Below are 144,179 nucleotides of genomic sequence, written 5' to 3'. Positions count from 1 at the left end.
TCTGAAGGATTGTGTTATATTGGAAAAGTATTGCCTGAAGTGATGACTGTAACACATGATAAAATGAAAGACATACATCGTGGTGCCCAAGCTCCTTATACTCACACTCATTACGAGCACCTCGTTAAAAGACAACTGTCAGAAAGGTTAGAGCATCCGGCCTCTGATCTGATAAGTGAATCCACCGGGATTCAATTCTTAATCGCGTTAGATTTCACCCGCACCGCTAGAGGAGTGCTAAATTATAAATACATATCGGCGCTCGCAAATTTGTTAGACAATATCACTGAAATGTATGATGACACGTTTAGATATACGGGAAGGGAACTTCAAGCTTATAAAACAGAACTGGTGCAGCATAGAATGGTTCTTAATTACCTCACAGCAGTGACAGGCGGATATTGTGTTACATTAGCAACACAGTACGGCGTGAAGTGTTGCACGTATATCACGAATAGCACCGAGGATCCGGTCGAGGTCATAGACCAAAAGATGGACGATATTCTCCAATTGAAGTGGGAATTTCGCCGAAAACACAATCTCACTCTTGCTGCTGTAGGTAATGAGCTGACTGGTTGGGTGTCATGGTTGAACCCGCGAAATTGGTTCTCCGGTTTGGGAGACTGGGCTCAAGGAGTCATAATGGATGTTGGGAAGTTTCTACTATGTATCTTAGGTGTCGTTATATCGATTGGATTGATATTTAGATGCGGGCAGGCTTTAATGAGGTGCAAACAAAGTACCAGAGTGATGAGTTTGAGGAGTGAGGAAACTGTAATTAACCTGGATTTGATTTATGACCCAATGATAGAAACAATGATGTGATGAAAATGCGATTTCTACGGTCCGTTTCTTTCACCTGTTTTTCTGGTTTTTCTCCAAGATAAAAAGACCCACTTGGACGAGGAAGTTGACGAGACGCTATACAGACAACGGATAGACCAAAGAAGAAGTTTTGACCACTTGAGATATGGACATTTGATGAACTTTGCCATGGATCCCCAGTTTCCCTAGAATTCTTAAAATTACGCTAGCCCAACATTTTTTGTAAATCTAATGGCATTGACAAAGCTTATTGCTCACGCCTAATGAGCAAAACAGCGCAAAGAAGACGACTTTCAACTGATACCGAACAAAACTTCAACCGACAGATGTACATTAACCTGACATAGAATACCACCGCATTTACCGTAATTATGTCTTTTCTTCATTTCTACAACCCTCAGGTAATGACACACATAGTATAGGGAATACAGGCACAGATATCAGCAATCGCATATTCCCCCATTCATGTATCATCAACTAAAATGTGCTCCCCATTTTGTTCAAAATCCGAAAAAGAGCTCGGTAAAGTTTGACAGCCCATCCACAGACCCGTACCACGGGATAAGAAGGAATTCAAATGTATACTTCGCAATACCTCGAAGCTTGATTTACAACATGTACGGCACGATGATACATGACCCCCCAAACACGGATTCATACACACATGCTTCTGCTATCTCACTAGGTCATACCCTCTTCACACCTACTCCTCTCTCCTCCCTTACCCAACCATGGAAATGAATTAACCCCTAACATATATTTTTCTCCTTTTGAAATGTTTTCAGGAAGTGGCAGTTATTATTGACTGCCAAAGGGTGGACTGTCAAAGTCAGAAAAATATCTCTATGCACACTACCATATTTGCACCTCACACAGGTCCGTGCTGCGCATGCGTACGCTCTCCCGTACGTGCGCATACTCACAGTCGCGGGCACCCGCAGGCGCATGGTATGCGTATTTACGGTAGAGTTTATGCGATTGTAGCGTGCGACTCGATCATTACATATTTTCACTAATAATGTATTTTGTAGATCATGGTCCCTTTGATAGATTCTGAAAGTTTGGTTAATATAGAATGTTTATGAACAGAGGAATCCCTCTTTGTTTGATACGAAGGGTCAGACAGGAGTAATACAGTGGTGTTTAGTATCCATCGGAAGAATATTTAATTAGAAATATTCCGGTGTTGGTTTGAAGCAGATCAATCGCTCGTGCAAATAGTTATGGACATAAGAAGTTTATGATCATTTACTTTATTTGCACTTTATTACCCATGCGGCGGGAAACCCAGTTTCCCTCCCACCTGAGCAGTTGGAAATAGTCACAGCCCACCTGTATGAATCAACCTATGACCTTTTGTTATAATGCGAAGCCGAATTCCTGTGTCCAATGAACAATGAGATTGTAGGGACCATTGAATTGTATTGTGTGTGGGGCATAAATAGGCAGGCCGACCATATCCAACTTCACTCTCTTCAACGGTTCTCATTGCTGATAATCGGGAGCTGGATATCGAGGCGCATGCGATCGTTTCCCCTTGTGCGTAAGTTCTCTCCGTAATCATATTGTCTTACTGTGAGCCATTTCTCTCTCTCCCTCTCTTCTCTTTCTCTCGTATTTTCCCTTGATTAGACTTAATTGTATTGTATTGTATTGTATTTCCTGTATAGTTATCTGGTTAGTTGGTTTATGTTATATTGTAGTGTATGCTTTGTACTGTGATTCTTTTTGCAAGTATAATAGTCATAATACATATAATAGGTTTCGGACCCTAAGCCCAGGTATCTGTGTATTCTTTTTAGTGTTAAGTATTCCCTGAGCGTCGGTGACGCTCAAGCAGCTTTGTAGTTAATCAGGTTACACAAGGTTGCACTTACACTTTGTCTCTACACTAAGGTTTGCTGTGTATTTCATTGCCAAAGGTATAGATATAAAGGTTTAACGTTGTGAGCGTCTGCATCGCTGGTGATCTCCTCGTGGTCCCGAGCGCCGCTACGCTATAGCGAATCATTACGATAGTCAACAGCCAATAGCGTGCCTGCCTGTGATCACTTGGCCGTGAGTGAACGTGACGCCTGAGCGTCTCGATCACGGCTAAGCGATCGATACGCAACTTGCGTACCCTTACGGTACTTCTTACGTAGATAGCGTATAGTGTTCTTAGACCTCTTAAAGTGTTTTATATACGATAAATATTCAGCTTTATCATTTGTTATGGCCATTCCTTTACAAGCATACCCTATACTACAATGGACACTTTACCTGCTTCCGCAGCGTCATCATCATCAGATGTGATAGGAGTTACTGGCCGACGAGTAGTACTGCTTTTTTCAGACACTGTATAAAATGAAATATATTCATAAATCATGCTATTGTGTATACATCCACCCATTATGCTTATAAACATTTTAACATTTAGAAATGCTTGGTTTTTAATTCAAACAAACATAAGGACCAGAAATACAAAAATAAAAAACAAAAAACACACATGCACTATGGCAACATCAACACAGGAAAACATGTACAGGACACTGACATAGGCCACAAGTTCAAGGAAAGGTTTTTTAATAAAATCAAAACACACAACTTCATTTTGTACTGGAAGGAAAAATATTTGATAAAGCCAAATATTTATCTTACTGAAAACCCTCTAAAAGGTTAAAGAACACAGTACGCTATTGGCATATGGAATACCGTAAGGGTACGCACGTTGCGTATCTAACGCTTAGCCGTGGTCGAGACGCACGAGCGGCACGTTCGCTCACGGCTTAGAGCGTACAGGCAAGCATGCTATAGGCTGCCGACTAACGTAATGATACGCTATCAGCGTAGCGGATGCTTGGGACCACGAGGAGATCACAAGCGGCGCTGACGCTCAGTGTTAAACCTTTTTAACTATACCATAAACAATGTACATATACTGTAAACCCTTGTGCAGTGATAAGATGTAAATGCAACACAGTGTAACCTTGCTAGTTTAAAAGCTGTATGAGCGTATGTGACGCTCAGAGAACCCCTTAGCAATATAATAAACAGTCAAATACCGGTCTAAGGGTCTAACGCCTTTTAAGGAAATGAATGAACGTTCAAAAAGAATAATACAATACAAGTTATACACTACCAGAATAACATAGAATATCTAACCAAGCAACTACACATAAAATACAATAAAGATACAATTACTTTTAAAGGGGGAAGGAGAGAGAGAGAGAGAGAAAGTGAGAGAGTACGAGAGAGAATGGCTTATAACAATAAAGACAATATGATTGCAGAGAAACTTACGCACAAAGGGAAACAATCGCATGCGCCTTCTGGATATCCAGCTCCCGATTATCAGCAATGAGAACCGTTGAAGAGAATAGAGAGCTGGCCCAGATCGGCTTGTCCTTTTATACACTACACACAATACAGTACAATGGTCCCTATATTCTTATTGTTCATTGGACACAGGAATTCGTCTTCGCATTATAACAAAAGGTCATAGGTTGATTCATACAGGTGGGCTGTGACTATTTCCAACTGCTCAGGTGGGTGGGAAACTAGGTTTCCCGCCGCATGGATAATAAAGTGCAAATAATAGTAAATGTCCATAAACTTCTTATGTCCATAACTATTCGCATGAGCGATTAGTCCGCTTCAAACCAACACCGGAATATTGCTAATTAAATACTCTTCCGATGGATACTAAACACCACTGTATAACCCCTGTCTGACCCTTCGTATCAAACAAAGAGGGATCTCTTTGTCTATGAACATGCTACATTAACTAAACTTTCAGATTCTATCAAAGGGACTATAATCTACAAAATACATTATATGGTTAAAATATATAACGATTGAGTCGCCCGCTAGACGCACATAAACTTTACCGTAAATGCGCACACCGTGCGCCTGCGGGTGCACGCAACAGCGAGTATGCGCACGCACGGGAGAGCTCATGCACTCGCAGCAGGCACTCGCATGAGGTGCATATATGGCAGTGTGTAGCGTGATATTTTTCTGACTTTGACAGTCCACCCTTTGGCAGTCACCAATAACTGCCACTTTCTAAAACATTTCAAAAAGAGAAAAATATATGTCATGTGTAAATACATTTCTATGATTGGGTAGGGGAGGAGAGGAGAAGGTAGGAAAGGGTATGACCTAGTGAGATAGCAGAAGCATGTGTGTATGAATCCATGTTTGGGGGTCATGTATCATCGTGCCGTACGTGTTTTAAAACAAGCTTCGAGGTATTGCGAAGTATACATTTGAATTCCTTCTTATCCCGTGGTACGGGTCTGTGGATGGGCTGTCAAACTTTACCGAGCTCTCTTCGGCTTTTGGTTGCAACAAAATGGGGGAGCACATTTTAGTTGATGATACATGAATGGGGGAATATGTGAATGCTGATATCTGTGCCTGTATTCCCTATCGACTATGTGTGTCATTACCTGAAGGTTGTAGAGATGAAGATAAGAAACAATTATGGTAAATGCAGTGATAAACTATGTGAGTTTAATATACATTTGCCGATTGAGGTCTTGTCTTGTGTCTTGTCTCGATGTACATGTTGACTGTAGTCTCTTTGTGCTTTTGCCAATAAACGCAAGCAAAGCTTTATCAATGTCCATAGACTTACAAAAAGTGTTGGGCTAGCGTAAAATTAACGTTACTAGGGATAAGGGGGTCTATGGCATAGTCCATCTGTTGTCTGTGTACAAGGTTGTCAAAACTTCTTCTTTAGTCCATCTGTTGTCTGCATACAAGGTCGTCAAAATCCTCTTCCAAGCGGGTCTTTTTACCTTGGAGAAAAACAAAGGAGAAACGGGTGAAAGAAACGGACCGTGGAATCACATTTTCATCACAACATTGTCTCTATCGTTGGGTCATAAATCACATCAGTCGTTGTTATTACAGTATCTTCACTCCTTAGACTCATCACTCGGGCGCTACGTTTATACTTTGTTAAAACCCGAACGCATCTAAATATCAGACCGACCAATATGATGACACCCAGAACACACAAAAGGAATTTCCCTACATCCATGATAATACCTTGGGTCCATTCTCCTAAACCAGAGAACCAATTTCGCGGGTTCAACCATGACACCCAACTGGTCAGCTCATTACCCACAGCGGCAAGGGTGAGATTGTGTTTCCTTCGGAACTCCCATTTTAATTGCAAAATGTCATCCATCTTTTTGTCTATGACCTCGACCGGGTCCTCTGTGCTGTTTGTGATATACGTGCAGCACTTTATTCCATACTGAGTTGCTAGGGTGACACAATACCCACCCGTCACAGCTGTGAGATAATTGAGAATCATCCTATGCTGAACCAGTTCTGTTTTATAAGCTTGGAGCTCCCTTCCAGTATACCTGAATGTGTCATCATACATTTCAGTGATGTTGTCTAATAAATTTGCAAGCGCAGATATATATTTATAATTTATCACTCCTCTGGCGGTACGAGTGATATCTAACGCGATTAGGAATTGAATCCCGGTGGATTCACTGATCAGGTCAGAGGCCGGATGCTCTGTTCTCTCTATCAGGTGCCGTTTAACGATGTGCTCGTAATGAGTGTGAGTATAAGGAGCTTGGGCACTAGAGATGAGCGCCTGAAATTTTTCGGGTTTTGTGTTTTGGTTTTGGGTTCGGTTCCGCGGCCGTGTTTTGGGTTCGAACGCGTTTTGGCAAAACCTCACCGAATTTTTTTTGTCGGATTCGGGTGTGTTTTGGATTCGGGTGTTTTTTTCCAAAAACACTAAAAAACAGCTTAAATCATAGAATTTGGGGGTCATTTTGATCCCAAAGTATTATTAACCTCAAAAACCATAATTTACACTCATTTTCAGTCTATTCTGAATACCTCACACCTCACAATATTATTTTTAGTCCTAAAATTTGCACCGAGGTCGCTGTGTGAGTAAGATAAGCGACCCTAGTGGCCGACACAAACACCGGGCCCATCTAGGAGTGGCACTGCAGTGTCACGCAGGATGTCCCTTCCAAAAAACCCTCCCCAAACAGCACATGACGCAAAGAAAAAAAGAGGCGCAATGAGGTAGCTGTGTGAGTAAGATTAGCGACCCTAGTGGCCGACACAAACACCGGGCCCATCTAGGAGTGGCACTGCAGTGTCACGCAGGATGGCCCTTCCAAAAAACCCTCCCCAAACAGCACATGACGCAAAGAAAAAAAGAGGCGCAATGAGGTAGCTGTGTGAGTAAGATTAGCGACCCTAGTGGCCGACACAAACACCGGGCCCATCTAGGAGTGGCACTGCAGTGTCACGCAGGATGGCCCTTCCAAAAAACCCTCCCCAAACAGCACATGACGCAAAGAAAAAAAGAGGCTTTTTACTGATATTTGGTGTTTTGGATTTGACATGCTCTGTACTATGACATTGGGCATCGGCCTTGGCAGACGACGTTGCTGGCATTTCATCGTCTCGGCCATGACTAGTGGCAGCAGCTTCAGCACGAGGTGGAAGTGGATCTTGATCTTTCCCTAATTTTGGAACCTCAACATTTTTGTTCTCCATATTTTAATAGGCACAACTAAAAGGCACCTCAGGTAAACAATGGAGATGGATGGATTGGATACTAGTAGTATACAATTATGGACGGGCTGCCGAGTGCCGACACAGAGGTAGCCACAGCCGTGAACTACCGCACTGTACTGTGTCTGCTGCTAATATATAGACTGGTTGATAAAGAGATAGTATACTCGTAACTAGTATGTATGTATAAAGAAAGAAAAAAAAACCACGGTTAGGTGGTATATACAATTATGGACGGGCTGCCGAGTGCCGACACAGAGGTAGCCACAGCCGTGAACTACCGCACTGTACTGTGTCTGCTGCTAATATATAGACTGGTTGATAAAGAGATAGTATACTCGTAACTAGTATGTATGTATAAAGAAAGAAAAAAAAACCACGGTTAGGTGGTATATACAATTATGGACGGCTGCCGAGTGCCGACACAGAGGTAGCCACAGCCGTGAACTACCGCACTGTACTGTGTCTGCTGCTAATATATAGACTGGTTGATAAAGAGATAGTATACTCGTAACTAGTATGTATGTATAAAGAAAGAAAAAAAAACCACGGTTAGGTGGTATATACAATTATGGACGGGCTGCCGAGTGCCGACACAGAGGTAGCCACAGCCGTGAACTACCGCACTGTACTGTGTCTGCTGCTAATATATAGACTGGTTGATAAAGAGATAGTATACTCGTAACTAGTATGTATGTATAAAGAAAGAAAAAAAAACCACGGTTAGGTGGTATATACAATTATGGACGGGCTGCCGAGTGCCGACACAGAGGTAGCCACAGCCGTGAACTACCGCACTGTACTGTGTCTGCTGCTAATATATAGACTGGTTGATAAAGAGATAGTATACTCGTAACTAGTATGTATGTATAAAGAAAGAAAAAAAAACCACGGTTAGGTCACTGGTATATACAATTATGGACGGGCTGCCGAGTGCCGACACAGAGGTAGCCACAGCCGTGAACTACCGCACTGTACTGTGTCTGCTGCTAATATAGACTGGTTGATAAAGAGATAGTATACTACTAATATTATATACTGGTGGTCAGGTCACTGGTCACTAGTCACACTGGCAGTGGCACTCCTGCAGCAAAAGTGTGCACTGTTTAATTTTAATATAATATTATGTACTCCTGGCTCCTGCTATAACCTATAACTGGCACTGCAGTAGTGCTCCCCAGTCTCCCCCACAATTATAAGCTGTGTGAGCTGAGCAGTCAGACAGATATATAATATATATAGATGATGCAGCACACTGGCCTGAGCCTGAGCAGTGCACACAGATATGGTATGTGACTGAGTCACTGTGTGCTGTGTATCGCTTTTTTCAGGCAGAGAACGGATTATAAATAAAAGTGGTGGTCACTGGTCACTATCAGCAAAACTCTGCACTGTACACTACTGAGTACTCCTAATGCTCCCCAAAATTAGTAAATCAAGTGTCTCTCTAATCTATTCTAATTCTAAACGGAGAGGACGCCAGCCACGTCCTCTCCCTATCAATCTCAATGCACGTGTGAAAATGGCGGCGACGCGCGGCTCCTTATATAGAATCCGAGTCTCGCGATAGAATCCGAGCCTCGCGAGAATCCGACAGCGTCATGATGACGTTCGGGCGCGCTCGGGTTAACCGAGCAAGGCGGGAAGATCCGAGTCGCTCGGACCCGTGAAAAAAAACATGAAGTTCTGGCGGGTTCGGATTCAGAGAAACCGAACCCGCTCATCTCTATTGGGCACTGCGGTGAATATCTTTCATTTTTGTATGTGATACCGTCATTACCTCAGGCAGTACTTTTCCAATATAACATAACCCTTCTGAGTTTGGGGCAAGCCACTTATACGCCTTCCTCCCGCATATGAAGTATGCATCATCGGGGAGAACATATGGGACGGAGTAGGACATTACCATATTACACATTTTCCATATGAAATCTCCTAACCCTAATTCTCCCATCTGTTTAGTACACGTATCAGTTTGTATGATATGTGCACAGTATCCTGGTGATACCTCTCCAACTCTCATGATCCTACTTCCTAGGGTATACCTATATCGGAAAGATTTTCCACTACCGGCTATGTGGCGTATAAGTTCTGTATCTGTTGGCATTCTATCGGCTCTGTATGAAAAGGTCATGGTTTGGTTATTCCATGACACTTCCCAATTTCCTGGCTTTCGGGGATTGGAAATGTTAAAACATACTAGGGATCTATCCACATGATATTGGTGGAGCTTCAAACTAGGAGGACTGGAGATATTAAACCTCCTGTCCACCGGCCTCCCACCACTTAGCTCGAGTACCTCCCCTATAGTTAGAGGGAAGGGCACTAATCCTGATTTGCTATGGCCTTGAGGTACTTGAGAGCATACCCAACAATCTGTCTGATTTAATACTTTACCCACTAATGAGTGATAGTCACCCAATGGATGCCGGTCCATGTTAATGTTAAAACTGGACTGACATTTCTTGATGCACCCATCCTCAACTAAGTTATCACAATGCCTACAGATGCAATTTTCTTCAGCTAACAATCCTTCACAATTCCTTCTATGGTCAATGCTACCAGATCGTTTTCTGATACTCGCCTTTACTCGGTGATTATGTTGTTCTTGGAAATCTACGCCTCCATCTTTGTCATCAGAACCCATTCCAGAACCTCTCTCGACCTCCATGGTACTCTCGCCGGAACAGACTGCTCTGGTCAACATCATGGTCAACAGGAAAATCCGGATCACAGTCTCTTGGGGCAAGTCCATCTTATTGGAGGAAATGGAGAAGGATGAGAAGGGGGAAAGAAACAATTGAGGGAGATGGGATGGGAAGTGGAGAAAAACAATAAAAGGGAACAGGGAATCGACAACTGCCTCCGATCTTATTATTCTCAATGCTCAGGTGCCGTTTCAGTCCTCCTGAAACAGACACTCCAGTGATACAACTTCCTCTACCGTCTGTTCTTTATCGCGGGACCTCTCTGGATCAGCAACCTTCTTACAATGGGACGAATGAACCCAAGTCTCTCTCTCGGCAACCTTCAATGCTGTCGTGCTGATCAATAAGACTTGGTATGGTCCTTCCCATCTGTCAATAAGGCAACCTGAGCGTAGAAAATTCCGTATCATTACATAATCCCCAGGTTCAATGTCATGACAATTACTATCTGGCAAATCAGGAATCACTAACTTCAGATTGTCATTCTGATTCCTTAGCTGTTTACTCATGTTAACCAGGTATTTTACAGTCACTTCATTGTTACACTTCAAATCATCCTGAGGGTTAATCATAACATGCGGTTGTCGACCAAACAGAATTTCAAAGGGGGACAGGTTAAGAGGGGACCTGGGAGTGGTTCTGATGCTGTATAGTACAATGGGTAAAGCTTCTGGCCATGTTAATCCTGTTTCTGCCATAACTTTGCTCAATTTATTTTTAATAGTGCTGTTCACTCTTTCTACTTTCGCACTCGCCTGGGGGCGGTACGGAGTGTGCAACTTACTATCAATTCCCATCAACTTACACATTCCTTGAAAGACATCACCTGTAAAATGGGTACCCCTATCACTTTCAATTATTCTAGGGATTCCGTATCTACACACAAATTCCTGTACAATTTTCTTAGCAGTAAACATAGCGGTATTTGTGGCCGCAGGAAATGCTTCGACCCAATTTGAAAACACATCTATACAAACAAGTACATATTTCAAATTTCGACAACGGGGTAATTGTATAAAATCAATCTGTATTACCTGAAAAGGGCCGCCTGTAGGTGGGATATGAGATGGTTCTGTTGGTATTGCCTTTCCGATGTTCTTCCTCAAGCAGGTAAGGCATGACATTGCTCTCTTACCTGCATGGGATGAGAATCCTGGGGCGCACCAATATGCTCTTACCAACTTGCACATTCCCTCCTTGCCCAGATGAGTCAGCCCATGTGCTGCTTCAGCTAAACATGGAAGGTATGCTCTGGGTGCCACTGGTTTACCCTGTCCATCTGTCCAGAGTCCTGAGGACTCCTGGCCATATCCTTTTGACCTCCAAACTGCCTTTTCCTTTGTGGAACACAAATTTTGCATTTCACACAACTTCTGTGTGTTGATGGTATTGAATACCATCAATTGTGTGGTGTCTGTCTGTCTGGGGGTACCAGCTGCTAACTTAGCAGCTTCGTCTGCTCGGCTATTACCAAGTGATACTGGGTCTTGGCTATATGTATGTGCTTTACACTTGATAACAGCCACTCTGTCGGGTTCCTGTATCGCTGTTAGAAGTCTTTTGATGTGAGCTGCATGCGCTATCGGTGTACCAGCTGGCTCCGAAATCATGGACTACCCCGAAGGCGTATCTAGAATCGGTGTAGATATTGGCTGACTTTCCCTTAGCCAATTCACATGCTCTGGTTAGGGCAACCAGTTCAGCAACCTGGGCTGAGTGAGGTGGGCCTAGCGGTTCTGCTTCTATGGTGCCTTGGTCATCTACGACTGCGTATCCAGTACACAAGTCTCCCGAGTCCGTCTGTCTGTGACAACTACCGTCAGTGTAGAAAGTAAAATCTACATCTTCCAGTGGGTTGTCACTGATGTCAGGCCTTGCCGTGAAATTTTGGGTCAAATATTCCATACAATCATGTGTGTCATCCCTTGTATTAAATCCTCCTTCCCCATCACTCTCATCCTCCACCCTTTGTGCCTGTCCAGGCACACCTGGGAGATATGTTGCAGGATTTAATGCACTGCATCTCCTTATGGTGATGTTTACGGGGGCCATTAATGCCAATTCCCATCTTGTAAACCGCGCTGATGAGACGTGCCTGGTTTGGGCAGAATTCAACAAGGCTGACACTGCATGTGGCGTATGAATTGTGAGGTTGTGTCCTAGCACTACATTTTCGCTTTTTGTAACTAGCAATGCTATCGCAGCGACACTTCGCAAGCATGTGGGGAGGGATCACGCTACCGTATCTAGCTGAGCGCTGTAGTATGCTACCGGCCTGCTGGCATCACCGTGCTTTTGGGTTAGGACGCCTGCCGCGCAACCAGCACTTTCTGTTCCGTACAGCTCAAAGGGTTTCCCATAGTCTGGCATACCTAATGCTGGTGCCTGCGTTAGGCACTGTTTGAGTCTCTCAAATGCCATCTCGGATTCGTCTGTATGCGAAATCCGATCAGGTTTGTTTGATGAAACCATCTCCTGCAAAGGTAATGCTAGAATGGAAAACCCTGGGATCCAGTTACGGCAATACCCACACATTCCTAAAAACGTTCTGATCTGTTGCTGGGTTTGTGGCAGAGTCATGTCTCTAATTGCTTGAATTCTATCAGCGGTCAGGTATCTCAGTCCTTGTGTTAGACAGTGTCCCAGATATTTTACTTTAGGCTGGCATAATTGTAGTTTGTCTTTGGAAACCTTGTGTCCTGTGTCTGAAAGATGAAACAGGAGCTGTTTCGTATCTTTCAGGGACGCTTCCAGTGAATCTGAACACAGGAGTAAATCGTCCACATACTGTATCAATATTGATCCACTCTCTGGTTGGAAAGAATGTAAACAATCATGCAAAGCCTGTGAAAATATACTTGGACTGTCTATGAAACCTTGCGGTAATCGAGTCCATGTGTATTGGACTCCTCTGTATGTAAATGCAAACAAATATTGGCTGTCAGGATGCAGGGGTACCGAGAAAAAGGCGGAGCAGAGGTCAATAACAGTGAAAAATTTCGCAGTGGGAGGGATCTGCATAAGGATGACAGCTGGATTTGGCACTACGGGGAACTGACTCTCAACTATTTTGTTAATCCCCCTTAGATCCTGTACTAGCCTGTAACCCCTCCCCCCACTCTTTTTCACAGGGAAGATGGGACTATTGGCAGTGCTGGATGTTCTTACCAGAATGCCCTGTTGTAGCAAGCGCTCTATTACGGGGTATACTCCTAATTCCACCTCTGGCTTCAGAGGGTATTGTGGGATTTTTGGAGCTATCCTACCATCTTTTACTTGCACAACTACTGGAGCTACGTTTGCCATTAATCCAGTGTCTTGTCCATCTTTAGTCCAAAGTGACTCTGGTATTTGGGATGTCATTTCTTCTACCTGGGATGGATTCCTATTTAACATAACAGTATGTGACATTAATTTTGATGGGGAGTCTAGCATGTCTCGCACTTCCTGAGCGTGATTCTCAGGTATGTCTAAGAATACACCTTCAGGAGTACAATAAATGACGCACCCCATTTTACACAATAAATCTCTTCCCAGGAGATTAGTCGGTGCCGATGCCGCCAGCAAAAAGGAATGCTTGGTATGCAAAGGCCCTATTGTGATCTCTGCTGGTTTGCTAACAGGGTAGTGCTGGACTACCCCCGTTACTCCCATGGCTGGAATTGTCTTACCAGTGGTTCTCATGCCCACTGTCGAATTTATCACTGATTTGGCCTCCCCCGTATCTACAAGGAAGCTTAATGATTTACCAGCTACATCAATTGTGACCTCGGGTTCACTTCCAAGGCTTGCAATCAATTTCACTGGCTGCAGATTACAGGTGTGGCCACACCCCTATTGGGTATGGTGACCTCCCTGAATCGCACTGGCAGCAACTACTTGAGAAGGGGGTAAATGGGAACTACCAGAGACTTGCCAGTCTCTTTTTGGGGGATACCTTTTTGTTTCCCCTGCATGTGGCTCATGACTCCGTCTCTGCGGTCCCTGATCCCAATTTCGTGTGTCATGTCGTTGTCTAGGGGGTTGATATGATTTTTGTGTGTTTTTCGATCTACAGTCTCGTGCAAAATGTCCCTCTTTATGACAGTAATAACAGGTTACCACATTTGACTTACCCACAGGGTTTGGAGATTTATACAAAGGTTGCCTTGTGGTCAGGGCCTGTATACTTACGGCCATTAACTTATCACTTTGTGACTCCCTGTGTCTGGTGATATTTCGATCGTGATCAATAGCAGCCTCTCTCAAAGTAGCCACCGACAGACCTCGCCAACATGGTTGCGTGGTCTGTACCCTTGTCTTCAATACCTCCTTTAAACCATCCATTAACACAGATACTGCTACCTCTCTATGATTTGCATTTGTTTTAATGTCTTCTATGCCTGTGTATTTAGCCATTTCCAGTAGTGCCCTATGAAAATACTCAGCAGCTGTTTCTGACTCTTTTTGCTTAATGGAGAAAATTTTGTTCCATTTAAATACAGCTGGAAAATACTCTTTTAACTGTAAATTTATCCTCTTTACATTGTCTTGGTTGTACACATCCGTAAGGGGTACATCCTCATCTAATTTACAGTCAGCTAAGAATTGTGCTGAGTCGACATTGGAGGGTAAACATGCCCTCAACAATATCTGCCAGTCTTTGTTATTGGGCTCTACAGTATTCCCTAGATCTCTAATGTATTTCTGGCTAGCAACTAGATCCTTCCTAGGATCAGGGAATTCAGACACTATTGTTCTTAATTCCATTCGGGAAAATGGACAGTGCATGGCAATGTTTCTGACAGGAGTGACTCCTGAAGCGTCCGTTTTCCCATTTGGCACTGCTATTACCCTAACGGGGTTAAGTCTACTAACATCATTCTGAATAGATTCTACAGCTTGTGGTGAAATGGTTTCAGCATAGTGTATGGTGCCGTACTTACCCGTTGATACGACCTCACCTGTCCCTCCGCTAGGGGCCTTGGATACTAATCTTACGGGTTGGGTCGTGCCCACTGCTGTTTCTGATATGGTGGCTGCTAGAGAGAGTGCCGATAGTGTTGTTGACTCGTCCTCTTGATCACACTCCTGGGGAAAGTTTAAAACAGGGTACAACTTGCACGGGTTAATATTTGCATTACTCATCTTATTCATATTATCCTTAACATTTATACAGTTACTAAGTGCCTGTTTATTACACATTAGTGCGTCATTCTCTGCAACCAACTTCTCTCCCGTTATGTAAGGTGGCGGTGGTGCCGTAGCTATCAGTTTCCTGATAGGGTTAGATCCAGCCGCCTGAGCCAATCCTCTCTGAATTTCACCCTCCTGTTGCCATAACTGTAAGTAGTCATAATGTTTGATCCGTCTCTTTGTTGATTTAATGAGACATATCCTTCTCCTAAGATTTTGTAACACATCTGGGCTAAAGCTACCTACCCGGGGAAACTTCTCCTCGTCATGCACAGTCATTCCTTCCCATTCATCACATAAAACCTCTGTGTGTGAACCGTATTTTTCACACATTACATACCTTGCCGACCCGATTGGCCGGTTTACTGAGTCAACCCGAACCGAGGTTGATCGCCCCCTACCTGAACAACTGGCCCCCATACTTGCAGGTGTTGCTTTCACTACCTCTGACCTTCAAATCAGGGTCTTCAGCGAACCCTTACAAAAACCAAGATGTCCGGGGTAGGCCGACGGTGGCAGTTTACCGAGTACTCCACTCACTCGCCCACGCCGACCAATACGCCCACACACTGCCTTAGCGCTGGCGTACTCGACCTAGGGCCCCTGCGACCTGAACCGCTATTTACTGGAACATGCGAGTGTGATCCGCAGAGCACTTAACCCTTTCCAGTAACTATTGGTTGCTGGATAGTTCCTGAGTGACCAGCGAACCTCCCTTAAAATAAAAAAAATTACACAAATCACGTTAGAGTGTACAAATAGCGTTTATGACCCCTTTCGTACGCAAATGGTACTGGTCAGGTTACTAACTAATGCACACAATTACGTGCGGTACAATCGTTCTGCACATAAGCAACTAATCTTATGTGCGGAGCGACCAGTGGAATCGAAAATTGCGGCTGCGAATTCCTTCAGCCTGAGCTTCAATGGCCTATATGGGTTCCGCACCAACCCTTCCTGGTGTTGTGCTACTTTTCTCTATAGCGGACTTCTTAGTCTGCTGTACCTAGACCTCCTGGTCTGTTCCGGACCTCCTGGTCTGTGCTACAGTAGACCTCCTGGTCTGCTATACTCTAATGCTCAAATTTATGTTTAACAAGGGATGCCTCCCCAGCCACCATGCACGTCACTTACATGTATGTACCTCACGAGAACTCGACTTCTTGAGGTTCAACCCAAAAATTGTAAAAACTTATATATGCAAACACTCACCACATGTACACTTTAATTTTTATTTCTGCGCAGAAATTCCTTTCATTCAGTAAATAGTCTAGACCAGATGAGTCGCAAATTGGAGAAGGATCTATTAGCTTAAAATTTCGGACACTAAAATTGACTTGCGCTATTTATCGCGTTGCCTCCTTTTCGCCTGTTAAGAATAATACTATCGTGTGCTTTGAATTATGTGGGCGTACCCGGACGCTCCGTTGCGTAATATACGCTGCGTGCATCGGCCTTTGTGTTGCGTACGCTTGTCTCACCCTTTTGTTAGAGACACGTGTATGCCAGCCAGATATGTCCACAGAAATACAGTTAACACGTTTATCAATGTAGATGATCTTTAATTGTAATCATCTACCGAGCACCACACAGGTCTTTCCTTGTATCTTTAGGCAAAGCCGTGTGCGTGCTTTACAAATTACCCCTTAATGTATTACTTTTACTCTTTAACTACTAATAGCAACAAATCTTTCTTAGCACGTTATCAATTGTGAAATGGCAAACAAGAGACTGATATGTGAAAATACACGAATGAAAAGAAATGCAGATGTATGCGTGTGTACGTGCGTACGCAAGACAGAACAGAAAAAAAAAAAAAAGTTTTAAAAGATACTAGCGTATTGTTCTTACCTCCGGTTCCGGATTCCTTCAGCACCCTTTACTAAGCGAAGCAGACGCTTATCGGGTCAGCACTACGAGGAATATTACCTCCCGCCCTTTGCTGATCGATAATGTCTGCTGAAATTACCTAGTGCAGATATGTGAAGGACGGACGAGCCGCCAATTGATAAAGCCAAATATTTATCTTACTGAAAACCCTCTAAAAGGTTAAAGAACACAGTACGCTATTGGCGTATGGAATACCGTAAGGGTACGCACGTTGCGTATCTAACGCTTAGCCGTGGTCGAGACGCACGAGCGGTACGTTCGCTCACGGCTTAGAGCGTACAGGCAAGCACGCAATAGGCTGCCGACTAACGTAATGATACGCTATCAGCGTAGCGGATGCTTGGGACCACGAGGAGATCACAAGCGGCGCTGACGCTCAGTGTTAAACCTTTTTAACTATACCATAAACAATGTACATATACTGTAAACCCTTGTGCAGTGATAAGATGTAAATGCAACACAGTGTAACCTTGCTAGTTTAAAAGCTGTATGAGCGTATGTGACGCTCAGAGAACCCCTTAGCAATATAATAAACAGTCAAATACCGGTCTAAGGGTCTAACGCCTTTTAAGGAAATGAATGAACGTTCAAAAAGAATAATACAATACAAGTTATACACTACCAGAATAACATAGAATATCTAACCAAGCAACTACACATAAAATACAATAAAGATACAATTACTTTTAAAGGGGGAAGGAGAGAGAGAGAGAGAGAGAGAAAGTGAGAGAGTACGAGAGAGAATGGCTTATAACAATAAAGACAATATGATTGCAGAGAAACTTACGCACAAAGGGAAACAATCGCATGCGCCTTCTGGATATCCAGCTCCCGATTATCAGCAATGAGAACCGTTGAAGAGAATAGAGAGCTGGCCCAGATCGGCTTGTCCTTTTATACACTACACACAATACAGTACAATGGTCCCTATATTCTTATTGTTCATTGGACACAGGACTTCGTCTTCGCATTATAACAAAAGGTCATATGTTGATTCATACAGGTGGGCTGTGACTATTTCCAACTGCTCAGGTGGGAGGGAAACTAGGTTTCCCGCCGCATGGATAATAAAGTGCAAATAATAGTAAATGTCCATAAACTTCTTATGTCCATAACTATTCGCACGAGCGATTAGTCCGCTTCAAACCAACACCGGAATATTGCTAAATAAATACTCTTCCGATGGATACTAAACACCACTGTATAACCCCTGTCTGACCCTTCGTATCAAACAAAGAGGGATCTCTTTGTCTATGAACATGCTACATTAACTAAACTTTCAGATTCTATCAAAGGGACTATAATCTACAAAATACATTATATGGTTAAAATATATAACGATTGAGTCGCCCGCTAGACGCACATAAACTTTACCGTAAATGCGCACACCGTGCGCCTGCGGGTGCACGCAACAGCGAGTATGCGCACGCACGGGAGAGCTCATGCACTCGCAGCAGGCACTCGCATGAGGTGCATATATGGCAGTGTGTAGCGTGATATTTTTCTGACTTTGACATATTATAGATGCAATATCTAATTTGCTCTGTGATGTGGCACTCCAAAGACACATTACCACTATATGAGCAAAAACAAAATGCAGCAATTTAAAAAAAAAAAAAAACTGCAGTATGGTGTCACGGTACAAATACAAGCAAAAAAAAAAAAAAAAGAATTAAAAATTAAATACATAACATTCTCTAAAGATGACATTACACATGTAAGTGGTTTACAAACCACTTTCCAGTACTCCAGCCTCTAACATGACAACGACTTTTTTTTTTTTTTTTTTTAAACATGGATCACTTATATATAAAACATAGTCATAATTTTTTAACGTAAAAAACGCACAAAAGGAAAACATTATTGCAGGACAATTCAGAGACACACCAAGTCCAAACTACACATGCTAAATATCTGTCTGAAAAACACATGACATACAATAAAGTAAGATGTTACATTGGCTTTTATCTAAAACATGACCCAAAACAATGTATTTGCTGACACACACTTGAAGATGGGAGTAATATGCAACGTCACATGACACACACTACAAAATTAAACATTAAAAAAAAACAAATACACATGCTCACCATTCTTCCTGGGCCTATCTGAATCCCGGACATGGGTTGCAGAGACAACTTCAGGAGGTATTACACTCCGCATGGGCTCCTCATACTCCAGATAACTTGCAATATAGGGCTGGCCACCACCGGTTTTCCGAGCCGACTTGTCCTCCTTGGCCATTTTGGACTTGACACGTCGCTTTATGTCATAGTACCGTTTGCGGCATGTGTCCTCCGTCCGCTTGACCACCCCCTCACTATTGACAGCAGCAACTACTTTCGCCCACAACACCCTATTCCTCCGTGTTGGCACCTTGGCGGACTCAGGGCCAAATAGCTGCCTCTGATACTTCATCAGCTCACGCACCAATGCCACATTTTCAGCAAAACTAAACTTAATATTCCGCCCAGTCTTAGTAGTGGTGCGTGGCTGCGGAGCACTCTGACTGTCACTATCACTTGAGGCTGCTGCAGCAACCTCACTAACACTCACCTCCTCCACCTGACCGACCTCCTCCCCCTCGCTCACACCCTTCACCTCTGAGTCACACATAATTGTGTGTCTAAACAGTTAACACAGGGGAAAAAAAAGACAAACAACACACTCCTCCACTACCACTACACAACTCACACACACACACAAACACTGACAAGGGACTATAAAGAAAAATAACTTGGACTAAAAATGAGACAAAACCACAAAATACAAGACAACAAGAATGACAAGACGACTTTCAAACACAATACCACACTCAGAAATCGCTACCACCACTCCTCTTCAAACCACAAATTCACCTACCTCCACAGCACAACCTCCCTCCTCCTCACCACTAACTAAACCCACGAGGTGCGGACGGTTTGGGGCGTATTTATATGGTTGCGCACAGACACTCCTACCATCTGAAACACAACCAATCACGAACGGGGATGAAAATCGAAACTGAAAGTGAAAATGTGGCCGCGGGAAGAAAAAAACCCTGCCACGTTTAACTTAGGAAAAAAAACAGCAAATCCAACACAAACACGTACGCAAACGACAATGACGTCCGTAAATGTGCCAAAAAAACCCGACTGGCATCGACATCGGAAAACACGAAAACCATAAAGTCGACTGCTTCGTAACTTTGCGTATATGGATTCAAAAAGTTGCATGAAAATGCACCCGATACAAAACGAGTTTAAACACTACACAAACCGACTCAAACACGAATATTAGTAAATATTGCCCATGGACTTTCAACTTCCTCCACAGATTTTCTATTGGGTTGAGGTCTGGAGACTGGCTAGGCCACTCCAGGACCTTGAAATGCTTCTTACGGAGCCACTCCTTAGTTGCCCGGGCGGGGTGTTTTGGGTAATTGTCATGCTGGAAGACCCAGCCACGTTCCATCTTCAATGCTCTTACTGAGGGAAGGAGGTTTTTGCCCAAAATCTCACGATACATGGCTCCATTCATCCTCTCCTTAATACGGATCAGTCGTCCTGTCTCCTTTGCAGAAAAGCAGCCCCAAAGCATGATGTTTCCACCCCCATGCTTCACAGTGGGTATGGTGTTCTTGGGATGCCATTCATAATTCTTCTCTCTCCAAACAAGGCGAGTGGAGTTTATACCAAAAAGTTCAATTTTGCTCTTATCTGAATACATTACATTCTCCCAATCCTCCTCTGGATCATCCAGATGGTCACTGACAAACTTTAGACGGGCCTGGACATGTGCTGGCTTAAGCAAGGGGACCTTTCGGGCGCTGCAGGATTTCAATCCATGACGATGTAGTGTGTTACTAATGGTAACCTTTGTGACTGTGGTCCCAGCTCTCTTGAGGTCATTGACCAGGTCCCCCTTTGTAGTTCTGGGCTGATTCCTCACTGTTCTCAAGATCATTGATACCCCACAAGGTGAGATCTTGCATGGAGCCCCAGGTCGAGTGAGATTGTCAGTGATCTTATATTTCTTCCATTTTTTAATAATTGCACCAACAGTTGATCTTTTCTCACCAAGCTGCTTGCCTATTGTCGAGTAGCTCATCCCAGCCTTTTGCAGCTCAACAATTTTGTCCCTGGTGTCCTTAGACAGTTCTCTGGTCTTGGCCATGGTGGAGAGGTAGCAGTCTGACTGTTTGAGGGTGTGGACAGGTGTCTTTATTACAGATAACCAGTTCAAACAGGTGCTATTAATACAGGTAACAAGTGGGGGATAGAAGAGCTTCTTAAAGAAGAAGTAACAGGTCTGTGAGAGCCAGAAATCTTGTTGATTGGTAGGTGTCCAAATATTTATTTTCCTCAAGAATATACAAGTAAATTGTTTAAAAATCATACAATGTGATTTCCTGTTTTTTTTTCAGTTTCTGTCTCTCACAGTTGAAGTGTACCTATGATGGAAATTACAGACCTCTCTCATCTTTTTAAGTGGGTCAACTTGCACAATCGGTGGCTGTCCAAATACTTTTTTGCCCCACTGTATACAGGGATCCATAGTAATAAACAGAAAATCATGTTTGTAGAGGGTATACTTAAAAATAAAAAACAATTATGAGTATATGAACTAGGAGTATTCGATAGTTTAGCAGATACTACCCCTAAGGGATAGATCACTAATGACAATCCTAACAGAGATTCATTAAAATTATAATTTTTATATATGTAGTTACATTTCTGACATTTTTTACATCCAAACTTGTCAGACAGCTATGGGGACAATATTTGCCCCGAGCTTTGCCAACTTGCTTATGGGAAGCTGGGAAGAAGAAACCATCTATTCCAATAATCCATTTTCAAAACACCTGATTCTATACAAAAGGTATATTCATGATATACTAATTATCTGGGATGGAGAAGTAGCTGTGTTCCATGACTTTTTTACTTAATTTCCAGAAACAATTACAACTTAAATTTAACCTACAGCCTCAACAGAGAAAAAATTGATTACCTGGATCTAGTGTTTAAAGGAGAAAATTAAGTGATTTCAACATGTAATTTCATCAAAAAGTCAACACCAATAGTTATCTGCATTATAACAGCTGCCATGCCACACAGTGGAAGAAGAACATCCCGTTCTCATAATTCAATCGAGTGAAAATAAACTGCAGCAAAGTAGAGGACTACGGAAACCAACTACAAGTGTACTCACAGCAATTCATTAAAAGAAACTATCTGGAAACCATCGTCAATCAAGCCATTTCGAAAACATTGAGTACTGAAGAAGTACAACCTTTACAGACCACAACAGCAGAAAGAAAGAGAAAGTTTAATCCCTTTTGTTATCACATACAACTGTCAGGAGGATAAGATTCGAAATTCACTACCGTATATACTCGAGTATAAGCCGACTTTTTCAGCACCTTTTTCTGTGCTGAAAAAGCCTCTTCGGCTTATACACGAGTGAGTATTTAGGAGGGACATGGGAGGGCACAGCGCGCGGCTCTCCTGTGTCCCTCCGGCGGCAGCGGCGTGTGTGTGTTAAAGGAGAGACACGGAGGGCACAGCGCGCGGCTCTCCTGTGTCCCTCCTGTGTATCCGGCGGCAGCGGCGTGTGTGTGTTAAAGGAAGTACCGGAAACCGGCACTTCCTTTAACACACACACGCCGCTGCCGCCGGAGACGCAGGAGGGACACAGGAGAGCCGCGCGCTGTGCTCTCCGTGTCCCTCCTTCAGAAGACAGCGCGGGAGCGACGGGACAGCGCGGGAGCGACGGAGGGTAAGTAGCAAACTGGCACTGTGGGGCATATCTGGCACTGTGGGGCATATCTGGCACTGTGAGTTATATCTGGCACATCTGGCACTGTGGGGCATATCTAGCAGCATGAGGGCATATTTGGCACTGTGGGGCATATCTGGCACATCTGGCACTGTGGGGCATATCTGGCACATCTGGCACTGTGGGGCATATCTGGCAGCATGAGGGCATATCTAGCACTGTGGGGCATATCTGGCAGCATGAGGGCATATCTGGCACTGTGGGGCATATCTGGCACATCTGGCATTGTGGGGCATATCTGGCAGCATGAGGGCATATCTGGCACTGTGGGGCATATATGGCAGCATGAGGGCATATCTGGCACTGTGGGGCATATCTGGCACATCTGGCATTGTGGGGCATATCTGGCAGCATGAGGGCATATCTGGCACTGTGGGGCATATCTGGCACATCTGGTATTCTGGGGCATATCTGGCAGCATGAGGGCATATCTGGCACTGTGGGGCATATCTGGCAGCATGAGGGCATATCTGGCACTGTGGGCATATCTGGCACATCTGGCATTGTGGGGCATATCTGGCAGCATGAGGGCATATCTGGCACCGTGGGGGCATATCTGGCAGTATGAGGGCATATCTGGCACTATGAGGGCTGTGTACGGCTAGAGCTGCATTTCCCACCCTAGGCTTATACTCGAGTCAATAAGTTTTCCCAGGTTTTTGTGGTAAAATTAGGTGCCTCGGCTTATATTCGGGTCGACTTATACTCGAGTATATACGGTAATTAAACACAGGAATATACTACTCATGGACCCAGCCCTAAAGGACATTCTCCCATCAAAATGAAGAATTGTTTATAGGAAAACCAAAAATCTGAAGTAAATTCTGACCCCAAGTCTTTTAAGAGTAGAGACAGCAGAGTCACAGCGAAATACTCTTAAGTGCCAAGGCTGCTTTAAATGCGGCAACTGTAATATTTGTAAACATGTCCATACCAAAAGAAAGACCTTTTCAAACCATGAAAACTCTAAGGAATACAAAGTCAAAGATTTTATCAACTGTAATTCCAACATGGTAATATATATTTTGGAATGTACATGTAATTTGAAATACATAGGAAAGACAAAGCGAATTTTGAAATTGCGTATACAAGATCATGTGTGAAACATAAAACATAAAATCACCACTCATGCGATATACAGACATTTCACAGAAAAACACCAGTTGAATATTGAGGACCTATCTTTTAAAGCTATTGAAATTGTAAAACCAGGAGAAAGGGAAGGAAACATCCTCAATAAACTATCAAAAAGAGTGATGTTTTGGATCTTCGACTCTAGACCCTTGCCCCTCATGGATTCAACGAAAACTTCGAAATAGCCCCATTTTTATGATTTCTTTCTACCTCCCTCATTATATAAGCACGAATATACCCTCTACTCCCACCGCCCGTTTCCTTTTTCCCCTCCAAGACTTATCACAATACTTCTATAAAAATTCCATAAAGAAATTATGTGTATGTATAATATATACTTCTGAAATACTTAAAACTACATATATAAAAATTTGAATTTTAATGATCCTCTATTAGGTAGTATCTGCTAACCTATCAAATACTCCTAGTTCACATACTCATAATTGTTTTTTATTTTCAGTATACCCTCTACAAACATGATTTACTGTTTATTACTATGGATCCCTGAATATATATTACTCAAAATGGCTTGCGTTCCACCTACAATTATGCCCAATGACGTCCGCTTCAAACTTCCTATTCTACTAAGAGACTTTGTTATATTTATTCTGTTTTATTCTGTATGAATGGTGTATCTCATGTTTTTATTCAGCTTGTGAAATTGTATAACATAACGGATTACTGCTTCCAGAAATGATGCAATCGCATCACATGCAACTCCACTAAGGAAGCCCGGTGGTGTATTCCATATGCGCTCCACCATGTGGTGCTTCCTCTATACAATGCAGAAGTCTGGCGGTGCGTTCCACTGCCGGAAATTCCCCTTCCTCTTATGCTTATGTCTGTGTTTTAAATTGAAGTGTTTTAAATCGAAGTGTTTTAAATCATTTTATGTCTGCTTCAATTCCATTTTAGAGAAGCATTGTAGCATTTTATATAAATCCGTGAAATTTTTATTTTTTGAGGCTGTTTCTTTCTATTGGAGATTGGTGACAGGAAGTGATGCCAGATTGTTTGGTCCACATGTGGCATCCATCTTTAATCACCATTTGTATAAATATCTCTCCATGTTTCTGTATTACCATCCCCTTGATGAAGTCTTTGCTAGATGAAACGCTTTGGTAGACTCCTGTATCCTAGACCATTGTTATGGACAGATAAGCTCAATTGTTCTTTTCTTTTTGTATATTTGTTACCTGCATTTATATCGTGGATTGTGTCAATTAAACTGTATTTTTTACTTCTAAAAAATATTTGAAGTGGCATATATTATTGGACCCACTGTTGGCCCTAAACCACTGAGATTTACAGATTTATGATCAATAAGTATGCAGTTTTAAAACAGTACACACTATGTCTTTGCTGTATTTTTATTTTTCATGTATCAAAAATAGCTCATGATTGGTCTAAAGACTGAAAAATTATCATTTAGGATAAGTCATCCGAGATATTTTGTTTTGTTTTCTTTCACAAAAAATACACATTGCACAATTAGGTGCTTGAATAATTCACTTTATTGTATACTATTTAATGTGGCTCACAACCACAATATCACTTGCTTCCAGCAGCCACTCATATACTAGATGAGGATACACCTTTAACTTATGGTTTGAACATACCTTGGCGCCTTTTTCTCTATTTTTTCTATTATTCATATATATAACACAACTGTTATATGTGTAGTTTGTGTTTTATATGTAAAATGTTTTAAAAGCATTATTATATGTGCTTAAATGCAGAATACTTTTCACCTCTTTGTGATTATTCTAGGAATTCTGTAGCGAAGCACGGGTATTCACCTAGTGTTACATATGAATGTGACTCACGTTACATTTCTGTCCCCAGTCAAAGGGCTCTGATACAAATTACTCAAACGTAGTATCCAAGTGGCTTAATCATTGTAGGTCTGTTTATCTTCCTCTTTAACTGTGAAGATGTATAAACTATTTCTTCTGGTGATGATGGCTATATAAAATACATAGGCCCTCATTCCGAGTTGATCGCTCGCAAGGAGATTTTAGCAGAGTTACACACGCTAAGCCGCCGCCTACTGGGAGTGAATCTTAGCTTCTTAAAATTGCGACCGATGTATTCGCAATATTGCGATTACAAACTACTTAGCAGTTTCAGAGTAGCTTCAGACTTACTCGGCATCTGTGATCAGTTCAGTGCTTGTCGTTCCTGTTTTGACGTCACAAACACACCCAGCGTTCGCCCAGACACTCCCCCGTTTCCCCGGCCACTCCTGCGTTTTTTACGGAAACGGTAGCGTTTTTTCCCGCACGCCCATAAAACGGCCTGTTTCCGCCCAGTAACACCCATTTCCTGTCAATCACATTACGATCGCCGGAGCGATGAAAAAGCCGTGAGTAAAAATACTATCTCCATTGTAAAATTACTTGGCGCAGTCGCAGTGCGAATATTGCGCATGCGTACTAAGCGGAATTTCACTGCGATGCGATGAAATATACCGAGCGAACGACTCGGAATGAGGGCCATATACATAATATGTGGAAATTATCAGTAGTTTTCATCCACTTCAACAACTTCCATATATGTTCAATGTTCACACACACAGAAAATTGATATGTGAAAAATATATCGATTTTCAATTATCATACAATGTACTACAATCTTTTAGCAGCATAAATATACAAAAATGTTAGCGGTTATGTGAAATAAAATTTTCATGTATTGTGTCCTATATTTCATGGAATGACCCATAGAAGTGCTTCAATAAAATGGCTCTAAATTCTAAACTATCTGTGCTAATGAAAGTATCCTCCCTTCTATGCCGATTATCCGTCTTCATGTGGATTGTTGAGTTGCCCTTTGTTTTCCATCCACTGCAGCAGCTGTCCTTATTTTTATCAGCACTTACATCCACCACGCGCTGTGTACAATAGATCTATCTGAAACAGGTATCCCATCTGCACCCTACACACCCATGACACTCTCCTAAGGTGGCATTGGCATTTCTATAATGGATGCACTGTGTGCAGGGCCGGCTCTAGGCATGTTCGAATAGAGCGGCCGCGCAGGGCGCCAGCCTTAATGGGCGCCGCACGCTGGCGCCGCCATATTCGATGCTGGAGCCGGCCCTGTGTGTGCAGCATTTGCCCGTCGCGCTGTGTGTGCACTATGCGCGCTGCGCAGCGCCGGTGTCTAACGTCAGACGCCGGCGCCACGCATAGCGCACACAAGTGGCCGCCCGCCCGCCAGCCCGCACCCGGACCCGAACCCAGGCTCAGGCTCACTCTCACTCGCCCGGCCGCCTGCCCGCCAGCACTCCCACACTCGGACAGGCGTACAGCAGTACTCCTCCCCAGCGCCGCAGGTATTTTTTTTGGGGGGGATCCGCACTGTGGGGGCATTTATCTGGCACTGTGGGGGCATTTATCTGGCACTGTGGGGGCATTTCTGGCACACAGGGGGCATTTTTGGCTATGTGGGGGGCATTTCTGGCACTATGGGGGCATTTATCTGGCACTGTGGGGGCATTTCTGGCACTGGGGGCATTTCTGGCTCTGTGGGGGCATTTCTGGCACTGTGGGGGCATTTCTGGCACTGTGGGGGCATTTCTGGCTCTGTGGGGGCATTTCTGGTTCTGTAGGGGCATATCTGGCACTGTGGGGGCATTTATGTATCTGGCATTGTGGGGGCAGTGACGGAGAAGCCTTGTCGATCGGCCTGGGGGCTTAACCCTATATCTGCAGATATACGCAACTAAGATCTCCGTATTATCTGACTATTATTATATAGTAATATTATTCACTCGGTGTGCATTAGGGAACACAGTTTTTTTTTCCTACACAGAATTACCCCTCCCCTTTTAGCACCTGAGTGACATTACAATCTGATTGAGCAGCTTCCCACCTTGTGTATTGTGGGGGCATATCTGGCACTGTGGGGGCATATCTGGCACTGTGGGGGCATTTCTGGCTCAGTGGGGGGCATTTCTGGCTCAGTGGGGGGCATTTCTGGCTCAGTGGGGGGCATTTCTGGCACTGTGGGGGCATTTCTGGCACTGTGGGGGCATTGCATATCTGGCTCCGTGGGGGCATATCTGGCTCCGTGGGGGGCATATCTGGCTCCGTGGGGGCATATCTGGCACTGTGGGGGCATATCTGGCACTGTGGGGGCATTTATCTGGCTCTGTGGGGGCATTTATCTGGCTCTGTGGGGGCATTTATCTGGCACTGTGGGGGCATTTATGTATCAGGCACTGTGGGGGCATTTATGTATCAGGCACCGTGGGGGCATTTATGTATCTGGCACCGTGGGGGCATTTATGTATCTGGCACCGTGGGGGCATTTATGTATCTGGCACCGTGGGGGCATTTATGTATCTGGCACCGTGGGGGCATTTATGTATCTGGCACTGTGGGGGCATTTCTTGCACTGTGGGGGCATTTCTTGCACTGTGGGGGCATATCTTGCACTGTGAGGGCATTAATGTATCTGGCACTGTGGGGGCATATCTGCGCTGTGGGGGCATTTATCCATCTGGAACTGTGTGGCCATTTATGTAGCTGGCACTGCTGGGGGGCATGTCACGTGTAGCTGGCACTGCTGGGGGGGGGTGGTCTTCTGTTTGCCGGCGGTCGGGCTCCCGGCGCTTAGTATACCGGCGCCGGGAGCCCGACAGCCGGCATACCGACACTTATTTTCCCTCGTGGGGGTCCACGACCCCCATAGAGGGAGAATAAAATAGTGTGGCGCGCGTAGCGCGCCACCGTGCCCGTAGCGTGGCGAGCGCAGCGAGCCCGCAAGGGGCTCATTTGCGCTCGCCAAGCTGTCGGTAAGCCGGCGGTCGGGCTCCCGGCGCCGGGATGCTGGTCGCCGGGAGCCCGACCGCCGGCCAGCCGTAGTGAACCCGCTGGGGGGCATGTCATGTGTAGCTGGCACTGCTGGGGGGCATATCATGTAGTGTTCCCGCTAGACGTCTGTGGCTGGGCAGTGTGTCTCAGTGCTCTACCTGCACAATGTGTCTAACGTGCTCTTATAGGAGGTTCTACCTGGTGCAATGTGTATTAGCTGCACTACTGTGTGGTGTAATGTGAATTGCCACTATAATGTGGCTACGCACCTTCCCCACAAAGTAACTCCCCTAAATTTTTGCTGCGTGCCTTCAGCGCGCACTGTCCATGCTTTAGCATGTGGAAATGGGAACAACAAGCATTACAGTATGTACATCATTTTGCCCACCTAAATTAAAAATGTGCCCTCCCTGTGATCAGCAACCTGCCCTAAAAAGTGAACACTATCACGTGTAGCTGGCACTGCTGGAGGGCATGTCATGTGTAGCTGGCACTGCTGGGGGACGAGACCACGCCCACTTTTCCAGGAGGCCACGCCCATTTTTCCAGGGGCGCGCGCATGGGGGGGGGGGCACTTTTACATTTTCTTGCTCAGGGTGCTAGTAGGCCTGGAGCCGGCCATGACTGTGTGCACACATTGCACCTATATTTTAATAGTTACCTCTCTGGAGTCCAGCGTGGGGCGCTGCAACCGCTGACAAAATTGCAGATAAAATGGGAGCCGCGCAGTAGGGACTTTGGTCTCTGGAACATGATGGGCGCCATGTTTCTGGAAACCTGCTCATGTGCAGTAGACTCCGGCACGATGCCAGAGACTGCTGCATTGTACAGAGGAGGTAGTCCACCCGGAATCTCCACAGGGTCCCCCTGCTCTGTTAAAACGCCCCTGCAAGGCGGATATGTTGCCATCCAAAAATGCCCATTTTACAAAAAGAGAGATTATAGACAACAGACAGATCACTCCGTCTGCACTTTCAATATCCATCTGCGCGCATGGTATGGAGCTTTTGCAGTATGCGATTGTTTCCTGAAGCACGTGTGCAGTAGGCAGATATCAGTGAGTTCTGTCCACATTTGGACTTGCGCTTGACACGGAACCAGGCCCTATGTCCCCTCCTATACTGTAAATGCACATTTCTAAGGCTAAAAAAATTCTTCAAAAATCAAAATATCCAAAGGAATAAATTAAGTTCCTATAATGAAGTTAAGCCATAAAGGGGAATTGGGCATGTAGTCTTTTTAGGGGGGAATGTTTAATTTTATGAATGTGCTCTATAATGGTAGGGGGTTTGACTTTAGGTTAAATAATTACGTCTACCTTTTCAGATTTTGCCTCCTGTCTATGCACCTAGTCACACTTCCAGTTTGTAGAGGCATCTCCTGATAGCAAGGGTAGGCCTTGATGTGACACCTTGTAGACACCTTGATATGTGCTGGGAGGTCCATCTAATAGGGATGGCAATCGGGTGCACACCATCGATGGTTGTCATTGATGGTAATTCTGTAAGAGGCCATCTATAGTAACCACTATGCCATGGGATACCATTGATGGTTTCACCCACTGATGGACATCCCTGTTCTTTTAGTGAATGTCCCGCGGGCCAACCACAGCCTGTGGGTGGGGTTTCACAGGTGTCAAGTGGAGCTATGCTCCATGTCCCACCACCTTGTAAAATATATATATATATATATATATACAGTGTATATATATATAGAGAGAGAGAAGAAAAGACGACTGCAGTACTCAGGGTCTTGTGACTAGACAATGTGTATTAAAAAGTCACAGCATAGAACATCAATGTTTCGGGTTGTCTAGCCCCTTTGTCAAGATGTCAACTCTCACATCTTGACAAAGGGGCTAGACACCCTGAAACGTTGATGTTCTATGCTGTGACTATTTAATACACATTGTCCAGTCATAAGACCCTGAGTGCCTCAGTCGTCTTTTCTTTTATCAATTACTCTACTGGAGGTAAGGAGTGCCGGGCTGTTTGTTTTGTGTATATATATATATATATATATATATATATATATAGATATATATAGATATATATATATATAAATATACATATACAGTGGTCGAAGTGGAAATTTTGAAGTGGGGGTATGCAAAAGTCAAGGACGCAATTATGCGCGTGAAGGGGGTGTGGTCACCCAAAGGGGCGTGGTCACCCAAAAGGAGACGTGCCCAGTGTAGTAGAACCCCTTATACTATCTAGTACTGGTGCCCCTTTCACCTTATAGCACATGGTACGAGCCGAAATTCACATTACAGCACACGGTACGAGCCGAAATTCACATTATAGCACACTGAATGAGCCGAATTTCACATTGTAGCACAATGAATGTGCCGAAATTCACATTATAGCACACTGAATGAGCCCAAATTCACATTGTAGCACACTGAATGAGCCGAAATTCACATTGTAGCACACTGAATGAGCCGAAATTCACATTGAACACACTTAATGAGCCGAAATTCACCGTGTAGCACACTGAATGAGCCGAAATTCACATTATAGCACACTGAATGAGCCGAAATTCACATTATAGCACACTGAATGAGCTGAAATTGTGACAGCAGGGACAGCCAGAGTGACAGCAGGGACAGGGAGAGAGAGAGTGATGGCAGGGAGAGAGAGGGACGACAGGGAGAGAGAGTAACGATAGGGAGATAGAATGACGACAGGGAGATAGAGAGTGACGACAGGGAGAGAGAGGGTGATGACAGGGAGAGAGAAAGTGATGACAGGGAGAGAGAGAGTGACGATAGGGAGAGAGTGACGACAGGGAGAGAGAGAGAGTGACAACAGGGAGAGAGAGAGAGTGATGACAGTGACAGCAGGGAGAGAGAGAGTGACAGTAGGGACAGTAACGACAGGGAGAGAGGGTGACAGCAGGGGAACATTACCTGACTGTGGTCGGCGGAGGCACCCATGGGCAGCGGCAGTGATAACGAGGCCTTTGGTGCGGTGAGGTCCTTCTGACCGCCATTTGTTGCCGGAGAGCGGCTGGCGGCGGTGAGCGGCGTGGTCGGCTGGTGGCTGGCGGTGGTGAGTGGCGGGCGGCTGGTGGCTGGCAGCGGTGAGCGGCAGGCAGCTGGCCAGGGGCGTAAGTTAATACCAGACGCCCAGAGGCGAAAAAGATCATATTGCCCCCCCCACTCGGACCAGTTCAGGTATACACACAAAGCCACATATACACGCACACACACACATATATAAAAATACACACTCAGTGTAACCCTGATTTAGGGTTTAAACAACACTTATACTGAGGTAGTTATAATATGGTGACTAAAATGGAGTATAAGCATATATATTATTCATATAAAGGTTAATGGATGTTGTAATACTGTATGCATGTTTTGAGGTAAATAATACAGTTCACATATATGTAATTGTATGTACATTGATGTAAATGTAGTGGTGAATACAATGAAGGCTTATTTTATGGTTTCACAGTGTATCTAAAGGGTTAATGTCCTTGTGCTCCTAACTGTCAATCACCTAGTGGGGTGATTGCCAGTGGGCGGGGCATCACCTCAGAGTGGGTCATGTGACTACTAGAGAGGGGTGGAGAGGTGCTGTGAGTGTAGCTGAGGGAGAGACTGCATATCCCTTGGTGAGAGGACATAGTTTTTTGCTGCTCCGGCCGTCGCCCGCATTAGAGCTGAGCGGTATACATTGCGGCGGCCGGAGGGTGCTTAGTGTGTGAAGCCAGAACAGGGCTTCCTTACTGTAAAGGTGGTGACAGCAGCATTGAGACTCAGAACTGTTCATAGAACCCAAGATCAGCGCTAGTCAACTCACCCAGCAGTATTGGAAGGGCACATCTGTGACAGGGAGACAGAGAGGGTTCCTTCCTACCTATTACCGGCACAGACTCTGACAGCCACAACAAAGAAGCCAGGACCAGCAGCAGAGGCTCCATTCTGTGTGGCTGTAAGTGTAAGGGAGGAGTCGGGGGAGCATCCTGCAGCAGCATCACTAGATGGTAGAAGTGTGAGTGCATAATCCAGCCATTTATATTACCCCTACACTAAGCACAGCAAGCCATAGGTGACTATTGTACATAGTCAATTTCATATTGGGACTAAGGACTCCAGGGCTAGGCCGCAATAATGGCTATTAAGCAGGAGGATAGTAATGGGTCACAGTAGTCAGAGTGACCTATAATTACAGTTCCATGTATGGCTTAATCATAGTGCTAAGGAGAAGGTAGAAAGCACTGGGTATATATATGTAACAGGAGGAGTGGAGTGAAACTTGAACTGTTTAACGCTTCATAAATAGTTTTAAAACTCCCCCATATATCAGCATCACATCAGTCAAAGGAGAGCCAGAGACATTGTTCCGCAGCGCTAAATAGAAAGTAACACCCTAAAGCTGCCACCTAATGTGTGTATTTATGCCCCTGAATTAGCAGAATTAGAGTCAAGGACATTAAAGGTAGCCATACTACAGTGACATTGGATGAATGTTAAAGCCTCTTAGCCACAAAGGATTAGACTATCATCCCGATTCAAGGACTAGCTTGTGGCACTTTAATACAACTGTGTTATATGTATATTCGTGAACCCGTAAGAAGGACTGACACGTAAGAGACTATTAGTTTTAAAGTTAAAGGATTTGAGCTCGCTGTGACTATGATAAGAGAAACCATCTCTTGCAGATATATTTAATATAGACTCATCCTAAGAGACAACAATAATTTGAGGCATACAGGAATCGAAAAGCTATATATGCTCTGAACTATAGAAAGCATCAGCTACTTCAAATGGACACAAGGACGCAGCATAACAAAGGCTTATCATACCAGCTTCTTAGGAGTTTAGTTTAATACTGGACAACTACAGTAACATTTTTACTGAGGAAAGGATACAGATTCCTTGGTAATCAACTGTTGATGTTACTATCTATGAGCTAAATAGATACTTTCTGTTATCTGCCAAGGAGGAACTATAAGTAACCTTATAGGAGAAAGTAATCGCTACCATAAGTAGACTGAGCCAAACATCTTTCTCTTTAACTGAAGGGAGAACTGATAGTTGATACTAAAACATAGTGTCAGACATTCTGTATTAACTGCTGTTATTTTTAGGAAGTTTATGGGCCCTTATAGTGCACTATCATATTAAGAGTACCCGGGTCACTCTAACACCTAAGGGTGTGTTGAAAAGAAAAAGGATTTGTTGTATTGCATGCAGGTACTGTGTATAGGCCTAATTGACCGGGGGTTAGCATGGATTAATGACTTAAAGGGGAATGTGTAATTGATGAAATGTTAATGTATACTTAATCCATTTGGTACTGGTCATTAAAGTGTTATACTTGCCATGTGTGTCTGGTCCGTCTGGAAGTTGATCTGAAGATCCTGGAAGAAAGAGACAGGTATATTAGATAATATATCTATGATATAAGGGAATCATCCCCTAAGGATAGAGATTAGGCTTACTCAAGCAAGCCTTAACGGTAGTTAAATACTACACATAGCTTGAGTGGAGGCACAGCTATTAGGTAACCATCCCTTAATAGAATACATAGACAGCTCTCGTTCAAGGTATTGAGAGAGGGTTACATTTGGAGGCACCGCGTGAGATAGAAGTTACACTCAGGCCCTGTTACACCACAGGTGTCAGCTGCCATTAATTATTATTGATAAAGTCCTCACATCCGTAAAAATAAAATACAAATATGGGAAAGAAGCAAAGGAACAGGGAGAAGGTTGGACATAAAGCCATTGCTGTATCAGTTGGGAGAGTTGAAGCCAATAGAGAATGTAAAAGTATGGACAAACAAGAGTACCATAAGGGACCAGGCTTAAAGGAAGAGGTGACATGCAAGTTTGTGGGAACTTTTGTAAATAACCTAGGTGTGAAAAATGAAAAAATATTAGATGTCCCTGTAGAGTTGGAGAAGAGAAAGAAAAAATCAAAGGACAAGAAAGTCAGACTTGATCCCCACCTAAAGGATAGTGAGGGAGGTGTTAGTGACAACCTTGCTCATACTTTGGTCGCTAACATGGATTATGGAATGAAAGGAGATAAGAATGTTCTACCACTGAAAGAGAGAGTTCCAGGGGAAGTGAAGATAGATGTAGGTATACAGAGATTAGAAACTGTGCTAAAGCAAATAGCTGAGGATTATAAGAAACATGGACAATTAGTATTAGCTCTTCCAAAAGATCAACAGAAGGACCTGCTTTCCCTGTTTCCAACTTCCATTGAGGAACCAACAAGAAGAGATAGCCCAGTGGATCTACAGACCCCGATAGAGGTGATAAGACATATAGCACTGGACAGGTCTAAACATATTTATCAGTTGTTGGAGGTTCTAGATGAAACCCGATGGAAGCTAAAAGAAGAACAGATGTTTAACACCAAAATTGATGAGAGGAACAAAGAGCTTGAAAGAGAACTTTGGTTTATACAGAGAGAGATGGAAACCATGGCATCTGATGAAAGACAAACCAGAGTGGATCAGGAGCAACAAAAGTTGATAATGTACCAGCAGCAGGAAGACAATATTCATTCTCTGGAATCAAAAATAACTGAGTTGTCTGAATTATTGGAAGTGGGTAAAGAAACTGAAAAGGAGGATCATATTTGTCTGAATGAAATGAAAGAAAGACTGTCTCAGCTAGAATCTGAGAATAAAATACTCAAGGATGCCAACTTCCTAAACAACTGTCCTGAAGACCGTATCCATGAATTTTCTATGCGACCGGATACTAAGGACATAGCATTACAGACTGAGGTAGTGGATGGTATATTGCTGAGACAATCTTCTATGAATAAAGTTGATAGTAAAGGGACACAGTATATGTCTCTTAAAATGACTGGCACAGTAATATGGTTCCATGTGAAGAAAGGCTATGGCTTCATTAAAAGGCATGACACCGGAGAAGACATATTTGTACATTGGACATCCATAACGAAGAATAACCCCCTAAAACTGTTGTACAGTGTAGGAGATGGAGAGAAAGTAGAATTTGAAGTGTTGGAAGGGGAAAAGGGTGTACATGCAGCAAATGTGACTGGCATTGGTGGAGTACCAGTGAAAGGGAGTCGATTTGCTCCAAACCGACGAGGATCATACAGTTATTGTTATCAACCACGAGAAAAAGCGGTTGATGAAGGAAGTGCATATTCAGAACAAAGGCAAGGGAGAGATCCAGCTCCATGTCATCCTTCTACAACCTTACATTACCGACCTCTCTTGAGATTCAATGGTAGAGTAAATCAGTCCCAGGATAAAGAAACGGAAAATTCAGATGCTAAAGACTTGATAACTTTAGAAGCTTCGTCAGAGAAAGAAACTAGTCTCAGTGACAATCGTAGTGAGGTACATGATAACTTTACCCTAGCACAATCTCTTAAATCTTCCATCCGAAGTCCAGTACTAAAAGAAGTCAATAAATCAGGTGTAGAAGAGCAAGGGAAACCAGCACGATCAGAGAACACTATCCCTGGGAGGCATGAAGGCTATGTAGTTCCATCCCTCCCTATTTGGCCAACAGTTAAAATGGTTGAGATGAGGTGGCTTGCTAATGGATGTGAATGAATATATACTATTTTAGCATAGTGAGTAAGGTAGATGGTGCATTGGCACCTAAAGATGTTAAACAGTGACAATGCACCAGGGGGAAAAATGTAACCCTGATTTAGGGTTTAAACAACACTTATACTGAGGTAGTTATAATATGGTGACTAAAATGGAGTATAAGCATATATATTATTCATATAAAGGTTAATGGATGTTGTAATACTGTATGCATGTTTTGAGGTAAATAATACAGTTCACATATATGTAGTTGTATGTACATTGATGTAAATGTAGTGGTGAATACAATGAAGGCTTATTTTATGGTTTCACAGTGTATCTAAAGGGTTAATGTCCTTGTGCTCCTAACTGTCAATCACCTAGTGGGGTGATTGCCAGTGGGCGGGGCATCACCTCAGAGTGGGTCATGTGACTACTAGAGAGGGGTGGAGAGGTGCTGTGAGTGTAGCTGAGGGAGAGACTGCATATCCCTTGGTGAGAGGACATAGTTTTTTGCTGCTCCGGCCGTCGCCCGCATTAGAGCTGAGCGGTATACATTGCGGCGGCCGGAGGGTGCTTAGTGTGTGAAGCCAGAACAGGGCTTCCTTACTGTAAAGGTGGTGACAGCAGCATTGAGACTCAGAACTGTTCATAGAACCCAAGATCAGCGCTAGTCAACTCACCCAGCAGTATTGGAAGGGCACATCTGTGACAGGGAGACAGAGAGGGTTCCTTCCTACCTATTACCGGCACAGACTCTGACAGCCACAACAAAGAAGCCAGGACCAGCAGCAGAGGCTCCATTCTGTGTGGCTGTAAGTGTAAGGGAGGAGTCGGGGGAGCATCCTGCAGCAGCATCACTAGATGGTAGAAGTGTGAGTGCATAATCCAGCCATTTATATTACCCCTACACTAAGCACAGCAAGCCATAGGTGACTATTGTACATAGTCAATTTCATATTGGGACTAAGGACTCCAGGGCTAGGCCGCAATAATGGCTATTAAGCAGGAGGATAGTAATGGGTCACAGTAGTCAGAGTGACCTATAATTACAGTTCCATGTATGGCTTAATCATAGTGCTAAGGAGAAGGTAGAAAGCACTGGGTATATATATGTAACAGGAGGAGTGGAGTGAAACTTGAACTGTTTAACGCTTCATAAATAGTTTTAAAACTCCCCCATATATCAGCATCACATCAGTCAAAGGAGAGCCAGAGACATTGTTCCGCAGCGCTAAATAGAAAGTAACACCCTAAAGCTGCCACCTAATGTGTGTATTTATGCCCCTGAATTAGCAGAATTAGAGTCAAGGACATTAAAGGTAGCCATACTACAGTGACATTGGATGAATGTTAAAGCCTCTTAGCCACAAAGGATTAGACTATCATCCCGATTCAAGGACTAGCTTGTGGCACTTTAATACAACTGTGTTATATGTATATTCGTGAACCCGTAAGAAGGACTGACACGTAAGAGACTATTAGTTTTAAAGTTAAAGGATTTGAGCTCGCTGTGACTATGATAAGAGAAACCATCTCTTGCAGATATATTTAATATAGACTCATCCTAAGAGACAACAATAATTTGAGGCATACAGGAATCGAAAAGCTATATATGCTCTGAACTATAGAAAGCATCAGCTACTTCAAATGGACACAAGGACGCAGCATAACAAAGGCTTATCATACCAGCTTCTTAGGAGTTTAGTTTAATACTGGACAACTACAGTAACATTTTTACTGAGGAAAGGATACAGATTCCTTGGTAATCAACTGTTGATGTTACTATCTATGAGCTAAATAGATACTTTCTGTTATCTGCCAAGGAGGAACTATAAGTAACCTTATAGGAGAAAGTAATCGCTACCATAAGTAGACTGAGCCAAACATCTTTCTCTTTAACTGAAGGGAGAACTGATAGTTGATACTAAAACATAGTGTCAGACATTCTGTATTAACTGCTGTTATTTTTAGGAAGTTTATGGGCCCTTATAGTGCACTATCATATTAAGAGTACCCGGGTCACTCTAACACCTAAGGGTGTGTTGAAAAGAAAAAGGATTTGTTGTATTGCATGCAGGTACTGTGTATAGGCCTAATTGACCGGGGGTTAGCATGGATTAATGACTTAAAGGGGAATGTGTAATTGATGAAATGTTAATGTATACTTAATCCATTTGGTACTGGTCATTAAAGTGTTATACTTGCCATGTGTGTCTGGTCCGTCTGGAAGTTGATCTGAAGATCCTGGAAGAAAGAGACAGGTATATTAGATAATATATCTATGATATAAGGGAATCATCCCCTAAGGATAGAGATTAGGCTTACTCAAGCAAGCCTTAACGGTAGTTAAATACTACACATAGCTTGAGTGGAGGCACAGCTATTAGGTAACCATCCCTTAATAGAATACATAGACAGCTCTCGTTCAAGGTATTGAGAGAGGGTTACATTTGGAGGCACCGCGTGAGATAGAAGTTACACTCAGGCCCTGTTACACCACAGGTGTCAGCTGCCATTAATTATTATTGATAAAGTCCTCACATCCGTAAAAATAAAATACAAATATGGGAAAGAAGCAAAGGAACAGGGAGAAGGTTGGACATAAAGCCATTGCTGTATCAGTTGGGAGAGTTGAAGCCAATAGAGAATGTAAAAGTATGGACAAACAAGAGTACCATAAGGGACCAGGCTTAAAGGAAGAGGTGACATGCAAGTTTGTGGGAACTTTTGTAAATAACCTAGGTGTGAAAAATGAAAAAATATTAGATGTCCCTGTAGAGTTGGAGAAGAGAAAGAAAAAATCAAAGGACAAGAAAGTCAGACTTGATCCCCACCTAAAGGATAGTGAGGGAGGTGTTAGTGACAACCTTGCTCATACTTTGGTCGCTAACATGGATTATGGAATGAAAGGAGATAAGAATGTTCTACCACTGAAAGAGAGAGTTCCAGGGGAAGTGAAGATAGATGTAGGTATACAGAGATTAGAAACTGTGCTAAAGCAAATAGCTGAGGATTATAAGAAACATGGACAATTAGTATTAGCTCTTCCAAAAGATCAACAGAAGGACCTGCTTTCCCTGTTTCCAACTTCCATTGAGGAACCAACAAGAAGAGATAGCCCAGTGGATCTACAGACCCCGATAGAGGTGATAAGACATATAGCACTGGACAGGTCTAAACATATTTATCAGTTGTTGGAGGTTCTAGATGAAACCCGATGGAAGCTAAAAGAAGAACAGATGTTTAACACCAAAATTGATGAGAGGAACAAAGAGCTTGAAAGAGAACTTTGGTTTATACAGAGAGAGATGGAAACCATGGCATCTGATGAAAGACAAACCAGAGTGGATCAGGAGCAACAAAAGTTGATAATGTACCAGCAGCAGGAAGACAATATTCATTCTCTGGAATCAAAAATAACTGAGTTGTCTGAATTATTGGAAGTGGGTAAAGAAACTGAAAAGGAGGATCATATTTGTCTGAATGAAATGAAAGAAAGACTGTCTCAGCTAGAATCTGAGAATAAAATACTCAAGGATGCCAACTTCCTAAACAACTGTCCTGAAGACCGTATCCATGAATTTTCTATGCGACCGGATACTAAGGACATAGCATTACAGACTGAGGTAGTGGATGGTATATTGCTGAGACAATCTTCTATGAATAAAGTTGATAGTAAAGGGACACAGTATATGTCTCTTAAAATGACTGGCACAGTAATATGGTTCCATGTGAAGAAAGGCTATGGCTTCATTAAAAGGCATGACACCGGAGAAGACATATTTGTACATTGGACATCCATAACGAAGAATAACCCCCTAAAACTGTTGTACAGTGTAGGAGATGGAGAGAAAGTAGAATTTGAAGTGTTGGAAGGGGAAAAGGGTGTACATGCAGCAAATGTGACTGGCATTGGTGGAGTACCAGTGAAAGGGAGTCGATTTGCTCCAAACCGACGAGGATCATACAGTTATTGTTATCAACCACGAGAAAAAGCGGTTGATGAAGGAAGTGCATATTCAGAACAAAGGCAAGGGAGAGATCCAGCTCCATGTCATCCTTCTACAACCTTACATTACCGACCTCTCTTGAGATTCAATGGTAGAGTAAATCAGTCCCAGGATAAAGAAACGGAAAATTCAGATGCTAAAGACTTGATAACTTTAGAAGCTTCGTCAGAGAAAGAAACTAGTCTCAGTGACAATCGTAGTGAGGTACATGATAACTTTACCCTAGCACAATCTCTTAAATCTTCCATCCGAAGTCCAGTACTAAAAGAAGTCAATAAATCAGGTGTAGAAGAGCAAGGGAAACCAGCACGATCAGAGAACACTATCCCTGGGAGGCATGAAGGCTATGTAGTTCCATCCCTCCCTATTTGGCCAACAGTTAAAATGGTTGAGATGAGGTGGCTTGCTAATGGATGTGAATGAATATATACTATTTTAGCATAGTGAGTAAGGTAGATGGTGCATTGGCACCTAAAGATGTTAAACAGTGACAATGCACCAGGGGGAAAAATGTAACCCTGATTTAGGGTTTAAACAACACTTATACTGAGGTAGTTATAATATGGTGACTAAAATGGAGTATAAGCATATATATTATTCATATAAAGGTTAATGGATGTTGTAATACTGTATGCATGTTTTGAGGTAAATAATACAGTTCACATATATGTAGTTGTATGTACATTGATGTAAATGTAGTGGTGAATACAATGAAGGCTTATTTTATGGTTTCACAGTGTATCTAAAGGGTTAATGTCCTTGTGCTCCTAACTGTCAATCACCTAGTGGGGTGATTGCCAGTGGGCGGGGCATCACCTCAGAGTGGGTCATGTGACTACTAGAGAGGGGTGGAGAGGTGCTGTGAGTGTAGCTGAGGGAGAGACTGCATATCCCTTGGTGAGAGGACATAGTTTTTTGCTGCTCCGGCCGTCGCCCGCATTAGAGCTGAGCGGTATACATTGCGGCGGCCGGAGGGTGCTTAGTGTGTGTAGCCAGAACAGGGCTTCCTTACTGTAAAGGTGGTGACAGCAGCATTGAGACTCAGAACTGTTCATAGAACCCAAGATCAGCGCTAGTCAACTCACCCAGCAGTATTGGAAGGGCACATCTGTGACAGGGAGACAGAGAGGGTTCCTTCCTACCTATTACCGGCACAGACTCTGACAGCCACAACAAAGAAGCCAGGACCAGCAGCAGAGGCTCCATTCTGTGTGGCTGTAAGTGTAAGGGAGGAGTCGGGGGAGCATCCTGCAGCAGCATCACTAGATGGTAGAAGTGTGAGTGCATAATCCAGCCATTTATATTACCCCTACACTAAGCACAGCAAGCCATAGGTGACTATTGTACATAGTCAATTTCATATTGGGACTAAGGACTCCAGGGCTAGGCCGCAATAATGGCTATTAAGCAGGAGGATAGTAATGGGTCACAGTAGTCAGAGTGACCTATAATTACAGTTCCATGTATGGCTTAATCATAGTGCTAAGGAGAAGGTAGAAAGCACTGGGTATATATATGTAACAGGAGGAGTGGAGTGAAACTTGAACTGTTTAACGCTTCATAAATAGTTTTAAAACTCCCCCATATATCAGCATCACATCAGTCAAAGGAGAGCCAGAGACATTGTTCCGCAGCGCTAAATAGAAAGTAACACCCTAAAGCTGCCACCTAATGTGTGTATTTATGCCCCTGAATTAGCAGAATTAGAGTCAAGGACATTAAAGGTAGCCATACTACAGTGACATTGGATGAATGTTAAAGCCTCTTAGCCACAAAGGATTAGACTATCATCCCGATTCAAGGACTAGCTTGTGGCACTTTAATACAACTGTGTTATATGTATATTCGTGAACCCGTAAGAAGGACTGACACGTAAGAGACTATTAGTTTTAAAGTTAAAGGATTTGAGCTCGCTGTGACTATGATAAGAGAAACCATCTCTTGCAGATATATTTAATATAGACTCATCCTAAGAGACAACAATAATTTGAGGCATACAGGAATCGAAAAGCTATATATGCTCTGAACTATAGAAAGCATCAGCTACTTCAAATGGACACAAGGACGCAGCATAACAAAGGCTTATCATACCAGCTTCTTAGGAGTTTAGTTTAATACTGGACAACTACAGTAACATTTTTACTGAGGAAAGGATACAGATTCCTTGGTAATCAACTGTTGATGTTACTATCTATGAGCTAAATAGATACTTTCTGTTATCTGCCAAGGAGGAACTATAAGTAACCTTATAGGAGAAAGTAATCGCTACCATAAGTAGACTGAGCCAAACATCTTTCTCTTTAACTGAAGGGAGAACTGATAGTTGATACTAAAACATAGTGTCAGACATTCTGTATTAACTGCTGTTATTTTTAGGAAGTTTATGGGCCCTTATAGTGCACTATCATATTAAGAGTACCCGGGTCACTCTAACACCTAAGGGTGTGTTGAAAAGAAAAAGGATTTGTTGTATTGCATGCAGGTACTGTGTATAGGCCTAATTGACCGGGGGTTAGCATGGATTAATGACTTAAAGGGGAATGTGTAATTGATGAAATGTTAATGTATACTTAATCCATTTGGTACTGGTCATTAAAGTGTTATACTTGCCATGTGTGTCTGGTCCGTCTGGAAGTTGATCTGAAGATCCTGGAAGAAAGAGACAGGTATATTAGATAATATATCTATGATATAAGGGAATCATCCCCTAAGGATAGAGATTAGGCTTACTCAAGCAAGCCTTAACGGTAGTTAAATACTACACATAGCTTGAGTGGAGGCACAGCTATTAGGTAACCATCCCTTAATAGAATACATAGACAGCTCTCGTTCAAGGTATTGAGGGTAGGGTTACATCAGCCACATTTACACACAGCCATATACACACACACACACACACACACACACACACACACACTATACCACTTATACACACATAGCCACATATCTACATACTCACAGTCACACAAACGCATCCACATTTACACACACACACACACACACACACACACACACACACACATGTCCCCACACTGACACTCTCCTCCATGAGTTCCAGACTGAGCTGGGCAGCTGCGCTGTCAGGGGGGCGGGAGCCGGGCTGGCGGCGGCTGGGCGGCTTTGAGCCATGGAGTGTCATGCGGGAGCCGGGCTGGCGGCGGCTGTGAGCTACTACAGCGCTCTACACAGCCGCTGGCCACTGAGCAGGGACGGGAGCACAATGTGCAGCAGGATGGCCACTTCCCTCGCCTCCTGCTGCACATTTTCATTTCCGGGTAAGTGGAAGAAGTGGCGGTATACCATACCGCCGTATACCGCCCCACTTCGACCACTGTGTGTGTGTGTATATATATATATATATATATATATATATACATACAAATCCCTGCACTCTCACGCAACTCTGCCAACAACTGGGGTGCCAATCAGAGTCCGACCCACATAGCGGTGGGACCCATAGTACAATACAGGATTATCCACCTAGTGGAACAGATAGCACTCTCCAGACTTTACTTCAATAAATCAGCAAAAAAAGTATTCGGTCCACACCAGGACCTTTGTCAAGGAGTTACAGCGTGGTCACATCAGTCATCATTGCTGACCATGCTGTAATGATGACTGATGTGACCACGCTGTAACTCCTTGACAAAGGTCCTGGTGTGGACCGAAATGTCGGAAATGGATATTACATTGGAACTGTGAGATTACCTTTACATTAAATACTTTTTTTGCTGATTTATTGAAGTAAAGTCTGGAGAGTGCTATCTGTTCCACTAGGTGGATAATCCTGTATTGTACTATGGGTCCCACCGCTATGTGGGTCGGACTCTGATTGGCACCCCAGTTGTTGGCAGAGTTGCGTGAGAGTGCAGGGATGTGTATGTATATTTAGATACCTGTGCTGTTTTCTTCTCCTGCACCCACCTCCATTGCTCAATTCTAACACAGGCACTGTTGTTATGAGATTTTTCACTTTATTGGGTTATGTACTTGTTTATTCCATATGTGCATAGGTGTCTAAGCGAGGGATCGTTTTGGTGTGATACCGCCAATTATATATACTGTCATACCGCACTGGGCAAGCCCGAAACCATCCGAACTTGGAAGCTAATCAGTGCTGGGCCTGGTCAGTACACGCTAGGGTGACCACGTGGAATACTAGGTACAGTAAGTATCTTTATATTTATATTTATATAACATTGGCAGTGGTAATACCTAATTTTGGCATGGCGCAAAGCCAGTTGGGCTTCCTTGATGATAACCTTCTTGCACAAGCTGAACATGGTATAGTATCCCTCACGGACGATGATGCGGAAAAGGTTCTGTTTGACCAGCTAGACTTTGACACTTTGCCTGCTGAGACACCCACAGATCTATACCACCAACTCCTTAGACTTAAACGGAGGGAGGTAGACCTCACCTTGCATGGGCAATTCCTGTCCGAATATTATCGGAAAAAGCAGATACCACGGGGATTTAGGGTTAATAACATCCCGACACTAGGCAGGAACAACCCCACCTTTTGCAGTCGCTGGTGTGGGGTACTTAACAAGTGTTCCCTTGACCTCATGCTTTTGGTTGTGGAGGAGGTTGGTATAGAACTGAACAAAGTCAAAACACAAATCGATACCTTCAGCAGCACACATTTGGTTACTATCAAAAAAGATAAAACCAACAATCTATTTGAAAAACTACAGACACAATTAGACAGCTACAAGAAAGAGATCACTGCCTTTAAACGCAGTAAACTTGCAACGGTCACAACAGATTACCATAATCACACCGTCTACAGATGGTTGATCGGTGACTCCAGACCAAACAGACCACAAAGGCCTTATAGAGCCCGACGCCAAGGACGGAGACAACCATACACTAATGAGACAGGGTCTTCCGCCTCTGACACTGATTTGTCTGATAGTCGCCCAACACCGAGGTCTTTTTTAGACCATACAACTACCCTCAACCTACCTCCAGTGGCAAACCATGGAGACCGCACCCAAGGAAGGACAGACACATGGTGCAGGGACAAACCCAGGACCTAGTCTTCAACTTATCAAGCAAGACGCTTGATGAGGCAACTACACGACTCCTCTCTAGGGGCCTCTCGTTTGTACCAACAGCTCCCCACCGACGGTTTGACACCGTAGTTGACATATACAAATTCAGCCGAAAGCTTAGGTTACGTGAACACTTTACCTCAGAAATTAATAAGGAAAGTACACAATTTCGAAAACCCTCTACGTTCGACCCAGCCTCCTCCAACCCCAGCATCAAAACATTTACCCGCCTTCTGGAACATGATGTCCATGTACAGTCTCCCACTAAGCGCTTTGGCAATCTGCCCATCGCAGAACGCAAGGCCCTGGCATCACTTAAACAGGACTCTAGCCTTGTGGTTAGGCCTGCGGATAAGGGGGGTGCGGTGGTAGTGCAGGACTGGGCTGATTATAACAGTGAGATATTGAGGCAGCTGAATGATGAGGCTACTTATACTAGCCTGCAGCACAATCCCATCCCTGAGATCAAATTGAAAATTGATCGCATATTGGATGCAGGGTACAAAACCCAACAGATTGACAAGAACACATTAGAATTCCTTACTGTTGAGCATCCCGTATGCCCCATAATTTATACCCTTCCCAAAATCCACAAAACTCTATCACATCCACCGGGTAGGCCTATCATCTCTGCTAGAAAATCTCTGCTACAGCCGCTTGCCATCTATGTCGATACGTTCCTACAACCCATAGTACAACAGGGAGATAGCTATGTGCGTGACACGTCCGACTTTCTTCAGAAGCTGATGACTTTCCCATACGAACTGGAGGATATGCTGTTGGCTACCATGGATGTCTGTTCCCTGTACACTATCATCCCCCATGATCAAGGTCTACAAGCATTAGCAAACGCCTGGCAACAATACCCACCAACTGGTCCGTCGACTGCATTTCTCCTGGAATTGGCCACTGCAGTCCTTAAACATAATCACTTCCTCTATCAAGGAAAATATTATCTGCAACGCGAAGGGACCGCGATGGGTTCGAACTTGGCGCCGGCATACGCCAATATATATATGGCTGAATATGAACAACGACATATCTTCCCGAGATTTGGATCACAGATTTTATTCTACAAAAGATTTATTGACGATGTATTCCTATTGTGGAAAGGGTCATTAGATTCATTTAACCAAATGGTCAGCACATTGAACGGACTGGATAGTCCAGTAAGATTCACCCATCAGGCAGACACCGTCAGCATCAATTTTTTGGACATTACCATCACACTGGAAGGAGGTCGTATCAACACAAGTCTCTATAGAAAGCCCACAGACCGCAACACCTTGCTGCTTGCAACTAGTCAACATCCACCTGCTCTCAAGGACAATCTCCCTATCTCCCAATTTTTGAGAGTAATGCGTAACAACACTAATCAGGATATCATGGAAACACAACTATCTGAGATGACTTCAAGATTCCTTGAGCGAGGATATGACAAGAAAACCGTTACGCAAATGTCTTACGAAGGCCAGGAGAAAGTTTGACACATCCACAGCTACAACGCAGGTGACACCTGCACCAAACCATATGGTCTTCACGACCACATATGACCATCTGTCCAACAGGGTCCGAGGAGCCGTCCGTAAGAACTGGCCTATTTTAACCTCCGATGACCAGCTCAAACTGAAGAGGACACCACCCCCCATTATGGCCTATCATAGGGCGGCCAATTTAAAACAGTTATTATTAAGACCTATGGCTGGACAGGAATCACCCACAAACACTACATGGTTGCACGAGAAAAGGCCTGGGTGCTTCAAATGCACTGGGTGCACTACGTGCAGGGGTATGCTAACAGGCCCAACATTCCCGCATCCCCATTCGGGGCGACTGATAGCCATTAAGTATAGACTACATTGCACCATGGACCATTTGATTTACATTCTCACGTGCCCGTGCGAACTGTATTATGTGGGAATGACGACCAGACGATTTCGCGAGAGGATGGCGAACCACAGAACGTCAATACATCAGGCGATCACCACGGGGACTGCCACTCTGCCGGTGGCCAGACATTTTTTGACCTTACGACATCAAGTATCTGATCTCAGGACGAAATTGATAGACTGGATACCCCCATTACAGCGAGGCGGTGACCGTGCTCTCTTGCTTAGAAAACGAGAAAGCTTGTGGATACACAAACTGGACACGATAGCACCAAAAGGAATGAATGAAAACAATCCTTTATCAATTTTTTTGAAATAGACTTATGAACTCCATTGGGATGATTTATAAACCTGTTTCAGCCACAATGGTGTAATTGTTAATACTCCACGGGCTGTGGGATTCATTATGTATATTTCTCTTGTTCCCCTATCTAATATGTTCTTGTCTGTCCATCTTTCATGCCTTTTTGTATCAGGTACAGTACCAATATAGTGACCTCACAGGCCTATGTTATACCCAGCTAAGATCGGAATGTGATGACATAATGGTTATGATAATTATACTAATTGTGAATAATGCCCTGTGGAAATTATATTCGTGGTGGGAGGCAGATCATGAGCTGGATTGCGGGGGGTAATTTACCCATCGCTGCCGGTCCTATATCTGCCCGATAGCCAGTATTGCACACGAGTGTAATAAACTAATATTTTGATGTGGTACCCTATATTTTGCCCTGATGTCAGTGATACACTCCAATGACCTGCGGTGGGTAGCTCCCCCAACGCTGCCGGTTCCACATCTGCCCTGTAATTACTTGCATACTCCAGTGCAATAAACCAAGTGAAATGCTAACCAGCATTCCACCTTATACCAATATTGTATTCTTCTACTACACCACTCCAATGAACTAGTGCTATGTGGTCAGCGGTGATCACTATTGTGGATCCTGATGACAATATTTCAAATATTGAAACGTTGATTACCTTTCCACAAGCCTGAAGTGTCAGTTATTCAGTTTGAGTGCCGCACCTGTGCATCTATATCTTACACCTGTTTGTGAGGGCACCGACGCAGTTGCTACAGTACAAGGAGTGCCGGACCCAAGACGAATATATATATATATATATATATATATATATATATATATTTGTTTATGCTGAGCCAGCGATGGAGAGAAACCATCTGGTTCTTTCCCATTGATGGCAAGAGTATTCGATATCAGCCATAAACCACTGATGATTATGAGTCATGGATGGTCGATGGCCATCCCTAATAAGAACACTACTGTAGTTTAAAGTGATCAGTCACTTTCTTAAATAAGGGCAACAGAATTAAACTGTTCAAATGTCTGTTTCATATCTATTTGGAACAAATGTATAAAACTTTTAATTTCTCCAGATGCCCAATGAAGCTCTCCCGAGAATTCACAACTGACACATGCAGGGTAATCATTAGGTAATAAATCTTGACTTATTATGCACAATCTGTGTTTGATCTTTGTAGCTGCTGTTTCTAGGTTTTGAATTAAGTTTCTTTATAGCAAGGGGATCCTCTGACTCAGATGTACTGTACTGAAAAGGAAAATCACCAAAAGACATTTACAAAAAGCATTAATAATTTCCACTTCACTTAGATACCTGCTGTAAAGATAAAGTCATTAAGCACTAATGTACATAATAGCAGTGGGTTGGTAACTTTAATCTGCAATTATTTTGTTGGTATGCTGAGAAAACACGCCCCTTCAGTCCTAAAGAATAAAAGGCTGTGACGTTTTATGAATTACTGAGATTTCTTAAAATCTCGACTCTCACGAGTTATTCCACCAGATGTCATATTGAAACAATCACCGGAAACTCCATTCGCATGACTGGGTGTAATCCATTACCACAAGTCAATAGAGATTACTAACCTGACATCTTTATCTTAACAATCAACTTTACAGTACATCTTAGGCCCACTACCTAGGTGTCATATAAAGACTTGGAATTGTCCTTTATGTCCCACATTCAATTTGTTTCCAAATCCTGTTACATAGAGCTAAGGAATATTTCCAGAATGTTCACATAACTCACCCTAGACACTGTCAAAACTTTAATTAATGCGCTCATTATATTCCACATTGTCTATTGACTAATAGTCTCCTTACTGGTGTTCTCCATACCGATGTGTCTCATATACCTTTGCTCTAGGCATGCCAAATAGCCTCTCTTGGCGCTTCAGTGTCCTTGCAACTTAAAGTAAACTAAAGCTGGGTACACATTGGGCAATATACTGTATCTACTGATCGAATGGCTGATATATATCGCAAGTGGGTTAGCAGGTATGTACCTCCGATATGTCTGTGAATGACGTCATTCACAAACATATAGCGTCAGCCTTGTTTGCCTGGTGCTACATATGCAGATATATTGGTGCATCTGGCTATATGTACGGGTGGTCCACCGACTGCCCATACATTTGCTGCAGGGACTGATGCCCAGCTGTAATGAGAGGACCGAAATATTGAGCGGTCGCTCATCGAGTGTATATGCTTACCTAAATCGGTCGCTCTGTCGGCAGGATGGTGATTCAGTGTGTTCTCAGCTTAAATCTGTATAAAAAAATGTTCTGATACAAGCGACCGTGGTTATTATTCCCACCACATTCCTATATGTTGAATCTGTGATTCTGTGCACATGCTGTTCCAATTGCTTAGTGACAAAAGTCGCAACCTAACACCTCTAGTACAGTGTGAGCAGCTTACAATGTAACTAATATTTAGTGAAACGGTATGCTACGGTAGCCATGTCGGAGTGTATCAGTTGGTCCAAGCATCTTGCTTCATATGGCGTGTAGACACTAGGTGTGTGAGGACACTTATATACCATATATTTTGAATGCAATGACTAGATTGATTTTCCTTACAACCTTATATCAGTTGCCGGTTGCCTATGTAATACCCCGTCAAGTGTACCTGTATATTGATTACTTCTTAGTTATGACACAGTTAAAGAATAAAATATATATATCGTTCTAAAGGGATGTATGGCTTAACCAAGAGATAAATATGGTGCCATAGATGCTTATATATCATTGAGGGAGGTGATAAATATTCCCTACATAGTTGCTTGTTTATATGGGCACTGTCTTCTTGCAAAATGTGCTGAATAACTTTTATATCAGGAGATATGTCCCCAGCTACCCTGCAGCCATCCCATACATTGGTGACAGTGTGGAGATCAAGCGCGAGGATGGAAAGTACTGGAGTGGCCTTGCGCAGCAGCTTGAAAGAGAGAAAGGGCCGTTGGAGCGTGGACCGGCCGTTAGAGCCGGAGGAAAGTGAGAGCAGGGAGAGTGAGGACCGTACGCGGAGGAGAGTGTACCGTTTCGGGAGCTCCGGTGTTATGTGAGCGGAGCATCAGGACTTCACTTCTCTTCTCCCGGGATACGCTTGCTGACAACCCAAACTGGTGCGCAACGTAGCCAGGGCTGGCCGTGGCTCTGTGACAAGTGACAAGGAGGCGGAGCTCGTCAGCGACGCAGATAGGGAGGCGGTACCTGTAGCGGCTGGGAGAATCCCGGTGGAGGTGCGCAGCAAGAGTCAAGCTCCCGTCTGAGGCGGTGTCAAAACTCCGGTAAGCGCTCCCAGAGATCAGTACAGGGACCCTCGGCTAGACTACTTTACAGGGAGGTTCAGAGCCAGAGACAGGGACCTCAGTGAGGAGTGCAAGCATCACAGAGGTGGGTCCGCCCGGTTGGGAGGCCCTAGATAGGCCGTTCCCTGCCAGTGTCCTCCACTTCCCGAAAACTGAAATCATCGCACCTTGAGAGTCACACAGATTGCAGGACTAGAGTAGTGCAAGGCGCATCCAGCATAGCCTATCAATATGGCGCTTACCCCGCATTACCAGGTGCATTACTAGTATTAGCCAGCGGATATAGTCCAGGCTGATATAGAGACTCTCTCTACAGTGACTTAACTAAACTATACACCCAGTATCTTTAAGAGAGGCGGTGACCGCTGCATCCTTAGCGATAGAGGCAGAGAGGTAACGGAGTTGCATCACCTTCCCAGAGTATAGCCAATTGCTGGAGAAAACACAAGGATACTTCTGTGTACAGCTATTATAGTGCTACAAAAGAGACAGGATAACTATTTTGTTGTAACAAGACAAGCGAATACAAAGTGTCAGTTGTATAGTCCGTGTTAACTAGAACGAGAGACTCCAGAATAGAGATCAGGATAAACTGACAGCCTACCGGAACAGAATAGTTTTACCCCAGGAGCCACACTAATCCATAGGATAGACTGTATATCAGGCAACAAGAATAATCTGGTTTCAATTAACCCGGGCAACGAACACTTTGAGAGCTCTCATTAACTCCTTTGGCCGTGCACGTGCTTTACGGGACTGGTGATTTGACTGGGTAAACCTGACTTTACTGATTAAAGTGGGTTTGTTTATAAGAGTTAAATTAAGATTCATTCTAGCTTAATTCGTTGTTCAGGCAAGCCTTCATAGTTTAAAGTAACATAATATATGTGAGGCTTATCTTAGACTAGAAGTGTTCATAGTCGTATAGACGTAACTCGACTGGTACCAGTCATTAGAGTCTACTGAGTGTTCATGTTTCATAGAGTTGTGTGAGATACAGTAGGTCATTTTCTTCTCAGGAAAGTGACGTGGATGGAGAGACTACCACTATTCTGCAGTTGCGGTATAATAAAGACCTCTTGTGTCCATCAGCCTAACTCCCCACACTTGTAATGTCATAAGGCATTCCGTTTGTATCCGTTTACCTGTATTCCGATTTCACTATCGAAATTAATCTCAGTTTGTCGTATCATCAGAATAAATAAAACCGATCTTTCGTCGACACCTATTGTGACGTTTACTTCTGAAACCACTTCAGGCGAGAACAAGGGTAGCCTGTCTCGCACCCGGACTGTTACACCGTCACCTACACCAATAAACACTTTTCACTTGTGTCAAAATATGCATGTCCCAAATCATCCCCTCCACTCTGCACAATATCTGTGTCTCTCATCCACACTTATTACCAGTTACAATACCATTTTTTGGGGCTGAATCCGCTGTGTGGAATGCCTTCCCTCATACAACACCTTTTCTTAGCCTTCAAATTTTCAAGAGTTCACTGAAAACATGCCTCGTAAGATAACTTTATAAAATTCTGAAACCTATTCTACCCAATTACCACCCATCTATTCAGTTCAAACAAAATGTACATGTGTTCTTTTTAAGGGTGATATCCTATTACATGCGGTAATTTACAGCATGGTAAAAACTGGCTTTTTAGCCTGATAATGCAATTAGGCTATCCAATTACAGCCCGTTATTGGCCAATAACATGTGGGATCCGGGATAAGTTCCTGGACCCATGTGTTATCGGCTGAAACACGGGTTTCCTTTGGACTGCTTATTGGGGATTCTGCTTCACATCCCTGAGGCACGCAAAAAAAAAAAAATCCCCGATAAGTGCTGGCTTACAGGGCTAATTGGATAGCCCCTAGGGAATACATTAGCTGCGGTATTTCACAGTATCTAATAGGATACTGCCCTAAATACACAAGTGATCAGAATAGTGATCAGAATACCGACGGCAGCATCCTAATGATCTGAATCCCGACAGGGGAAGGTAAGTAAAATCACCTTATCCCCCTGGCCACCTAACCCTAAGCCACCCTCCCTGCAGCCTAAACCTAACCCTCCCCTCCTCGCAGCCTAAACCTAACCCTCCCCTCCCCACAGCCTAAACCTAACCCCTCCTTACCGTAGCCTAAACCTAACTACCCCCCACCACCACACACACACAAACACCCGCAGCCTAAATATAACCCTCCCTGGGGGGGTGCCAAAACCTCACCCCCCTTCCCAGCAGCCCAAACGTAACACCGCCCCTCCCCCACACCGTGGCGCAGCCTGACCCTAACCTTCCTTCCACATCGTAAACCTAAACAACGTCACTGCACTGATATCGGAAGGCAACGTGATCATGCTAGATCGCTGCATCCTGGAAGTCACACAGCTACCTGCAGTCTCTGCCGTCACCAGCAGTTGTGTAGGCTTACACACCGGCACCATCAGGACGATTGCAAAGATGGACACCTCAAACAACACTTAAGACTCCTCTGGGGCAATCAGAGTTGAGTGGCCAGCAGCGCTATACTGACACCAGGGGGGGGGGGGGGGTAACTCCCAAGCTGTACCAGCCGGTCATGCAGGCTTGCACACCAGCACCACCAGGACATCAGCTTAATCAACCACCAAGGGAGAATGAACCACCATCCGCATATATCACCGGAAAGTTGAGTTTGTGCACCTAAGAGGAGCAGGTTGTTGACCCCTCAGAACACGAATCCCCCAACACTTGCATCACCACGACACCATTATCAGTTGAATTAATCAAGATTTATATGAACAAAACTCATAATTACGCAATGTGTTTATTACAATCCACTGTATAATTGTATTAAGGTGCATTATTTAAGCAGAGCACTGTGACTCCAACTAATGAATTAGTTTATTAAACCATATCAGCAAATACACTTCACTTCAAGTGCTTTAACCCCCCAACTACTAGTTGGAATAGTTTGTAACATATTGTAACCAGGCTATTAGGGTAACCCTTGGGAACAGCTACTCCCACTCATCCCCCTGGTATAATTGAAGTGCTAATCTGCCTCCATCTTAAAATACATTCTATAAAAACCCCTGATTTAGATGTCACGGATTTTGTTAATGCTGTGACAATTACCAGTATTGCACTAAATGTTTAATTTTGTATATTTAAAAAAATAAGATTTTAAACCTACCGGTAAATCTTTTTCTCCTAGTCCGTAGAGGATGCTGGGGACTCCGTAAGGACCATGGGGTATAGACGGGCTCCGCAGGAGACATGGGCACTCTAAAGACTTTAAAATAGAATGGGTGTGCTCCTCCCTCTATGCCCCTCTTCCAGACCTCAGTTAGTGAAACTGTGCCCAGAGGAGACGGACAGTACGAGGAAAGGATTTTTGTTAATCTAAGGGCAAGATTCATACCAGCCCACACCAACCACACCGTATAACCTGGAATATACATAACCAGTTAACAGTATGAACAAAACAGTATCAGCCAACGACTGATCTTAACTGTAACATAACCCTTATGTAAGCAACAACTATATACAAGTCTTGCAGAATTTTGTCCGCACTGGGACGGGCACCCAGCATCCTCTACGGACTAGGAGAAAAAGATTTACCGGTAGGTTTAAAATATTATTTTCTCTTACGTCCTAGAGGATGCTGGGGACTCCGTAAGGACCATGGGGATTATACCAAAGCTCCAAACCGGGCGGGAGAGTGCGGATGACTCTGCTGCACCGATTGAGCAAACATGAGGTCCTCATCAGCCAGGGAATCAAACTTGTAGAATTTTGCAAAAGTGTTTGAACCCGACCGAGTAGCCGCTCAGCAAATCTGTAAAGCCGAGACGCCTCGGGCAGCCGCCCAAGAAGAGCCCACCTTCCTAGTGGAATGGGCCTTTACCGAATTTGTACCGGCAATCCAGCCGTAGAATGAGCCTGCTGAATCGTGTTACAGATCCAGCGAGCAATAGACTGCTTTGAAGCAGGAGCGCCAACCTTGTTGGCCGCATACAGGACAAACAGAGCTTCTGTTTTCCTAATCCGAGCCGTCCTGGCTACGTAAATTTTTAAGGCCCTGACTACCTCAAGGGATTTGGAATCCTCCAAGTTTCCCGTAGCCACAGGCACCACAATAGGTTGGTTCATATGAAACAATGACACCGCCTTAGGTAAAAATTGAGGACGAGTCCTCAACTCTGCTCTATCCACATGGAAAATGAGATAGGGGCTCTTATGAGACAAGGCCGCCAATTCGGACACCCGCCTTGCAGATGCCAAGGCCAACAACATGACCATCCTCCAAGTGAGAAACTTTAACTCAACCGTTTGAAGAGGCTCAAACCAGTGAGATTTTAGGAACTGTAACACCCCGTTAAGGTCCCATGGTGCCATTGGGGGCGCTCGCGTCCGTGGTCACCAGAACCCAGTCCTGAATGCCGAACCTGCGACCCTCTAGAAGGTAAACACTCTGCAGCCACCACAGGAGAGACACCCTGGCCCTGGGGGACAGGGTTATCTTCTGATGAACTTGAAGGTGGGACCCGGACCACTTGTCCAGAAGGTTCCACTGTAAAGTCCTCGCATGAAACCTGCCGAAGGGGACGGCCTCGTAGGTCGCCCCCTTTTCCCCAGTACTCGAGTGTATTGATGGACTGACACTCTTTTCGGTTTTAACAGGTCTCTGACCATGTTCTGGAGTTCCTGGGATTTTTCCATCGGGAGAAAAACCCTCTTTTGTTCTGTGTCCAGAATCATGCCTAAGAAAGACAGCCGAGTCGTTGGAACCAACTGTGACTTTGGTAGATTTAGAATCCAGCCATGTTGCTGTAGTACTTTCAGGGAGAGCGACACGCTTTTCTGCAACTGTTCCTTTGATCTCGCTTTTATCAGGAGATCGTCCAAGTACGGGATAATTGTGACTCCTTGCCTGCGCAGGAGCACCATCATTTCCGCCATTACCTTGGTGAATACCCTCGGGGCCGTGGAAAGCCCAAACGGCACGTCTGAAACAGGTAATGACAGTCCTGTACAGCGAATCTCAGGTATGCCTGATGAGGAGGATATATGGGTACGTGAAGGTATGCATCCTTTATGTCTAGGGACACCATAAAATCCCCCCCTTCCAGGCTGTAGATAACTTCCCTGAGCGATTCCATCTTGAACTTGAACCTTTTTAAGTACAGGTTCAGGGATTTTAAGTTTAGAATGGGTCTGACTGAGCCATCCGGTTTCGTGACCACAAATAGGGTTGAATAGTACCCTTTTCCCTGATGTATTAGGGGAACCTTGATAATCCCTTGCTGTTGACACAGCTTTTGAATTGCAGCTAAAACTATCTCCCTCTCTGGGGGAGAAGCTGGTAAAGCCAATTTGAAGAATCGGCGAGGAGGCACGTCTTTGAATTCCAGCTTGTAGCCTTGGGATACTATTACCATCGCCCAAGGATCCACGTCCGACTGACCCCAGACGTGGCTGAAGAGTCGAAGACGTGCTCCCACCGGTGCGGACTCCTTCAGTGGAGCCCCAGCGTCATGCAGTGGATTTAGTAGAAGCCGGGGAGGACTTCTGTTCCTGGGAACTGGTCGTAGCAGGCATTCTTTTCCCTCTACCCTTACCTCTGGCGAGGAAGGAAGAGCCCCAACCTCTTCTGGACTTATGCGACCGAAAGGACTGCATCTGATACTGTGGTGTTTTCTTTTGCTGTGGGGGAACATAAGGCAAAAAAGTAATTTTACGCGTGGTAGCTGTGGAAACCAGGTCCGCGAGACCTTCCCCAAATACAACCTCACCCTTGTAAGGTAAAACTTCCATATGCCCCTTTGAGTCGGCATCACCTGTCAATTGGCGGGTCCACAGTGCTCGCCTAGCCAAGATCGCCATGGCGTAGGCCCTTGAACCTAGTAGCCCGACGTCTCTCTGAGCGTCTCTCATATATAAGACTGCGTCTTTGATGTGACCTAAGGTCAACAAATTGGAATCCCTCTCTAGGGTATCAATATCAGCTGACAAGTTATCTGTCCAAGCTGCTACCACGCTACAAACCCAAGCCAATGCTATTGCCGGTCTGAGCAAAGCACCCATATGTGTATTGGAGACGGTAGCGCCACCTTCTTGGATAAGCGCGTTAAAGCCTTGTCCACCCTGGGCGAGGATTCTCACCGTACCCTGTCCTGTGCAGTGAAAGGTTACGCCATAAGAATTCTTTTGGGAATCTGCAGTCCTTTGTCTGAAGTTTCCCAAGCTCATACTCACCCGGCTTCTATCTTCCGGCTCTGTAAGGAGGACGGCGGCGCGGCTCCGGGACGAACGGCGAGGGTGAGACCTCGTTCCGACTCCCTAATGGTGTCCAGTAGAATAAGAAGCAGAGCCTATCATTTAAGTAGGTCTGCTTCTCAGTCCCACGATGCAGAGAGCCTGTTGCCAGCAGTGCTCCCTGAAAATAAAAAACCTAAAAAGTCTTTTTCAGAGAAACTCAGGAGAGCTCCACTGCAGTGCATCCAGGCGGCTCTGGGCACAGAATCTAACTGAGGTCTGGAGGAGGGGCATAGAGGGAGGAGCCAGTGCACACCCATTCTATTCTAAAGTCTTTAGAGTGCCCATGTCTCCTGCGGAGCCCGTCTATACCCCATGGTCCTTACGGAGTCCCCAGCATCCTCTAGGACGTAAGAGAAATATGTATTTGTAAGACCACTCACAAATAGATTACTATTGTTCTTTCTAACTTTATAATGTTAACATTAGATAGCACTTTTAGAGTAGGATGCATTTGAGCACTGGGTATATGTTGATTTGGACATCTCAATATGCATCAAAATTAGAACTAGAACTAATAATTGCGGTAAGCATACTCTATACCTATACTTGCATAGAGATGCAGTTTCACTGTGCTAATAATAAACAATAATTACTCTAAATGTATATATAATGAATTGTCATATATGAGTGACAATAATGTCATGTGTTATTAAGAATACAAACGTACAGCAGTATTTTCTATATAAAAAGTAATTAAAACTATAAACACCTTTACACATCAAATGGGATTTTTTTTTGTACTTCAAATGGAAGTGCATATACAGTAGACGGTCATGTCCAAATATGATACAGCTGGTGCACTAATTAATAAGGTATTATCAGATGACAAGGTCAATGCACAAATAACCAATCGAAAGTAGAGATGAGCAGTTCAGATTACCTGGAATCCAAACCACTCTGTACTTCCAGGGTCTGAGTCTTCCCGAGCCATGGGCTTGGGGTTTCCCACCAGGCTCAGTTTCAACATTGAGGAAAAATATTATCCTCCCAGCATCAGATTGTTGTGGGTTCTAGATTCTATATAAGGGCACCGTGGCCAGTACTCTGGGCCATTTTATTCTGCTCAGGCACTCTGCTGTGTGATGTGCTGTACTCTGCTGTAAATTGGCTGAGCTGTGTGTATAGTCAGTGTATACAAGAGGCATGCTGCTGTGTGCTGGGCTGTACTCTGCTGTAAATTGGCTGAGTCAAAAGAAAAAATATGTAGTTAAGTTCTGTTGTTTGTACTGTTTGGTGCATTTTACCCTAGTGCGCTTTGTTGAAAGCCCTGTGATGCCACACAGTTTTAACAATGTTGCAAGTTCAAAATATCTAAATACCATATATACTCGAGTATAAGCCGACTTTTTCAGCACTTTTTTTTTGTGCTGAAAAAGCCACCTCGGCTTATATTCGAGTCAGCCAGATATGCCCCACGGTGCCAGGTGTGCCAGATATGCCCCACAGTGCTAGATACTTACCCTCCGTCGCTCCCGTGCTGTCTTCTGAAGGAGGGACACGGAGAGCGCAGCGCGCTGCTCTCCTGTGTCCCTCCTGCATCTCCGGCGGCAGCGGCGTGTGTTAAAGGAAGTGCCAGTTCGTGCACTTCCTTTACCACTCAGACGCCACTGCCGCTGGAGATGCAGGAGGGACACAAGAGAGCCGCGCGCTGCGCTCTCCGTGTCCCTCCTTCAGAAGATAGCGCAGGAGCGACGGAGGGTAAGTATCTAGCACTGTGGGGCATATCTGGCACACCTGGCACTGTGGGGCATATCTGGCACACCTGGCACTGTGGGGCATATCTGGCACTGTGGGTCATATCTGGCACTGTGGGGCACATCTGGCACACCTTGCACTGTGGGGCATATCTGACACATCTGGCACTGTGGGGCATATCTGGCACTGTGGGGCACATCTGGCACTGTGGGGCATATCTGGCACATCTGGCACTGTGGGGCACATCTGGCACTGTGGGGCATATCTGGCACTGTGGGGCATGTCTGGCACATCTGGCACTGTGGGACATATCTGGCACTGTGCGGCACATCTGGCACTGTGGGGCATATCTGGCACTGTGGGGCATATCTGGCACTGTGGGGCATATCTGGCATATCTGGCACTGTGGGGCATATCTGGCACATCTGGCACTGTGGGGCATATCTGGCACATCTGGCACTGTGGGGCATATCTGGCACTATGAGGTCTGTGTACGGGTAGAGCTGCATTTCCCACCCTAGGCTTTTACTCGAGTCAATAAGTTTTCCCAGGTTTTTGTGGTAAAATTAGGTGCCTCGGCTTATATTCGGGTCGACTTATACTCGAGTATATACGGTAAATAAAAATATATGATCTGCCGTAAATTGGCTGAGTTGTGTGTATAGTGTGTATAGCCGGTGTATACAAGAGGCACGCTGCTGTGTGCTGGGCTGTAGTCTGCTGTAAATTGGCTGAGCCAAAAGAAAAAAATATGTAGTTAAGTTCTATTGTTTGTACTTTTTTTGCGCTTTAGTTTAGTGTGCTTTGTTCAAAGCCCTGTGACTCTAAGCAGTTTGAACCAAGGCGCTATAAAAAAAATATATATATACATAGATCTATTGTTTGTACTGTTTGGTGAGCTAGTTTGCGTTGTTCAAAGCCCTGTGACTCCACACAGTGATCTGCAAATTAAAAAATGGATAATGATAATTTTAAAAAAAGAGCAACCAAATACTAGTTCTGCAGCTGTTGCCACCAGTCATGATGACGATGCTAGTTATTCAACATCATCTATTAAAGCCAGTGCTCAAGGGCATAAAATAAATAAATAAATTAAATAAAAAATATACAGTGGTTAAAAAAACACATCTAATAAAGGTAAAGTTTGGAGCCGAAAAAATGTAAATTGCAAAATGCCATTCACCACATACAGTAGCAAGGGAAAAACGCAGGCCTTGGCCTTTATTTATGAGTGGTGGTTCTGCAACTGTCAGTGAGGCATCTTTTTCTGCCTTTCATGATGATGCAAGAATGTTTCACTCAGAGTCTAAAAGAGGGTTAAACAATTAAAATCACTAAGGCAGAGAACAAACTGTGTTCAGAACTATCACACATCCCTCAGGAGAGTCTAGGGGTGTCCAAATTAGCTATGTGTGAGTCGGACATTTCTCACACTGCCATCATAAAGAAGCCTATTTTGCCTCCTTCCACCATCTCTGCACCATCTGCACATGTGGGGAGCACTATAAGTAAAGATGGCGATAAGGACATAATAGAAATTGAGGATGTTTGTGGGGAAGTGGAACAGAATGAGGGGGATATTTGTGTACCACTATTATCTGACACTGATGATGAAGATGTTGATGATGTTGTTTGTGTACATCAGCCATCAGTGGCTGCAGTTCTTGCCCATGATAAAAAGAAAGTGATTGTGATGCCTGGGCATAAGACCAAAAAGGCCACCTCTTGGGTGTGGAATAATTTTTACCAAAATCCTGTATGTTATATACAATATTTGTGAAGGAATCTGCTCAATTTGTGAAGCCAAAGTTAGTAGAGGTAGGGATGTTATCTAGGCATTTCTTCCATGTTACATCATTTGCGGCGAGTTCATGAAATGTATTTTACAAGATTATACTCTAATTAACACACTCATTATCAACCTCCTTATTAATATTTGGAAGACGTTCTTCCAAAAAAGTATTTTTTGTGGGCTTAAACAACCAAGCTTTTCAGCCACAAAAGTGGCAGTTCTTGTCGCTGAAGTGCTTGATCTGTTGAACTGTACATGTAATTTTTAATATCCAACATAAGGGTGGATGTGAGGGCCATAAAGACAATTCCATCTTGCACCTCTTTTCATTTCTGCCACTGCGTGGCAATATTTCACAGATGTGCTATAACTGCCATTTGTTTGTGCCGCTGCTCTGTCACTTAGTAACCAGCCAGCTTGCTGCAGCCTTTGGCCCAAAGTGGGCAAAAACAATATTGTGAGCTGTGATGTGGTCAAAATGGACTGGGAATGAGTGGAAATTAATGTTATTGAGGTTAATAATACTTTAGGACCATATTATGAGATTTTAGCTTTTTTGTAAATTTTTGGAAAAAATACAAAACTAAAAACCTTCATGACCGAAATACAAAACTGAATCCAAACCAAAACTAGATGACGAATTACAACCAAAATTAGCAAAAATGGTCCGGCACGCAGCTCTAATCTCTAATATAAAGTTGCTAGAGAGTACTTCTGATTGTCATTATCATTATTCACATCATCATATTTGTAGTTGTCCCACAGTACTTAAAAGAGATATGCCTCATAAGAGGCATCTATAGCAGTAGTTTCCAAATTTTTTAAATCATGGCACCCTAGAGCAGAACCGGCCCTAGGCATAGGCAAACTAGGCAAATGCCTAGGGCATTTGGAATGCCTAGGGGCACAAGCAGCTTCTGCTGATTAAAATGATATGCTGCATGTCTATATTCGGCGTTTGAATGCAGCTGTATCTGCATATGAAATGTTACATTACAGTGTTTTCCTGGAAATCACGTAGCATTTCATATGCAGATACAGCCACAGTCATAAGAATATTAGCATGCTGCATATCATTTTAATCAGCAAAAGCTGCTTGTGCATCTTAGTCACATAGCAATGCAAATAAAATGCATTTTTGAAAAAAAAAATGTGCCCGATGTTAGCAGAGCTGGCCTAGAGCTGCCAGCTGACTCACACCAGGCATCTCCTGCTGCGTGGCATATTAAGGCAAGATTATGAGGGCACATCTGTATACAAGCAGAGGCAGAGGTCACAGTGTTAGTGGCCATGTGAGTGCTGTGTGTGGGTTGTTGGTTGTGCAATCGTGTTAAGCATATGTGTAAGGGGCATTATGTGTGTCATCTGTATAAATGCATTAATAATGTGCGGCATATATTTAAGGGGCACTATGTGTGGGATTATGTACATAAGGTGCTCTACTGTGTGGCGTAACATATAGAAAGGGCACTACTGTGTGGTCTAATGTGAATAAATAGCAATATGATGGGTGTAATGTGAATAAGGAGCAATTCAGTGTGATGTATGTGAATAAGGGGCACTACTGTGAGGAGTAACATATATAGGGTAATGTGGTACTACTGTTTGATGTAACATGAATAAGGAACGCTATCACATGATATAATGTAAATAAAGTTGCGTTACTGTGTGGCATAATTTAAATTGGGGGTACTATTGTGTGGCCATGCCCCTTCCCAGCAAGAACATGCCCCTTTTTGGGCTGTGCGCCAAATGTGTGCACTGTTCCTATTTAAAATATAGGGGTTAGGAGCACTAAAATGAGGAATGCTATGGGTGAGGGGTGATGGTGCTGGGAAAGGGGTGCAGGGTCAGAGGCTGTACTTGCGGCGGAGCTAGGGGGCACCAGACAAAATCTTGCCTAGGGCATGATATTGGTTAGGGCTGGCTCTGCCCTAGAGTATCAGAATTTTTTTCATGACACCCCTAGGTCAAATGTTTCTTATTGAGAAATTTAGAAAGAAATATGAAATCAAGTCAATTGTGTTTATTTCATCGCTGAGTTCAATTGTGCTGTGAAAAACAAGATTTGATTCTGTTTGTTCAAATATGTTATGATTGGCAGCTACCAGCACTGGTTTTCCCTATAACATTGACCATAAATAACTGAATTGGTCCCGGACCAACAATCCAAGGCACCCTTGCACGTACCCTGAGGCACCCCAGGGTGCCATGGCACACAGTTTGGGAACCACTGATCTATAGGGATGCATCCACATCTAATTATGTTGCACTTTAATAAACTGTACTAAGCTTACAGGATGCAGGTCTGTGATATGCAACTATTTAAATACATTTGCATTTTTCCTCTAATTGGTGTATGTCAAAATCTAAATGAGGCCTAAATGTAGAGTTACTATTCACTAAGGTACTAAAAGTACTACTGCCATCTACTGTGCAAAGTTAGTTGTATCTATCTAAAGTTAGTACTGAACCACAGTTGGTTTTATGACACTTAAAAAAGTTCCTTGACACTTGATAGTTCAGTGAGGTTATAGGGACATTGTGTCCCACTTTCCTTTTTTTTTGCCTGTATTTCATGATTGTCCTCTTATTTACTATGCAATAAGTAATCTAGTGAATGCACTGTTATTACAATGAGGAACTTGGTTTCCATCACTTATAGTCAGTGTGCACATAAAATGTGAGATGTCAACTTGATTAGATCTTTACATCATTTTGAGCAACCATAAGGCAACTCAGAGGTCCGATGGCGTGACCGATGATGTGTCTTTATATGCAAGCAGTGGATCAGAGACTGCGCCTCTGTATAAATCCCTGCGGCAGTGTCATTAGCATATTTTCAGAGATGCTCTGCGTCCAAATACATAACTGTGTACCTCTGAATCAGGCCCTATGTTATGTACAACAGAATCATTAAATGTGTTAATCGTGAAAAAAAATCAATATTGTCAATATTTAGAACATTCATGTTTCTTAACAACTGGGAGGGGTTTATTTACTAAAGTGTGGGTCTATAGGAAATGTTGTCCATAACAACGAATAAGATTCTACTTATCATTTATCTCAGTGGTTCCAAACTAAGGGGTAGATGTATTAACCTGGAGAAGGCATAAGGAAGTGATAAACCAGTGATAAATGCAAGGTGATAAACTCACCAGCCAATCAGCTCCCATACGTAAATTAACAGTTAGGAGCTGATTGGCTGGTGCATTATCACCTTGCACTTATCACTGATTTATCACTTTTTTATGCCTTCTCCAGGTTAATACATCTGCCCCTAAGTCCTCAGGACTCCACTTAGTTCACATTTTCCCTGTCACTCGGCAGTTGCACTATGTATCACCAACTGTCACATTTTAAAAATCCACAGGTGACCTGGAAGACATGAACTGTGTGGGGTCCTAAGGACTGAGTTTGAGAACCTGTGAGTCTAGTTCCTTCCAGAAGGTAATAGCTAGATTCTGATTGTTTGCTATGGGCAACAGCTCCACTAATATTATAAACCCGCACTTTAGTACTGTGTATATATCTCGGAAAGTTGAACATATGGTTTCACATAGAATGTTTCCCTTTAGACAGAAAAGGTAATCCAAGTCTCTGCTTGGATTGACAGTTGGACCAATTTAATTATGTGATGCTCAAAAATGAAACATCTGTGCCTGTGGAGCGCTTTTCACAGATATTATTTAGGACTCAAACTCATCTGTTAATCAAGCCAAGGTCAAAGCATTGCCTGAAAGTACATGTATAGGGAGCTATATCAGGAGATGGTCCAGTGCAACTAATTCTATTTTAAAGGTATACTGAGACTTATATTCTGTTCAGTATTAGTTTAAATAAGATGTACAGTATTTTAATATTTTCTAAAGTGCAGCAAATGAGACTGCTGAAATAATCATTATGTATGAGTAATACCCCTTTCACATCGCACTAAAAACCCGGTATCGACACGGCATATTGCCGTGTCGAAACGGGTCAGTTTGGGATGTGAAAGGTCCTTTGCTGAAATAGCGGGTCGCCTGACCCGGTAATTCAACCCGGTAAAAAAGAAGGGTTATTACCGGGTTGAATACCGGGTCAGGTGCAGTGTGAATGGGAGCCGTTCCGATGCGACACGGCTCCCATTCACAGCATAGGGAGAGGCGGCGCAGGAGATGAGCTCATCTCCCAGCGCCGCCTCCACCCCCGCCCCTGCTGCTGCTGCGCCCCCCGCTGCTATGGCAACCGACCCGGCATATTGTCGGGTCGGAAAGCCAGCAGGGGAGTGCAAATGCCGGATCCCACCTCTCTTACCGGGTAGGATCCGGCATTTGCGATCTGAATGCAGCATCATTGTCCTAAGCTGTTCTGATGAGTTTTATTTCTCTAGTTTGAATACTCAGCCCTTTAAGACATGAGTAGGTTTCAAGTTGTTGTGGTATTAATTAGTGGTAATTTGTAGTGTGCAATACAGTAAGTGTCACTATAGTACAGTATACCCCTGTAAAACCCAATTGTAAACCCTTTGGCCGATGTGGAAACAGCAGGGTGTTCCTATCATAGTTCTGCATAGCGCCACAAGTAATAGAAACAGCAGGAAACTACTGTCATTCCTGTAAGAATAGTCTTCATTGCAGAATGTGAATTAAGAGCTTTTTTGTAATAAAAAAAATAATTTTGTATTTTTTTTTTCTTCAGTAGATATCATGGATAAGCAATTTTCTATGAACAGATCCTATGCCTCTCATGTCTATAAATGATGGAGCTAGGGATTCTGAGCCTAATTAAGACCTGATTGCAGCAGCAAAATCTTTCTCTAATGGGCAAAACCATGTGCAGTGCAGGTGGAGCAGATATAACATGTGCAGAGTGAGTTAAATTTGGGTGGGTTATATTGTTTCTGTGCAGGGTAAATACTGGCTGCTTTATTTTTACACTGTAATTTAGATTTCAGTTTGAACACACCCCACCCAAATCGAACTCTCTCTGCACATGTTATATCTGCCTCCCCTGCAGTACACATGGTTTTGCCCAACTGCTAAAAACTTTCCTGCTGCGATCAACTTGGAATTACCCCCATTGTTACACTATTCTATTACACTGTAATATATTGTAGCACACTAAATACACTTGTGTTGTTATGCTAAATAACTGTGTATATGTTTTATTTATTTATTTTAAGATATCTCAGCTTATTTTAACTTGATTGAATGAATGTGGGCACTAATGACAATATAAGAAAGATGGTTGCAGAGCCTTAAAGACAAAAGGGCTGCTGCCAGTGATTAGAGCATTTGGTGCAACCGCCCTACTAAAGAAATTTGCATAAATTTAATGTCACCTAATGTGAGTTTTGCTGATTGCAATCAAGTGAAATAGTGGACAGGACTGTGGTGAATATATTACATGTGCAGTATTGATAGTCTTTAACTGTGAGTACAGTATATTCTTTTACATTTTATACATTTTCCTTCTACAATTTACAACTATAAAATATTTGTGGCGTTAAAAGATTCCAAAATTGGGGGACATTCCGAGTTGATCGCTCGCTAGCAGTTTTTAGCAGCCGTGCAAACGCATTGTCGTCGCCCACTGGGGAGTGTATTTTCGCTTTGCAGAAGTGCGAACGCTTGTGCAGCAGAGCGCCTGCAAAATCTTTTTGTGCAAAACAAGACCAGCCCTGTAGTTACTCTTCCTGTGCGTAGATTGTAACAACGGAGGGACGGCTTTTGACGTCACACACCCGTCCAGCAAACGCCCAGCCACGCCTGCGTTTTTCTGCCACACCTGCGTTTTTCCAAACACTCCCTGAAAACGGTCAGTTGCCACCCAGAAACACCCACTTCATGTCAATCTTTCTGCGTTTGGCTGTGCGACAGGAATGTTCGTTAGACTCTGTGCAAACCCACGATGCTCATTGTACCTGTACGACGCACCTGCGCATTGCGGTGCATACGCATGTGCAGAAATGCAGATTTTTAGCCTGATCGCTGCGCTGCGAACAACGGCTGTTAGCGATCAACTCGGAATGACCCCCATTGTTGCCAATCAAATGGCAAACGTGTCATACATATATATATATATTATTGACAATAAAATTCTAAATCATTTTCAAGACATACAATAGCACTTTACTTTCAGAGTTAGATGTAAGCAGGGTTGGACTGACCCACAAAGGGGTACAGGGGGAAACCCTCGGTGGGCCCCACTGCCTGAGGGCCCACCTCCTCCACTAGGGATCAGGTTCCAGACTGTGCACTTGAATTATACATTATACATATGTTACATTATATTGCAGAGGACTATGGTGTATTTTCTTTAGTGCATTCCTGTTATTTATCTGATACATTATCATGCATGCATTAGCAGTGTTTACACAATATATTTATCATGAAACACAGACCATACACTCTCTGATTGTTAGCCAAACCTCTGCAGTGACTGGCCACACCCTTACACACGGGACCCTATCACTGCATTCACCCAGCAGGCCCTTTATGCCTTAGTCTGACACTGGATAAGTCTATATTATCTAATGTATCTTATGCTGGGTACACACTTGTAGATATATCTGCAGATCAATTGATCTGCTGATACAGTATGTTTACAGACGGACTGGGCATTGTGTTGTGCATACACACTGAGGCCGCCCAGTTGTGCTGTCAATCACCGCCGACGTTGGCAGCATGTGTACGGGCGGTCAGCTGACTGACTGTACACACAGCACGATGCGCCAATATATCGTTAGCAGGTACGTGCGGTGAGGTAAATTCATCAAGAGACACTGGTTAGTACCAGAGCCAGATTTACACACATTATATGAGCCTAATGGTTCATGTGGGCATTATACAAAGGTGCAGCAGTATAAACTCCTGGAAATTTGGTGGGTTTTGATCAGAGATGGGCAGAAAAGATAAGCAAGTGAGGCATTGCCTCACCTGCCGTAGACTTTTTGCTCCACAGATTTGACTATAAAAATGCTTAGAATAATACAAAAAATATATTTTTAACATATTCTTTGTATTTTTCATATACTTTATACAGTCAAAACTCTGGCACAAACGTTAGTATAACAGGATAGGCTCTGACTCACCTGCCTCACCCCACCGCACGTCGTTAGATATATTGGCCATCGGCTGTGCTGCAGGGCCGATGTGATATGTCTGTGAACAATGGCGTTCACAGACATATTGCTTGTACACACTGGCCGACGGACCTGTGATATATCGGCTGTTCAATAGAGTGGCTGATATACCAGCCAGTGTATACGCACGTTTAGACATCTGCCCACTTGAAGGTGGAGAGGAGTGTCAGGGGTGTTACCACTGTGATAAAACAGTATATAATCTGAAATTTTATAAATCACAAAATTAATCTGTAAATCTATATATATAAATATGAAAGCCCTCACTCACTGACTGACTGACTGACTGACTCATTACTAATTCTCTTACTTCCCGATACGTTAGGAAGCTGAAATTTAACATAGGTATTCTTCAGGTAGGAAATAGGAAAACTACATAATTAGAATTTTTAGAAACCTCCCCTAAGGGGATGAAAATGGAGGGTTGCTATAATGACATCATTACCGATGCATGGCTTGCGTTGCATGAATGATAACGCCCAAATGGACAATTGGATCAAAATTTGGATTGCACCTCCAGTGGGTAGAATTTAATAAACTGCAAAAATGGTCCTGTCAGTTTTTACTGTATCTCTCACTCACTGACTGACTGATCACTAATTATTTTATTTCCCGATATGTTAGGAAGCTGAAATTTAACATAGGTATTCTTCACGTGGGAAATAGGGAAACTATGTAATCAATAAACCTACCTAAGGGGATGAAAAGGGGGTTGACATAATGACATCATTATTATGCATGGCTTGCGTTGCATGAATGATAACACCCAAATGGACAATTGGATCAAAATTTGGATTGCACCTACAGTGTGAAGAAATTAATAAACTACAAAAATGGTCCTGTCACTTTTTACCATATCTGCTTCGGGTGTTTCTCGGGTAACGCCAAGAAACATGGATTAATATTTACTTACATTAAGACATCTCAAATTTACATCTCTATAGACTTACCAAATTTTTAACACTCATTTATATGTAGAACCGTGAAAATAAGAATCTCTCATGCGAAGAACGAGTAGAACAGCTAATAGGGAATAGAGACAATTTATACTGTATTTAGGTAAAATGTAAGCTAACTTATGCAAATATAAAAAAAATATTTTAAAGGTGACCACAGGAAGCTGGACCCCTCTGGTGTTTGCGGGAGAGAAGGAAGGCAGAGAATAAAAAAAGACAAACAGGTGGAAAAAAATGGGAAAAGTCTCAGATAGGGAAAGGGAAACAGAAAGATGGGAAAGCTGTATCTTGGAAAGAGACAGAAAAAATACCTGGCTATGCCAGGGACAACTGCTACAATCTCACTGATGGATACTGGGGTACAACCACAAAAGTTATAGCTGATGTACATAAATGATGCAGTCTACTGTCTGTATATGCAGGGCAATCTTGTGTCCCAATTCCAACAGCCCTATAGTGATCTTAACCCTGCAGCAATTGTTATATCAATCTATTAATGGCACAACTATCTTCCATAGCCCCCAAGTGCACTTTCTTGGATTTATCCTTGACTCTTCCCTTTCATTCAAACCACACATTCAGGACCTTTCGCAGTACTGCCATTTCTATATCTAAAATATTTCCAGGATCAGACCCTTTCTCACCCTGAATGCTACTAAGACCCTAAGGGGACTCTACCTGGCGTAGCGAGTAAAAGGGGACTCTACCTGGCATAGAGAGTAAAAAGGGGGCTCTACCTGGCGTAATGTGTAAAAAGGGGACTCTACCTGGCGTAATGTGTAAAAATGGGGCTCTGCCTGGTGTAATGTGTAAAATAGGGACTCTGCTGGACGTAATGTTTAAAAAGGGGACACAGTAATTTGAATAATTTTGACTAATCAGTAGTCTCCATTATTTGAATTATGGAGACTACTGTGTGGCGTAATATGAATTGGTATTATTTTGTGACCATGCCACTTCCCCATGAAACCACATCCATTTCTCCTGGTTTCTTTTGTTTTGCGTGCTCGTCTTCGGCGTGCACTGTCCTGATTTTAAATATGGGGGGGGGGGGGGGTCGCTGCAATTCTCATTCTGACACAGGGAACCAAAATGTCTAGTTACAGCTCTGCAGGCAACTAAACACAATAATCATCTGCAGCTGAGTAGCTTCACATAGAAGAGCAATACACCTACTGCTCTCTATATGTTGGCAACCCTGGTCTTCTACATGAGAGGAGTGAATGTACAGTAGCACCTCTGGCAGCACAGAGGTACTGCAGGACAGACACAATAAATGGCAGAGTCCTGACACAGAGTTCAGTTGACTATGACTCAGTTGTCGTTATTGCTTAGCAGTGCTGTGTATCAAGAACATACAGTTGCTAACACATTGTCTCTGTCCCACTTCTGTTTCTCACAGTGCACTTCTCTTTGGTGAAATTAACTCTGTAGGCTCTCTGCTCTTGGACACTGATTTCAATAAGATTTGTTCCCATTTCTAGTTAACAAATCACTTTTTGGATTTCTATTTCTTGATCTAGTTCTCAAGTGGGCTGCAATTGTCCCAACTTTTGTGGCTATTAGCATATGATTGCCAATCCCTTTGATTGTGATAGGGTCACAGTGATTTATTTTGATGAACCACTCCTTACTGCTGCTGAAATGTCATTACACATGAGTCAATATACCAACAATCTATTTTGTGGTTATCCGTAACAATCAGAACTGACTTGCCTTTAGCTTTACATTTCTGGCTTTATGCCTGCAGTCAATTGCTTTGTGACTTGTCTTGTGACAAGTATAACACTTGGACTTTCTGAATTTCTCACCCTTTTCTTGTAATGCAGTTGTCTCAGTATTTGATTCACAGGGTACACGGTCCTGAAACTATAATAGCTTTGTTTTTACTATATCTGTTGTCATCTTTGCAATGTTTGGCTCCAACACCACAACTGAGAAATCAAACTGTAATGTTAAATTTTGAAGCATGGCAGTTGGTATTTCTTCATCTTGCACTCCAACATACATACATGACTGAGAAACAGACATCTTCCCATCTATATCACTCATTCCCTACTTCAGAATTCATGTAAATATGTATTATACAATGCACGTCTCAAATGTATTCTTCTCATGAGTCCCCTATCCTGATATGCTTCCTGCAGTGCTATCAACATGTCTATAGCTGAACTTTCCAAAAATGATGGAGTACTGAAATGTTGCTCTATAGTTAAGCCTATGGTGCCCATGGCTCTCTTTACATCTTTTGGGCTTTGACTGTCACCAGGAACTACTGCTACTTTCCACAATTTTTCCTGCTTCCATAGCAAACTCCCATGTTGTGTAATTCTTTGCACCCCATCTTATCCATGGTGGGAAGCAAGTTCATTGGCAGAGAGGGAGCACTGAAGAAATCCTGAAGATTAAAGAAGAAAGAAAACATCCAGCAAAGTAGTAACCATTGTAAAAGTACTTAACCAGGCTACCATCCACTGATGAAGAGCCAATGCCAGAAAGAAGAGGGGTCGATGAAGACATCAGAAGTCTTGATACAGCAGTGGCCTGTACATAAAAGCTGAAGAAGGCCACTGATCTTTAGGCATGGTTCAGCACACAGAAGCCAGAAGCACTGAGATGGTGAAGATTAGCTCGCCTCGGGTGAACACTGCAGGAAGTCCTGAGGCAGTGGGAATTGACCAACCTCAGATGAACACCACGTGGATGGCCCTGGCTGGGCCCGGACTGACTCAGGAATAGGTAGGACCCTACTAGAGACCTAATGCTCATTTCCTTAAATTGTGTTTTCATTGTTGGACATTAGGCCTAAATCCCCAGGGACCAGTCCCAATGTTAGGTGGGCAAGAGGCCCAAGTACCGACAGGTACCGACAGGTACTTGGCTCCCTGGAGGTAGCGAGCTGAAATGTGTGCAAAGAGACCCGTTTGGGCGCCCAAACGGGTCTTTTTAAAATCACGCCCATTAGTTTAGTCATTTTTAGGTGCTTTGCATGCCTAAACCCGACTGTACTGGGTGCAATAGGGGTGAAAATGGGGGACATTTGAATATCGCCCCCCTATCTCCCATCACTTTAGACAAGAGATAGGGGGCATGTTAACATTTGAATCCGGCCCTTTGTAGTTTAAAACTAAATACAATATACTTAAAATAGGAAAACATGTGCCAAATACCTATGCAGGGACAGGATCAGTGTGAAAAACCGGCAGCCGGAATCCTGGCCATCAGTATACTGGCAATGGGATCCTGGCCATTGGTATGCCGACATCAGGGAGAGTGCTACAAAGCCCCTTGCGGGCTCGTCATGCTGTGGGCATGGTGGCTCGCAGCACTCACCAGAGGTTATATTCTCCCTCCATGGGTGTCATGGACACCCATAGAGGGAGAAAAGCCTGTGGCGCCGTGATTCCGGCAGCGGTATTTCAACGCTAGTCGGGAGTCCAGCGTCGGCATTGTGACGTCCGGGATCCCGACTAGCGGTATTGTAACTGCATCCCTTAGGGACACATTGCAATGGTTGGAAGGTAACAATTTCGGCATGAATACTGCATTCATTACATTTATTGATATGTGCATGCTAAATATGTATGGATGCAGAGTGAAACAAACATTGTAAAATATATATAAATAAAAGCAAACTACACAATTTAATAATATATAGCAGATTTTCACTACTAAGAGATATGGATGGATAATTCATGCTATACCTCGTTATTTATTGATATCTGGAACTGAACTGTATAACTCTTTTCCTTGTAGACTTCTGGTTTTTAAATATACAGCAATTGATTGTTGTACTTCAGATCACTAGTACAGATTCTGTAGCCCAATGAGATGTTTCAACAATAGAGAAAAACGATCAAAGGATATTCTGACTATGCTACCAGTTTGGTGTACAGCTGCCTAAAATATAGACACGTGTGAGACTTATATTTCAAGGCTTCAGTGCTGCATTCTTCATATGTATCCTGAATTCACGGAAAGTTGTTCTATAAAAGAAAAAACATACTAGAGGGTTACATAAGCAATACACGCTGCAGTATTAACATCATCTTGAACTCAAAACACAATCATTTTACATTGTAGCAGCAAACCATCAAATTTATAGCAATGAACTAATTATAATACAAAACTGCTGGAGTCACTGGTGTATCTATAATGGGTGCAGTGTGTGCAGTGCAGAGTCCAGAGGGGGCCCACACCGTACACATTGCACCCATTTCTTCTATACTCACCTTTCCATCATCCTTCGGTGACCGTGTGTGGGCCCCTCCTCTCCCGTAGCTGTCACAGCCGCTGCTAGCGCACTGAGCACTAGAGACTCTGGAACAGTGCCAGAGTCTACAGCGCATGCGCAGGACTCCGTAAAAATGGTGCGGTGGCCATTTTTTCGGAGTCCTGCGCCTGCCCTGTAGACTCTGGCACTGTGCCAGAGTCTCAGTGCTCAAATGGCTAACAGCGGCACTGCCAGCTATCTTTCATGAAGGTTTCCAGTCCCACGGACATACAGTAAGGCATACTTTTGTTATACTGGTGATAAATGATTGCTGTGAGCAGAGACATAGCTAGAGAGGAGGGGGCCCGCACACGGAGACTGCACACGGGTCCCCTCCTCTCTAGATACGCCTCTGGCTGGAGTCTAAAATTAGATGAATATAGCAGGTTTTGTCCTTAAGTAAACATGACATAAAAAAGGTAAAATATGTCTCCCAGCGCTAATGTTGTCAGGTATAAAATTGATGGTCAATGGCAATATTTGCTCATGGAAATATAAATCACTCAGACATCAATATACTTTAAAAATAAAATAATATTTTATTAACCTATCACAGGATAAAAAAATCTTTATATATATATGTGTAATGGACCCTAATATCCAGGTCCTCACTATTCTTAAAAATCTAAAGTGATCCTAATACCGGTATACACAAGGACAATCACATACAACAATAAACATATAGAACATAAAACACACAGTGATACGCTAAGTAGCGATTTATTCACTTGGTAGATCTTTGTATTCCTCAGGTGTATATAAGTATATAGGAGTGGTTGTTATACCACAGTCATTGATCATATAGGGAATTAGTCCAATGAAAAAACATAAAAGATCAGTGATACGCTAAATGGCGATTAATTCACTTGGTACGTGCTTATATTCCTCAGGTAAATGTAGGCATATAGGAGTGATTGTTATATCCCAGTCGCTGATCATACAGAGAATTGGTCCAATAAAAGTTCTGGTAAATACCAGCCAAACAGTGTACAGTCCTACCTGGATAAGGATCAAATACTAAGGCTGGAATCGTCAGTTCCTTATTCAGAATGTCCAAGAATATAAAGTGCACTTACTTCAAAGTCACAAGAGGTTTGTAGAACAGGTGTCTGCCGGCAGACATGAAATAGCTCCGCAATTAAACATGACATAAGCCTTCATCTTTCTATCCCAGGTATGTGTCAATATATTAATAATCTGGTATTAGGCAGTGGCAGAAAGGTAGCATAGGAGATGAGAAGGGACTGGGTCCAGGGAGCAGGTGGAGGGGAGGAGACAAGATGAGTGAGTAGACTTCCTTGCCTGTGGTGGGGAGGAAGGAGCATAAGGTGGGGTAGCGGGGGAAGCAGATGGTGTGGGTGGTGGGGCTGTAGCAGAGAGATGGGAGGAGATTTTGTGACAGATTGCCTCCTTTTTAGAAGAGAAGGAGGCAAAGTCAGTTGCAGTGATGGATGATGGGAGGAAAGAAAGGGGTGGATGAGAGAGAGTGTTGAAAGCACCAAAGAAGTGGTGGTTATTGGAGGAGAGGATATGAGTGACTGGAAGAAAGATTGCTTGGTAAGGGAGAGGGCAGAGCTGTAGGAAGAGAGAATGAACTTGACGTGGAGGAAGTTTGCCAGAAAGGGGGATTTCCTCCAGAGGCATTCAGCAGTGCACAAGCATTTTTGAAAGAACCGAGTCAGTTTGGAGCACCATAGTTGGGGTTTGGAATGATGGAGGGAGACAGAGGAGATAGTGGCAATGGAATCAAGGGGGAGGTCAGGGTGATGCTATAGAAGGAGGCTGCCTAGTTGAGCCAGGCCATTGCAGGTAGAGGAGAGAGGAGATTATCGAGTGAGGAGGACAGGCAGCAGGGTGGAGATTCTCTAGATAGCATCTAGTGATGGTCAATTTGAGTGTGGGAAGGAGTGTAGGAGATGTGAGAGTGAAATAGAGTAGATGTGGTCAGAGAGGGGGAAGGGAGAGTTGGAAAAGTCAGAGAGAGCACAGAGGGGTGAAGACAAAGTCAAGGCAGTGGCTGAGACAGTGGGTAGTGGTGGAGGTCCACTGAGAAAGGCCAAAGGAGGAGGAAAGGGAAAGAAGATTGGTGGATGTGGGATTAGTGATGTCAGTAGGGATGTTAAAGATGCCAAGAATGATCAAGCAATTGGGAGGAGCAGTTGCCTGGGGGACAGTAGATAACTGCAACAAGGAGATGAATGGGGTAGCAGATACAGATAGAGTGTACCTCAAAGGTGGAATAAGAAAGGGAGGGCTCAGATGGGATGACTTTAAAAGTGCAATTGGGAGATAAGAGGATGCTCACTCCACCACCTTGGTGGTCTTCAGGTCTGACGGATTGGGTAAAGGATAGGATGTCAGATAAGGAGAACCAGGTTTCAGTGATGGTGAGAAGGTTAAGAGAGTGGAAAATTAAGAGGTTGTGGATAGTGTGCAGTTTATTGCAGATGGATCTGGCATTCCACAGGGCACAGGAGTATGGGAAGGAGGGAATGGGGGAGATGTGGATGAGATTGGCTGGGTTGCGGGTAAGAGGGGGTTGGCCGGATCTGTGGGGAAAGCGAGATCCAGCAGAGAGGATTGGTATGGGACATTGGCAAGGAGTCATAGTGGCTGACTCTGGGAGTAGGGCGTTGTGGTAGGAGGAGGAGGGAGAAGGACGGTAAGTGAACAAATAAGTGGTGGGCAGGAAAGCACGCCAGAGGATACAGGTATTTATAGGGGAGGCAGATAGAAGGCGTACAATTAGGCAGTGAAATAAGGCGGAGAGGTTTACAAGGCAATACCAGGTTGTAAATGATTGCGGCTTTAAAACAATCTAGGACTCACAGAAAGTCCCACACCTTCGGTAACTTTTTTGTTTGATTTTGATTAAGACTCCCAGTTTATCCTTTAAAGGGCCTATACTCTCCTTCTTTAATCTTTTGCTGCTGATATATTTTTTTTTAAATTGTGGTTTGATTTACTTTCCTTTGCTACTAGCTTTTCAGTTTCTACTTTAGTAGCTCTTATTTCTTTTTTGCATATTTTGCTGCAAACCTTATAAAGCAGGAATAACTCCGCCTTCTCATCTGATTTGTATTTTAAGAATGCTCACCTTTTTTGGCTCATTAGTTCCTTAATATTTTTGTTAAGCCACATTGGTTTGGAATTTTTAGTCCTTTGTTTGCTGCCCATGGGAATAAATTTACGAGTATTCTCATTGAGCAGGAGCAGCTATTGTAACGTCTCCCATTTCTCCACAGTGTTTTTTTTCCCTTGAAACAAAATTTCTCATTTGGTGTCCCTTAAAGCTTCCCTCATCATGTAAAAGTTGGCTTTGCTAACGTTCAGAGTCCTAATTGAACCTATATAGGATGGCTTTGTTTCCTATGGGCTCCACTACTAAAATATTTGATATCAAATCCCCATTGTTTGTTAATAACAGGTCTAAGATTGTATTGTACCTAGTTGGTTCCTCGATTAGTTGAAGAAAGTAGTTATCATTTAGTGTGTTTAAAAACATATTACCCCTAGCAGTATCACATGAATCATTTGTACAATTTATCATCGGATAGTTGAAATTTCCCATCACTATTACGTCACCTACTCCTGCTGCTTTTTCAATTTGCTTCAGTAACATTTCCTAATCAGACACATTAATACCAGGCGGCTTGTAGCATAGCCCCAATAATATCTTTATTTTTCCCATTCCCCCGCATGCAATTTCAACCAATAACGTCTCAACAGTGTTTACAGTTTCCTCATGAATATCTTCCCGTACATCAGGTTTTAAAAATTGCTTTACGTAAATACATACCCCTACACCCCGTTTGTTTGATCTGTCTCTCCTGAACCGCATATAACCCTCTAGATTAACTGACAAATCATGAGAATTGTCCCACCAAGTTTCAGTAATACCTATAATATCATACTGTTTGCTTGAGGCAAGAATTTCTAGTTCCCCATTTTACCTGTAAGGCTTCTAGTGTTTACATACATACAATTAAGATAAGTATTTCCCCTAGTGTTTTTGCAATACCCTTGGTAATATCCTTATTAGTACCCATGTTAATGGTCTTGCAGGCTGCTCTTTCCCTCCCCCATTTTCCACCCCCATTTGGTTCACTACCACCATTCTTACTATTCTCACTGCATGACCCGTAATTTCTAACTAAACACCCCCCCAAGGCACCTAGTTTAAAATCTCCTCCAACCCTCTAACCATCCTTCCCCCCACTGCTGCCCCCTCCTCATTCAGGTGCAATCCATTGCGACAAAAAAGATGGCGCCTGACTGAGAAGTGCGCCTAGTGTTCCAGGAACACAAACCCCTCTTTCCTACACCAGTCTCTAAGCCACACATTTACCTCCGTAATCTCCCTCTGCCTCCCTGGGCTAGCGCGTGGCATGGGTAATATTTCGGAGAAAATTACCTTAGATGTCCTTGCCTTAAGTTTCTTGCCTAAGTCCCTATAGTCTTTCTTAAGGATATCCCACCTTCCACTAACTTTGTCGTTGGTGCCAACATGCACCAAGACCGCCGGGTCATTCCCAGCCCCTCCCAACAATCTATCTACCTGGTCCGCGATGTGCCATACCTGAGCCCCCAGGAGACAACAGACTGTATGGTGATCACTGTACCGGTAGCAGATTGTCCCATCTGTCTGTCAGGAATCAGCGTTCAGTGGCATCTCACTTACCAGCACCCTGGTGTGCAGGCCTCTGGAGGTCACGGCCCCAGTCTGCGGCTGCATGAATGCTCTGTCCGCGGGCATTGTGCCCATTGTCATTGTGTACCCCTGAAGTCCATCTAGTGTGTACCCACCATCTGTGCAGCATGGGCGCCGCCATGACACTTGCGCTCAGTTGACCTGCAAACACCCAATCCTCTTGTTAGGTTCCTGGTGCTCAGAACAAGGGAGATGTTATGAAGCGAGTCCAGAGCACCAGGACGTAATGCTGGGAAAGGGGAATGGAAAGGGAATAGCCCCTGGCGCCCTATCTCCGTTGTCTCGCCCGTGCTGTCAGTACACTCTTGTGAGACTATGGTTGCTTGAGCCCATGGCAGCCGCGTTTGAAGGGCGGATTACGTCTGCCCAACTTCGATGCCCCCTCAGGTCTTAATGAGAGACAAAGAGTGAACCGAGACAGGGTGATAACAAGGGGCCCTCTGACTAAACAACAAGGCCGGGGGCTACTAACAAACCTAAAACCAAAGTATGTGCGGCTTGCCGCCAAAGGAAAAGAACAACAAAGGAAATGCTGACCACACGCCGACACAATACTTTTGTGTTCCGGCGGTGACAGCATAAGCAGAACCCTCTGCAAAACACCAGTGACAGAAATAATAAGGGAATACAGCGGCCTAGGCCGACAGACGCGGCAGTGCCACTACTCACGGAACCGGTACGAATACTGGCAAACGGACAGGAACTCCCAATGCTGCTGACACAGACTCTCAGAACTGGAGGACAGGCAGAATCCCAAACGACAGACCGGTGGACACCAAGAAGCCAGAAACTTGACCAGGCACAGGCAAAGGCACTGGACCTCAGGACAGGAATGCCTCACGGCAGGACACGGGATCAGACAAAGGAATCGACACAGGGACTGACACAGGAATCGACACAGGAAGCTCAGGAACTAGCAGGAACCAAGCTCAGAACTCAAGCAGACTGGGAACCCAGAAATATCACCAGCGTCTGTGAATAGCACTGAGCCAGCATATAACAGAGAGGCCTAATTAATAATCTCATGCAGCTGCCCTGTTACATGACTCCAAACTGACAAGATGCAATTAGCAGCCAGGTGAGGCTGAACACATGGGAACAAGCTGCAATTACACAGACTCACCAGCGGCAGCAACCAAGAGTACTCTTAAACAGAGCAACGGGAAATCCTGGCCTGCGAAACAACTTATAAACATAAAATAGGAATGAACCACTACCTGTGGTTCATAACAGTATCCCCTCCTTAAGGGTGAGTTCCGAGCACCCCATGACACCCACGGGGAACATGAACAGAAGAATAACATAAAATACCTAACTGACATGCAAAACAGGAATGAGCCACAGCCGTGGCTCATAACAGTACCCCCCCCCCTTGAGGAGGGGTCAAAGGACCCCAAAATACAGACTCTCCAAAACAAGGGATACAAAAAAAAACCTGACACACTGGTCTAACAGACAAGAAAACAGAAACAAGCTGCAACAACAGCTTGTAACAGTGCCCTCCCCTTGACGGTGGCCACTGGACACAAGACAAGGAAAAAAAATATTTTCTTTTTTTTATCAAGGCAAGAGTCAAAAATTATTTCTTTTTCTTCTTCTTCTTCTTTTTACAAAGCTCTTTAGGTCTGACCAAGGTAATTCCCCAAACATTGTCTGAACTGATGGTACCACCCAGCAAGGCTGCGTTCAAATCAGAGATAGGTTTCTTACCCTTGGGAGCTGAACTTTCAGGCAAAGTACTCCTATTAGAAGAAGAATTCAGAAAAGCACATCCTGCAGTCAAAACAATGGGCTGAGACTCTTGTGCCGAGTTTACAGTATTTGGTGGACTCTCAGCAGACAAGACGGGTGACTTAGAGGAACCTGAACCAATTTCTTTGGAACCATATCTTTTAATAATTGCATCACTGAATGCTGGGGGATCCTGAAGAATGGGATCTTCAGCTTTCATTAGGCTGGTCGCCCACTCAAAAGGCTCTCCTCTAAAAGAATAAATCAGATAGAGCACAAGGTTTTCTGAAGTGATGCCCAGAAATGGTCTAGACAACATAATAATGTAATAGTGTTTGTAAAGCGCCAGAAATTGGGCTAAGTCCCCATCAAAGATTATGGATGTTGAGATATCAACAGAGTCAGGATCTGTTTCCTTCCCATCTGACTGACTGGAGTGCTTTGCTAGGACCTGGTCACTTTTGACCTTACTCGAGGCTGAGACTCTCTGAACCCCGCCCGGGGCAGTGACTTTCTGAACCCCACCCGGGGCAGTGACTTTTTGAACCCCACCCGGGGCAGTGACTTTCTGAACCCCACCCGGGTTAGTGGCCTCCGGGAACCCCGCTGGGGCAGTGGCCTCCGGGAACCCTGCTGGGGCAGTGGCCTCCGGGAACCCTGCTGGGGCAGTGGCCTCCGGGAACCCCGCTGGGGTCAGCACCTCGGATTCTTTTACTGGAACGATCCGTCGGCCTCCCCCACTGGGACCGAGCCATCGCCCTCCCTCTCTGAGTCGATAATTATCGAAACTTCTCCCGGGACTATGACTTCCGGGACTTTTGCTGAAGCTATAACCTTCAGCACCTCCGCAAATGGTATGCCTCTTAAGTTCTTTCCTGGGGAAGCGACCTCTAGACCCTTCTTTGAGGCTGCGTCTCTCGAGACCCCACTTGGGGATATTACTTCAAATATTCCTTCTGGGGTTTTGCTTCTCGAGTTCCCTTCTAGAACTATGGTTTTAGATACCCTTTCTGGGGTTGCGCTTTTCAAGTCCCTACCTGGGGTAACAGCTTCTGAGACCCCTTCTGGTATGGACACCTGAACTATAATATTTGATGTCCCTCTATAAGCTAGGGCATCGGGTACCGCTCCAGCACTCTGGGCATCGGGTACCGCTCCAGCACTCTGGGCATCGGGTACCGCTCCAGCACTCTGGGCATCGGGTACCGCTCCAGCACTCTGGGCATCGGGTACCGCTCCAGCACTCTGGGCATCGGGTACCGCACCAAGATCCTGAGCATCGGTCACCTCTCCAGGACCCTGGGCAATGGGCACCACTCCAGGACCCTGGGCAACGGGCACCACTCCAGGACCCTGGACAACGGGCACCACTCCAGGATCCTGGGCATCGGGCACCACTCCAGGACCCTGGGCATCGGGCACCACTCCAGGGGCTTGCAACTCTGCTTCAACAGGAACCTCAAGAGAGGAGAGAAACATTCTCTTTTGATTCCTGAATCTATAATGGGGCTCCCTTGCCCAAGGACCCCAATTATAGGACAGAGAGCTTTTTAGTGTGGGTTGTGTGACAAGTACCTCTGCCACAGTAGAGACAGGAGTAGGTCTTGCATCCTGACTCAACTTGGCCAGAGGGCAAGACTCGTCACCACACTTTGGTTTGCGCAACTCACAGGTCTGCAGATAGTGGCCTAAACCCCCACAATATAGGCACAAGTTTAAGTTTCTGCGACGCAGACGCTCCTCTTCTGAGAGCCTGGGCCGCAGAAAACTTTTAAACCTTTTCTCTTCAATTAAACCAGAGGACTCTCTTGTCACCATACTGTGAACAAGAGTCTCTTTAGAGATAGATGTACTCTCAACGACTTCTGGCAAGATGAGCAAGATTTTATTCAGAAGGTTTTGCAGTTGCTTTAGGGATTGCTGCAAAACTTCTAGTCGCTCTGGTCTCAAAGCACTGAAAGCAGAGTTCAGGGCTGAGAGAGATGCCTGCAGGGCTTGCATAGTAGACATAGGAGGATTTAAAACTAGACAAGACAAGGCAAGACTAGACAAGGCAAGACTAAATTTTTAAGCTAAACAAAACAAGACTGTTTTTTTTTTGTTTTTTTTAAACACCGGACTGGATTCTAAACACTGGACTGGATTCTAAACACCGGACTGGATTCTAAACACCGGACTGGATTCTAAACACCGGACTGGATTCTGCACACTTAATTCTAGACAGGACTGGATTCTAAACACCGGATTGGATTCTGCACACTGAATTCTAGACAGGACTGGATTCTAAACACCGGATTGGATTCTGCACACTGAATTCTAGACAAGACTGCATTCTAAACACCGGATTGGATTCTGCACACTGAATTCTAGACAGGACTGGATTCTAGACTAGACACTGGACTGGGCCAAAAAAGAAAAAAAGTTTTATTTCTTTTTTTGTGGTATGGCTGGTGATAATGTTAGGTTCCTGGTGCTCAGAACAAGGGAGATGTTATGAAGCGAGTCCAGAGCACCAGGACGTAATGCTGAGCAAGGGGAATGGAAAGGGAATAGCCCCTGGCGCCCTATCTCCGTTGTCTCGCCTGTGCTGTCAGTACACTCTTGCGAGACTATGGTTGCTTGAGCCCATGGCAGCCGCGTTTGAAGGGCGGATTACGTCTGCCCAACTTCGATGCCCCCTCAGGTCTTAATAAGAGACAAAGAGTGAACCGAGACAGGGTGATAACAAGGGGCCCTCTGACTAAACAACAAGGCCGGGGGCTACTAACAAACCTAAAACCAAAGTATGTGCGGCTTGCCGCCAAAGGAAAAGAACAACAAAGGAAATGCTGACCACACGCCGACACAATACTTTTGTGTACCGGCGGTGACAGCATAAGCAGAACCCTCTGCAAAACACCAGTGACAGAAATAATAAGGGAATACAGCGGCCTAGGCCGACGGACGCGGCAGTGCCGCTACTCACGGAACCGGTACGAATACTGGCAAACGGAAAGGAACTCCCAATGCTGCTGACACAGACTCTCAGAACTGGAGGACAGGCAGAATCCCAAACGACAGACCGGTGGACACCAAGAAGCCAGAAACTTGACCAGGCACAGGCAAAGGCACTGGACCTCAGGACAGGAATGCCTCACGGCAGGACACGGGATCAGACATAGGAATCGACACAGGGACTGACACAGGAATCGACACAGGAAGCTCAGGAACTAGCAGGAACCAAGCTCAGAACTCAAGCAGACTGGGAACCCAGAAATATCACCAGCGTCTGTGAATAGCACTGAGCCAGCATATAACAGAGAGGCTTAATTAATAATCTCATGCAGCTGCCCTGTTGCATGACTCCAAACTGACAAGATGCAATTAGCAGCCAGGTGAGGCTGAACACATGGGAACAAGCTGCAATTACACAGACTCACCAGCGGCAGCAACCAAGAGTACTCTTAAACAGAGCAATGGGAAATCCTGGCCTGCGAAACAACTTATAAACATAAAATAGGAATGAACCACTACCTGTGGTTCATAACAGTATCCCCTCCTTAAGGGTGAGTTCCGAGCACCCCATGACACCCACGGGGAACATGAACAGAAGAATAACATAAAATACCTAACTGACATGCAAAACAGGAATGAGCCACAGCCGTGGCTCATAACACCTCTGCTGTGTCTGCACACATGATTCAAGCATCCAATGCCTGCTGACCAGGGAGTATAAATCCAGAACATCAGCTCAGTCTCATCGCCTTGAACAAGCCGTCACATCCAGTGTACAGCATCTTCTGGCTCCAGTCTCCTGACTCCAGTGATTTCCTTGCTCAAGTGTCTCCGTGGAACTACAGGCTCCAGCCATCCTGCTCTGCTACAACTCCTTCCACAGTCAGCTTCCACCTCTGCATGCAGTAAGAGACTCTCTCCAGGTGCTACTTACCATTCTCACCTGTGTGTTGTTTATCTGCATTCAGCACTGTGCTATTCCATCTGGCACTTAAAACAACCAGCTTGCAATTTACAAACTGTCTCCTGCTTTTGCCTTGCTTGGCTTTGTGGACATGTGCATATATACAGACTGTGTGAATCTATTGCTGTTGGTTTCCAGACCAATCTCCGGAGTTACTATTGCCTGTGTTCACTGTTATCAGTTGCATTACTATCGTCTGCATATTGGATCCTGTTACCATCGACTTCCAAGTTGACCATCGATGTTTGCCATCGGCTTCCAGGCTAGTCACCACTGTCATTAATTTCACTGGTTTACAGATCATCACCTGTGACTGTTGTTATACCTCTGTCAGCTTCTTTGCTCAAACCATCAGTATTGTTATTGTGCTTCAGTGACTGTTCATACCTGTGTGCTAAATAAATATCATTACGCACATGCGCAGGAATCTTCTACAGCCTCCTCGTTTCCTCAACCGCACCACCACTGACCCATTAGTGTCCCCTCCGGGTACAAACACAGTTGCAGACCTGACACTGTCTTCCTGATAAGTGAATCCCCTGCCACCACAATCTGACTAGGTACCTCACTATCTTTTATCCCATCTGCACCAGAGGGACTGCTCCATCTTTAGTAGTGTTGGTTTGTTGTATGTTTTCCTTCTGTTTTCTTTTGGTTTAAAAGCCAGTATAATGCTAATATTGATTATAAATGCTCATAACACTTTAGAACTAAACACCAAAATACTAAACACATCAGCAGCCTTCACGGCCTTTCAGCCTAACCTAAGCTAACCTAGCACAATCAACAATAAAGATGTGTCTTCTCCTCTACCTTGTCCCAACGGCTATAATTTAATAAAACCCCTTAACCTATGACCTATGATCTTTAACTTAGTGGCTCCTGGTGAGATGCTCCCAGTGTCCAACTGTCCTCTGCATGTTTATGTGCAGCTATTACAGTTTATTGTCTTTAATGTGTATATATTGTGATTTGGTCATGCATGGATGTACGCCTCTCCCCTCCCCCTTTTTTGCCTTCTGTAATTCCCATGCCCCTCCCAACATTCTTTTTGAAAAATTCTTCAATAAAAAGTTGATTCATAAAAAAACATATATAAAGGGGTAGAGGAGAGTTGGATGGGACCAGCTATATTGTCACACTTGGGGCTTATAAGGCACACAAGCAGCAAGATGGTTTCAGGCAAGTCTATGCTTCCTACTCAGATTCCTTTCAACAACACCCACCCCCTACCCCCAAATGCACCAGCAGCATAATGCCACCTTTACCCTTCTCCTGGTCCCAAGACCTCTATGCAAGCCAGTAATAGCAGTATGGTGGCATTCAGTGGTACTCCATCTCCAGGGGAGAATGTGTATTTGGATGCAGCAGCGATGTAAATATATACTAATGCAGCAAGAGGCATCTGATGGAAAAAGACACTTCCTGCTAGCAATAAAGATCTGAGTGTGCATTCTAAGTTGCAAGGGTTACTCAGCCGAGGCCATGAAGTCTGTGTCCTGTGACCTGATAAACAGGCTGCAGCCCAGGGTCCATTATGTGTCCCTAGACATCACCATGGTTGCTGGTTGTGTTTAATACCACTTCTTATGGTACAGCACTTCACTCATTTTTCTGCAAACCTCTATGGGGTGTGAGGAAAAATAACACAAATAGACATTGTTGCCTTCATGACCATGCTGGGGCAATCCACACTCATACGAATAAACTTTACTACCTACGGTGAACTATTCAAACATGCACTACCACTTTCCTACCACGAAAACCCACCACTGTTGGCGAATTGATTTTTCACTCTTGTTCAGTGCACAGGGTCTTAGGGGTCCTAGATTGTTAGTCTGAGATTGTGCTACATCTCCAGATCTTTTTTAATTATATTTTATATTCCTATTTGACTCTATTTCTATTCCAATGCCTTGTTGGCCCTTTTCCAGTTCTTCTCTCCAGAGTCCATTTTAATTCCTTTGCCAGACATTTACCTTCACTCACATGCTTGATACAGTTTGGCCTATCTATTATTGGACTCCCCAGCACTTTTCCTGTAGATTGTTCTACATCATTTACTTTAGTGGCTATTCCCACTCATGATACCTGCCGGTTACATCTGGAACCCACATTGTGAGTTGTGACCTGCATGGCTATGCAGCAAAGTCCCTGGCAGCTATCCCCAAGCTAGAATGACTGTAAAGTATCCTTTGTGTTCCAATGTATAGAACACTGTTCAGAAATGGGCTTTCAGTAATATGACCTAAACCAATGTAGGACAAAATCTTGACTTGGACACCTGAGGTGCACAATTTCCTACAACAGTAAGGACTTACATTGTCCCACACCAAGGAGGCCATTGATATAAATCCATGGACACATTGCACTCTCATTGTTCCCTCAATGTTCCTCCAAATATTTTATAGATAGGTAAGCATCTGAATCACAGTAGTGGTCTTAGATTCTGAACCTTCACTGATTGGCTACTTGAGAAAAGAAAACTTAATTAATATTATTTTATTAAAAAATCTTATTCTACTATTACACACTAACATTTACCTCCCAAAAGCACCAATTATTGTGAACGTTCTCATATTTCCAAAGCTCATAGGGGGCTCGGACTACCATAAAAAATGGGACGCTGAAAAATACACTGTCCTGCGATCAGACAGTCGCCGTCCAGGGGGCGTGAAAATTCGCCCCGTGCAAGTGTGCGATTGCATGTGTACGCTATGCGAAAATTCCCCTCAGTCAGCGAACAGCTGCAAAACCGTTTGCATCACATCCACCATCGAATGTGTTTCCCATTCTGTGCAGTGTGTACAGTCTGTGCGTAGCTCAATACTTACTCCTCCAGTGCGAACAAATTAGGCTGATCGGGGCCGGAGCTGATTTCACACACCCTCCAGAAAACGCTTGGGAACACCTACGTTTTTTCAGACACTCCCAGAAAACGGCCAGTTACCACCCACAAACGTCCTCTTCCTGTCAATCACCTTGCGAACGCCTGTGCGATCGAACTTTTCGCACCATCCTGCCGCTGTTGGCGATGCGCATTGCGGTGCATACGCAGTAGTGCGAAAACGCACAGCAGCGATCAGGTCTGAATCGGGCCCAATGTTAGGAGGCATACTATCCATTATCTGCTGCTCTTCATAGTGCCCTGCACTGAAGAAACTGAACTATGATCTACAGTAGACATAAATAAAAATCTATCACTTGAATACAAATCTCCTTAAAGCACGTTATGATTTACTGCAAACATTTGTGTCCTATATAGATGAGACATTTATATAGCAGAAATAAGAATCCTTTGCCAAGTTTATTTTCATATATACAAATTAAACTTTGGAAATTTGCATACTGTACCAATAGCTTTTTTGGTGATCTTATTAGTAATAATTTAACAGATTAAATACATTTGCAAATATAAATATGTGATTCGCAATTATAATCTATTCAAGTCTTGACATCTTCAACACAGGAATATTCAATGAGAACAAAAATTAAATTTGACAGGTGCAAATTAAACATGTCAAGTTGTTTGTGTATATTACCCAATGTATTATTTAGCTATTTTCACAATAAACTCTGTTTTTAAGTACTTGGTGTACAAGCGCAGTCTTATTTTGTAAATCTCTGAGGGGGAGATTTATCAAAGCTTGGAGAGAGGTAAAGTGGAGAGAGATAGGGCGGGATGTACTAAGCTTGTCCGCGGTGCTAAATGCTCTCTTACCGCTCTGGGTACTCCTCCATGCTTACCCCTCCCCTGCCGCTCGACGCTGCCTTTCTCTTCTGGTGTTTCCGCATCACGTGTCCTTTCTGTCACGTTACCTGCCCCCATTGTCTACCTATTGGTCCTCCTCTGGCTCCGTATGCGCCGAGTCTGGAGTGGCCGCAATGGAGGAGCGGCGGGGCTACTGTTGTTACCGGCGGTGATTCGCAGAGAAAATATTGTAAGAGAAAGGCAGTGCCGGGCGGCTGGGGAGGGAGGAAAGCGTGGAGAAGAGTGCTCGGAGCGGTAATAGGTAATTTAGCACCGAAAACAAGCTTAGTACATCCCGCCCATAAAGTGCTAACCAATCAGCTTCTAACTGCCATTTTTCAAACACAGCCTGTAACATGGCTGATTGACTGGTACTTTATCTTCCTCCACTTTATCTCTCTCCAAGGTTTGATACTTCTCCTCAGAGGTGTCACCAGGTCTGGTGACACCCGATGCGCACTCACAACAGCGCATATCCGGCAGTATGTATGGATGATATGCGGGTGCCCGCGGTCACTTGCAACGTTGTCAGCTTTTATGTGCTGCCCATCAAGCCGGACGATATCGCTAGCATCCTGTAGTATGCTAATTATTATTATTATTATTATTATCCTTTATTTATATGGCGCCACAAGGGTTCCGCAGCGCCCAATTACAGAGTACATAAACAAATAATCAAACAGGAAAACAGCAACTTACAGTTGATGACAGTATAGGACAAGTACAGGGTAAATAAACATAGTTACATCAGCAGATGACACTGGAATAAGTATCAGGTGGCAGAAGACTGCTGGATGTGGTGCAGTTGAAGATTATTAAAGTAGGAAAGGATAAGCACATGAGGGAAGAGGGCCCTGCTCGTGAGAGCTTACATTCTAAAGGTAATTCTAAAGGTAATGAAAGACGTAACATGATCAATCAATCCTTCATTAACATCACTCAATGTGTACTCACATTCCGATATGTCGGCCCATCGGGCTGACATATTGGCTGGGTACACATCGCTCGAGTGTGTACCCAGCTTAAGGGCAACTTCTCCATCTTTCCTCTTTTGGTTTGATACAGCTCATGTCTGAAAAAGGTAAGCACTTTTTTCCATTAAAACCCATTACTTGTTGCCTGGCAGAAGCCATTTTATAATTATGTAATTGTGGTCTAATGCAGGCACGCTGGACACCAGGGTCCGGATGTAATGACGCTCGAGATCGCTGGAGGGGCGGGATGCCAGCCGATCTTGGACTGTTTTTTTAAAGGGGCTATCACTTACAAGGCATGGTTTTGCCTTGTAATTGATTGACCCTTTAAAAAAACGTCCAATATCGTCCTGCATCCTGCACCTCTAGCGATCTCTGGCGTCATTACATCCGGCCCCATGCATGCAAAGGCCCCCTGGTGAGGTAAGCTAAAGATGTTGAGATGTGGAGAGCGCTACTGCACAGTCTCTATAATACTCCTTTACCATGGTTCTTTACCAAGATGGCCGCTGTTTGGCACCACTGTGAATAAGTGCCACAGTGGGATATACCTCAGATGGAGAGATACTCCAGAGTTTTGACTATAAAAATTATATGAAAAATACAAAGAAGACATTATAAATACCTTCTTTGTATTAGTCTAATCATTTTTATAGTCAAAACTCTGGAGTACTGTATACTGGAGTATGACAGGAGAGGGTCTGCCTCACCTGCCTACCTTGTCCACACATCTCCCATCAAAACTAACCAAATTTCCAGCATTATATACTGCTGCACCTTTGTATAATGCCCACTTGAGCCGGATTTAGACTTCATATGGCCCTAGGCAAGATACCAATTTGGGGCCGATCTCCCTCAAACATTCCATAGCACTATACTTTTATTGTCCTGATACATGTCGCTTACATTATTTGTCATTTTTCCTCCTTATTGTAATGCCCCTTACTCAACATGCCACACACAGTAATGCCCCTTACACAATATGCAACACACCGTAATGCCCCTTACACATTATGCCACACACAATAATGCCTCTTACCCATTATTCACCACACTGTAATGCCCCTTCCACATTAAGGAACACACCTTAATGCCCATTACACAATATGACACACACTGTAATGCCCCTTACAAATTATGCCACACATCGTAATACCCCTTACACATTATGCCACATACCCTAATGCCCTTTACATAATATGCCACACACCGTAATATCCTTTACACATGCCACACCATAACGCCCCTTATACAATATGCCACACACCATAATACCCCTTACACATTTTGCCACATACCGTAATGCCACTTATTCAATTTGCTGCACACCATAATGACCCTTATTCAATATGCCACACACCGTAACTAGCCCTTACTCATTATGCACCACACCTTACACATGTCACAACACTGTGGTATTTACCAAGGGAAAGGGAAAATTGGGAGTACCTGAGCACCAGTAAAGAACAAAGTCAAATCTCAGTACAATGAGATGTATAGATAGGTCAGTTTGTAATATATTCCAGTCTATAAAGAGTAATATCTCTCTTTTTAGTGGAAGGAATATGTCACTGGTGGAGGTGCACCCCGGAGAGTATATATGTGTAACTATAACTGTAATAGTGCAAATAACAAATCATGCTTAAAGTGTTGGTGTCATGCAACTGATCAAGAACACTGTTGACACCAAATTATTTTATATTGCAGATTGCATTGTGGTTTTGCAGATTACCGTAATTGCAATTATCTATGTTTGTGGTTATACGAGAGCTCTCCTCAGTGTTTATAATAAGAACAGTTTAGATGACATCTTATTTACTGTGCTGATCGGGGTTCTTTCCCCCATAGGACCACTACTGGTTGTTAATTTACCATTGTGTACTTTCACGACAATAACAGATTTTGCTGTCCATTTTGCAACACCATTACTACAATTATTCTGTGAGCTTTCTGTAATTTTATTATGTTTGTCCTTTTGGTGTATAAGTTCTTAAATTTAAATAATGAATTAAAAGTTAAGTACTGTATTATAACTTATTTAAGAGTGCTCCAAAAAACAGAGTTCCTCTCTTCCTTCTCTCCGTTACATGCCACACACTGTAATGCCCCTTACACAATATGGAACACACCATAATGCCCCTTAAATATTATGCCACACAACGTAATGCCCATTACACATTATGCACCACACAGTAATGTCCCTTACAAGGGTGTGGATTATTAGATCTGCACTAAAAAGGTCTACAGTCAATAGGTCTACCACTAATGTTAGACATGCATTAGGACGACTGGGTCAAAAGGTCAACATGGAAATGGTAGACACAAAAAGAGTAAGATTTCGGTGGGTTATATTGTTTCTGTGCAGGGTATATACTGTTTGTCTATTTTTAAACTGTAATTTAGTTTCAATTTGAACTAGAAATGTGCGGCAGGCACTTTTCATGTTTTGTGTTTTGGTTTTGGATCTGGATCCTCGCTCGTGTTTTGGATCTGGATTGGTTTTGCCAAACCCACCCTTTCGGGTTTTGGTTTTAGATCTGGATGATTTTTGAAAAAACCCAAAAACAGCTAAAATCACAGAATTTCTACAGGGGGCACAGTACTGGGGGCAATTCTACAGGGGGCACAGCACTGGGGGCAATTCTACAGGGGGCACAGTACTGGGGGCCATTCTACAGGGGGCACAGTACTGGGGGCCCGGGATTCCTTGTTTTATGCTGTGTCTCAATTTCTGGATTTCTTTCTCCAGCCAGTGGTAAAGGCTGAAAAAAGGTTTTTACAAGACACTACTTCATTTATTTTGAAATTACAGGATCTAAATCCAGTTAATGCCAATACCATTATGTGCACTATATATGTAGTGAGTTTATATACTAACATACCACACCAGAGGGGTCTACAAGCACTTAGACGGTTTTTTAACCAATAATATGCATTACAAGGGTCCTGATCTTGACTATTTCCTGGTTTTGATGGAATTAACCCATAAAAGAAACTATTTTATGTTTGATGGCTCATTGTATATCCAGTTACTCGGGTGTGCAATGGGTTCTTGTGTGACCCCCAGCTTTGCGAATATTTTTATGTTTGCTGTGGAAAATGATTTATTTATCTCTAATTCACAATTGTCGCAAAACATCACATTCTATTGCCGGTATATAGATGACGTCTGCATGTTTTGGGGTGGTCCTAAACAGGATTGAATTAAATTCCTACAAGACTTAAATCGGCAGGATGATAATATTAAGTTCACTTACGAATATAGTGAAGTTAACATCCATTTCCTGGATGTTTCAGTTTCTATTGCTGAACAATAAATTGTCACCAGTGTTTTTAACAAACCAGTTGATAGGAACACTTACCTCCATGCAGGTAGTCACTAGAGATGTGCACTTGAAATTTTTCGGGTTTTGTGTTTTGGTTTTTGGTTCGGTTCCGCGGCCGTGTTTTGGGTTCGACCGCGTTTTGGCAAAACCTCACCGAATTTTTTTTGTCGGATTCGGGTGTGTTTTGGATTCGGGTGTTTTTTTAAAAAAACACTAAAAAACAGCTTAAATCATAGAATTTGGGGGTCATTTTGATCCCAAAGTATTATTAACCTCAAAAACCATAATTTCCACTCATTTTCAGTCTATTCTGAATACCTCACACCTCACAATATTATTTTTAGTCCTAAAATTTGCACCGAGGTCGCTGGATGACTAAGCTAAGCGACCCTAGTGGCCGACACAAACACCGGGCCCATCTAGGAGTGGCACTGCAGTGTCACGCAGGATGGCCCTTCCAAAAAACACTCCCCAAACAGCACATGATGCAAAGAAAAAAAGAGGCGCAATGAGGTAGCTGTGTGAGTAAGATAAGCGACCCTAGTGGCCGACACAAACACCGGGCCCATCTAGGAGTGGCACTGCAGTGTCACGCAGGATGGCCCTTCCAAAAAACACTCCCCAAACAGCACATGACGCAAAGAAAAAAAGAGGCGCAATGAGGTAGCTGTGTGAGTAAGATAAGCGACCCTAGTGGCCGACACAAACACCTGGCCCATCTAGGAGTGGCACTGCAGTGTCACGCAGGATGGCCCTTCCAAAAAACACTCCCCAAACAGCACATGACGCAAAGAAAAAAAGAGGCGCAATGAGGTAGCTGTGTGAGTAAGATAAGCGACCCTAGTGGCCGACACAAACACCGGGCCCATCTAGGAGTGGCACTGCAGTGTCACGCAGGATGGCCCTTCCAAAAAACACTCCCCAAACAGCACATGACGCAAAGAAAAAAAGAGGCGCAATGAGGTAGCTGTGTGAGTAAGATAAGCGACCCTAGTGGCCGACACAAACACCGGGCCCATCTAGGAGTGGCACTGCAGTGTCACGCAGGATGGCCCTTCCAAAAAACCCTCCCCAAACAGCACATGACGCAAAGAAAAAAAGAGGCGCAATGAGGTAGCTGTGTGAGTAAGATAAGCGACCCTAGTGGCCGACACAAACACCTGGCCCATCTAGGAGTGGCACTGCAGTGTCACGCAGGATGGCCCTTCCAAAAAACACTCCCCAAACAGCACATGACGCAAAGAAAAAAAGAGGCGCAATGAGGTAGCTGTGTGAGTAAGATAAGCGACCCTAGTGGCCGACACAAACACCGGGCCCATCTAGGAGTGGCACTGCAGTGTCACGCAGGATGGCCCTTCCAAAAAACACTCCCCAAACAGCACATGACGCAAAGAAAAAAAGAGGCGCAATGAGGTAGCTGTGTGAGTAAGATAAGCGACCCTAGTGGCCGACACAAACACCTGGCCCATCTAGGAGTGGCACTGCAGTGTCACGCAGGATGGCCCTTCCAAAAAACACTCCCCAAACAGCACATGACGCAAAGAAAAAAAGAGGCGCAATGAGGTAGCTGTGTGAGTAAGATAAGCGACCCTAGTGGCCGACACAAACACCTGGCCCATCTAGGAGTGGCACTGCAGTGTCACGCAGGATGGCCCTTCCAAAAAACACTCCCCAAACAGTACATGACGCAAAGAAAAAAAGAGGCGCAATGAGGTAGCTGTGTGAGTAAGATAAGCGACCCTAGTGGCCGACACAAACACCGGGCCCATCTAGGAGTGGCACTGCAGTGTCACGCAGGATGGCCCTTCCAAAAAACACTCCCCAAACAGCACATGCCGCAAAAAAAAAAAGAGGCGCAATGAGGTAGCTGTGTGAGTAAGATAAGCGACCCTAGTGGCCGACACAAACACCGGGCCCATCTAGGAGTGGCACTGCAGTGTCACGCAGGATGGCCCTTCCAAAAAACACTCCCCAAACAGCACATGACGCAAAGAAAAAAAGAGGCGCAATGAGGTAGCTGTGTGAGTAAGATAAGCAACCCTAGTGGCCGACACAAACACCGGGCCCATCTAGGAGTGGCACTGCAGTGTCACGCAGGATGGCCCTTCCAAAAAACACTCCCCAAACAGCACATGACGCAAAGAAAAAAAGAGGCGCAATGAGGTAGCTGTGTGAGTAAGATAAGCGACCCTAGTGGCCGACACAAACACCTGGCCCATCTAGGAGTGGCACTGCAGTGTCACGCAGGATGGCCCTTCCAAAAAACACTCCCCAAACAGCACATGACGCAAAGAAAAAAAGAGGCGCAATGAGGTAGCTGTGTGAGTAAGATAAGCGACCCTAGTGGCCGACACAAACACCTGGCCCATCTAGGAGTGGCACTGCAGTGTCACGCAGGATGGCCCTTCCAAAAAACACTCCCCAAACAGCACATGACGCAAAGAAAAAAAGAGGCGCAATGAGGTAGCTGTGTGAGTAAGATAAGCGACCCTAGTGGCCGACACAAACACCGGGCCCATCTAGGAGTGGCACTGCAGTGTCACGCAGGATGGCCCTTCCAAAAAACACTCCCCAAACAGCACATGACGCAAAGAAAAAAAGAGGCGCAATGAGGTAGCTGTGTGAGTAAGATAAGCGACCCTAGTGGCCGACACAAACACCGGGCCCATCTAGGAGTGGCACTGCAGTGTCACGCAGGATGGCCCTTCCAAAAAACACTCCCCAAACAGCACATGACGCAAAGAAAAATTAAAGAAAAAAGAGGTGCAAGATGGAATTGTCCTTGGGCCCTCCCACCCACCCTTATGTTGTATAAACAGGACATGCACACTTTAACCAACCCATCATTTCAGTGACAGGGTCTGCCACACGACTGTGACTGAAATGACGGGTTGGTTTGGACCCCCACCAAAAAAGAAGCAATTAATCTCTCCTTGCACAAACTGGCTCTACAGAGGCAAGATGTCCACCTCATCATCATCCTCCGATATATCACCGTGTACATCCCCCTCCTCACAGATTATCAATTCGTCCCCACTGGAATCCACCATCTCAGCTCCCTGTGTACTTTGTGGAGGCAATTGCTGCTGGTCAATGTCTCCACGGAGGAATTGATTATAATTCATTTTAATGAACATCATCTTCTCCACATTTTCTGGAAGTAACCTCGTACGCCGATTGCTGACAAGGTGAGCGGCGGCACTAAACACTCTTTCGGAGTACACACTTGTGGGAGGGCAACTTAGGTAGAATAAAGCCAGTTTGTGCAAGGGCCTCCAAATTGCCTCTTTTTCCTGCCAGTATAAGTACGGACTGTGTGACGTGCCTACTTGGATGCGGTCACTCATATAATCCTCCACCATTCTTTCAATGGGGAGAGAATCATATGCAGTGACAGTAGACGACATGTCCGTAATCGTTGTCAGGTCCTTCAGTCCGGACCAGATGTCAGCATCAGCAGTCGCTCCAGACTGCCCTGCATCACCGCCAGCGGGTGGGCTCAGAATTCTGAGCCTTTTCCTCGCACCCCCAGTTGCGGGAGAATGTGAAGGAGGAGATGTTGACAGGTCGCGTTCCGCTTGACTTGACAATTTTCTCACCAGCAGGTCTTTGAACCCCAGCAGACTTGTGTCTGCCGGAAAGAGAGATCCAAGGTAGGTTTTAAATCTAGGATCGAGCACGGTGGCCAAAATGTAGTGCTCTGATTTCAACAGATTGACCACCCGTGAATCCTTGATAAGCGAATTAAGGGCTCCATCCACAAGTCCCACATGCCTAGCGGAATCGCTCCGTGTTAGCTCCTCCTTCAATGTCTCCAGCTTCTTCTGCAAAAGCCTGATGAGGGGAATGACCTGACTCAGGCTGGCAGTGTCTGAACTGACTTCACGTGTGGCAAGTTCAAAGGGCAGCAGAACCTTGCACAACGTTGAAATCATTCTCCACTGCGCTTGAGACAGGTGCATTCCACCTCCTATATCGTGCTGAATTGTATAGGCTTGAATGGCCTTTTGCTGCTCCTCCAACCTCTGAAGCATATATAGGGTTGAATTCCACCTCGTTACCACTTCTTGCTTCAGATGATGGCTGGGCAGGTTCAGGCGTTTTTGGTGTTGCTCCAGTCTTCTGTACGTGGTGCCTGTACGCCGAAAGTGTCCCGCAATTCTTCTGGCCATCGACAGCATCTCTTGCACGCCCCTGTCGTTTTTTAAAAAATTCTGCACCACCAAATTCAAGGTATGTGCAAAACATGGGACGTGCTGGAATTTGCCCATATTTAATGCACACACAATATTGCTGGCGTTGTCCGATGCCACAAATCCACAGGAGAGTCCAATTGGGGTAAGCCATTCCGCGATGATCTTCCTCAGTTGCCGTTAGAGGTTTTCAGCTGTGTGCGTATTCTGGAAACCGGTGATACAAAGCGTAGCCTGCCTAGGAAAGAGTTGGCGTTTGCGAGATGCTGCTACTGGTGCCGCCGCTGCTGTTCTTGCGGCGGGAGTCCATACATCTACCCAGTGGGCTGTCACAGTCATATAGTCCTGACCCTGCCCTGCTCCACTTGTCCACATGTCCGTGGTTAAGTGGACATTGGGTACAGCTGCATTTTTTAGGACACTGGTGACTCTTTTTCTGAGGTCTGTGTACATTTTCGGTATCGCCTGCCTAGAGAAATGGAACCTAGATGGTATTTGGTACCGGGGACACAGTACCTCCAACAAGTCTCTAGTTGGCTCTGCAGTAATGATGGATACCGGAACCACGTTTCTCACCACCCAGGATGCCAAGGCCTCAGTTATCCACTTTGCAGCAGGATGACTGCTGTGATATTTCATCTTCCTCGCAAAGGACTGTTGGACAGTCAATTGCTTGGTGGAAGTAGTAAAAGTGGTCTTACGATTTCCCCTCTGGGATGACCATCGACTCCCAGCAGCAACAACAGCAGCGCCAGCAGCAGTAGGCGTTACACGCAAGGATGCATCGGAGGAATCCCAGGCAGGAGAGGAATCGTCAGAATTGCCAGTGACATGGCCTGCAGGACTATTGGCATTCCTGGGGAAGGAGGAAATTGACACTGAGGGAGTTGGTGGGGTGGTTTGCGTGAGCTTGGTTACAAGAGGAAGGGATTTACTGGTCAGTGGACTGCTTCCGCTGTCGCCCAAAGTTTTTGAACTTGTCACTGACTTATTATGAATGCGCTGCAGGTGACGTATAAGGGAGGATGTTCCGAGGTGGTTAACGTCCTTACCCCTACTTATTACAGCTTGACAAAGGCAACACACGGCTTGACAAATGTTGTCCGCATTTCTGTTGAAATACTTCCACACCGAAGAGCTGATTTTTTTGGTATTTTCACCAGGCATGTCAACGGCCATATTCCTCCCACGGACAACAGGTGTCTCCCTGGGTGCCTGACTTAAACAAACCACCTCACCATCAGAATCCTCCTTGTCAATTTCCTCCCCAGCGCCAGCAACACCCATATCCTCCTCATCCTGGTGTACTTCAACACTGACATCTTCAATCTGACTATCACGAACTGGACTGCGGGTGCTCCTTCCAGCACTTGCAGGGGGCGTGCAAATGGTGGAAGGCGCATGCTCTTCACGTCCAGTGTTGGGAAGGTCAGGCATCGCAACCGACACAATTGGACTCTCCTTGTGGATTTGGGATTTCGAAGAACGCACAGTTCTTTGCGGTGCTTTTGCCAGCTTGAGTCTTTTCATTTTTCTAGCGAGAGGCTGAGTGCTTCCATCCTCATGTGAAGCTGAACCACTAGCCATGAACATAGGCCAGGGCCTCAGCCGTTCCTTGCCACTCCGTGTGGTAAATGGCATATTGGCAAGTTTACGCTTCTCCTCCGACAATTTTATTTTAGATTTTGGAGTCCTTTTTTTACTGATATTTGGTGTTTTGGATTTTACATGCTCTGTACTATGACATTGGGCATCGGCCTTGGCAGACGACGTTGCTGGCATTTCATCGTCTCGGCCATGACTAGTGGCAGCAGCTTCAGCACGAGGTGGAAGTGGATCTTGATCTTTCCCTAATTTTGGAACCTCAACATTTTTGTTCTCCATATTTTAATAGGCACAACTAAAAGGCACCTCAGGTAAACAATGGAGATGGATGGATACTAGTATACTTATGGATGGACGAGCGACTGCCGACACAGAGGTAGCTACAGCCGTGGACTACCGTACTGTGTCTGCTGCTAATATAGACTGGATGATAATGAGATGAAATCAATATATATATATATATAATATCACACTAGTACTGCAGCCGGACAGGTAGATATATTTATTATGTAATGACTGATGACGGACCTGCTGGACACTGTCAGCTCAGCAGCACCGCAGACTGCTACAGTAAGCTACTATAGTAGTATGTATAAAGAAGAAAGAAAAAAAAAAACCACGGGTAGGTGGTATACAATTATGGATGGACGAGCGACTGCCGACACAGAGGTAGCTACAGCCGTGGACTACCGTACTGTGTCTGCTGCTAATATAGACTGGATGATAATGAGATGAAATCAATATATATATATATATATATAATATCACACTAGTACTGCAGCCGGACAGGTAGATATATTTATTATGTAATGACTGATGACGGACCTGCTGGACACTGTCAGCTCAGCAGCACCGCAGACTGCTACAGTAAGCTACTATAGTAGTATGTATAAAGAAGAAAGAAAAAAAAAAAACCACGGGTAGGTGGTATACAATTATGGATGGACGAGCGACTGCCGACACAGAGGTAGCTACAGCCGTGGACTACCGTACTGTGTCTGCTGCTAATATAGACTGGATGATAATGAGATGAAATCAATATATATATATATATATATAATATCACTAGTACTGCAGCCGGACAGGTATATATATTTATTATGTAATGACTGATGACGGACCTGCTGGACACTGTCAGCTCAGCAGCACCGCAGACTGCTACAGTAAGCTACTATAGTAGTATGTATAAAGAAGAAAGAAAAAAAAAAAAAACACGGGTAGGTGGTATACAATTATGGATGGACGAGCGACTGCCGACACAGAGGTAGCTACAGCCGTGGACTACCGTACTGTGTCTGCTGCTAATATAGACTGGATGATAATGAGATGAAATCAATATATATATATAATATCACACTAGTACTGCAGCCGGACAGGTAGATATATTTATTATGTAATGACTGATGACGGACCTGCTGGATACTGTCAGCTCAGCAGCACCGCAGACTGCTACAGTAAGCTACTATAGTAGTATGTATAAAGAAGAAAGAAAAAAAAAAACCACGGGTAGGTGGTATACAATATTATATATATATTATATACAATTATATATATATATATTAAACTGGTGGTGATTATTAAACTGGTGGTCAGGTCACTGGTCACACTATCAGCAACTTGCAAGTAGTACTCCTAAGCAGACAATCACAATATATATTATACTGGTGGTCAGTGTGGTCACAATGGCAGTGTGGCACTCTGGCAGCAAAAGTGTGCACTGTACGTTATATGTACTCCTGAGTCCTGCTCTCAGACTCTAACTGCTCCCCACTGTCAGTGTCTCCCCCACAAGTCAGATATACATTATACAGTCACACTATCTATCTATCACTTCAGCAAGTAGTAGTACTCCTCCTAATGCTCCCCAAAATTACTACTGTGTCTCTCTCTACTCTAGTCTCACTCTCTTCTCTAAAACGGAGAGGACGCCAGCCACGTCCTCTCCCTATGAATCTCAATGCACGTGTGAAAATGGCGGCGACGCGCGGCTCCTTATATAGAATCCAAGTCTCGCGATAGAATCCGAGCCTCGCGAGAATCCGACAGCGGGATGATGACGTTCGGGCGCGCTCGGGTTAACCGAGCAAGGCGGGAAGATCCGAGTCGCTCGGCCCCGTGTAAAAAAAAATGAAGTTCGGGCGGGTTTGGATTCCGAGGAACCGAACCCGCTCATCTCTAGTAGTCACCACCCTCCCTCATTAAAACAGGGTTTACCTTATTCGCAATTTTTGCGCATTATACGCATCTGTTCTAATCGTCAAGATGCAGTTACACAAATTGATCTCCTGTTGAATACATTTTTAATGCAGGGTATTCCCCTAAAACCCTTAGGGATGCCAGGGACAAAGCATTAGCAGTCTCTAGAAAGTTACTGCATTTAACCCGTTGTTTCCCGAGTGCCGTTTATTTCTACTCCTTTATATATGTATATATATACTGTATATATATATATATATATATACTGTATATATAAACACAAACACAATTTAATTCCCTAAAATATATATATATATACACACACAGTATAATATATATATATATATATATATATATATATATAAAAACAAAAGATGAGAATAGGCGCCTCCTAGTGCATTAACTCACATAAAAATGTGACCTCCACCTTAAATAACACCCTGGTGAATTCAAGGTGTACCTTGTATGGTGGAATTCCAACCACCTAAATGAATCGCAAAATACCATGTATTTCAGTGTATAATAGGGATATTTTTCATCACGATAATCCTGGTGGTGCTTTTCCCAAGTTTGTATCTCACATAAAAAGGATAAAAGCAAAAAGGGACCAATAGTGCAATATGTTTCATTACAAATAAAAACACATTTATTTCAAAAAATTGGTCATAGATAAAAGTAGTTGCCCGTACAATATGAAAGATAAAAGACAGCTTATCTGTTATTAGTCGTCCATACGATAAAACACTCAACGCGTTTCGTCCTTTGCCCACGGCCTGGACTTCCTCAGGAGTATAATGATACATGCTACACTGATCCTATATTTATACCCATATCAATCTTTCAATCAAACAGGAAATTGATGGCTATCAGGTTCCCGGAAGTGATGTCACTTCCGCCCGGAAGACTTAAGATCCCATTGTTACCATAGCGTAATCGACATTATAAATTTAAAACAAAGTCCTAACAGACTTACTAACCCTGCGCTACTGCACAGAGTTATATTGTGTGTGGTCGGGAGGCTGATCCGCTCCAGGCCGCCGCGATCGCCGGAAATCACGGACGGATAGGGCATCACAGCCGCCCTTACTTTATTCAGCCTCGCGGCGCAAAGGGCGCATGCGCTGGCCCGTCGGTCACAATGCCGCCTGCCGTCGACGCACCCCTACGTCACGGGCATCTAAAGCTAGTGTCCACACATACAGCGCCATATTTAAGGAGACCAAATAGTACAAGATATGAACGGAAGTATTATACTAATGTAAAACGGAGAAATAGATCATAAAACATAATCAAAATAACTAATATCAAGAGATAATTAAGAAATAAGGGTAATACACCTTAAATACTGACCATTATTAAATGTGATTACTGTGTCATCATTAAAGTGCTCATATAATATTATTTCTATTTTTACCAGCCCCAAAAATTAAATACTATATTATACAAGAATAGACTACCTTATCACCTGTATAATTATGTGCATGACGTGCTTGTACATTTTTATCAATTAACTGATTGATAATTGAATTTAAAGTGACAGTGCCCTTAAATAAATTATAAAGTGCTATTAGTGTTAACAGTGTCTAAAAAAGGTGCATATATATAGACTCTCTTAAAACTAAAAGAACATCTTGACTGTTAGGGATACATAAGGAGAAAAGGGGATTATAATTTTAAATATATATAGGAATACTTCAAAGGAACGGTGCTATTTCATAATAATCATTTAGGCCGTTTGGAGCCAAAGTTTTTAGTTCATAAATCCAATACATCTCTCTTTGCGAGAGTCTCTTTTCCCTATCACCTCCTCTTTGTCCCACTTTTATGATCTCAAGAATCCTGACTGTCAGACCCTTAGGATCAGATTTGTGGAAAAGATTAAAGTGTTTGGGTACTGAATGGTGTTCTTGTTTATTTTTAATGCTCCTGAGATGTTCTTGGATACGTAGTTTCAATTGTCGTTTCGTCTTTCCTATGTATCTCAGTCCACAGGGGCATTCAAGCATATAGACCACCCAATTGGTATTACATGTTGCTCTTTCTTTCATCAAGTAGGTTTTTGAACCTTCGGAATTTTTGAAGGATTTGGTATTAGGATTTATATACTGGCAGATGTTGCAATGCTGACATTTGAAAAGTCCAATCATGTCCCAGAGACTCTTTTTTTCTTGTTTGATAGGAAACAGCATACTAGGTGCAAGGCGATCTTTCAAGTTTTTTGCTTTTTTAAAAATTACTCGTGGTCTCTCCGGTAAAATGGTATTCAAAATGGGGTCCATTTTTAAAACCCCCCAATGCTTATTTAAAATCCCTCTAATTCTTTTATCTTGACAATTAAAAGTAGTAATAAAATTCAGCCCGGTATTTTCTTTATCTTTGTTCTTATATCTCAACAGATCTTGACGATTAGTAGCCAGTGTTTTCTCTCGTGCCTCATCTACTAGATCCTTAGGATAACCTCTTTCACGGAAACGTTTTCCATATAAACTCAATTGCTTTTCTGTATCCTCTAGATACAGAATTTTTAGAAAATTTTTATTTACAAATTTGCGGAACAGCTATGGGCACTGTTTTCGCGCCCAGCTTCGCCAACCTGCACATGGGAAGCTGGGAACATAGGATTGTGTATCATAATAATCCCTACCTTGAACACATTATCGTATATAAACGTTATATTGACGACATACTTTTAATCTGGGACGGAACTATTGAATGTTTTAAAGATTTTATGATTCATTTAGGTAAAAATGATTATAACCTGTCCTTTACTTACAAGATGGGTACTACAGAAATTGAATATTTGGATTTGATTTTAACTAATGATGGCACTGAAGTAATCACCAGAAATTTTATTAAGGAAGTGGATACTAACTCGTACGTACACTATAAGAGTGGACATGCGATGAAATGGAAAACCAATATTCCTTATTCGCAATTTTGCAGGATAAAAAGGAACTGCACTAATCTAGAGGATACAGAAAAGCAATTGAGTTTATATGGAAAACGTTTCCGTGAAAGAGGTTATCCTAAGGATCTAGTAGATGAGGCACGAGAGAAAACACTGGCTACTAATCGTCAAGATCTGTTGAGATATAAGAACAAAGATAAAGAAAATACCGGGCTGAATTTTATTACTACTTTTAATTGTCAAGATAAAAGAATTAGAGGGATTTTAAATAAGCATTGGGGGGTTTTAAAAATGGACCCCATTTTGAATACCATTTTACCGGAGAGACCACGAGTAATTTTTAAAAAAGCAAAAACCTTGAAAGATCGCCTTGCACCTAGTATGCTGTTTCCTATCAAACAAGAAAAAAAGAGTCTCTGGGACATGAATGGACTTTTCAAATGTCAGCATTGCAACATCTGCCAGTATATAAATCCTAATACCAAATCCTTCAAAAATTCCGAAGGTTCAAAAACCTACTTGATGAAAGAAAGAGCAACATGTAATACCAATTGGGTGGTCTATATGCTTGAATGCCCCTGTGGACTGAGATACATAGGAAAGACGAAACGACAATTGAAACTACGTATCCAAGAACATCTCAGGAGCATTAAAAATAAACAAGAACACCATTCAGTACCCAAACACTTTAATCTTTTCCACAAATCTGATCCTAAGGGTCTGACAGTCAGGATTCTTGAGATCATAAAAGTGGGACAAAGAGGAGGTGATAGGGAAAAGATACTCTCGCAAAGAGAGATGTATTGGATTTATGAACTAAAAACTTTGGCTCCAAACGGCCTAAATGATTATTATGAAATAGCACCGTTCCTTTGAAGTATTCCTATATATATTTAAAATTATAATCCCCTTTTCTCCTTATGTATCCCTAACAGTCAAGATGTTCTTTTAGTTTTAAGAGAGTCTATATATATGCACCTTTTTTAGACACTGTTAACACTAATAGCACTTTATAATTTATTTAAGGGCACTGTCACTTTAAATTCAATTATCAATCAGTTAATTGATAAAAATGTACAAGCACGTCATGCACATAATTATACAGGTGATAAGGTAGTCTATTCTTGTATAATATAGTATTTAATTTTTGGGGCTGGTAAAAATAGAAATAATATTATATGAGCACTTTAATGATGACACAGTAATCACATTTAATAATGGTCAGTATTTAAGGTGTATTACCCTTATTTCTTAATTATCTCTTGATATTAGTTATTTTGATTATGTTTTATGATCTATTTCTCCGTTTTACATTAGTATAATACTTCCGTTCATATCTTGTACTATTTGGTCTCCTTAAATATGGCGCTGTATGTGTGGACACTAGCTTTAGATGCCCGTGACGTAGGGGTGCGTCGACGGCAGGCGGCATTGTGACCGACGGGCCAGCGCATGCGCCCTTTGCGCCGCGAGGCTGAATAAAGTAAGGGCGGCTGTGATGCCCTATCCGTCCGTGATTTCCGGCGATCGCGGCGGCCTGGAGCGGATCAGCCTCCCGACCACACACAATATAACTCTGTGCAGTAGCGCAGGGTTAGTAAGTCTGTTAGGACTTTGTTTTAAATTTATAATGTCGATTACGCTATGGTAACAATGGGATCTTAAGTCTTCCGGGCGGAAGTGACATCACTTCCGGGAACCTGATAGCCATCAATTTCCTGTTTGATTGAAAGATTGATATGGGTATAAATATAGGATCAGTGTAGCATGTATCATTATACTCCTGAGGAAGTCCAGGCCGTGGGCAAAGGACGAAACGCGTTGAGTGTTTTATCGTATGGACGACTAATAACAGATAAGCTGTCTTTTATCTTTCATATTGTACGGGCAACTACTTTTATCTATGACCAATTTTTTGAAATTAATGTGTTTTTATTTGTAATGAAACATATTGCACTATTGGTCCCTTTTTGCTTTTATCCTTATTATGTGAGATACAAACTTGGGAAAAGCACCACCAGGATTATCGTGATGAAAAATATCCCTATTATACACTGAAATACATGGTATTTTGCGATTCATTTAGGTGGTTGGAATTCCACCATACAAGGTACACCTTGAATTCACCAGGGTGTTATTTAAGGTGGAGGTCACATTTTTATGTGAGTTAATGCACTAGGAGGCGCCTATTCTCATCTTTTGTTTTTTAGATTTCAAACGGTTAGCCTGAACAGCAAACCACAGGAGAAAAGGGCTGCCACCCTATACAACACGGGTAGTGCACTTCCAAAAGGAAAGTCCTGTCACCACAGAGGAGGAAAAAGGACATTTTACTAAGCTTTAAGGAGAGGAGTAGCGCCAATACCACCAATTTTCTTTTATATATATATATATATATATATATATATATATATCCACAAAAGTAAAGGCACTCACTACTATTTTCATGTTCCAACAACACATGATTTTTATTAATGTTTAATCTCCAGGCACAGCTGTATCAATTCGCTGTTTCAATAAAGCATGTTCATTGGCTCAGGGTCATAAGATGCAACTTATCATATATATCTCTTTTTCAAAATATATTGCAGTGACATCAGGAAGAAAGAACTTCCACTTATTGCATATTCCATTCTGTGATTCCAAATATTATGCCAACATGCTTTTCCATTATAAGATACATCATGTTTCTTTAATATGTCTGTCGACTTCGGCCGCTTACGTGCCTTATTAGACTTACATCTATAAATAAACAAAACAAACCATTACATAAAGATTTGTTATAGGTGCATCCATCAGTAGCATTCACTCAGCAGTTCCCATCAACTACCTGTCATGGCCGGATCCCCGGCGTGCGTTCCAAACCAGCTGCGCATGTCCACACACTTCCTCCATGTCCGGGCTTTAAACACCCCCACTCCGGTCACGAGTCGCGCTAGACTTATGTCTATTACAATGCGCGCATCACGTCCGGCTCCATTCTATGACTCACTAATGACATGTTGTGTCTCGCGCCCTGTTATGACGCTTTTGCGGTTCACATGCGTTTCACCCGTTCGTCACTATTTACTTCCTCGATTTTCATAGAATCAATCTTCACCTTTCTATTCACACTATATTTTAGTTATTTCCATATACTGAATTAACCCATGGGAGCAACTAGTGATGCATGCACCTTCACAATCAAACTAAACAAACACCCCATACATATTAAAATCATTGATCATATACCTTAGTACACGACCCCTTTAAAAACACATATCATCCCCTTGATTATCAAATGTGATCCTTTTCTCGTCTTATATTACCTACTGTATTCCAAGTTCACACTTGTTACCTCAACACCATCTACTATTGACCAAAAAACATTTGAAATTAGTATTTTCATTCATCCCCCTTGGGGCGATGGTGTCCAAGTCATAGATCCATCTCGCCTCCTTTCTCAGCAACATCTGTTCCCTATCCCCCCCCCCCTCTTTCTAGGGGTGGGGCATGATCTATCAACATGCATCTCAATGATGCCACTGGGTGTGATTTCTGTAAAAAATGTCTCGCCACAGGTTTATCACTCCTGCCTTCCCCTATGGCCTCTCTAATTGACCTTCAATGATTGACCATTCTTTCTCTAAAATTCCTAGAGGTCTTACCCACATAGACAAGACTACATGGGCACTTAATTATATAAATTACAAATTTTGATGTACATGTCAACCAATGCTTAATCCATATTTGTATCCCTGTATGAGGGTGTGAAAAAGTTTTCCCTGCTATCATACCACTACATGTCGTACATCCCGTACACTTATAACACCCAAAATTCCTTGTACCTAACCATGATCTTGTTGGCTTCTGCAAAAAAAAAATATTTGTTGGTTCATTAATAACTGTTTCAAATTTGGGCCTCTCTTAAATGCCACTAATGTGTTTCCAACCGTGCCTTTCAAAGATCTATCTGTTTTAATTATCGGCCAATGTTTTCTTACTGCTCTAGCAAATGTTGTTGCCCTAGTGTCATATTTCTTCGATATCATAAAATGATTTCCTTCCTTTGAAGGCCTCCTTTGATCCTGTCCCTCACAAATTTTTTGTGCCCCGATCAGGCCTTGGTTTAATACCTTTCTAGAATTCCCCCTCTCTAAAAAGCATTCCTTCATTTCCAGTAATTGTATCTCTGCATTTTCTACTTCAGTATTATTCCTCAATACTCTGACAAATTGAGAAACTGGAAGGCCTTGCTTAAGTGATTTGGGATGATGACTTGTCTCAAATAGTAACGAATTTCTATCCGTACTTTTTCTGTACAATGTGGTTCCTAGTCTTCCCTCTATTTTAAAAATGGCCACGTCCAAAAATTCAATCCAAGAATGCTGTAAATTACTCGTGAAATGTATTGGACTATTTAATGAATTAAGTTCTGTAACCATTTCATGAAAATGGGTTTCAGTACCACACCAAAACATCAAAATATCGTCAATGAAACGAAAATAGTGCAGAATGCTGGGACCATATTTGGGATACACATATGTCTCCTCATAATTAGTCATGAATATATTAGCATAAGCCGGGGCCAAATTAGAACCCATCGCAGTCCCAGCATTCTGCACATAATATGAACTACCATATTGAAAATGATTATTCTCAAGTATACATAGAATCAGATCACAAACATATTCAACCGGAGGACCAATAAAATTCTCTTGAGACAAAGTTTTATGTGTTGCTTCTACCACCAATAAATGAGGGATTACTGTATACAAAGATGAAACATCTAAAGTTGCAAAATAGATCTGTTCAAATGGGACCTTAAGATCCTTTAACTTAGACAGTAAATGCGGAGTATCTCGGATGTAACTCGTACTCTTGACTACTATGGGCTGAAGAAGCAAGTCAATATATTGTGCAATTGGTTGTAATACCGAATTCCTAGCTGACACTATAGGGCGGACAGGGGGGGCCACACTTGACTTATGTAATTTTGGTATACTGTAAAAAATTGGACATATCGGGTTCTCTACAGTCAACAAATCTGCCAATTCTTTATCTATCCAACCATATTGGACTCCTATTTCTAATAGTCTATCAACTTTGATCTTAATTTGTAACATTGGATTGGATGATAATTTCACATATGTCTCATGATCTGATAACTGTTGTTTTATCTCAGAATCATACTAATCATAGTCAAGTACCACTACAGTTCTCCCCTTATCAGCCATCCTAATGACCACCTCATTGTTGTTTTGCAATGATATAAGAGCCTTTCTTTGATCATTTGATAAATTACTCCTAACATAATGATTTTTATTTGCTTCAGTATGATCACTCTCTATCATACGTAAAAAAGTTTTTATACTGGCATTGTTGGATTGTGGATCAAAGGTACTTGGACTGTTTTTTAATGCTCCATATTTACTTGTTCTGTCACCTTTGGTATCTTTAAAGAACTCCTTCAGTCTCAACTTTCTACCTAATTTGTATAAATCCACCTGTGTATCAAATTAATTATTTCTCAAAGTTGGTACAAAAGTAAAACCAAGTGCTAATACTGAAAGTTCTGTCTCTGTTAAGGGATATTTGGAGAGGTTAAAGACATTACTCCCTAATGCTTCCTTCTTTCCCTCCTTCCTCCCCCTCCTCGGGTGCGGCCTCTTTTTTCTCTTATATCTGTTGACTCCACTAAATCTGAACTGACCCCTAAAAAATTGCCAGAACCACTGGGTGGGAGTTTGTCTGTCTGTTCAGCCTCAGAGGAGGAGTATGTAGAATCTATGGAGTAATGGTGTTTATATCTCTGATTTCTCTGGCGGGGCCTTGGAAATTTTGTACTCTCCCCGCTCAACCACCTATATACATTGTGATTTTTATAATCATTCAGAACTACATCCTACTTATTTCTCTTAAAGGCAACCAAATCCTTTCTATACCGTTCAATATTACTAGACAATTTCTCCAACCATTTTTCATTTGTATCCTCTACTAGTTTCGGTTGAAATGAGGTTTTGAACTTTCCAAGTTCTACCCTAGTTTTTTTAAGATAATTTCCTACCTCTTCAATTACCAGGAGTAACAGGTCCATTGAACACTTATTTAAAACACTGGACCATCTATTGCAAAATGCAGGATTTGTGCGGCCAATCGTTGGCACATTCTGGATCCTGAAACCCCTGGGAATCTTTCTTTGTCTATAGTAAGGCCTGATCAGGGCACAAAAAAATTGTGAGGGACAGGATCAAAGGAGGCCTTCAAAGGAAGGAAATAATTTTATGATATCAAATAAATTTGACACTAGGGCAACAACATTTGCTAGAGCAGTAGGAAAACATTGGCCAATAATTAAAACAGATAGATCTTTGAAGGAGCGGTTGGAAACCCATTAGTGGCATTTAAGAGAGGCCCAAATTTGAAACAGTTATTGATGAAACCAACAAAATTTTTTTTGCAGAAGCCAACAAGATCATGGTTAGGTACAAGGAATTTTGGGTGTTATAAGTATACGGGATGTACGACATGTAGTGGTATGATAGCAGGGAAAACTTTTTCACACCCTCATACAGGGATACAAATATGGATTAAGCATTGGTTGACATGTACATCAAAATTTTTAATTTATATACTGAAGTGCCCATGTAGTCTTGTCTACGTGGGTAAGACCTCTAGGAATTTTAGAGAAAGAATGGCCAATCATAGAAGGTCAATTAGAGAGGCCATAGGGGAAGGCAGGAGTGATAAACCTGTGGCGAGACATTTTTTACAGAAATCACACCCAGTGGCATCATTGAGATGCATGTTGATAGATCATGTCCCACCCCTAGAAAGAGGGGGGATAGGGAACAGATGTTGTTGAGAAAGGAGGCAAGATGGATCTATGACTTGGACACCATCGCCCCAAGGGGGATGAATGAAAATATTAATTTCAAATGTTTTTTGGGACAATAGTAGATGGTGTTGAGGTAACAAGTGTGAACTTGGAATACAGTAAGTAATATAAGAAGAGAAAAGGATCACATTTGATAATCAAGGGGATGATATGTGTTTTTAAAGGGGTCATGTACAAAGGTATACGATCAATGATTTTAATATGTAAGGGGTGATTGTTTAGTTTGATTGTGAAGGTGCATGCATCACTAGTTGCTCCCAAGGGTTAATTCAGTATATGGAAATAACTAAAATATAGTGTGAATAGAAAGGTGAAGATTGATTCTATGAAAATCGAGGAAGTAAATAGTGACGAACGGGTGAAACGCATGTGAACCGCAAAAGCGTCATAACAGGGCGCGAGACACAACATGTCATTAGTGAGTCATAGAATGGAGCCGGACGTGATGCGCGCATTGTAATAGACATGAGTCTAGCGCGACACGTGACCGGAGTGGGGGTGTTTAAAGCCCGGACATGGAGGAAGTGTGTGGACATGCGCAGCTGGTTTTGAATGCACGCCGGGGATCCAGCCATAACAGGTGGTTGATGGGAACTGCTGAGTGAGTACTACTGATGGATGCACCTATAACAAATCTTTATGTAATGGTTCATTTTGTTTATTATAGATGTGAGTCTAATAAGGCACGTAAGTGCCCGAAGTCGACAGACATATTAAAGAAACATGATGTATTTTATAATGGAAAAGCATGTTGGCATAATATTTGGAGTCACAGAGTGGAATATGCAATAAGTGGAAGTTCTTTTTCCTGATGATCACTGCAATATATTTTGAAAAAGAGATATATATGATAAGTTGCATCTTATGACCCTGAGCCAATGAACATGCTTTATTGAAACAGCGAATTGATACAGCTGTGCCTGGAGATTAAACATTAATAAAAATCGTGTGTTGTTGGAACATGAAAATAGTAGTGAGTGCCTGTACTTTTGTGGATATGGACAATTCCTGTGAGAAATAATTAAAGAGCACCCTGCATGGTGAAGAAATTAAAGAGGAGAGTGCACCTATGCAATACTATGGGTATATATATATATATATATATATATATATATATATATATTACACAAAACAGTCCTTATCAAACAGCGGCACTCAGAGACTGGAACAAGATAAATATCAAAAGAAGTGTGTACTTTAATGTGTCACATCACATCAAAAAAAGCATCCCAACATTTCGGGGCACAGACGCCCCTTTGTCAAGGTGAGTGGAACAGAAAGTGAAAACAGTGCATGAATCAAATACCTTTATGGTGAAGGAGTCCCGCCGGCGGGAAATACAGCGGAAACCGGGTAAGCTACCTGCTTCCGTCCTGGCTCCTGTGACATATGTGCGCCGGTCATGTGATCCAAATACGCGCCGGTGGTCCTCGATGTATCCCTGGCAACCCCCCAGTAAACAGTGCCCAGAGTGGCTACTGTCGTGGTCATAGCAACCTAGGGATTGCTAGGCAACCCGGTCACGATGGTCAAATGTCCACGCTGTAATAAATACAATATGTGCTAAAGTGAAAACAGTGCAAATAATAATAATAATAGGTTCTAAAATACATTATCATTGAAATCATAGCCATAAGACTATCAGTGGACATAGGTGTTAAAACTGGTGAACATGTCACTGAGCTGTGTCAATATTTTTATACCCTGAACAAATTATACTTAATGCCATTAAGTTACTTATTTAGTCAAAGCGGCTGGCTGGTTCTGTATCCTACTATATAGCAGAAAACATAGATTAAAAAGCTGCATTATCAATCCCTGTCCCGATGTTATAATTATGGAATCGAGACATATGTCAAAATCAACCTAAAAATGATGATACTTATAGCTGATAAGGCATACCCTAAACTGTTAAAGCCTCTAGATACAATGTATAAGTCGGACATCAAATATTTAAACACATCAAGAGTGTAAAGCCTATAACCATCAAACGCATATGTTTACTGCAGGCAAAAGACCATAACTATGCGTTATCTTAAAAAACATTCCATTGGATTTTGTCATTCAGGCCCTTAGGTCTCACAGTGCCCAGTTTGAACATCCATCACGCCTCCAGCCTCAACAGGGTTCCTGCTCTATCTCCCCCTCTCAAGATCTTGGGGATGTGGTCAATGATCTGGAAACGAAGATCCTTGAGGCAATGGCCTCGTTCTGCATAATGCCTGGCTACTGGCTGATCGGACAATTTGCCTGTAAGAGCAGATTTCACTGCAGACCTATGCATGGCAAAACGCTCCCGTGCATTACGCACTGTTTTGCCCACATATTGGAAGTTGCATGGGCAAGTGATTAAATAGACTATAAAAGTGGTAGTACAAGTAAGGACATGACGTATGTTGTAAGATTTACCAGATGAACTTGAAACAATAGACGACCCTACAGTCATGTATTTGCATGTTTCGCACCCAAGGCATCTATAACAGCCGGGAGATCTTGATAAAAAAAGTTGTTGATGGTAAATTGTCAAAGCCCGTGATGTCAGAGTGTACAACAAAGTCTTTAATACTTTTGCCCCTGGTGTGGCAAACCATGGGTCTTTTCTTGTGGAAGGACGTTAAGCTTTTGTCTGTAGTAACAATCAGCCATAGGGCCTTAAAATCCCTTGGAACCACTGGACTTGAGGTGTTGTACTTGGTGACAAAGGGTAGGACTTGTTGATTACTCCTGGGTAGATCAGTAGATCATCCCTATTCATCAATGCTACTTCCTGTTCGCACGTCTGTAGCATGCTGCGGCTGTATCCTTTATCCATAAATCGTGTTGTCACATCTGAGAGTGCTTCTTCAAGTTCAGCAGGGTTGCTGGTAATTCTAGCTGCATTGAACATTAGAGACTGGATGGTCCATACGGATGTAACCAAACAGCTGGCATATGCCAAGGGAATTCTAACAAAAAGGAATGGTTGCTTTCAGTGCCCTAACTGTATGACATGCAGATACATGATCATGGGCAGATATTTTTATCATCCGCACAATGGTCATAGATATGACATCCGTCACCCTCTATCACGGTCCAGTACCTTTGTTGTCTACCTGATTAAATGCCCATGCGGACTTTGTTATGTCATCAAAACAATACGATGCTTTAAAGAATGGATGGCCCTGCAAAGGACTTCAATTAGAGCAGCTCTTAGTGGGAGGAAAATTGACAAACCAGGCCAGACATTTTGCCGATTTAAGACATAACATCTCAAGTTTGAAACACATGGTCATTGATCATGTGGTGGATGATGGAAGACGTGGGGGCAGACATAAGAGACTTTTACAACTGGAGGCTAAATGGATAAACATACTAGACACTGTGAGACCCAGGGGTCTTAATAAACAATTAAATCGGAATGTTTTTCTTTAAGGTTCTCTTCATAGTGATAACTATTCATTCTTGATGAAATGTTAGACTAAATTGATAACATAGTTATTTATTAACATATGATATTGTTCAGGATGTTTAAAATAAATACATCCTGATGTGATTTTCTGGTCTGCTTTTGCCTTAATTACAATTCTAATAGAGGTTTGTTTATACCTGTTTATATAATTAATAGACATGATCGCTTCTATACATAGTGGGGGAAATTCAAATGTTTGAAAAGTCGATTGAGTGTCTGTTTTTTCCTGTCTATTAGATAGAAGAAGAAAAAACAGACACCCAACTGACTTTTCAAACATTTGAATACCCCCCAGTATGTCTTATAAACCATGACATTAGTCTGCTGTAGAAAGTAGTTTATTATTTATGTTTTTTTAAATGTTGGTGTGTCTATTATGTGTTGCACTATGTTTTGTTGTCTCGCCAGCCGACACCAAGTCTCCATGGCGACCCTGATGCCAACGTTGGCCAGAAGCAGCGGACCTCCCGAACTTCCAGGCCTAACAGTGGGGGAGCGTTGCGGGCTGGCAGCGGACGGCGGGAGAACTAAAGGTATTTAAGATGTTATTTGTTATGCAAGTCTGACTCTTGATATGTATGCTGCCTGATGACTCCAAACTCCGGCACTCACTGGAAGCCACAAGTAACTGTGCCCGATGCCTTCCTCACCAATAGCCAAGGGCTACGTGTAATATATCCTCCAATGGCGGCACTCAGGAAAAGAAAGAAGACTCAAACAGCAGCTTGTTAGGCAATGTTTCAGCGCTTCCTTGTGCTTTTATCAAGCCAATATTGGCTTGATAAAAGTGCAAGGAAGCGCTGAAACGTTGCCTAACAAGCTGCTGTATGAGTCTTCTTTCTTTTCCTGAGTGCCGCCATTGGAGGATATACATATATATACAGTATATCCATATTTATTTAGAATAGACAGACAGAGATAAGATACGTGTAATATATCCTCCAATGGCGGCATTGGAGTATATATTATGCATAGGAATCCAAATGTAGAATGAATGCTGGGCTCACAGGCTCACTATTTAAGCTCCCCAACCGATTAGCTTAAATAGTGAGCCTGTGAGCCCAGCATTCATTCTACATTTGGATTCCTATGCATACAGACATATAGGATTGCTGCTGGTAAGCTTCAATTGGAATATTTGTCCTACTTTACTATGGTTAAAATTAGAATATGCAGTAATATATTGTCTCTATTAGGAGAACTAAAAGGGGCTGGATAACAGTTATAAGCCTTCATTTTGGATACTAATACTAATATTAGCAATCAGTAAGTATTTTATCTTTATATTTTTGACCTCACTATGCAAATTTAAACTATTTAGATTAAATAAAAAAAAATGATATATCCTTTTTTTAGGATGGTCCTAATTAGAGAATCCCATTAAATTTTGCCAAACTGCGGAAATTACCTTATCTAAATCTGAAACCTTTGAAATCTAACCCAGATTTAAATTTAGTAAGTATCTATGATTAAAAGAATGATAAATATGTGAAAATTCCATTATAAATAATAACCTAAATTGGATTTTATTCCAAATAGGTATAATAATTGATATGATCAAAGATTATTTTTAACCTCCTAAGAAGGGAAGATTTCCTCAAATTTCGAGAGTATTTTCAATAAGATAACAAATGTTGTTCAAAAGTAAGTACTATATATATATATCAATCGACCAATTTAGTATGGAGTCGTTCAATAGACAACCATTACTGCAATACATGTTACGAGTTTTCATTGATGTTATAATTCAGTGTAATATAAATAACTGTTTAAAGAAGTAGTTATAACATAACATGAGTCAAGAATGTATTAAAGATACATATAAATAAACTAGCCTTCTTGAATTATAGACTTTCTGGATAATATAGATATTATAACTGTTTTCAATGTGCATATTCTTCTCCTCATTTATGTTCCTTTTGTATTTTTTATTTTTCTTATTTCTCTGGTTACACCCAAAAAGAACACCCCTGAAAAAGTCGCATTTAGACGAAATGCGTTAAATGAAAACTTTTTTTATTCATTTTAAATGTATAAATTGAACAAATTGTATTTCTAATGATCAACATTATTTTGTAAAGAAAGATTCATCTTTTTTCATTACAAATGTGAATTTGAACCATACTGTCTTAACAACAAAAAGATATGTATTTTTAAAATATGGATGACTAAATGTGTAAGGTCATCCTCTCTTTATGTATATATCCAGAAAAAGTTTCATCATTAGACAAATAGCTGCCTAATTTGTTAAATAAGAGCGCTCCACAGGGATATCATTTGTGTGTATATATATTATATATATATATATATATATATATATATACTGCTCAAAAAAATAAAGGGAACACTTAAACAACACAATGTAACTCCAAGTCAATCGCACTTCGGTGAAATCAAACTGTCCACTTAGGAAGCAACACTGATTGACAATCAATTTCACATGCTGCTGTGCAAATGGAATAGACAACAGGTGGAAATTATAGGCAATTAGCAAAACACCCCCAATAAAGGAGTTGTTCTGCAGGTGGTGACCACAGACCACTTCTCAGCTCCTATGCTTTTTGGCTGATGTTTTGGTCACTTTTGAAAGCTGGCGGTGCTTTCACTCTAGTGGTAGCATGAGACGGAGTCTACAACCCACACAAGTGGCTCAGGTAGTGCAGCTCATCCAGGATGGCACATCAATGCGAGCTGTGGCAAGAAAGTTTGCTGTGTCTGTCAGCGTAGTGTCCAGAGCATGGAGGCGCTACCAGGAGACAGGCCAGTACATAGGAAACGTGTAGGAGGCCGTAGGAGGGCAACAACCCAGCAGCAGGACCGCTACCTCCACCTTTGGGCAAGGAGGAACAGGAGGAGCACTGCCAGAGCCCTGCAAAATGACCTCCAGCAAGCCACAAATGTGCATGTGTCTACTCAAATGATCAGAAACAGACTCCATGAGGGTTGTATGAGGGCCCGACGTCCACAGGTGGGGGTTGTGCTTACAGCCCAACACCGTGCAGGACGTTTGGTATTTTCCAGAGAACGCCAAGATTGGCAAATTCGCCACTGGCACTCACAGATGAAAGCAGGTTCTCACTGAGCACATGTGACAGACGTGACAGAGTCTGGAGATGCCAAGGAGAACGTTCTGCTGCCTGCAACATCCTCCAGCATGACCGGTTTGGCAGTGGGTCAGTAATGGTGTGGGGTAGCATTTCTTTGGGGGGCCGCACAGCCCTCCATGTGCTCGCCAGAGGTAGCCTGACTGCCATTAGGTACTGAGATGAGATCCTCAATCCCCTTGTGAGACCATATGCTGGTGCAGTTGGCCCTGGGTTCCTCCTAATGCAAGACAATGCTAGACCTCATGTGGCTGGAGTGTGTCAGCAGTTCCTGCAAGACGAAGGCATTGATGCTATGGACTGGCCCGCCCGTTCCCCAGACCTGAATCCAATTGAGCACATCTGGGACATCATGTCTCGCTCCATCCACCAACGCCACGTTGCACCACAGACTGTCCAGGAGTTGGCGGATGCTTTAGTCCAGGTCTGGGAGGAGATCCCTCAGGAGACCATCCGCCAACTCATCAGGAGCATGCCCAGGCGTTGTAGGGAGGTCATACAGGCACATGGAGGCCACACATACTACTGAACCTCATTTTGACTTGTTTTAAGGACATTACATCAAAGTTAGATCAGCCTGTAGTGTGTTTTTCCACTTTAATTTTGAGTGTAACTCCAAATCCAGACCTCCATTTGTTAATAAATTTGATTTCCATTGATAATTTTTGTGTGATTTTGTTGACAGCACATTCAATTATGTAAAGAACAAAGTAGTTAATAAGAATTTCTCTAACGTCCTAGTGGATGCTGGGGACTCCGTCAGGACCATGGGGAACAGCGGGCTCCGCAGGAGACAGGGCACATCTAAAAAGCCTTTTAGGTCACATGGTGTGTACTGGCTCCTCCCCCTATGACCCTCCTCCAAGCCTCAGTTAGGTTTTTGTGCCCGTCCGAGAGGGTGCAATCTAGGTGGCTCTCTTAAAGAGCTAGTTAGAAAAGTTTTTTTTTAGGTTTCTAATCAGTGTCTCCTGCTGGCGACAGGAGCACTGCAACGAGGGACTTAGGGGAGAGACTTGCAACTCACCTGCCTGCAGGAGGATTGAAGTCTTAGGCTACTGGACACTGAGCTCCAGAGGGAGTCGGAACACAGGTCAGCCTGGGGTTCGTCCCGGAGCCGCGCCGCCGATCCCCCTTACAGACGCTGAAGAACGGCAGAACGGAGGTCCGGAAACAGGCGGCAGAAGACTTCAGTCTTCATAGAGGTAGCGCACAGCACTGCAGCTGTGCGCCATTGTTGCTACACGGCTCACGGATCTCGGTCACGGAGGGTGCAGGGCGCTGCTGGGGGCGCCCTGGGCAGCAATATAGAGTACCTTAGAGGCAAATAAATACATCACATATAGCCATTAAGGCTATATGTATGTATTTAACCCAGGCCAGTTTATTAAAAAAACCGGGAGAAAAGCCGCCGAAAAAGGGGCGGAGCTTATTCTCCTCAGCACTCGGCGCCATTTTCCTGCACGGCTCCGCTGGTGAGGAAGGCTCCCACGACTCTCCCCTGCACTGCACTACAGAAACAGGGTAACAAAGAGAGGGGGGGCATAAATTGGCGATATAATTATATATTGAGAGCGCATATATAGAAACAACACCTTCTAGGGTTGTTATATACAGTATAGCGCTTTTGGTGTGTGCTGGCAAACTCTCCCTCTGTCTCCCCAAAGGGCTAGGAGGGTCCTGTCTTCAATAGAGCATTCACTGTGTGGCTGCTGTGTGTGTCGGTACGTGTGTGTCGACATGTATGAGGACGAAGTTGGTGTGGAGGCAGAGCAATTGCCGATGATGGTAATGTCACCCCCTAGGGAGTCGACACCGGAATGGATGGCTTTGGTTATGGAATTACGTGATAATGTCAGCACATTACAAAAGTCAGTTGACGAAATGAGACGCCCGGCAAACCAGTTAGTACCGGTTCAGGCATCTCAGACACCGTCAGGGGCTGTAAAACGTCCCTTACCTCAGTCAGTCGACACGGGTACCGACACAGATGAATCTAGTGTCGACGGTGAGGAAGTAAACGTATTTTTCAATAGGGCCACACGTTATATGATCACGGCAATGAAGGAGGCTTTGCAGCTCTCTGATACTACTGGTACCTCAAAAAGGGGTATTATGTGGGGGGTTAAAAAACTGCCTGTATTTTTCCCAGAATCAGAGGAATTGAATGATGTGTGTGAAGAAGCGTGGGTTACCCCCGATAGAAAATTGCCAATTTCAAAGAAGTTATTGGCATTATACCCTTTCCCACCAGAGGTTAGGGCGCGCTGGGAAACACCCCCTAGGGTGGATAAGGCGCTCACACGTTTATCAAAGCAAGTGGCGTTGCCGTCTCCTGATACGGCCGCCCTCAAGGATCCAGCAGATAGGAGGCTGGAAACTACACTGAAGAGTATATACACGCATACTGGTGTTATACTGCGACCGGCAATAGCCTCAGCCTGGATGTGCAGTGCTGGGGTAGTGTGGTTGGATTCTCTGACTGAAAATATTGATACCCTGGATAGGGACAGTATTTTATTGACTCTAGAGCAATTAAAGGATGCTTTTCTTTATATGCGAGATGCTCAGAGAGATGTTTGTACTCTAGCATCAAGAGTAAGCGCAATGTCCATATCTGCCAGAAGAAGTTTATGGACGCGACAGTGGTCAGGTGATGCGGATTCCAAGAGGCATATGGAAGTATTGCCATACAAGGGAGAGGAATTGTTTGGGGTCGGTCTTTCGGACTTGGTGGCCACGGCAACTGCCGGCAAATCCACTTTTTTACCTCAGACTCCTTCCCAACAGAAAAAGACACCGTCTTTTCAGCCGCAGTCCTTTCGCTCCTATAAAAAGCGACCAAAAGGACAGTCTTATCTGCCGCGAGGCAGAGGAAAGGGTAAGAAAGGGCAGCAAGCAGCCCCTACCCAGGAACAGAAGCCCGCCCCGGTTTCTACAAAGCCATCAGCATGACGCTGGGGCTGTACAAGTGGACTTAGGAACGGTGGGGGGTCGGCTCAAAAATTTCAGCAATCAATGGGATCACTCACAAGTAGACCCGTGGGTCCTGCAGATAATATCTCAGGGGTACATGCTGGAGTTCGAAAGGTCTCCTCCTCGCCGGTTCCTAAAGTCTGCTTTACCAACGTCTCCCTCAGAAAGGACGTTGGTTTTGGAAGCCATTCACAAGCTGTATTCTCAGCAGGTGATAGTCAAGGTACCCCTCCTACAACAGGGAAAGGGGTATTATTCCACACTATTTGTGGTACCGAAACCGGACGGTTCGGTAAGACCTATTCTAAATCTGAAATCCTTGAACCTGTATATACAGAAATTCAAGTTCAAGATGGAGTCACTCAGAGCAGTGATAGCAAACCTGGAAGAGGGGGACTTCATGGTGTCCTTGGACATAAAAGATGCTTATCTACATGTCCCAATTTACCCTTCACACCAAGGGTATCTCAGGTTCGTGATACAAGACTGTCATTATCAGTTTCAAACGCTGCCGTTTGGTTTGTCCACGGCTCCTCGGGTCTTTACCAAGGTAATGACCGAAATGATGGTTCTTCTACGAAGAAAAGGCGTATTAATTATCCCGTACTTGGACGATCTCCTAATAAGGGCAAAGTCCAGAGAACAGCTGGAAGCCAGTGTGGCACTATCACAAGTAGTGCTTCGGCAACATGGGTGGATTCTAAATCTTCCAAAATCTCAATTGACTCCGACAACACATCTGTTGTTTTTGGGCATGATTCTGGACACGGTTCAGAAAAAGGTATTTCTCCCAGAGGAGAAGGCAAAGGAGCTATCCGAACTTGTCAGGAACCTCCTAAAACCAGGAACTGTGTCAGTACATCAATGCACGAGAGTCCTGGGAAAAATGGTGGCTTCGTACGAAGCGATTCCTTTCGGCAGATTCCATACAGGACTGGGTCCTGGTGACTACGGATGCCAGCCTACGAGGTTGAGGAGCAGTCACAAAGGGAAGAAACTTCCAGGGTGTGTGGTCAAACCTGGAAAAGTCTCTTCACATAAATATACTGGAGCTAAGAGCGATATACAATGCCCTAAGCCAAGCAAGACCTCTGCTTCAGGATCAGCCGGTGCTGATCCAGTCCGACAACATCACGGCAGTCGCCCACGTCAACCGACAAGGCGGCACGAGAAGCAGAAGTGCAATGACGGAAACTGCACGGATTCTGCGCTGGGCGGAGAATCATGTCGTAGCACTGTCAGCAGTGTTCATCCCGGGAGTGGACAACTGGGAAGCAGACTTCCTCAGCAGACACGACCTTCACCCGGGAGAGTGGGGACTTCATCCAGAAGTTTTCAACATGATGGTGAACCGTTGGGAAAAACCAAAGGTGGACATGATGGCGTCTCGCCTCAACAAAAAGTTGGACAGGTATTGCGCCAGGTCAAGAGACCCACAGGCAATAGCTGTGGACGCTCTGGTAACACCATGGGTGTACCAGTCAGTATATGTGTTCCCTCCTCTGCCTCTCATACCAAAGGTACTGAGAATTATACGGAAAAGAGGAGTAAGAACAATACTGGTAGCTCCGGACTGGCCAAGAAGAACTTGGTATCCAGAACTTCAAGAGATGCTCACGGAGGATCCGTGGCCTCTACCTCTAAGAAGGGACCTGCTTCAACAGGGACCTTGTATGTTCCAAGACTTACCGCGACTGCGTTTGACGGCATGGCGGTTGAACGCCGGATTCTAAAAGAAAAGGGCATTCCTGAGGAAGTTATTCCGACTTTAATTAAAGCCAGGAAAGATGTGACCGCACAACATTATCACCGTATTTGGAGAAAATATGTTGCGTGGTGTGAGGCCAAGAAGGCTCCAACGGAAGAATTTCAATTGGGTCGATTCTTACATTTCCTGCAAGCAGGATTGTCTATGGGCCTAAAATTGGGGTCCATTAAAGTTCAAATTTCGGCCTTATCAATTTTCTTCCAGAAAGAATTGGCGTCAGTGCCTGAAGTACAGACTTTTGTAAAAGGTGTACTACATATACAACCCCCAATAGTGCCTCCAGTGGCACCGTGGGATTTGAACGTGGTTCTAAATTTTCTCAAATCTCATTGGTTTGAGCCTTTAAAATCGGTAGATTTAAAATACCTTACATGGAAGGTAACCATGCTATTGGCCCTGGCTTCAGCCAGGAGAGTTTCAGAATTGGCGGCTTTGTCGTACAAAAGCCCATATCTGATTTTCCATTCGGACAGGACAGAATTGCGGACACGTCCTCAATTTCTCCCTAAGGTGGTTTCGGCTTTTCACTTGAACCAGCCTATTGTGGTGCCTGCGGCGACTAGCGACTTGGAGGACTCCAAGTTACTGGACGTTGTCAGAGCATTGAAAATATATATTTCAAGGACAGCTGGAGTCAGAAAATCTGACTCGTTGTTTATATTGTATGCACCCAACAAGATGGGTGCTCCTGCGTCTAAACAGACGATTGCACGTTGGATATGTAGCACAATCCAACTTGCACATTCTGTGGCAGGCCTGCCACAGCCTAAATCTGTAAAGGCCCACTCCACAAGGAAAGTGGGCTCATCCTGGGCGGCTGCCCGAGGGGTCTCGGCATTACAACTTTGCCGAGCAGCTACGTGGTCAGGGGAGAACACGTTTGTAAAATTTTACAAATTTGATACTCTGGCTAAGGAGGACCGGGAGTTCTCTCATTCGGTGCTGCAGAGTCATCCGCACTCTCCCGCCCGTTTGGGAGCTTTGGTATAATCCCCATGGTCCTGACGGAGTCCCCAGCATCCACTAGGACGTTAGAGAAAATAAGATTTTACTTACCGATAAATCTATTTCTCGTAGTCCGTAGTGGATGCTGGGCGCCCATCCCAAGTGCGGATTGTCTGCAATGTTTGTACATAGTTATTGTTACAAAAATCGGGTTATTACTATTGTTGTGAGCCATCTTTTTAGAGGCTACTTCGTTTTGTTATCATACTGTTAACTGGGTTCAGATCACAAGTTGTACGGTGTGATTGGTGTGGCTGGTATGAGTCTTACCCGGGATTCAAGATCCTTCCTTATTGTGTACGCTCGTCCGGGCACAGTACCTAACTGAGGCTTGGAGGAGGGTCATAGGGGGAGGAGCCAGTACACACCATGTGACCTAAAAGGCTTTTTAGATGTGCCCTGTCTCCTGCGGAGCCCGCTGTTCCCCATGGTCCTGACGGAGTCCCCAGCATCCACTACGGACTACGAGAAATAGATTTATCGGTAAGTAAAATCTTATTATTTCTTTCATTCAGATCTAGGATGTGTTATTTTAGTGCTCCCTTTATTTTTTTTGAGCAGTGTATATATATATATATATATATATATATATATATCTCCTATATATTTGTCTAAATCTGTGACTCTGTGCCTGTAACGCTGGGTGGAGTCACAGCGGTGGGCGGAGTCAGCAAGTCTCTGCTCCTGCTGCCTGTCCATCTCTGTCTCTCCCCTCCCCCCACCCATCAGCAGCCCTGATTCCCCGGCCGCGGCGCCGGGCGAACAACAACGGCTGATGCCGCCCCCGGCATACACATTAGGAGGGACGGGTGGCGCAGGAGAAGGCTCTCATAGCCCTCCCTGCGCCGTGTACACAGACCCGCCGCCTCCTCCGCACAAATCCCGCTGTCAGCTCTCCTGCTGTGACAGGAGGCAAGTGCTGCAGTGACGTCATCTCCTGCAGCACTCTCCTCCTGTCACACAGCCGGCACACACTCTCCAGTCTCCGGGGGCTGCCAGCATCTACAGGCAAGCTGAAAACACCCCCGGAGCGAGAGAGAACAGACCCGCGAGGCCACGCCCCTTTCACAGCAGGCCACGCCCCCTTTTCGGCCGCGGGGGGGAGGAGAGATGTGTGTAACAGTAATGCTGAAATGCTGACCCAGTGACGCCTCTGGACACTGTACTGTTTACCAGCCTGCAGCAGCCGCCCACAGCCCCAACGGTGAGTCCCTCCGGCCATCCTACCCACTGTTTCTATGTCTGCTCGCCACTTTACACAAGTCTCCTCTTCTGGTGCCCTCCCCCTCCACTACTTTCCCCCCTCTCTTCATCAGCTTCCTCACTGGGGACCCTCCCTGCTGACCCGCGTCTCTATATCCCCTCCCTCCCACCCCGCGTCTCTCTATCCCCTCCCTACCGCCCCGCGTCTCTATATCCCCTCCCTACCGCCCCGCGTCTCTCTATCCCCTCCCTACCGCCTCGCGTCTCTCTATCCCCTCCCTACCGCCCCGCGTCTCTATATCCCCTCCCTACTGCCCCGCATCTCTCTATCCCCTCCCTACCGCCCCGCGTCTCTATATCCCCTCCCTACCGCCCCGCGTCTCTCTATCCCCTCCCTACCGCCTCGCGTCTCTCTATCCCCTCCCTACCGCCCAGCGTCTCTATATCCCCTCCCAGCCGCCCCGCGTCTCTCTATCCCCTCCCTACCGCCCCACGTCTCTCTATCCCCTCCCTACCGCCCTGCGTCTCTATATCCCCTCCCAGCCGCCCCGCGTCTCTCTATCCCCTCCCTACCACTCCGCGTCTCTATATCCCCTCCCAGCCGCCCGCGTCTCTCTATCCCCTCCCTACCGCCCGCGTCTCTATATCCCCTCCCTACCGCCCCGCCTCTCTCTATCCCCTCCTCCCTATGCCTCTGTATCCCCTCCCTACCGCCCGCGTCTCAGTATCCCCTCCCTACCGCTCTGCGTCTCTGTATCACCTCCCTACCGCCCCGTGTCTCTGTATCCCCTCCTACCGCCCCGCGTCTCTGTATCCCCTCCCTACCGCCCCGCGTCTCTCTATCCCCTCCCAGCCGCCTTGCCTCTCTGTATCCCCTCCCTATCGCCCCGGGTCTCTCTATCCCCTCCCTACCGCCCCGCGTCTCTCTATCCCCTCCCTGCCGACCCGCGTCTCTCTATCCCCTCCATACCGCCCCGTGTCTTTCTATCCCCTCCCTACCGCCCCGCGTCTCTATATATCCCCTCCCTACCGCCCTGCGTCTCTCTATCCCCTCCCTACGGCCCTGCGTCTCTCTATCCCCTCCCTGCCACCCCACGTCTCTCTATCCCCTCCCTACCGCCCCCTTTCTATCTATCCCCTCCCTACCGGCCCGCGTCTCTCTATCCCCTCTATCCACTCATACAAATATTGAACCGCAGCAAGGCGTGCAGGGGTTAAGGGGGCATAGCCCCTTTCGACGGTGTGAAGAGCGCCCGTAGGGCGCGATGAAGCACCTAGTATATATATACATACAGTATATCCATATTTATGATAGATTAGATAGATTAGATAGATTAGATAGATTGATAGACAGACAGACAGACAGACAGAGACAGATATACTGTATAGATATGAGATTTCAGCAGAAATATAGTAAACTCTGAGGGGTTCACAAACTTCCAAGCACCAATGTATAACCATATGTTTCTGTTTATATTGGTATTTGGAGAATACTAAAATGTTGGTAAAAGTACAAAGTTACAAACTGTGAGCCCCAGCCCCAAATGGAAATCCAGCTGTCCCCCCAACTGTGACCCATAGTGATAGCAGATAGCTCACAATTCATCACATCACATTTTAACAAAAAATAAATAAATAACATACTTTTCATTAAAGTGCTACTGCTGTGCATTTGAACATCAAAAACAAAGTTACTAACTTCCAGTCACTTTTAATGAAACTCCCAATATCAAACCACTAATGTAATCCAGCCAATTCCTAATTGGCTTTTTGAAATGCAATTTCTACATGTGAATATGCAGCTGAATAAACCCAGAAGTGCGTGAAATTCAAGCCTCGAGCTTACAGAAATGAGGAAAATCTCTATAATTAGTTCACTTCTAACAAAAACTCATTTTACAGTGACTGGTCTGTGCATGTGCCACATGTATACTTTTTACTTTTGGAGCCCAAAGAGTGTCAGGCTAATTTTTAGAAGGCTGATTATAATTCCAGTATGTGCCAATAATGAACCAATTTTACAAGCATAATCTATCATTTGTATATAAGATGTCACTATTAATATTTCATATAATTTAGAACAGATATTCCTAACCAATGTTCCATTAATAATCTTCAGGAGGTTTATATACAAAGCACAAAACTTTTTGGGTGGATATTTAGGTAATATGAATTATTTGCTTAAAGTGAGTTCTCCACAGTGCCTAGCCAGTGGCAAATTTCCATTAGGCATGTGGGGCACGTGCCTGTGGGCGGCACTTGTTTGGGGCCCCAAAAAGTACCAGTAACTGCTAAATATTTCTACTGTACTGTACCATACTGTATGTCACTTTGTATGAAGTGTAAATGGGTAGGACATGCACATACTGCCCCTGTAAGCTGTCCTACTTAGTACATATGTATATATAATAAAAAATTATTATACTAAGGGGGACATTTCCTAAGCAGTGATAAGAGCAGAGAAATGAGCCAGTAGAGAAGTTGCCCATGGCAACCAATCAGCACTGAAGTATTCTCTATAATTTGCATACTATAGAATGATACAGAGCTGCTGATTGGTTGATGGGGCCACTTCTCCACTGGCTCACTTCTCCGCTCTTATCACTGCTTAGTAAATGTCCCCCTAAATTGGCTGTCATAAAATGAGGGCATATAACCAATCAATAAAAATAATAAAATTAGGCAGGCGGGGGATGGCCATTACTGTTGTGCATAGGGGTGCCCTCACCCCTAAATCCGCCCCTGCGCCTAGCACTGATATACAATTTTAAAGGAATACTTCCCATCCATCCAAATAACATGAGTCACTGACTTAAACAGATATGGGTGACATTTAATCTGACAGTGGGTGTGGTTAATTCTATAATGATGTGGTTTTGGTAAAATATGGAATGAGGTTTACGCAGATCAGGGACTAAATTTATTACATTTACATTTTGTGGGATGTGTGATCTAAGTGGATGTGGTACAGTATGATATGTCAACATTCATTATGTCAACACCATATGTCAAAACACCGCTGTGCGATGCTTTTGTACTTCAGCGATGGGGCAGGGACTGACATGTGGGGCAGGCTAGCCCTGTGCTGGGCGTCCCCCCGCATGTCAGTGTGGATGATCGTAGCTGTGCTAAATTTAGCACAGCTATGATCAACTCTGAATCACCCCCCAGTTCTCTTACTTCCCGATATGTTAAGAGCCCCATACACTACAACGATATGTCTGAGGCTGAAGTCGGATGCAGTTTCCCTTGAACTCCCCTGGGAGCTTCCCGAGAGTAATTCCATACGATTTTGTACTTTTGTACTATTTTTACATAAGATATATCGCATGAGATATATCTGATGGGCTGGATAGAGGGCTACGGGGGCTGGGAGTGTCCTGAGAATGCCAGTCAAACTTCCCTGTGATACTTCGCATGTGATATATCATAAGCACAAAAAACACACTTTTTTCATCCGATTCCATCCAGTTCCATCCAGTTCCGATATATCATTAGTGCAGCACCAACGACCTAGGGGATCCTATCCAACAGCCACGGGGACGCACATCAGATTGGATACAATCTAAAACACATACGATTGTACACAATCTCATACGATATATCAGACGGACGAGAAAGGAAACAACGAATCCTGTCCTGAAGCTTCAGGACTTTCTCCTGAGACAAGAACAACCTCTGGTTGTGAGTGTCCAACAGCGCTCCCAGGTGCACCATGCTCTGAGCATGGACCAGGGAGGATTTCTTCCAGTTGATGAACCACCCGTGGGCTTGTAGAAACCGGACCGTCATATCCAGATGACGCAGGAGAAGATCTGGGGAATTTGCCAGGATTAACAAGTCGTCCAGATACGGCAGTATCCTGACCCCTTGACAGCGGAGTACCACCGTCATCACCGCCATAACTTTGGTGAAGACTCGCGGAGCCGTTGTTAAACCAAAAGGTAATGCCCAAAACTGGTAATGGATTTTGCCAATAGCAGGCCTCAGGTATTGTTGATGTGACACTGCTATAGGAATATGCAGGTAAGCATCCTGTATGTCCAGGGAGACCATGTAGTCCCCAGGTTCCAAGGCCAGAACTATAGAGCGAAGGGTTTCCATACGGAACTTGGAAATCTTCACAAACCTGTTCAATGTCTTGAGGTTGAGAATGGGCCGGGAGGACCCATTCGGTTTCTGGACTAGAAACAGCGGAGAATAGTACCCCCTGGCCCCTCTGAGCAAGGGGCACCTGTACTACGACTCATGTATCCAGGAGGGTCTGTACCACCGAGTGTAGAGTTTTTGCCTTTGTCTGGTCCAAAGGGACGTCTGTCTGGCAAAATCGATGAGGGGGTCGGTTTTTGAATGCTATGGCGTAACCTCGAGTGACGACTTCCCGTACCCAGGCATCTGAAGTGGTCTTCAACCATTCCTGGGTATACCCTAAAAGCCGGCCCCCCACCCTAAGGTCCCCCAGGGGGAGGCCCGCCCCGTCATGCGGCATGCTTATCATCTTGGCAGCAGGCTCTTTTGGGCTTCGGCTTACCAGGTTTGGAAGTGAGGGCCTGCTTTTGGTACGCCTGACCTTTTGCTTTACCTGGAGGACGAAAGGGGCGAAAGGACGTACCTTTAGCCTTCGACACAGAAGGAACGGTTTTAGGCAGACAGGCAGTTTTGGCAGTAGCCAAGTCAGCCACTATCTTATTTAAGTCCTCCCCAAACAGAATATCTCCCTTGAAAGGGAGTACCTCCAGGGTTTTTCAAGAGTCCAGAACCACAGACCAGGATCTCAGCCAAAATATCCGGCGAGCCAGGACTGACGTAGTAAAGGCCTTGGCTACTAGGATACCAGCATCAGAAGCCGCCTCTTTAATATATCGAGAAGCTGTGACAATATATAACAAGCATTGTCTAGCATGGTCAGAGGAGATTTCAGCTTCTAACTCCAAGGCCCATGCTTCAATAGCCTCTGCAGCCCATGTAGCTGCAATAGTGGGCCTTTGTGCAGCACCCATGAGGGTGTAAATCGCTTTCAGACAACCCTCCACACGTTTATCCGTAGGCTCTTTTAGAGACGTGACGGTAGTGACAGGTAGAGCTGAGGAAACCACCATCCTAGCCACATGTGAGTCTACTGGAGGAGGTGTTTCCCAATTCTTAGACAGCTCTGGCGCGAGGGGATAGCGAGCCAGCATCTTCTTTTGAGGCACAAACTTCGTACCCGGGTTTTCCCAGGGTTCCTGACGTATATCCACTAGGTGATCAGAGTGAGTTAAAACTTGTTTAACCACCTTCTGACGCTTGAACCTATCTGGTTTCTTAGGAGGGATGGATGGCTCGGGATCATCCGTAATCTGCAGAATTAACTTAATAGCCTCCAAAAGATCAGGAACATCCACATGTGAACTACCCTCCCCATCAGCCGTATGTGAGTCAGAACCTGTGGGGTCAGTGTAAGTGCTGTCTTCATCAGACGAGCTGTCAGTGACAGCAGTGGATTGTGAGGAAACAAGCGCTCGCTTAGAGGACCTCTTGGACTTAGGCGAGTGTTGGTCAGACTTATTACTTATTACTGTTGGTCAGAGGTTATTACTGACAATAATACTGCACTGGACTAGCTTACACAGCTATATAACAATAGATATAACAGTACACAGTAAGAACTGGATGTATATCACAGGGTAATTGTACTATAAAACCCTGACTAAACGCACTCTTTCTTAACTATCACTGTCTAGAAAGGCAGGTAGAATACTTAAGTGTCATGTAAAGGCACAGCGCTGACAACCAGGCGGCTTTACATAGGAGGACTTGCCCAAGCAGTCCCAGGAACAGTGAACTGAGGAATAATGGCGCCGCAGACACTGACAGGGAGTGAGGAAAAGACAGAAATGCAACTCCAGGGCGGGAACACTTGCTGAAAATGGCGCCCTGGGGCTGGGGGAGGGGCTTCAGGTCTAAGCCTTATCCCCTCTGCTGGCAAAACTACCGGGTACTGTGGGCGATATGAAAACCGGTTTAGAGAGAAAACCTGACCTGCGCCCATGCCCTGGTGATCTAGTGGGATCGCCTGTACTGCCACAGTGTCCACCGTCAGCGTGCGCGGCCCGCCTCCCACTGACCGCGCTGGATCGCGATAAAGACCGGGACCCACTTACCACCTCCCGAAGCGCGCCCACGCGATCCTGGAGACCCCCCAGCCGTGTGTGTCTAACGTGAAGAAAACCGGAGCCTCCTGCTGTAGGTACCCGGCAACCAGGGCTCGGTAGTGTACAGCGCCGCTGGGGGAGAGATGGAGCTGCAGCAGGCAATGTCTACTGACATCCAGCACAATCTGTGCCTCTGCTGCAGCCCTTGTAGTCTTCTTTTTACCTCAGAAAAAGCTTTTATAGAGCTGCTGTGAGCAGCTCTTCCTGTTACATGCTTGCACTGCAAGCACCAACTACAAACTGAGCTCCTGTGCACAGAGGCGGGGTGATAGAGGAGGCGGCGCTATGCATCTTGGGAAGAAGGTCAAAGCTTTTGAGTCTGTTGGTGATTCGGATCAAGATCCTACTCTACACCCCAATGTCTATCCTTGTGGAGCCCAGTGTACCCCGCAGCAGAAACATAAGTTTGTGCAGTCTCTGCACTGTCCAGGACTAACTCTGCAGTTGCGATGATCGAGACCGGAGCTGACGTCAGAAACCCTCCCTCAAAACGCCGGGTCCCTCCTGCGCTTTCCCGAACACTCTTTGAAAACGGTCAGTTGCCACCCACGAATGGCCTCTTCCTGTCAATCTCCTTGTAATCGCCTGTGCGTTCTGAATATTCACACCATCCCGTCGCTGACTGGCGATCCCCATTGCTGCGGTCCGTAGCGCTTGCGCATTGTGATGCATACACATGCACAGTTCAGATCTGATCGCAGGCTGTGAGAAAACACAGCCTAGCGATCAGGTCTGAATCGGTCCCATGCTTTTACCCATTAGAGAAAATGTTTGCTGCTGCAATCAGGTCTGAATTAGGCCTTTTGTTCCATGCATGCAACGCAGGACCAATTATATGGCCGACTTGCAATGAACTCCATAGGCAAATGCAGGGGGGGGGGGGGTTCTGGTTGCCCAGGAACCCCCTCCTCTTGGCAAGTGGCTCAAATTATGACAACAATAGCAATGGTAAATAATATGATTGCTTCTGTTGCCACTACATCATGTAGTTAAAGGGAAAGGGCAGAGCTGGGGCATATGACCATGGGTAGCAACTTTTTCTACCAAGTTTGCTGTGTGCGTGGATCTGAGTCACAATCAGTGCACTGGACCAAAGAGCTTCTACCAGGAAGATGAGACAGCAGCCTTACCATGAGGTGGGAGAATGTGCTTAGAAAGTGCAGTACTGGTTCTATTATGGTTGTGTATTTATTTATCAATTATGGTAATTCAGACCTGATCGTAGCAGCAAACTTGTTAGCAGTTGGGCAAAACCAGGGCCCTCATTCCGAGTTGTTCGCTCGCAAGCTGCTTTTAGCAGCATTGCACACGCTAAGCCGCCGCCTACTGGGAGTGAATCTTAGCTTAGCAAAATTGCGAACGAAAGATTCTCAAAATTGCGAATAGAAATTTCTAAGCAGTTTCTGAGTAGCTTGACACTTACTCTGCCACTGCGATCAGTTCAGTCAGTTTCGTTCCTGGTTTGACGTCACAAACACACCCAGCGTTCACCCAGACACTCCCCCGTTTCTCCAGCCACTCACGCGTTTTTCCCAGAAACGGCAACGTTTTTTCACACACTCCCATAAAACGGCCAGTCTCCACCCAGAAACACCCACTTCCTGTCAATCACACAACGATCAGCAGAACGAAGAAAAAACCTTGTAATGCCGTGAGTAAAATACCAAACTTCTTAGCAAATTTACTTGGCGCAGTCGCAGTGTGAACATTGCGCATGCGCAGTTTGCGGAAAATCGCTGCGATGCGATGAAAAAGAACGAGCGAACAACTCGGAATGAGGGCCCATGTGCACTGCAGGTGCGTAAGATATAACGTGCAGAAAGAGTTAGATTTGGGTGGGTTATATTGTGTCTGTACAGGATAAATACTGGCTGCTTTATTTTTACACTGCAATTTAGATTTCAGTTTGAACACACCCCACCCAAATCTAACTCTTTTTGCACGTTACACCTTTTCCCCTGCAGTGCACATGGTTTTGCCCAATTGCTAACAAAATTCCTGCTACGATCAGGTCTGAATTACCTCCAGTATGTTTAACCTTTTTCTGACCACTTATTTATATTACTTTTATGTTAGATACAGCCTATACTATAGATAATTTATAGTGTTAAATATAAATACTGTATTCCATTCAGTTTCCAGTGTATAAAAATACCAGTGTTTACGTTAATGTTCAGGGTCATTATTAGGTTCTTGTACCACTTTCCCAGACACCCGCACTGTTACATACATAGCCACCATATGGCATACATAGCCACCACATTATTCTGAATAGCACCACATTATACAAATAGCACTGCATTAGACGTATAGCCAGAGCCGGCCATAGGCAAACTAGGCAATTGCCTAGGGCATTTGATATGCCTAGGGGCATCAGCAGCTTCTGCTGATTAAAATGATATGCAGCATGCCTATATTCTGTGTGTAGCATTTCATATTTAGATACAGTCACTGTCTCACACAGTATATAGGCATGCTGCATATCATTTTAATCAGCAGAAGCTGCTTGTGTATCCTAGCCACATATCAATGCAGATAAGATGCATTTAATAAAAAAAGGTGCCCGACATTAGCATTGTGGCAAGATTTATGAAGACACATCTGTATCCAAGCAGAGGCAGAGGTCACAGTGTTAGTGGCAGTGTGAGTGCTGTGTGCATGTGAGTGGGTTGGTTGTGCAGTAGTGTTTGGAATATGTGTAAGGAGCATTATGTGTGTCATGTGAAAATGCATTAATAATGTGCAACATATGTGTAAGGGGCACTATGTGTGTCATTATGTGTATAAGGGCATTAATAATGTGCGGCATATGTGTAACAGGGTACTACTGTATGTGTGTCATTATGTGTATAGGGGCACTAATAATGTGCAGAAAATGTGTAGGGGGCACTATGTGTGTCATTATGTGTATAAAGGCATTAATAATGTGTGGCATATGTGTAAGGGACATTATGTGTAAAAGGGCATTAATAAAGGGTGACATAATGTGTACAACGCATTGGGGGAGATTCAAATGTTTGAAAATTCAGTTGGGAGTCTGTTTTTTCCTTTCTAATAGACAGGAAAAAACAGACACCCAACGACTTTTCAAACATTTGAATCTCCCCCACTATGTTTCTAAGAACATTAATGATGTGTCTCATGATGTGTAAGGGGCATTACTGTGTGGAATTATGTGTATAAATGCATTACTAATGTGTGGCATTATGCGTATAAGGTGCTCTACTATGTGGCATTGCGTATAGAAAGGGCATTACTGTGTCGTCTAATGTGAATAAAGAGCAATAGGGTGTGGTGTAATGTAAAAAAGGAGCAATTCAGTGTGATGTAATGTGATTAAGGAGCTCTACTGTGAGGAGTAACGTTTATAAGGTAAAGTGATACTACTGTGGGATGTAATGTGAATTATGGACACTATTGCTGGATCAAATGTGAATAAAGTTGCAGTACTGTGTGGCGTAATTTGAATTGGGGGTACTATTGTGTGGCCATGCCCCTTGCCAGCAAAAACACCCCCCTTTTTGGGCTGTGCGCCAAATGTGCGAACTGTTCCTATTTAAAATATAGGGGGTACAAACACCAAAATAAGGACTGTTATGGGTGAGGGGTGATGGTGCTGGGAAAGAGGTGCAAGGTCAGAGACGGAACCAGCGGTGGTGCTAGGGGACACCAGCCAAAATCTTGCCTAGGTTATCATATTGGTTAGGGACGGCTCTGCGTATAGCACCACACTACACGTATAGCACTGCATTACACAAATAGTGCCACATAACACGAATAGCACAACATTACAGGTATAGCACTGCAATACACGTATAGCACCGCATTATACGACTAGCACCACATTACATACATAGCCACCGCATTACATACGTAGCCACCGCATTACATACGTAGACACTGCATAAATAGGCCCATCATCATGGACAGACATTGGGCAGCTATAGGGCTGAAGGACGTTGCATTAGATAGAGATTGTCCCAGGGCTGGCTGTGAGTGCTGCCTGGTCAGCTGGCATCCTGAGAACAAGGTACATCCTGCTCCTGTCCAGTCCCCAAACCATACACTGTGACCGGGGACGCCCTAACCCTTACATGATAATGCAAATAATGTAATAAAAAATAACCTCTCTGCCGGGTCCCCTTCAGTGCTCAGTCGCCGCTCAGGCCAGTTTAGTGAGAGTGCGGGAGCTGGGGTGGCAGCGGGTGTAGTGAACCCGGCTCCGACCATAGCTTTGCTGCTGCTCCTGGGCCGGGCTTGTTGAAGAGACCTTTGGCCGGAGAGGATGCTGCTGGGCTGGTTAACTTTCTCAAGTTCCCCATTGGTAGAACAGCCTCACCACTTTTCATGGCTAGCGGCACCTGGAAGTGCCCGCTAACCTAACTTCCGGATTGCATTTCAATGAACCACAAGTACTGGAAGCAGTGTGAGCCAGCCCATCCTGAGTGTGAATCGGCCTGGCTGAGGGAGATATGGGACCGGCCCATCAAAATCTGTCATGGTGTCCTGGTGGGCCAATCCGCCCATGGTAGCCAGGGGCATAGGGAGAGTGGAACAAGTGGACCTTGGGCTCCAGGCGCCGCTGGGGACAGAAGGCGCCAGCTCACTGCACACTGCACAGCTGAGAGCCGGGATCTCGGGCAGGGGTAGGAGGAGATGATGACTAGAAGAGAGGGAAGGGGTGGCCACCACACATGTTGCATATCCCTGATTGCACAGTACAGAGAGTCCAATACAGTGCAGTGCAGTGTGGTGTGTTGTTAGGGAAGTGGGGAGGTTTGAAGGCTTGTCAGAAGAACTTTCCTGGCTGTCAGGGATCTGCATTCAGTGATCTGGAACATGCAGGCAGTGTGGTGGCCACCCCTTCCCTTTCCTCAGTCCTTTCCTTCTACCCACGGAGATCCAGCCTGTCAATCACATCGAAGCTCCGCCCCTCCAGGCTGGAACGAGGAGCTGCTCTGCTGCTGCCCTCTTGGTGAGAATTAATGTGTGTATACTGTGTGTTTTTGTCTGTGTATACTGTGTATTTATGTGTATATGTCTGTGTTTGTGTGTAAATGTGTGTTTGTGTATATAAATATATATATATATATATCTTTGTATACAGTATGTGTGAGTATATGTGTGTTTTTATGTATGTCTGTGTCTATATGCGTATGTCTGTGTATATCTGTATGTGTATATTTGTGTGTTTGTGTGTGTGTGTGTGTGTGTGTGTGTGTGTGTGTGTGTGTGTGTGTATATATGTGTATACTGTATTTGTGTGTTTATGTATGTCTGTGCCTAAATGTTTGTGAATCTATGTATTTATGTATGTGTGGGTGGGGTGCCGTGACATGACCCTGCTCCGGGTGTCATGTCTCCACGCTATGCCTCTGCTGGTAGCTGCACTCCCTGCACCTATGGTAGCTACAGTGCTACACCCTTGTATATAACACATGTAACTGTGACAGGGAAGGTGGCCCTTCTCAGCTGTGGGTCCCAAAGCAGCTGCACCTATGGTAGCTACACCCTGCATATAACACATGTAATTGTGACAGGGAAGGTTGCCCCTCTCAGCTCTGGGCTGCATAGCAGCTGCACTCCCAGCACTTATGGTAGCTACGTCCTTGTATATAACATAGTAACATAGTAACATAGTCACATAGTATCTGAGGTTGAAAAAAGACAATTGTCCATCGAGTTCAACCTATTTGTGGTGTCCTATGCAAGATGATTTGACTAAAATTTCTGACTGATGCTGCTGTCAGCCATTGCATTTTATCCCTATTTATAGTAACTATAATGCATGACTATGCACCATACCCCTGGATATCCTTATCCAATAGGAATTTATCTAACCCATTTTTAAAGGTGTTGACAGATTCCGCCATTACAACTCCCTCGGGCAGGGAATTCCAAACACGTATTGTCCTTACCGTGAAAAAGCCTTTACGCCGTATTGTGCGGAATCTCCTCTCCTCTAACCTGAGCGAGTGTCCACGAGTCCTCTGTGTTGATCTAACCAAAAACAGGTCCCGTGCAAGCTCTGTGTATTGTCCCCTTATATATTTGTAGATGTTGATCATATCCCCTCTTAGTCTCCGCTTTTCCAATGTAAACATGCCTAGTCTTTCAAGCCTTTCCTTGTATTCCATCGTCTCCATGCCCTTAATTAGTTTGGTCGCCCTCCTCTGTACCTTTTCAAGCTCCAGGATATCCTTTTTGTAGTACGGTGCCCAGAACTGTACACAGTATTCAAGGTGTGGCCTCACTAGTGATTTATATAACGGGAGTATAATACTCTCGTCCCTAGCATCAATACCCCGTTTTATGCATGCTAATATCTTATTAGCCTTCTTTGCTGCAGTCCTACTTTGGGTACTACTGCTTAGCTTGCTATCTATGAGGACACCTAAGTCCTTTTCCAGTACAGAATTCCCTAATTTTACCCCATTTAATAGGTAGGTGTAATTTTTGTTCTTGTTACCACAGTGCATTACCTTACACTTGTCTGTGTTGAAGCGCATTCTCCATTTGGCTGCCCATGCTTCTAATTTAACTAAGTCGTTCTGAAGAGACTCGGCATCCTCCTCTGTATTTATAGCCTTACACAATTTGGTATCATCTGCAAAAATTGACACCATGCTCTCTAGACCTTCTGTTAGGTCGTTAATGAAAATATTGAACAATAGCGGTCCTAATACTGAGCCTTGCGGCACACCACTTAGCACTTCAGTTCAAGTTGAAAAAGATCCATTAACCACAACGCGCTGCTTCCTATTATCTAACCAGTTTTTGACCCAAGTGCATATTGTGCTTCCTAGCCCTGATTCTTGTAGCTTGTATATAAGTCTCATGTGTGGTACAGTATCGAACGCTTTGGCAAAGTCTAAAAAGATTACATCCACGTCTTTACCCTGATCTAGGTTTGCGCTTACTGTTTCATAAAAGCCAAGTAAGTTGGTTTGACAGGATCTGTCCTTCATAAACCCATGTTGATTCCTTTTAATGACCTTATTGGTTTCAAGGAACTTCTGAATACTATCTCTTAGAATACCTTCCAATACTTTCCCCACTGTAGATGTAAGACTAACTGGTCTATAATTACCTGGTTCAGCTTTACTTCCCTTTTTGAATATAGGCACTACTTCCGCTATACGCCAGTCTTTGGGAACCATACCTGATATAACTGAATCCTCAAAGATCAAAGATAGCGGTTTTGCCAGTTCAGAGTGAAGCTCCATTAGAACCCTTGGATGAATACCATCGGGCCCTGGTGATTTATTAATCTTTAAATGTTTTAATCGGTCACAGACTACTTCCTTGCTTAAATAAGTACCTATCAGTGTGATATTCTCATTATTGAGATTGTGTGCCAGTCCCTGAATTGGGTCCTCTCTAGTGAATACTGTTGAAAAAAACTCATTTAGTGTGTCCGCTATGTCATTATCATTTTTGCTTAAGACTCCCAACTTGTCTTTCAAAGGGCCTATACTCTCCTTTTTTAATCTCTTGCTATTAATGTATTTAAAGAATTTTTTGGGATTCGCTTTGCTTTCCTTTGCTACTAGTTTTTCAGTTTCTACTTTAGCCGCTCTTATTTCCTTTTTGCAATTTTTGTTACATTCCTTATAGTGCTAAATGACTCTGCTTCCCCGTCAGATTTGTATTTTTTAAATGCTCGCCTTTTCTTGCCCATAAGTTCCTTAATCTTTTTGTTAAGCCACATCGGTTTATGATTTTTATTCCCTTTTTTGCTACTCATAGGAATATATTTGAGTGTATTTTTAGCTAGCAGGAATTTTAGTACCTCCCATTTCTCCGTAGTATTTTTTCCTAAAAACAAACCTTCCCATTCAATATCCCTGAAAAATACCCTCATCTTTTCAAAATTTGCTTTGCTAAAGTTTAAAGTCCTAGTTGAGCCAGTATAGGGCTGTTTGTAGAAACTGATATTGAATGTGACCATATTGTGGTCGCTGTTTCCTATGGGTTCCCCTACTATAATACCCGATACCAAATCCTGATTGTTTGTTAATACAAGGTCTAAGATTGCATTGTACCTAGTTGATTCCTCAATTAGTTGGACTAGGTAGTTATCATTTAGTGTGTTTAAAAACATACTGCCCCTAGCAGTATCACATGAATCGTTTTTCCAGTTTATCTCTGGATAGTTAAAATCTCCCATCACTACTATGTCTCCTACTCCTGCTGCTTTTTCAATTCGCTTTAGTAACAATTCATCATCAGATGCGTTGATACCAGGCGGCCTATAGCATACACCCAATACTAACTTTTTTGTTCCTTTTTCCCCGCATGCAATTTCTACCCATAATGTCTCAACAGTGTCTACAGTCCCCTCCTGAATATCTTCCCATATATTAGGTTTTAAAAACGGCTTTACGTACAGACACACCCCTCCACCCTTTTTATTTAGTCTGTCTCTCCTAAACAGTGTATAGCCCTCTAGATTGACTGTCCAATCATGAGATTCATCCCACCAAGTTTCAGTAATGCCTATAATATCATACTGTTTGCTTGCTGCAAGTATTTCTAGTTCACCCTTTTTACCAGTAATGCTTCTGGCGTTTACATACATACAACTAAGATAAGTATTTTCCCTTGCGTTAGGGACATCTTTCACCTTATGTGGCAAGGATGACCTGTATTCGTCATTGGTTAGTGCTTTGGTAAAATCCCTTTTAGTACCCATGTTAGTAACCTTACTGCCTGCTCTTACCCTCCCCCCAACTTCTCCCCCATTTCGTTTACTACCGCCATCCCCACTATTCTCACTGCATGACCCGTAGTTTCTAGCTAAACCCTCCCCCCAGGCTCCTAGTTTAAAATCTCCTCCAACCTTCTAACCATCCTTCCCCCCAGCACCGCTGCCCCCTCCTCAGTCAGGTGCAATCCGTCACGACAAAAGAGATGGCGCCTGACTGAGAAGTCCGCCCAGTGTTCCAGGAACACAAACCCCTCTTTCCTGCACCAATCCCTAAGCCACACATTTACCTCCCTAATCTCCCTCTGCCTCCCTGGACTAGCGCGTGGCACGGGTAATAATTCTGAGAATATTACCTTAGATGTCCTTGCCTTCAGTTTCTTTCCTAAGTCCCTATAGTCTTTCTTAAGGACATCCCACCTTCCGCTAACTTTGTCATTGGTGCCAACGTGCACCAAGACCGCCGGGTCTTTGCCAGCCCCTCCCAACAATCTATCTACCCGATCCGCGATGTGCCGTACCCAAGCACCCGGGAGACAACAGACTGTACGGCGATCACGGTCCCGGTAGCAGATTGCCCTATCTGCCTTCCTGATGATAGAATCCCCTACCACCACCATTTGACTAGGTACCTCTCTATCTTTTATCCCAACCGCGCCAGAGGGACCGCACCTCTGGATGCTAGAGGGAGCAGTCTCCTCCGGCACCGTCATTTCTTCACTATCATCCTCCGATTCCTCGTCCAATCGGGCAAATTTGTTCGGGTTTGATAGTTCAGAGATGTCGTGCCTCCCCCTCTTTTTCTTCCTTCTAACTGTGACCCAACTGGCTAGCTGATCATCATCCTCTTCTACCAGTGACCCCTCCCGCAACTCCTCCACCGTTCTGTCTAAACTACGCTCGAGATTGTGAATCTCCCTCAGTTGCGTAACGGTTTGCTCTAGATCAGTTACCTGGGCTTCCAGGGCAACCGTTCGCACACACCTCGTGCAGATGTATTCACACTGGGCCGGTAGCTCCAGGTGTGCATACATCTTGCACGACATGCACTGAGTGAGGTCCTCAATCACAGCCCCTCCCATATTGTTTGCAAGGTCTAACTCCCTGTTACACTCAAAGAAAAAGCAGCAAAAATAAAAAATAGAAGACAAGCAATATCACTTATACAATAATTAAGCTGGCTTATACTTATCTATCTTTGTGCGGTTCTTGGTCCTTCACTTTCATGCAGCCGTAGTACTCTCTCCTGCGGCACCTATACTCCACTTAGCAGTTGCAGTTGTTCCAGCTCACTGCTCCTCCTTTTCACTCGGCTTCCAGCTCCTGCTAAGAAAAAAAAAATGCCCCTCACACCCGCACAATCACAGCCCCTCTGCTACTCCAAGTAAGAGACCCTCTCACTCACTCACAAGGTCAGCCCCTTGCAGCCTCACCAGAAGTTTAATGGTACTGTAAATGTGTGTTCCTGATTGTGTATTATAAAACTCACCTTTTTCTGTATTCTAACTCACCTTTTTGCTGTTTCCAACTCACACTTAGAAATCCCAGCAGCACTTGGAAGAGACCAGCCACACAGAGCAGGCTCCAAGAGTCTAGTCACTGCTTATATAGGTTCACCCAGCTGCTTCAATCAGCCCCTCACCCTCCTGATTACTCCTGATTACTCACACCTGAGTTAACCCCTCTGGCTATCACCTCACACTTTGTTTTTTTATTTTTTTCCCTCCAAAAGGAAAAAAAAAAACCAGTACAGATATATTAAAACAAAAAGAAACAGTATAGATACAAACAATCAATCAGAATCAGATTAATTTCTCTCACAAAATTGCTATTCCTATATTGATAAACAGAGATTAATCAGAGTTCACCTTTTTGCTGTTTCCAACTCACACTTAGAAATCCCAGCAGCACTTGGAAGAGACCAGCCACACAGAGCAGGCTCCAAGAGTCTAGTCACTGCTTATATAGGTTCACCCAGCTGCTTCAATCAGCCCCTCACCCTCCTGATTACTCCTGATTACTCACACCTGAGTTAACCCCTCTGGCTATCACCTCACACTTTGTTTTTTTATTTTTTTCCCTCCAAAAGGAAAAAAAAAAAACCAGTACAGATATATTAAAACAAAAAGAAACAGTATAGATACAAACAATCAATCAGAATCAGATTACTTTCTCTCACAAAATTGCTATTCCTATATGGATAAACAGAGATTAATCAGAGTTCACCTTTTTGCTGTTTCCAACTCACACTTAGAAATCCCAGCAGCACTTGGAAGAGACCAGCCACACAGAGCAGGCTCCAAGAGTCTAGTCACTGCTTATATAGGTTCACCCAGCTGCTTCAATCAGCCCCTCACCCTCCTGATTACTCCTGATTACTCACACCTGAGTTAACCCCTCTGGCTATCACCTCACACTTTGTTTTTTTATTTTTTTAACACATGTAACTGTGACAGGGAAGGTGGCCCCTCTCAGCACTGGGCCCCATAGCAGCTGCACTCCCTACACCTATGGTAGCTACACCCTGTATATAACACATGTAACTGTGACAGGGAAGGTGGCCCCTCTCAGCTCTGGGCCCCATAGCTGCTGCACTCCCTGCACCTATGTTAGTTACGCCCTTGGCGAGCCCGCATGGGGCTCTGTTGCACTCGTACCCCCACCGGCAATCTGGCAGCCAGGATCCCGGCATCAGGATGCTGACCGCTGGGATCCCAACCGCCGGTTACATGATCCCAACGCATGATAGAGCATATGGTACTTGCCTATTCTCCTGCAATGTCTTGGAGACTCCAGGATAGCAGGCACCAAGGTGTAGGCATATCTTCAGTAATGCCTCAGTTCCACACGCTGATGCCCACTTCCCATGTGAAGTGACCAGTTCAGGCGAGCTGATGACGCTATTCCTGCTGAATCCCATCATCATGGCCCCTTCCCCCGCTCTACAATGATGTAATCGTGGCTTTATATACTGTGCCTTGATGATGCTATTCTGCTGTCATGCCCCCGCACTGCCCACATGGTTGCGCCATACCGCTCCCAACTGGCAGCCAAGAACTTGGTAAGTGTGTGATATCTGGGCCCTGTAGCTCACCAGCAAAAAAGTATCTATTTTTTAACCATTTTATCACCCCCACATCCACTGCACACAATGGGGTCTATGTACTAAGCCTTGGAGAGAGATAAAGTGGATGGAGATAAAGTACCAGCCAATCAGCTCCTGTCATTTTTCAAACCCAGCCTATAATATGACAGTTAGCAGCTGATTGGCTGGTACTTATCTCCATCCACTTTATCTCTCTACAAGGCTTAGTAAATAGACTCCAGTATTTGTAACGAGCCCCGGTGCTTTAGCCTACCAAACACCCACCACAACCAATTTTGCAACTAAACACTGTAAAGCATGAGAGGACATGGGCTGTTATCCGATGTCTCTACTGTACAGCTGGCCACACGCAGGCCCATCCCACCTCTGGAGCTGCGGCCCAGGATTATTGATCAATTTGACCTCACACTTGGATGGCCATACCTGACATGGACCAGTAAAACAGCCCAATGGGGTTTCTGGAGGATCTATGAGGCTAATTTAGACCTGATCGCTCGCTAGCTGTTTTTGCAGTCCTGCGTTCACATAGTCGCCGCCCACCGGGGAGTGTATCTTAGCTGTGCAAGTGTGCGATCGCATGTGCAGCCGAGCAGTACAAAAAGATTTTGCGCAGTTATTGAGTAGCCCAGGACTTACTCAGCCGCTGCGATCACTTCAACCTGTCTGGGAATGGAATTCACGTCAGACACCCGCCCTGTAAACGTTTGGGAACGCCTGCGTTTTTCCAACCACTCCCAGAAAACGGTCAGTTGACACCCACAAATGCCTTCTTCCTGTCAATCTCCTTGCAATCGCTCATGTGAATGGATTCTTTGCACAAACCCGTCGCAGAGCAACGAACCGCTTTGTACCTGTGCGACGTGCCTGCACATTGCGGTGCATACGCATGCGCAGGTCTGATCTGATGGCAGCGCTGCAAAAACCGCTAGCGAGCGATCAGGTCTGAATTAGGCTCTATAAACACTGTGTTATGTGCACATTAAGTGGTATAAATGAAAATGTATGGAACATGAGTAATTAACATGAATTAAAAACAAATCATCACATTATAATGAAGTCCAGTAAACATGACACGATGGGAGTTGTAGTGCACAAAGGTCCTCCTAGACAGATCCGCACATGACATTAAACCATGCACTGGGCTCAGCCACCAAGCATCCTTGGAACTTGTTTTAAAATGTTGCCAAGTATGACAGTCACATATCAAAGTAATAAGTGTATCTATTATATAAAAGCGAAAATCTATCCTTCATCCTTCTGTCTTTCTATACAAATCCATAGTTTACAAGCAACGATCGTGAAATTTTACATACGAGCATATTAAAACACGGCGGAGGCAACTAAAACAATTAGAAATCCCTAGCACCCCTAGACAGCAGCACAGAGTATATCAGGAGACAGCATAACTCCGGAATTGCTGGAGCAATGTACTCAAATCTTGGTACACATATGCCTTACAATCTGGGAACAAACACTGTGTGAGGAAGACACCCCTAGCACCCCTAGGGGTGAGGCAGCAGCACTGAGTATTTCAGCAGACAGCATAACTCTGGTACACATATGACTTTTACTGTGGAAACAGACACTGTGGGAGTCAGACACCCCTAGCACCCCTAGGGGTGGGACAGCAGCACAGAGTATGTCAGCAGACAGCATAACTGTGGAAGGCCTGGAGCAATTTACACCAAACTTGGTACACATCTCACAATCTGCAAACTCTGTAGGGGTTAGACACCCCTAGGGGTGGGACAGCAGCACAGAGTATGTCAGGAGACAGCATAACTCCTGAATGCCTGGACCAATTTACAACAAACTTGGTTCACATATGACTTGCAAGCTGGGAACAAATACTGTGGGGGTAAGATACCCCTAGCACCCCTAGGGGTGAGGCAGCAGCACAGAGTTTTTCAGAAATCAGCATAACTCTGGAATGCCTGAAGCAATTTACACAAAACTTGCTACACATATGACTTACACTCTGGGAACAAATACTGTGAGGGTAACACACCACTAGCACACCTAGGGGTGGGCCAGCAGCACAGACTATATCAGGACATGCATGATATCTCAGTGATGACAGGGCTGCATGTGACAGGGCTAGTGACATGATGTGAGGAGGGGAATGGAGGCAGCAGGAAGCCACAGACTGAGAGTTGTATAGTGGGAAGAGCAGGGTCCCTTGGGGGATCAAAAAGGGGTGCGGCCACTACACAAAGTGCATAAGGGAAGCAAGATATGCCTACATACTAGATCTCCAATCCAGTGGCGGAACTAGCGAGCGGTGGGCCCAGGTGCGACAAAATGCTTTGGGCCCCCCATCCCATCCAAGTCCACCCCCTCACCCCTGGAGAGGATCTGGTGAGGGGGACCTGCTTACGGCCAGAGAAATGGATACCTAGCAACAGTGCCGTAACTAGACATTTTAGCACTGTGTGCAAGAAACAGCATCGGAGCCCCACCCCTGCATGCAAAACAGGGGCAGTGCACGCCGTAGGCGCGCGCAAAAATACATAGTGGCGTGGCTTCGTGGGGAAGGGGTGTGGCCACAAAATAATACCAATTCATAAAACGGTGCACAATAGTCTCCATCAGGGCCGTAACTACGTGTGTGCCAAGTGGGCTTGGCACACAGCGCAGTTGCCCTGAGGGCGCACGGCCAGCAGCATGTAATGAGTCAAATTGACTCATTACATGCCGCCTCTGCTGTGTGCGCCGTGCGCCGCACTGGAGGGAGAAGAGACCAGCGCCGGGCAGCGGACAAGGAGGAGGAGGGAGGGGGAGCAGGGAGCCGCAGCAGCGCTATTTCATTGGTAGTAAGCGCCGCTGCAGCATCACCCTCTCCTTCTGTATTGGCTGCCCGGCGCTGCTATGGATGCTGGGATGCGGTTCCCTCATCCCAGCATCCACAGCAGCGCCAGGCAGCCAATACGGAAGGAGAGGGGGATGCTGCAGCGGCGCTTACTACCAATGAAATAGCGCTGCTGCGGCTCCCTGCTCCCCCTCCCTCCTCCTCCTTCTCACCTCACTGCCTGCACCGAGAGGGAGATGCCAGCACGAGGAGCCTGTCAGCGGGGAGAAGGTAAGTATATCCCTCTCTCTCTCTCTCTCTCTCTCTCTCTCTCTCTCAGGGGGACACCGTCTGCCGCAATGTGTAAAAAGGGGGCCTGGCTGCCGCAATGTGTAAAAAGGGGTCCTGGCTGCCGCAATGTGTAAAAAGGGGTCCTGGCTGCCGCAATGT

At 44.1% G+C, this 144,179-nt stretch overlaps 1 long non-coding RNA gene across 1 annotated transcript; it reads right to left on the bottom strand.

Annotated features, from left to right (window-relative positions):
* Positions 1-72,482: 72,482 nt before the first annotated feature.
* Positions 72,483-139,404, bottom strand: LOC134911327 (uncharacterized). Its single transcript, XR_010176484.1, has 3 exons — positions 139,347-139,404; positions 110,740-110,975; positions 72,483-72,916 (listed from the first exon to the last, which is right to left on the bottom strand). It is a non-coding gene; the product is annotated as an uncharacterized LOC134911327 (long non-coding RNA).
* Positions 139,405-144,179: the final 4,775 nt, after the last annotated feature.

The sequence above is a fragment of the Pseudophryne corroboree genome, chromosome 4 (assembly GCF_028390025.1).
Source record: "Pseudophryne corroboree isolate aPseCor3 chromosome 4, aPseCor3.hap2, whole genome shotgun sequence".
NCBI classification, from domain to species: domain Eukaryota; kingdom Metazoa; phylum Chordata; class Amphibia; order Anura; family Myobatrachidae; genus Pseudophryne; species Pseudophryne corroboree.
This window is presented reverse-complemented; position numbering and strand designations above follow the sequence as displayed.